This window comes from Vigna umbellata, chromosome 9 (assembly GCF_029865625.1).
Source record: "Vigna umbellata cultivar VRB3 chromosome 9, Vumbellata_1.0, whole genome shotgun sequence".
Taxonomy (NCBI): Eukaryota; Viridiplantae; Streptophyta; class Magnoliopsida; order Fabales; family Fabaceae; genus Vigna; species Vigna umbellata.
In genome coordinates, this window is record NC_142173.1 from 5,016,201 (window position 1) to 5,160,379 (window position 144,179).

The 144,179-nt window shown below is 37.1% G+C and overlaps 2 protein-coding genes and 4 pseudogenes across 5 annotated transcripts; all 6 read left to right on the top strand.

The window, feature by feature from the left end:
• The first annotated feature begins 42,950 nt into the window (after nt 1-42,950).
• On the top strand, nt 42,951-45,262 carry LOC148192380 (kirola-like). The gene is made up of 3 exons (XM_088099178.1): nt 42,951-43,099; nt 43,658-43,758; nt 44,913-45,262. Exons 1-3 carry the CDS (start codon nt 42,951-42,953, stop codon nt 45,200-45,202), a joined length of 540 nt encoding a protein of 179 aa, XP_087955304.1. The 3' UTR covers nt 45,203-45,262.
• A 14,187-nt stretch (nt 45,263-59,449) lies between these two features.
• On the top strand, nt 59,450-60,417 carry LOC148192381 (uncharacterized; annotated as a pseudogene).
• A 10,814-nt stretch (nt 60,418-71,231) lies between these two features.
• Nucleotides 71,232-73,116, top strand: LOC148192382 (MLP-like protein 43; annotated as a pseudogene). The gene is made up of 2 exons (XR_015782325.1): nt 71,232-71,441; nt 72,638-73,116. The product of XR_015782325.1 is annotated as an MLP-like protein 43 (transcript).
• A 5,373-nt stretch (nt 73,117-78,489) lies between these two features.
• Nucleotides 78,490-90,289, top strand: LOC148192383 (uncharacterized; annotated as a pseudogene).
• Nucleotides 90,290-108,523: 18,234 nt separating this feature from the next.
• Nucleotides 108,524-110,473, top strand: LOC148192384 (MLP-like protein 43; annotated as a pseudogene). The gene is made up of 2 exons (XR_015782306.1): nt 108,524-108,763; nt 109,995-110,473. The product of XR_015782306.1 is annotated as an MLP-like protein 43 (transcript).
• Nucleotides 110,474-114,155: 3,682 nt separating this feature from the next.
• Nucleotides 114,156-115,040, top strand: LOC148192385 (uncharacterized). Of its 2 annotated transcripts, XM_088098303.1 has the most exons (5): nt 114,162-114,280; nt 114,359-114,463; nt 114,565-114,613; nt 114,694-114,789; nt 114,878-115,040. In XM_088098303.1, exons 1-5 carry the CDS (start codon nt 114,234-114,236, stop codon nt 114,965-114,967), a joined length of 387 nt encoding a protein of 128 aa, XP_087954429.1. In that variant the 5' UTR covers nt 114,162-114,233; the 3' UTR covers nt 114,968-115,040. The 2 variants fall into 2 exon arrangements, 1 of the variants encoding a protein (XP_087954429.1); XR_015781970.1 differs by having other exon boundaries at nt 114,156-114,280; nt 114,567-114,789.
• The last annotated feature ends 29,139 nt before the right edge of the window (nt 115,041-144,179 follow it).

Sequence of the window (144,179 nt, forward strand, 5' to 3'; positions counted from 1 at the left end):
ATATTGCCCCGGTGTAATTTGGAAATTAACATGAAACAAAGTCAATAAGGTGGTTCATCATTCAGAAGTTCCCAAGACGTGAGACATAGGACGTATTGGTCAACCATCTCGGGCTTTAGCCATAACATTCTTCATTTCTCTGATAAGTTCCCTGCAGCAATTGAGGAATGTTTCAATCCCCTTAAGCGGGTTGATGATTGACATTACAGACTCAGCATCAGCTAAGCACTTAGGGACGTTTTCAATGGCTTCATCGGCAAGGGAAGCTAGCTGTGAGAGACGTCACTTCCAATTCTTTGTAACTTGTCCTTGTTCAATGACATACTCTTTCATCTGAATCATTATTTATGGATGTCTCCTTTTTAGCTTGATGCTAACATTCTTTTTCTAGTTTCTCAAATGCTGTTTTCATCTGCTGCTCAGCACTACGAAGTTTTTTTTTCGGTAAGTAGGGATTGACTTGAATGGTAACTTGATTGTCCTAACCTTCTCTGCAATTCATTGGCTAAGGGAATCTTTATTAAAAGTCCATTATCTTGGGTCTCCCTTGAAACGAACAACATTCTTGTAAGCGTTCTTAACTCGATGAAGCATTTTAGCAAAAGTTCATTCCTCACAATATAAAATGGCCATGAAAGAAGATGAAGAAACCAAGAGGGAAAAGGGAGTGTTCCCACAAGTCCTAGCAGCCTTCCAAGCTCTCCTCTAAGTGAGATGCATCTCCAAAGAACCAAAGACCGTAAGCCCTTCGTATTTCTGAATTAAATAGACACATCAGCAAAAGTTGCGCCCGTGGAAAAATCGAAAGCAGACGAGCGTTCACTGAAATTTGGACGAGCGTCCTATTCTCTGGCTTGGACGAACGTCCTAAATCTTGGACGAGCGCCCTCTTATCCCACTGGACGAACGTCCTCTTCTACTGGCCGATCGTCCATTCTAAGAGTCCTGGACGAACGTCCTCTTCTCACGTCATCTGGACGAGCGTCTTCAAAACGAGCGTCCTCTTCTGCTTCAGGACGAGCGTCGTCTTCAAACGAGCGTCCTCTTCTGCTCAAGGACGAGCGTCGTCTTCAAAACGAGCGTCCTCTTCTGCTCCAGGACGAGCGTCGTCTTCAAAACGAGCGTCCTCTTCTGCTCCAGGACGAGCGTCCATTTCTGCCTGGACGATCGTCCTCTCTAAGAGTCCTGGACGAACGTCCTCTTCTCACGTCATCTGGACGAGCGTCTTCAAAACGAGCGTCCTCTTCTGCTCCAGGACGAGCGTCCATTTCTGCTTGGACGATCGTCCTCTCTAAGAGTCCTGGACGAACGTCCTCTTTTCACGTCATCTGGACGAGCGTCTTTAAAACGAGCGTCCTCTTCTTCTGCTTCAGGACGAGCGTCCTCTTCAAACGAGCGTCATCTTCTGCTCCAGGACGAGCGTCCATTTCTGCCTGGACGATCGTCCTCTCTAAGAGTCCTGGACGAACGTCCTCTTCTCACGTCATCTGGACGAGCGTCTTCAAAACGAGCGTCCTCTTCTTCTGCTTCAGGACGAGCGTCGTCTTCAAAACGAGCGTCCTCTTCTGCTCCAGGACGAGCGTCCATTTCTGCCTGGACGATCGTCCTCTCTAAGAGTCCTGGACGAACGTCCTCTTCTCACGTCATCTGGACGAGCGTCTTCAAAACGAGCGTCCTCTTCTTCTGCTTCAGGACGAGCGTCGTCTTCAAAACGAGCGTCCTCTTCTGCTCCAGGACGAGCGTCCATTTCTGCCTGGACGATCGTCCTCTCTAAGAGTCCTGGACGAACGTCCTCTTCTCACGTCATCTGGACGAGCGTCTTTAAAACGAGCGTCCTCTTCTGCTCCAGGACGAGCGTCGTCTTCAAAACGAGCGTACTCTTCTGCTCCAGGACGAGCGTCGTCTTCAGAGAACTGGACGAACGTTCGCTTGGCGTCACTCTTGCGCCGAGCGTTTCTGCATGTGTGACGAGCGTTTCTGCGTGCCTTGTGGTTGATTCATCTCTATAATTTGTTGGAGACTCTTCCAAGCTCGTTTTTAGCTCCTGCAATGATATATAATCTGCGATCTATGCTGCCAAGGGACACGCCATTAATGTTCTCTTTATAAGCTTGCGCAAAGCCGCACCCATTCATTTGCTCCTTGAATTTCTGTTTACTCTGCAATAACTAGTCCGTGGGGTACGGGGAATTTAAGGCGTCTCGGGAAATGAACCACATATACAACACTGGTAGACAACATAACATCTTTCCCCCCTTAAGTTCGTAACAACGATTAAGGGTCCCATAAACTTCATCCAGGATGGCACTGACTGGATTCTCACAGCGCTCTTTATATCCCACAAATGCGTTCGTAGCGGCATAATTGACGAGGTTTTTGACATTTAGGAGAAAGCATGACACCATAGAGGAGAAGAGCTAGTACATCCGTAAACATCTCCCAATTTTCCTCTTAAGCCAAACGATGTAGGTATTCCCATAAGTATCTTTGAGGAAGGCCCCTCACTTTGCCCTTGATTGTGAACTTGCTTTCCAACTTCATTGGGTGTACTTTCCTGATCCTCGTTAACTGCAAGATAGGAATATACTGCTCAAGGTAGTTGTAGGGAATTTTTCCTTCAAGAGGTATATCTAAGATTTGCTCGAATTCTTCTACCATAGGCACCAATTGGAAATCCCAGAAAGTGAAACATCTCAATGGTGGTTCATAAGACTGGGCTAAAAGAGTAATGGCCGGTGTTTGAACTTCCACCTCTAACAGGCTCAACAAATTCCCATATTCCTTCCTGAATGCATCCTTTTGGGTTGTCTCCATTTTCTTCAGCAGTTCTCTCAGGCCATCCATATTACCCTCCCTTACTTCAATGGCTATCCTTTCCTTTAAAATGTCTGAACTTGAAGCCCCCTTGACTTCAGATCTCATGTTAATTTCCATTTTATCTCAAAGGCTTAGTCACAAATTTATAATTTCCTGACTAGAACCAGTGACAAGACCATAAAAATGCATGAGAAAAAGAAAGAAAGAAAAGAAAAAGGTGTATAAAAACGGTATAAAGATATATACAAGGTGTTGGATTTTATTAAGAAACAATGAGGATTATAAGGCTGCACACATCTCCCTTTGTGCCCTAGATAAGGTTCAACGCTTCGGATTCGAGGTCAACCATATGCAATCTCACCAGGATGGTTCCCTAAACTTAAAGGTCGACGGTCACTAGAGCTATGGCCCCCTTCATAGTATCTCCACAACAGTCAGAGTAATCAACTAGGTGTGAAGACACAAATGAAGAGAACAGACTCTAGCTGGGGTTCTCACGATAGCCAAACAGGAAGTACATCCCAGAGTGACACCGCTACACAACCCCTCTAATTCTAAGTTGCGCTCAGACCCGGGTATAGGGCCTCACTCATGATATGCATAATGTGCGTGTGTGAAGGGAGAATGCAATGCATACCCAAACCCTCACCTGCAAAACAACCAGAAAAATTCCTAGGCAGATATAAACATGGTTTCTACCCTAGGGTTCAATATCCAACAGGCAAATTTACTCACATGCGATTATTCAAATATCAAAGATAGATAAAGAAAAAGGGAAGAAAAACATAAAGAAAAACCACATTGAATTCGCGCATCTAATTAAATGGCTCGACTCTCTAGACATCCCCAGCGGAGTCGCCATCTGTCGCAACCGGAATCGCGACGGGACGACGATTCAAAAAGAAACGGGTTTTAAAAAGAGATTTGGAGTCGCCACCATAGCTTATTATGGAAAACTACGGAAAAACCATAAAATGATAAGACACAGTCCACGAAAACCATATTCTGGGTTCGGGAGTCGGTTACGTGTAGGGAAGGTGTTAGCACCCTACAACGCCTGCCCTAAGGCAGTACCTTTAACTAAATGTGCGAATATGATGTGGTTTTCAAAATGTTTAACTATCCCCTAAAATAAAATTATAAATAAACAAAATATATTTTTTTAGTTTTTTGGGCCCGACAAGGATTGACCTTGCTCCTACGTATTCTCATTCAAAATGAGAAATCAGGGTTACGTAGTTCTAGCTAAAAGATTGTTTGTTGTTTGGAAAAACAGATGTTTTTAATTTTTGGAGATTTTATATGTTTTTAATATTTTCGAGAAAAAGAAGGTAATGAGTACTAGGCCGACGCGAACGGTCGCACGAGTACTCATACCTTTAAAATGATATTTAAATATTTTTAATTATTTTTGAAAAGAGAGATAACGATATTAAGCACTAGGCCGATGCGAACGATCACACGAGCACTCATACCGTTATCTACTTATTTAGGAAAACTTAAGGGTATTGAGTGCTAGGCTGATGCGGACGATCGCACGAGCACTCATACCCTCGTTTAATATTACGTAAATAAGAGAGAAAAGTATTGAACACTAGGACGATGCGAACGATCACACGAGTGTTCAACCTTTAAACGTATTTTTGAAATTTTATTTAAGAAAAGAAGAAAAAGGTTTTTAGCACAAGGACGACGCGAGCGGTCACACGTGTGCTTAAACCTTTAAAAATATTCTTTATGTAAATTTATTTAAGGAAGAAGAAAAAGGTTTTTTAACACAAGGACGACGCGAGCGGTCACACGTGTGCTTAAACCTTTAAATAATTTTTATAAAAAAGAAAAAGAGGTTTTTAGCACAAGGACGACGCGAGCGGTCACACGTGTGCCTAACCTTTAAAACATATATTTTTTGTAATTTTTATTTAAAAAAGAATAAAAGGTTTTTAGCACAAGGACGACGCGAGCGGTCACACGTGTGCTTAAACCTTTAAATAATTTTTATAAAAAAGAAAAAGAGGTTTTTAGCACAAGGACGACGCGAGCGGTCACACGTGTGCCTAACCTTTAAAACATATATTTTTTGTAATTTTTATTTAAAAAAGAATAAAAGGTTTTTAGCACAAGGACGACGCGAGCGGTCACACGTGTGCTTAACCTTTAAAACGTATATTTTTTGTAATTTTTATTTAAAAAAAGAATTTTAATATTTTGTTTTGTAATTTTTATGGAGAATGAAACAAACAAGTCTAACCGATATAAATAAAACAAAAGCGTGTAGACCATCATACAAGGGGTTACATGCAACAAAAGCATAAAAATAGAGCAAGAGAAAAGCCCAACATGAATAGGGGTATAAAGATAAAAACTAGAGGTGTGGAGTGAAATTGAGGCTCCTTGGGCCCAAACCCTTTTTTATTTTTATTACTGGCAGAAAGGCTTAAGCCCAAATGCAAGGAGTGTAAATGGAGTTGCCAGTGGTGTCTAAATCACTTTTTTTTTAATAACGGACTGGGCCTAAACCCAAGCGAAAAGCACTGCGAAAAGGAAAACAGGGGGTGCAAGGAGGAATATCATTCTTTGTTTTTTTTTTTTTTTGGTGTGGGTTTGGCCCAATTTTGCCCAGAAATCCTTAGGGGTTTGCCATCTCCCCTTCATTCCCAACACTCATACTCAGCCCCTCAGAGACCCGAGGTCTCTTTCCCCTCGCGGAGGTTTGCTGCCGCTCCAACCAAAACCGGCCACCGCGCCACCGCCTTCCATCAGCCTCGAAATCGCCGGAAACCAACGGCGGTCACGACGTCACGGCTTCCAGCCACCGTCGCACGCCCCAACTGTTAGAATCGCTGCAGCGGAATTATTAGCGTGGAATAATAAACCAAGAGGGTTTTTAATACGAACGTGTGCCTTTTAATTTCTACTCAATTAAACTTACCAAGCAAATAATAGAGACAAATAAAGAGAGTAAGGTTGAGAGAAATTTGCACAGATGATTTTATCCTGGTTCGGATCTTACCAATCCTACGTCCAGTCGCTTATCTCAAACAAGATAAACCTTTTTCACTAACACAAAACAATTACAAATTACAATCACAAAGAAACACAATTTGTAAAAGTTTAGAAACCACCTCTCTTGATACCACAAGAGATGAACCTACACCTCCTTTGAGTCTTCACAAAGGATGAACACCTCCTCCGAATACTTCACGAAGGATGAACTTCCTCTTCCGAACACCTCCTTAGACACACCAAGGATGAACCGGCTATTTCCTCTGTCACCGTAGCAGCACTTCACCAGCTCCACAGACAAGAGTTTCACAAGCCGAATAAGAGCACACAAGTCTCAATGATTTATGAGTACTAGAGCACAAGGGAAGAGTCATTTTTGAGATAAACAGAGAGCCAATTTATAGACTCAGCCAAATACTCTTCCATTCTTCGAAAACGGGCCATCTAACGCATTTAATCGATTAACATAAGTATTAATCGATTAAAATGAGTACAACGGCTAGTTTTTCAAATCTGAAAACCCCAACGGTCAGTGTTAATCGATTATTCTCAAGATTAATCGATTAGCTAATCGATTATTATACACTTTAATCGATTATTCTAGTGGCGCTTGGGTTTTCAGGGCCAGCCTCTGTTTTAATCGATTAATACTTGTTTTAATCGATTAATACAGTGCGATTTTGACTCTGGACATTAATTATATAATATAAAATTACATGGAATCAAAACCACTAAAAATCTAAGTCCTAGACACTAAACTACAATTATTACAAAAGCTTTCCATAGCAATACAAGTCTTCATAACATCTTGAATCTTGATTTCTCTTGACTTGATTTGGACATCATCAAAACTTCATCTTCATCATTTTGCTAACATTCTCCCCCTTTTTGATGATGATCAAAAACTCCTTTGATTTAAAGCTTTTAGTAATAATCTGGATAAAACACAACTTACGGAAGAAAAAGTGCATTAGTGAATAAGCACAAATAGCACAAATAGGCAAATAAGCTTTAAACATTTTCTCCCCCTTTTTGATCATAATTAAAAAGTTGTGTTTGATGTTCTCCTCCTAAGATAATACTCCCCCTTAATAAAAGCAAGTATGCATATGAGCTAAAAATATTTTAAATTTAAAGATTCATTCAAACATGCACAAAAGGATATATAAAGCAAATATTTTTAGGATAAAGAACTTATAAAACATTGTTTAATCATATATTGAATTATATAAGATAGGAATTTTTATTTTTTTTATTTTTTATTTTTTATTTTTTATTTTTTTTTTTTTTTTTTAAAAAAAAAAAACAATCCTAAGATATTTCTAAAAAATTCTTAGATCTCTTCTAATGTTTACCCCTGTAGATATGCCTCCAACTTCGTAATGATAATCCTCTAGGTTGTTTCCACATTTTGTTTAGATCTTCATTTTGAGGATTGTCATCATTCTTTGCTTCATTTGTTGTCTTCTACAAATTTTCATCATTGCCTGCATGTAATTCAACTGACTCAAGAGGTTTTGCCTCAAGGTCTACAATTTCATCAAAGACAACATGCACACATAAAAATTTTTCCGATTGAAAACTATATATGCTTTGTATATTAGAAGATATCCAAAAAAAAAAAATAGTTTCATCGGCCTTGGAATAAAATTTTCTTTGTTTTAAAGAAATTCTAAATATTAAACAATAGGTACCCAACTACTTGTATGGGTCCTTTGAGTTAGATTTAGAAAAAAGAAATCATTTTACAACCCAAACATATCTACCACTTGGAACACCATAATGCTTAATTTTACATTTATTTGAAGTATGACTGATGGACGGATGCCCGAGGAGAGGTCGATTGAAGCTGCGCGAACACGAACCGGACCTCCTCGAAGCTTCCTCCAGAGAGATGACGCAGCGGAATTGATTGGACACTTTAGATCGAGAGAGAAAACTGAGAGCAACACATGAATACCTAGGATCTAGGGTTTAATCGGTGGAAGTTGAAGGTATGGAGGATGTAGATGGTTTGTTCGGTGAGAAACCCTAGGAGGACGAAGAACTCTATCTTGACTGATTTAATTGGTGGAAAAGGGAAATGAACAGAGGGAAAGAGGTATAATCGGTGGAAAGTAACTTACAACCGGTGAAAATGGAGGAGGAAGGCAGATCTGTGGTTGGAGAATGGTTGGAGCCGAGGAAGAGAGCTCTCGAGAGCGAGTGAGATGCGAAGAAGTGGTGCGGTTCTGTGCGAGAGTGAAGGAACGAGAAAGAAAATGTGGATGTGCGCGTCTGATGCGCGAGAGAAAGGAGGACGCGTGCGCTGATGTGGATTGGAGTGGAGACGTACTGGCAGCTGACGCGTGCCAGATGTGGCAGTGGAGGAGAGGTGTGAAGGAATGAGTAGCACCGTGAAGTTTTGGAGAAATGGAAGAATGAGAGTGTGCTTGGAAGGTGGCTAGAGGGAGTCTTTGGACTCTCTAGCCTATGACTTTCAAGAGAGAGAATAATTTCTAATTTCAGAAAATTCAATTCTCATTAATCTCAAAAGTGACAATACAATAAAGGAGCTGGGTATTTATAGTAACCCATGCTCCTTAAGAGCTAAACTATAAAAAGTAAAAATACAAAAGGAGGACTACGTCAAGTACGATTCCATCATACCCTCCCTCTTAAAAAAAAGATTTGTCCTCAAATCTGACAATCGCCTTATGAAGAAACTCCACACAATCTTTGGGAGCATGGCCATCTTCGAGTGGCCTTATTCTTTTAGATCTAGTTTTCTTCCTCCTGGATCAAACACAAATCTGCAATACACATCAAATATATCTTCGGTTAATATCAATCCAAGAAAGAATTTTTCTTTAAAAACAAGAGAATAAGAACTTCTAATACTTTGATTAGTAATCTTTGAAATTTTTAGAAGTCCAAATTCAATTTTATCTTGAGTTAATTGTTTTCTTAAAAATAAGAATAACTCAAGATTTGAATTGTCAATTTTTGAAAATGTTTTCATGACAATTGGTTTGAAAGAGAAGTCAAAAATTGAAAAGTGATCAATTATTGGAAAAGAAGTAAAGATTTGGAAACCTTCCCTTTTAGGTTCCACCGTCTTTGAAAGAATAGGATTTGTCATCAGTAACAAATTCTCCTTTTCTTTCTTCTCTTTTTCTTGCCTTTCTCTCTTTTCTTCTTTTCTCTCTTCTTCTCTTCTTAATTCCTCTCTTCTTCTCTCTTCTCTTTTCTCTATTTGTTCTCTCTCTCTCTTCTCTTCTTCTTTCTTTTCTTTCTTTTCTTTTCTCTCAATCTCTCTTTCTCTTTTCTTATCCTTGATCTCTTTAAGTCTTGCCCCAAATTCTAATTCTCTACGAAGAAACCCATGATCCTTTAAACTCTCAAGAAATGATTTTCCATCTTCAATGCAATCCCTAATTAGTTCTAGGTTTCTTTTAATGTTTGAAGGCACAAACTTTCTTCTCATGCAAGCTTTTAAATCATGCCAATTACGTATGGAAGACTTTCTACCTTTCCTAACATGATATTGTCTTTCATCCCACCACTCACTTGCATTTTCTTCTAACTTAGAGAGATATATGCTAAGGACATAATATTCACTCTCTTCATAAAACCAAGGATTTATTTTATCAATTTCTTTCTCCCAAGCTAGGTATGTTAATGCTCCTATGTCTTTACCAAATGATGGAAGATTCCTAGCTTGTTTAAACATTTCATCAACTTTATCTAACCTAGAAGACCTATATGAACCATAAGAAGACATCTTTGTTTTTAAAAGTTGTTTCTAGTGTAAAGGTATACAAGATTCACACTTAGACAAGTCCCAGGTAAGAGAGGTGAGTCATGAAGACTGCTTAAGTACCAAGTCTTGCCTTGCCAGAAATGTCTTAGGTTACTACTAGTTACCCCTTTAAACTAAAATCACTTTTAAAATCAAAGGACACAACTCACAAACAAACACATACAATTAAGTACTAATAAAAGACTAGACTCTCGGACTCTAATGTGTGAAAAGGCTTAGAGTTTAATCCCTTTTAGCCTAATCACCCTAAACGTGAAACATAAAGCAAATCAATATTTAAATTCTACTCCTATGGTGAAGCTTGTAGCTTTGGCTAACAAGACACATTCACCTGTCTAGCTATGCTAAAAAAATAAAAGCAAATAAAGTTGCCAAGAGTTTGAAAGAGCACCAAGGACTCTTCCAAAGAACTTGGACTTTATAAAAGGCCCTTTTACACAACAAAAAAAAGAAACTAACAGTAGGCTAACACAAGCCTATTACAAACAAATTAAAGGAAAACAATTACAAAAGAAATTAACTATGCTAGGCTGCTACGGTTTTGGTACTGGTCCACTTCATGCTCAACTTTGTTGTTCCACTTTGGGCTTCGGCTATCAAATCTCTTGGTCTTTCCTGATCAGTTTCCTACAAAGTAAATGTACGGATCTTCAATCAGAATTTGCTTATCCAAAACAGATTACACAAGGTGATGTGTATGGCAGTAAGCACTTCCCTTTTCTCGGTCTTGTGCCCTTGATGCAGTTACAAAGAAATTGTCTTTTGCTCTCTAGGAATAAACTGCAAGAAAAATATTCACACTCAATTCAGCAGAGAAACCATCAATGCTATCAATTTCCAGCTAAGACAGAAACAATTAAACAGTCCAGAGGTAAGAAAGTTAAGCAACTCCCCTAATTACAAGACTGCTTTTAACTATGTAATTCCAACTAAAATCCCAAACAGATCAGCTCTGCACACTAAAATTTCACACCAAATTTCAGCAAGGTACAAATGGAAATGGATATTTAACCAAATGCAAATAGATGTAAATCAAAGCTGAACCAAATTGATTAAACAACCATCCAGACTAATCAAAAATCAGATTAATCCAACATAATGCAAAACAATTCCAATTCAGAATTCAGATTGGTTAATCCTAGTGTACAAAAACTGTCATACCAGATTCAACATGATAGCAAGAGTAGTTCAACCAAAACAAAAGCAATTTAAGGTGAAAGAAACTCCCTTCAGTTCAGATGACTGCTTGTAGCTTGCTCCAGACTCTATACTGAGATTTTGTTACTGCTTAAAGTTCTTCTATTGTACACTTTCTCCCTGCACTGTTTTAGTTCAGATCTGTACCACAAAACAACATATACTCCCAATGGTAGCATATATAAGAGAAAAACGAAATGGGAGTCATACACAGAAGTACCAAAAGTAATTGAATCAGAATTTTACAAACATAAGGAGGCAGGAATTAAGATACTGGCAGAAGCAGATTTCTCTTGGTGATCAAATAGTTATATTCCAGCTTAACCAAACTTACTTTGCTGCACAAGTAAACAATTAGCACACAATTCAAGTTCAAAACTTATTGCAGCCTTAAAATTAGAACACACTCTCAACAAGAATATTTGGCTTTTAGATGCAGCCACACAAAGCTCACAAACTTAGGTTTCTCTCTTAAAGCTTAAAGCACTCAAAATGGAAAAGTTTGGAAGGGAGATTCTCCCTTGGCAGTACACAGTTGGAGAGTCTTTCAGACCACCACCACCTAAGATGCTACCAAGCACACAAACCTCCTTTCAAATTCCAGAAATCAGAGTGTAACAACTTCTCAAACAGGCAAAGGCTAGGGTCAGGAATTAGAAACCAGAATAGAACAGGACAGCCACAAAACAATGACAGAACAGCAGATCTATTGCTTAAGACAACTCTAGATCAGATGAATAAAGCAAGTAAAAGCTTCAAATTAAGATCAGCAGAATAGATTGCACATGTGATAGACAAAACCAGAGTTATCAACCAAGACAAGCAAGAAACAAAGCTTTGAATAATGTGAGCACTCAAATAGAACCTAAGGAATAGAACTAGAACAGATTAGTAAAGCAAGAAAAGGGACTTAAGTTGAACCAATACTGAACAGATTTGATTTATAAATTGGCATACCAAACTGTTTGACATTGTGCCTCAGAGAAACTTGTTTTATTTCTCATATTTGATGTTCCGAATTAGAGGCAGCTATTGTGAATTGCACTAAGTCCTTCAACTCTTTTTTTTTTTTTTAACAGTAGGATTAATCCTTAATTGCTTCAAATGTTATTGACTTACAACTCTTGCTACAATCCACAATAGACTAAGATCAATGCAGCTTACAAATCAGCACTTGACTTGTATCAGATTAATGGTTCAACTTAATAAAAAGAAAAGACATAATTGGTTTCATTGATAACTTTTGACTCTAGCATCAAATTTCACTTTTAACCAAAACTGTAGAAATTGAACTTGAATAACAAAACAGCAAACACAAATGACTCTTGAATATGATTGAACTAGAAGCTTAGCAATGAACTTATACCAAGCAGAACAAACACACACTCAAAACATTAACACAGACTTCAAAGAAAAACCAATTCGGTGTAGCTGGCCAAATCACAAATCTGTTGATTAATCAATGTGCAACCGAGCTAGGCTGAGCCTTTCATTGCTCACTTGGTATGCACTTGTTATTGATTAGGCAGAAACCAAGCAAAGCTATCATTAAACAGATTCAAGAACATGAGATTCATTATCTCTACCACTGAAATCTGCCACCAAGCTCATTTATCTAAATGTCATAGCTTATATACGGTGAACAGAACTTACTCAGTGCAAGCAACACAAATGAATCACAAAACACAAGCATCAGCTAGTTAAACTCGAATTAAACTGACAATTAAAAACAATGCACAAGACTAGAACATGACAGAAATGTGATTTTCAAATGAAAAGACTCAAACCAATACTTGCACCGAAATAAAATGATAATAAGACTAAAAAATAATGACTCAAGCACAGATTAAACACACAGATGCACCGAATCACAATATAGAACTCAAAACAAGACAAAAACAAGATGAATCAACATAAGACATACCGAAACAACGCAAGACAGTTAAACGCATGTGTTGAACAACGCGGAAGAAGAAGAAAATTCAACATAGACGCGAAACAGTGAGAACAAAATCGAAACAACACAAACAATGAATAAAATAGGGAGGCGAAACAAACTTAACTCAGAAATTGAAGGAAACTCAGAACAGAAACAATGAACGAAACATAAACGCTAAAATGAAAGAAGTTAAACGCACAGCGTTAAACCAGAACACAAAGACAAACACAGATTACAACAAATCAACACAAAATACTCAGAATCAAGACAAAGCGAAAAGACGCAAGGAAAGTGATACTTATCTTCGAAGCGTGTTCAACCAGGCTCTGATACCACTTGATGGACGGATGCCCGAGGAGAGGTCGATTGAAGCTGCGCGAACACGAACCGGACCTCCTCGAAGCTTCCTCCAGAGAGATGACGCAGCGGAATTGATTGGACACTTTAGATCGAGAGAGAAAACTGAGAGCAACACATGAATACCTAGGATCTAGGGTTTAATCGGTGGAAGTTGAAGGTATGGAGGATGTAGATGGTTTGTTCGGTGAGAAACCCTAGGAGGACGAAGAACTCTATCTTGACTGATTTAATTGGTGGAAAAGGGAAATGAACAGAGGGAAAGAGGTATAATCGGTGGAAAGTAACTTACAACCGGTGAAAATGGAGGAGGAAGGCAGATCTGTGGTTGGAGAATGGTTGGAGCCGAGGAAGAGAGCTCTCGAGAGCGAGTGAGATGCGAAGAAGTGGTGCGGTTCTGTGCGAGAGTGAAGGAACGAGAAAGAAAATGTGGATGTGCGCGTCTGATGCGCGAGAGAAAGGAGGACGCGTGCGCTGATGTGGATTGGAGTGGAGACGTACTGGCAGCTGACGCGTGCCAGATGTGGCAGTGGAGGAGAGGTGTGAAGGAATGAGTAGCACCGTGAAGTTTTGGAGAAATGGAAGAATGAGAGTGTGCTTGGAAGGTGGCTAGAGGGAGTCTTTGGACTCTCTAGCCTATGACTTTCAAGAGAGAGAATAATTTCTAATTTCAGAAAATTCAATTCTCATTAATCTCAAAAGTGACAATACAATAAAGGAGCTGGGTATTTATAGTAACCCATGCTCCTTAAGAGCTAAACTATAAAAAGTAAAAATACAAAAGGAGGACTACGTCAAGTACGATTCCATCAATGACCCTTTTTCATACAATAAAAGCATGATACAAAGTTTGTGTTCCTATAAGTTGTTCCTTTTTCTACCCATGTTCTACGGGTTCTATTATTATGTTTATTTTTAATTTTAGGAACATACTTATTTTTAACAACCTTATTTTCGTTATTTTTACTACATTCTCCTAAGGTTGTGTGTTCTAGTAGTTTCTTAAAATTTTCACAAGAAGCACATTCATCACTACTAGTAAATTTACCCTTTTTAAAAAATAAAACTTTATTTTTCAAATCTTTATTTTCTTCACAAATATTTTCAAAATTTAATTTTAAATTTTTATTTTCTTCAAAAATATTTTCAAAATTTAATTTTAAATTTTTATTTTCTTCAAAAATATTTTCAAAATTTAATTTTAAATTTTTGAAATCCTTTTTCAATTTCTTATGAGCTTTATCTAATTTTTCAGATTCTACTATTAAAGCAGCATAAGTTTCATGCAATTCATCTTCACTAATTTGACTATAATTATCAGAATCGCTAGATGTACTTACTTGGCTTCCAGCGTCGTCGTTCACCACTAAACAGATGTTTGCTTCTTCATCAGATTCGCTCAAATCGGAAATTGTTTCGTTGTCATCGTCCCATGCGATGTAGGCTTTCTTTTTCTTGAAGTTTTTCTTTTCCTTTATTTCTTCATTCTTCTTTTGATTTGGGCAGTCTGCTTTTAAGTGCCCCATTTCTCCGCAACCATAACATTTATAGTGTGAGGAAGATCCTTGATTTTCTTTCTTTTCGAGTTTTAATCTTCCTTTGTCTTTTGATTTCATGAACCTGTTGAGCCTTTTTATCATGAGTCTCAAATTTTCTTCATCTTCTGAATCTTCATCTTCCATTTTGCTCTTGCTCCTCTCCACCTCAGATTTCAAGGCTAGACTCTTTTTCTTAGTTTTTGCTTTTGCTTCTTCTTCATCTAGTCTTCCGAGGTCAAGTTCATGCTCTCTCAATTTTCCAAATAATGCCGCCATAGTCATGGTGTTGAGGTTTTGTGACTCCGAGATTGCAGTCACCTTAGGTTGCCACGACCTGTCTAAAGACTTCAAGATTTTAATGTTTAATTCATCAGTATCAAATGACTTACCTAGTCCAATGAGATGATTGACAATGTTGGTGAAGCGTTTTTGAACGTCGGAAATTGTTTCTCCTTGCTTCATCCGGAACATTTCATACTCTTGAATTAGGGAGTTCTTTCTTGCCCTCTTTACGTCATCCGTTCCTTCATGTGTCACTCTGAGCACGTCCCACATTTCTTGAGCAGTTTTGCAGACAGAAACCCTGTAGAACTCATCAACAGTCAATGCTGATGCAATGATATTCCGAGCTTTTACGTCATTATGAAATCTTTTCTTTTCTTCAATGGTCCATTGACCACGGGGCTTTGGTTCCTGTATATTGTTAGTAGGAACAGAAGAACCAGACGCAATAACATCCCAAATTTCACAATCAATAGATTCAATAAATATTTGCATTCTTACCTTCCAGAATGCATAGTTCTCACCTGTGAATAGTGGGGGTCTATTGATTGATGCACCCTCTGCAAAGGTTTGATGTGATCCTGCCATTTGAATGACTATCAAGGCAAGCTCTGATGCCAATTGTTAGAATCGCTGCAGCGGAATTATTAGCGTGGAATAATAAACCAAGAGGGTTTTTAATACGAACGTGTGCCTTTTAATTTCTACTCAATTAAACTTACCAAGCAAATAATAGAGACAAATAAAGAGAGTAAGGTTGAGAGAAATTTGCACAGATGATTTTATCCTGGTTCGGATCTTACCAATCCTACGTCCAGTCGCTTATCTCAAACAAGATAAACCTTTTTCACTAACACAAAACAATTACAAATTACAATCACAAAGAAACACAATTTGTAAAAGTTTAGAAACCACCTCTCTTGATACCACAAGAGATGAACCTACACCTCCTTTGAGTCTTCACAAAGGATGAACACCTCCTCCGAATACTTCACGAAGGATGAACTTCCTCTTCCGAACACCTCCTTAGACACACCAAGGATGAACCGGCTATTTCCTCTGTCACCGTAGCAGCACTTCACCAGCTCCACAGACAAGAGTTTCACAAGCCGAATAAGAGCACACAAGTCTCAATGATTTATGAGTACTAGAGCACAAGGGAAGAGTCATTTTTGAGATAAACAGAGAGCCAATTTATAGACTCAGCCAAATACTCTTCCATTCTTCGAAAACGGGCCATCTAACGCATTTAATCGATTAACATAAGTATTAATCGATTAAAATGAGTACAACGGCTAGTTTTTCAAATCTGAAAACCCCAACGGTCAGTGTTAATCGATTATTCTCAAGATTAATCGATTAGCTAATCGATTATTATACACTTTAATCGATTATTCTAGTGGCGCTTGGGTTTTCAGGGCCAGCCTCTGTTTTAATCGATTAATACTTGTTTTAATCGATTAATACAGTGCGATTTTGACTCTGGACATTAATTATATAATATAAAATTACATGGAATCAAAACCACTAAAAATCTAAGTCCTAGACACTAAACTACAATTATTACAAAAGCTTTCCATAGCAATACAAGTCTTCATAACATCTTGAATCTTGATTTCTCTTGACTTGATTTGGACATCATCAAAACTTCATCTTCATCATTTTGCTAACACCAACCTCCATACTATTGGCAGCCGTGAGTCGCCGCAAGCCATCGGAGCCTTCGTGAGAGATTCTCTCCTCTCTCTGCGCCGCATCTTCGCCGCGCCTGAGGGAGCAAGACCATTGCGAGCCGCGGCCAGTGTCACCAAGCCAGGGTCGCCGCTCCAACTCTTCTTCCCTGCTTCTCCCTTTTGCGCGCGAGGGAGATGATTATCTCCTTCCCTTCTCGGCCATGATGTAGTCTACGGAACCATTTCCGGTCTTCTTTCCGGTTTGGGTTATGGACTTGGGTTTTGGTTTTTCTGGGTTGAGATTTTGATGGCGCCTTTTGGCGGAAAGAGTGGAAGCAGACGGTGGTTGAAGGGTGGCTGGTAGTAACCGTGAGTGTCATGATATAGCCATGGGTGAATCTGGATGGTGAAGTGGGTATCTGATGAATGAATGATGATGAAAGTTGGGGGAATGGTGGGTTCCTGATCACGGGTGTTGGAATGAAGACGAAATGGATGAAGATGATGGCCGTGGTCGTGTGGTGTTTGCCCCCCTTTTCTGTTGTGTTTTGTTGTAGGTGAGTGTTGGATGGTGCTGGAGATGAGTGCGTGGTTCAACGGGGTGGATGATGTTTGGTGAGGGTCAAGAAGAGAGTCTCGTTCCTCCTTAGGCCGTGGTCGTAGTCCATGTGATGGTTATGAGAAAGGATAGGGAAAACCCAAAATCTACGTTGATGATGGATGAATGGAAAACAAAGGTACAGAAACAGACAAAGCAACATCCTAATATAATCATATGTTTAATCCAAAAAAAACAGCAGAAAAACCCAACCAAGCAAAACCAAATGCAAGCCGATAACAATACTATGATCCAAGACTGTAAGCATTTACGCTGGTGAGCAGTGAAGCTTGAAGGATGAGGACTTACCTTCCCAGTAGTTCTTGTACCTCTCCTCCTCTGATCCAATTTCTCTTCCTCTTCTCCTCTCCTGATCAAATTTCTCTTTCTCTTTTTTCACCAAAATCCTCCTGTCTCCCCCTCCTCCAAAAATCTTGGAAAAATTCTCCTTAACCACCTTGTCCCCCCTCTTCCAAAATCTTGAAAAAATTCTCCTTAACCACCTTGTCCGCCCCTCCAGACATGCATCCCATACATTATCTTCCCACGTTTTTTTATTTTCTTATTTCAATTTTATTTTATTTTTTTAATTATTTTCAGTTTTAATTTCATTTTTCAATTTTTTAATTATTAACTCTATTAAAACAAATTGAAGATAAGAAATAAAATAGAAATTGAATTAAAAGCAAAGATCTAAATACATAAAAATAGAATAAAATAAAATTAAAAAAAAAAGAAAATAATAAATAACCAATAAAAATAGAATTTTTTACAACCCGGACAAAATTGAGTGTTGACACATATCAAAATGACAAAAACATGCATACCGAAAAGCCAATAACATGCATAGACAAAAACTTTTAAACAAGAATGTTAACCTTCTTAACTGATTACAAACGTAGTGGAGGAATTGGAGGAGTGGAAAACTCAAAAAAACCCTGCCCAAAACGCAAGAAATTGTCGCCCAAGGAAACGAGCAAAACTGCACCAAAACACAGCAAAAACTCATTTTAATCGGTTCAAATGGAAGACAATCCATCACAGACTAATTTAATCAGAGTAAAAGTAAGTTTAAACGGTCCAAAAGAAAAAAACGTACCTAAAAATGCAAAGCCGCGAGGGAAAACGTGAGGAGGAAGATCATGAATACTGCGCGTAACTGCCCCGAGTTCGCGCAAAGTGTAATAAAACAACCTTAGACATCGGGGCCCTCCCCCATCGGACGTCTATGATGATAGCGAGTGAAACAATATCTACAACAACAATAAATTTTGCTAGGATAGAGTCTAAACCATAATTTTGATATCATGTTAACAAATTGACTTTAAGCATAACTCAAATGTATTTTTGCAAAGATAGCTTATATGGATGAACAAAGAGTAAAGCATTTCAAGAAACATTCCTAGAATGTCTTGCTATCTTTAAACGTTCTTCTGATCCAATGCAAAACTTTGTACTTTTGTAATCTGCATAGATAAAGAGAACACACCAATAGACAAAAGGGTACAATTCATTCATGCTTTTAATACATTAAACGTTATTATGCATTTAGGAAATGTACATAGGATTTCCCACGTTACGCTTCGGTTACCGAAGCGTATAAAAACGTGGTGGCAATTTGGTAATTTTTGCGAAACTATATGCCTCGATTCAATTAGATTCGATGCCTAAAGGGTATACTGCCTTGGTTCTCAGACCAACCGAGGCAAAAAAACCCTGCAAATCAGTCTTTTCACCTGCCAACTTTTTCAAAATAGGTCTACTGCCAAGGTTCTGTGCAGAATCGAGGCAGTATGTCCTGCAAAAAGCTGACAACCTTTGTATTTTAACATTTCAAATCCATTTTGACAACCTCTATTGCCTCGGTTCCATTTGAACCGATGTCATAAAGCCTTTATGCCTCGGTTTAACCGCAAACTGATGTCCATAGTTAGAAATATCTTTAAATTTTTCTATTTATAATTTTATTTTGAATTTTTTCTGAAAAGTTTATGCCTCGGTTGTCTTTAGAACCGAGGCAGTAGAGCCTTATTGCCTCGGTTATCTACTTAACCGAGGTAATAACTTCTTCGATTTTTAAAATTCAGACCTTTCATTCTCCCGTTTCATTCTCCCGTTTCATTCTCTCCTTTCGTTCTTCCCTTTCATTCTCTTCTTCTACAAGCGTCTCACCACCACCATCCTCAACTCGCACCAGACAAACTCAACTGTAGACTCATCTGCGAATTGCTGCCTCTCATCTCACGTGAATAACTTTAAGATCTGCTGTCGTTGCCTCTGCCACTGGTCGTCGGCGCTACCTTCACCACTGGTCGTCACCACTACCTCCACCATTGGTCGTCGCTGCTGCCTCCACCATTGGTCGTCGCTACCTCCACCACTGGCCACCATGATAAATTGTTTTAATCTACTGTTCCAAGTTGCTGCCTCTACTTCTCTCGTGCAAACTACGTTGTTTGTTGTCGTCATTGGCCATTCGTCGTCGCCACTGGCTATTCGGCACCGGCTGTTCGTCACCGTCATCGACCGTTTGTCGTCGCCTTTGACCGTTCGTCATGCTGTTTCGACACCGGTTTCACTGTTGCAGATAAAAAAGAAAAAAAATAATTTTGAAAGGAAAAAGTTTGAATTTTTTGAAATAAAAAATAAAAAAAAAACATCTATTGCCTCGGTTCGAAACCAACCGAGGCCAAATACCCTCACATACCGCATCGATTTAGAACCGAGGCAAAAATGCTACCCCTTTTTACCTCGCCTGTATATACCTCGGTTCAGGAACCGCTGCGTATAAACAAAAATAACCGATGTCGTTTCCATATACTGCACTAGTGGTATACTTAACGTTTAGACAATGTACGTTAAGTGTTTAGGATATCGTTTATATGATTACAATGTTTAGCACGCTTATTCTAAATGGTTAATTTTATTAGGTGCTCTTTTGTTAAACTTTCAAAAAACTTGAATTGCTAAACAATCTTGTCTTATTAGACGATCTTCTCTTAATATAGATTTAAACATATGTAATTACCTACGAATAAATCTATGAGTATATTATTTAGGGCAAATTTCTCAATATAGATTTAAACAAAGTATTAGAGTTGAGAATCCTTATTCACTTAAATAGTAATCTATTTTGGGTTTTGATTATCTTGGTAATATTTCACTAGGTCTTTAAAATTTTTCAAAAATCCAACTCTTTTAAAGTTAATATTACTTGAAATATGTGTGGGCGTGTATATGTATGGATATGTGTCATGTCATAAGGTTTTGCACATAAGGTTTGACAATAATTATGGAGTTTTTAAACCTCCATCTCCTATGAAGTGTTGGGCTATGGTAAAACTAACGTGCTAACAACATGTGGGATAGTTTCACCATTATAAGAAATATTGGTTCACCATTATCATCTATTTTAATGGCTAAAAAGATTGTTGATTTTTGTTCCTTTATGAGATATTGATCCACCATCTTTTGAGTTGTCCATTAAATCTAAACACTATGATGTTGGCTATGGCTTACTCTGAAGTCCCATACACTATTTTACAGGCTTTATAAACCATAGTGATGTTGAAGCAATTGCATGATGTTGCACTTATATTTTTCATCAATGTTCCTTTTATAAACATTGTTGGCATTAAATAAAATTACTAAGCTTTTCTTCAGGTTCCACTAATGTTGAGTGTTGGCTCTTTATCAGGTATGAGATGAATTTCTTGTCGTTTTGGAGTATCTTACTTATTGTGTTAGCCACCGTTGTTGTTGCAAGTCTCATGTTGAGATTCAACATCGTGTTACCAAGAAGATGTTATGAAGTTGTTCCAAGTGCAATATGAAAGTGTTATCCTCAACAAGTCAGACAATTGTTTAATTAAATTAGCTAGTTGTATTAAGGAGCACTAGTGCAGAATTGGCCTTTAACGTCACCCAATAGACGTCCATCCGCAAACCCCCAACGTAAATAATTGACCGATGACATAAATGTAAATAAGTGAGATTGTAGACGTCCGTGCTTGCAGGGCCCCGACGTCTATAATATGTCCGGCCCCCTCCAGGACGGACGTCTAAAAGGCTGAACGCATTAACTCTTCAACTACCCCGTCAGCCTTTTAGACGTCCGTTCTGGAGGGGGCCGGACGTCTATAATATTATAGACGTCCGGCCCCCTCTAACGGACGTTTAAAATCCCCCGCGAATATCAATATTTAAAACCAGAAGACGTCATATTAGTGACTGCTCTGACGTCTATAGTATTATAGACGTCGGAGCCTCCTAGTAACGGACATCTAAGGGCATTTATACCAAAACGCGAACCTGCGAGGAGTTACGCTCACTGTTCATCGTCTTCCCCACGTTTTCCCTCTGCGCCTTGCATTTCTAGGTTGGTTTTTATCTGTTTTGGACCATTTAATCTTACTTTTATTCCGATTAAATTGTTCAGTGATGAAATATCTTTCATTTGGACCGATTAAAAATCATTTTCGGTGCATTTTGGTGCAGTTTGTTGCGTGTTCTTCGGCGGCGTTTTTTGGCCTACGTTTTAGGTCGTGCACTCCTCCATTTCCCTCCATTTTCATTTCGAATATGCTCTTCAGGTTAGTTTCTTCGTTAATAATTTTTTTATAGGGTTTTGTGTATGCATGATTTTGACTTTAAGGTCTTCATGTGTTATTGGCTTTTGAATATGCATGTATTAGTTGTGTTATTATAATTTTCATGTTAGATTATAAGTATCAAATCATTGAGTGACCCTTAGTTCCCGTTTGAAATTTAACACAAATGATTAATCTTTTAATCATTTGTGTTAAATTTTGAATTGTCTGATTGGACAGTTTGAGAAAATTAATTTTCATAATTTGCAATAACATGTAAGTTGGAGTCTATGGATAAGATTGATAAACTTTCGGTTCAGTATTTGGGTTGTTCTCCGAATGCATATTTGATTGTGGTCATCGTTGACTACTCTCGTTTCGTGTATTTCGGAGGCCAATGCGAAATGCTGCTGAAATTTTATCAAATTTATGATGTAGACTTCAATGCACGTGTCTTAGCAAATTATGAAAATTAATTTTTTTGAATGGGTAGGGCCTAACCTTGTGAGAGTTAAAAACTTAAACTGATGATTTCACGAACATAGAATGGATCGAAGCTAGATGAATGAACATCGCATCAGTGAAGAATATGATAAGGGTGTTTCGGAGTTCTTGCAATACGTTGAACAAAATGCTAAGTCTGTGAACAGGACATATTTTTGTCCTTGTGTGCGTTGTCTTAATCAAATACGGCAAGACTTAGGCAATGTGCGTGACCATCTATTCATGTTCGGCATCATGAGGACTTATACCGTTTGGACTTGGCATGGAGAAGTATTGGACTAGCCTACCACGTCACGAGGAACGAATTATGTGGAAGAATGGATGAGTGAACATTTAGAGGACATGATACGTGATGTTGGTGAAGATAATTTTGGAAGAGCTAATTTGTATGATTCTCTTATAAATGATTCAGAGCAAATGTTGTTCCCCGGATGCTCGAACTTTACACGTTTGTCTGCAACTTTAAAGTTGTTTAGTTTAAAAGCAAGGAATGATGGACCGATAAAAGTTTCACCGAGTTGTTGGAGTTGTTGAAGGAGATGCTTCCAGAAAATAATACTCTGCCTATTCGTAATTACGAGGCAAAATTTTTTTATGTCCAATGGGTCTTGAATATCAAAAGATACATGCTTGTCCTAATGATTATGTTTTGTACACAAAGGAGTTTGCTTCGCTAAAGTATTGTCCAACATGTGGTTTATCCCGTTTTAAAAAGAAATATGACAGAAACAGTGCCGATGAAGGTAATGATGGTGCACCTACTAAGGTGATGTGGTATTTGCCTATAATACCTAGGTTCAAACGTATGTTTTCTGTTAAAGAAGATGCAAAGAACCTTAAATGGCACTTTGACAAAAGAAAGTGCGATAATCTTCTTCGACACCCTGCTGATTCACCCCAATGGAAAAAGATTGATGAAAAATTTTCGGAGTTTGGTGCAGATGCAAGAAACTTAAGACTTGCACTTGCAACTGATGGTATGAATCCGTTTGGAAACTTAAGTAGCAAACACAGTTCATGGCCAGTTATGTTGATGATTTACAATCTTTCTCCTATGTTGTGCATGAAGAGAAAATATGTGATGTTGTCCATGATGATATCGGGTCCTAGACAACCTGGAAATGACATTGATGTTTACTTAAAACCTTTAATTGATGATTTGAAATTGTTGTGGGAAGAAGGGGTGGACGTGTTTGATTCACATGTTCAGGAATAGTTCCGTTTGCATGCAATGTTGTTTTGCACTATAAATGATTTCCCAGCGTATGGAAACTTGAGCGGTTATAGTGTTAAAGGTCATTTTGCATGTCTCATATGTGAAGAAAACACTAGTTACCTTCAATTGAAGCATGGACAGAAGACGGTATATACAAGACATCGAAAATTCCTTCCTCGTAATCACCCTTATCGTAGATTGAAAAAAGCATTTAATGGAAGTGCTAAGGATGAGGTTGTGTGTAGACCCCAGAATGATGAAGAGGTGTACAACGAAGTCAAAAACATTGACATTGTGTTTTGAAAACATCATAAAAGTACCCTTGCAAAAAACATTTGGAAGAAACGATCAATACTTTTTACGCTTCCATATTGGTGTCACCTTGATGTTAGACATTGTATTGATGTGATGCATGTTGAAAAAAATGTTTGTGACAGTGTCATCAGAACTTTATTAAACGTCAAAGGGAAGAGCAAAGACGGAATAAAAGCATGACAAGATTTGGCTGACATGGGAATCCGATCTGAGTTACATCCACAAATAACAGGAAGACGCACCTATCTGCCCCCAGCCTGTCACACACTTTCTAAAAAAGAAAAATAGAGTTTTTGTAACTGTTTAAGAAGTGTGAAGGTTCCACAAGGTTATTATTCAAATATTAGTAACCTTGTTTCTATGCAAGAGTTAAAGTTAGTTGGTTTAAAGTCCCACGATTGTCATGTATTGATGCAACAATTGTTACCTGTTGTTATTTGAGGCATATTACCTCATTCTGTTAGGGGTATTCTGACACGCCTGAGTTTTTTCTTTAATGCCATTTGCAAGAAAGTTGTTGACCCTCGAGGTTTAGATGAATTGGAAAATGAAGGAATAAGACTACTGTGTCAATTGGATGTATTTTCCACCTTCTTTTTTTGATATCATGGTACATTTGATTGTTCATCTAGTTAGAGAAATTCGAATATGTGGGCCGGTCTTCTTAAGGTGGATGTACCCAGTTGAAAGATACCTTAAGATCTAAAAGGGATATGTCAAGAATCAGTATAGACCAGAAGCTTCAATCATAGAGCGATACGTTGTAGAGGAAGCCATTGAATTTTGTTCAAGTTATATGCCATCTTGTGAACCAGTGGGTCTTCCCAAGAGCAGACATGAAGGAAAATGTGAAGGTAAGGGTGTTCGAGGTGTGAGAATTCAAAGGTTAGCAGAAAAGAAGTTGACCAAGCTCATTTGTACATCTTAAACAACACTGTTGATGTGATTCCTTACATTTCTAACCATGTTAATGAAATAAAGGCAGCAAACCCAACAATGAGTGAAAAATGGCATCTTAGTGAACATGTCAAAACTTTCTTACAATGGTTTAAGAAAAAGATTTATCCGACTCCAGATGTTTTTGAAATTTTATTGAGGTTATCTCGTGGACCGAACACAGATGTCATTACAAATGGTGGATACTATATAAACAATATTTCTTTTCAGACAAAGGTAGAAGATGACAAAAGTAGAGTTCAAAATAGTGGCGTCACACTACAAGCTGAGGCTGTCCACTTTGCTAGTTCTAAAGACAAAAATCCAATCACAGCATCCATGAGTTATTTTGGAATAATACAAGAAATATGGGAAGTTGATTATGTCACTTTTAGAGTCCCGGTTTTCAAGTGTAACTGGGTTGATATAAATTCTGGTGTCATGACAGATGACTTTGGTTTCACATTGGTAGACTTGAACAAGATGAATTACACTGATGAACCATTTATCATGGCTAGTCAAGCAAGACAAATATTTTACGTAAATGATCCAGCGAATAAAAAATTGTTAGTGGTTTTAGAAGGGAAAAACATGCATGGACATGATGATGACCATTCTCTTGATATACTTGAGACAACATCTGTTGCATCTAGACCCATTGAAGACCAACTTGATGACGTTGCCGATGTCATCCAGGCAATTCGTAGTGATCACAATGAAGGGATTTGGGAGAAAACAATATCTTAATAGGTTGTGATAGTGATGTAATCCTGCCCGACGTAGTCCTTGTTTAGTATTTTTATCTTTTATAGGTTAGCTTGTAAGGAGCATGGGTTACTATAAATACCCGTCTCCATCACTGTATCATTCACTTTTGAGATTAATGAGAATTAGGCTTACTGAAATAGAAATTATTCTCTCTTGAAAGTCATATGCTAGAGAGACCAAAGACTCCCTCTATCCACCTTCCAAGCACACTCTCTCACTTCCATTTTCCAAAAATCCATGGTGCTTACTCTCTCATTTCCACGCTGACGCATCACCGGCCATTGTGCGCGCACAGCAGCGCCACATCCTCCTTCAGCACGCGTCAGCAGCCACATCTTCAATTCTCTTTAACATCACAACCGCGCCTCTCATTTCTTCCCTCGTGCATCCATTACGCATCCCTCCATATTTCAGAGAGTCTCCTTCTTGTTCTCGAGAGCTCCATTGTCGCCAACCATAGATCCGCACTCCATACGCATCTTCGAAGGTATTTTATCTTCGTTCATCACACTACCACATCTTCTTCTAGGGTTTCCACTTCCTTCCACCATTTTCCACCGTTCAAACACCTTAATCCCTTCGATCTTCACTTTTCACCGATCATCTGAGTCATTTGAACCGATTAATCGGTTTATATTGAGTCTCATCACCATTTTAGGGTTTCTTCGTGTCCAATTTGAGTTTTCCCTCTTTTCTAGAGTTCGTTCATGATTTTAGGGTTTTCTGCAATCTATTTCGATTCTCTCGGTTTCCTTCGACTCAGCTCTCAATCTAGAGCTTCATCTACATTCCGCTGCGTATTTTCTTCGTCGGAGAAGCTTCGAGGAGGTCCGGTTCGTGTTCGCGCAGCTTCAATCGACCTCTCCTTGGAGCCTCGTCCATCAAGTGGTATCAGAGCTTTGGTCGTCCATGCGTCAAAGGTAAGTATCGTGTTTCTGTTTCCTTCGTTGTTTGAGTTTTGTTTTCTTGATTCGGTCTTGTCTGAGTCATGTTTCGTTCATTTGATTCTGAGTCGTGTTTAATTTTGTTCATTTTCTGTGTTGTTTTATGATTCCTTTAATGTCTTGTGTTGTTTCGCTATTCTGAGTTTCCTTAACTTATGCGTTGTTCATTACATCTCTCTATTGTCTTGATTTGTTATTCTGATTAGAGTTGTTGCGTATCTTCTCTATTAGTGTATCGTGCATCTTCATTCAGTGAAGTTCCTGTGTTTATGTTTCCAAGTTGACTTGTTCTGTACATGTTTGTGTCGTTCTGTGTTTGAGTCATTACTTTGAGTTTTATTTTCATTTTATTCGGTGATTTCACTTTATTTGAGTTTTTAATTTCTAAATCCATTTCTGTCATGTTTTAGTCTTGTGCTTTGTTTTATTTTGTCATTTTTAATCTGAGTTTAACCTTTCAAATTTCCAATTCATAATTTGATTTGATATCTGCCTTGGTTGAATCTTGTCAATCATCAAGAGCCGTGACATTCAATTGAATGAGTTCGATGACAGATTTCTATGGCAGCATTGGTTGATGTATCATGGGCTAATTGTGCGATTCATGATCTGAAATGTGTTTGAATGTGAATGTCATTGCACACCAAATGAGTGATGAATTTCAATTGTGAGCTCGGGTGCAATTGACTAACATCAACACTATTTTTCACCAATTACACCGAAATTGGAATTTGCTTTGAAGAGTCTGTGAGTCATTGATACTTGGTTTCAAATTCTTTGCCAAGTTCTGATTCAAATTTTTTTCCAGTATTGTCTTTGTTTTATTGGTATCTATTGAGGTATATGAATCTGCAGAATTGCATTAAAACTGTTTACAACAGTGATTGAACTTAGTTTGAACTTATGAGTTTGTGATCCATAGTGTGCATTCACTGTCTTCACTTTGCTATCAATTCTGCAATTGAGAATAAATTTTTGGTCACTCAAGAATGCCTAAACCAGTGGTATCTGAAACTATAACTGTGGCTGAGAGTGATTAACCTCTTGTTTTCCTTTGGATTTTTTTTTCTTTGAGTTGAACCATGTTCACTTTCCTTTGGCAAAAATCTGATTAAGTTGCAAAACTGATTAAGTGATCTGTTGTGAACTGTGACTGAAAATAGCAAGTTCTAAAGTGTTATCCAACTCAGATTTGGCTATCAAATTGTGAAAAAAAAAGCAAAGAGAGCTGGTGCAATTCACAATATTGTTCACTGTTTAAGTAAACTATCTCTGCCAAAATCAAATCAGATATAACTTTCTTCAATCATAACTGGTTCAACTTAAGTCCTTTTTATTGTTTTTAAAATCTGTTCTAGTTCTATTCCTTAGGTTCTATTTGTTGTGCTTACTTTGATCAAAAGCTTTGTTTCTTGTTTGTCAATTGTTGGTTGTCTTAGTTTTGTCTAATTCATATGTGCATTCTGATCTGCTGTTCTTAATTTGAGCTTTAATTGCTTTGTTCATCTGATCTAGAGTTGTCTTAAGCAATAGATTTGTTATGCTGTCATTGTTTTGTGGCTGTCTTGTTCTGTTTTGCATATCACTTTGCCTTGCCTAGCCTTTGCCTGTTTGAGAAGTTGTTACACTCTGGTTTCTGGAAGTTGAAAGAGGGTTTGTGTGCTTGGTAGCATCTTAGGTGGTGGTGGTCTGAAAGACTCTCAAGCCTTGAACTGCCAAGGGAGAATCTCCTTTCCAAACCTTTTCATTTATGTGTTTTAAATTTCAAAAGAGAAGCCTGAGTGTTGTGAGTTTTGTAAGGCTGACTTGGCCTAATTCCTTGGCAATTTGAAATAGAGAATTTCATTGTTCATCTAACTGTGTTGCTGATTGTTCATTGTGCAGGAAAAGGAGTTTGAGTGATCAAACTAGAGCAGTTGTGATTGTACTCATTTTAATCTGCTCTTGCATTCATTTTAGATTGTAAATTGTTTACTGGAATCATTGGTATATTATTTGTTTGAATGTGAATGTTGATTTTGATTTGATAAGACCTATGGGAACTTGGTAGATGCATCAGGAATTGCAAATGCTGCTCTGAATTAGTTTTGAGCTTCTTCATTTATGCATCAACACTGTTTTAACTGCCAATTTCTGCATTGCATCATGTTAATCTTTCTCCATTGATTTGATTAGCTTGGGATGGTTGTTCAATCAGTTGGACTAAGGATTGAACTCCATACATTTGCATCTAAGAACCAAATTTCTTGTTAAGAGGTGTTTTTTGTTCTAAGTGCTGAAATAACATCTGAACTTGCCATGTCCTGACCATTTAGTTGTGCAGTTTTTGTTCTGATTAACACTGTTAAAAAGCAGTTTGTACGTGTGGGAAGTCTAACACAAGAATACCTACAGTGGAGCAAAAGGAGCTTTGCTACCTGCATAAACTACACCAAGCTGAATAGGGAGTTTCTTCGTTCTGTTGTGTAGTTTCGTGTTAGATTTGTGCCTGATTAGAAATAGTTAACCATATTTGATTGAATATTATGGTTGGATATCATATGGTTTAACTGTTCCTGAAAATTGAATTTGGTTTAGCAAATTTGGACATCCATACATTAAGTGATAGTGCTGGTCTAGTGTTATTGTTGGCTTAGCAGATTTAACGTAGGCAAACTATTTCTTTGAGTCAATTCAGAATAATAAATTGGATGTTGTAATTGTTGTTTGGAAGCTGCAATGATCCCTTAAGGGTTCAAAAACACCAATGCAGGGAGAAAGTTTAGATTAGGGCTGGGATTTGTTTTCTGTGTTGATAATAATCCAATATGAACTGTGCTGTTATAAATACTGATTCTTTTGTTTCTCTGGGATCTTGGTGTATAGATAAACTGCAGCAGTACGTGGGATAGGAGTCTTTCCTAAAAGGCATTTAGAAGTAACACAACACTTGCACACGGTGAAGGCCAGAGAATAAATGGAGTTATCTAGAGTTTAATTGAGCAGCAGTAGAATCTCAAGGGAAAGCTTGGAAAGCTTGTTCAGCCAAAAGAAAGGGAAGCTTCTTTTATAATGCATATTGTTGTCTCATGCAATCTGTTTGACTGAACACTGATCCAAGTTATCAATAGTGTTTGTAGGAGTGAACGAGGCAACTTCCTGATTAGGCTGAGAGAGGTAGTTGAAGGCCATATTTTGATCAAGTGAAGACCTGCAGCAGTGAACCGTACCCAGAATGTTCAAGAACAAGACTAGTAGCATAGCTTGTTTTCTTTGAATTTGTTTTTGTGTAATCTGGTTTGTAATAGGCTAGTGTTAGCTTTTCTGTTGGGTTTATTCTGCATTGTAAAAGGCCATTAAAGTCCAAGTTTTTGGAAGAGTTCTTGGTGCTCTTTCAAACTCTTGGCAACTTTCTTGATTATTTGAATTTTTGAATTGTGTTCACGTTTAGGGGTGATTAGGCTAAAAGAGATTAAACTCTATGCCTTACCACATTAGAGTCCGTAATTAGGAGTCTAGTCTTTGAATGTGTTTGTTTTTTTGAGTCGTGTCCTTTGATTTTAAAGGTGATTTTAGTTTAAGGGGTAATTAGTTAGTAGCCTAAGACATTTCTAGCAAGGCAAGACTTGGTACTTAAGCAGCTTTTTAGCTCACCTCTCTTACCTGGGACTTGTCTAAGTGAAAGTTTTTAACCCTTTAAATTAAGAAAACTCTTAAAAACAAAGATGTCTTCTTATAGTTCATATAGTTCTTCTAGGTTAGATAATGTTGATGAAATGTTTAAACAAGCTAGGAATCTTCCATCCTTTGGTAAAGACATAGGTGCATTAACATACCTAGCTTGGGAAAAAGAAATTGATAAAATAAATCCTTGGTTTTATGGAGAGAGTGAATATTATATCCTTAGCATATATCTCTCTAAGTTAGAAGAGCATGCAAGTGAGTGGTGGGATGAAAGACAATATCATGTTAGGAAAGGTAGAAAGTCCTCCATACATAATTGGCATGATTTAAAAGCTTGCATGAGAAGAAAGTTTGTGTCTTCAAGCATTAAAAGAAACCTGGAACTAATTAGGGATTGCATTGATGATGGAAAATTATTTCTTGAGCGTTTAAATGATCACGGGTTTCTTCGTAGAGAATTAGAATTTGGGGCAAGACTTAAAGAGCTCAAGAATAAGAAAAGAGAAAGAGAGATTGAGAGAAAGGAAGAGGAAGAAAGGAAAGAAGAAGAGAAGAGAGAGAGAAAAGAAAACGAGAAAAGAGAAGAGAGAAGAAGAGAGGAATTAAGAAGAGAAGAAGAGAGAAGAAGAGAAGAAGAGAAGAGAAAATAAGAAGAAAGAAAAGAAAAAGAGAGAAAAGAAGAAAAGAGAGAAAGGCAAGAAAGAGAGAAGAAAGAGGAGGAGAAATTGTTGCTGATGACAAATTCTATTCTTTCCAAGACTATGGAACATAAAAGGGAAGGTTTCCAAATCTTTACTTCTTTTCCAATCATGGTTTATTCTTCAAATATTGACTTCTCTTTCAAACCAATTGTCATTATATATTCTATAAAAACATTTTCAAAATATGACAATTCAAATCTTGAGTTATTGTTATCTTTAAGAAAACAATTAACTCAAGACAAAATTGAATTTTGACTTCTAAAATTTTCAAAGATTACATATCAAAGTATTAGAAGTTCTTATTCTCTTGTCTTTAAAGAAAAATTCTTTCTTGGATTGATATTAACTGAAGATATATTTGATGTGTATTGCAGATTCGTGTTTGATCCAGGAGGAAGAAAAATAGATCTAAAGTAATAAGGCCACTTCATGGCTCTGCTCCCAAGACTACGTGGAGCTTCTTCATAAGGCGATGCCAGATTTGAGGACAAATCTTTTTTTAAGAGGGAGGGTATGATGTAATCCTGCCCGAGGTAGTCCTTGTTTAGTATTTTTATCTTTTATAGGTTAGCTTGTAAGGAGCATGGGTTACTATAAATACTCGTCTCCATCACTGTATCATTCACTTTTGAGATTAATTAGAATTAGGCTTTCTGAAATAGAAACTATTCTCTCTTGAAAGTCATATGCTAGAGAGACCAAAGACTCCCTCTAGCCACCTTCGAAGCACACTCTCTCACTTCCATTTTCCAAAAATCCACGGTGCTTACTCTCTCATTTCCACGCTGACGCATCACCGGCCATTGTGCACGCACATCAGCGCCACATCCTCCTTCAGCACACGTCAGCAGCCACATCTTCAATTCTCTTTAACATCACAACCGCGCCTCTCATTTCTTCCCTCGTGCATCCATTACGCATCCCTCCACATTTCAGAGAGTCTCCTTCTCGTTCTCGAGAGCTCCATTGTCGCCAACCACAGATCCGCACTCCATACGCATCTTCGAAGGTATTTTATCTTCGTTCATCACACTACCACATCTTCTTCTAGGGTTTCCACTTCCTTCCACCATTTTCCACCGTTCAAACACCTTAATCCCTTCGATCTTCACTTTTCACCGATCATCCGAGTCATTTGAACCGATTAATCGGTTTATATTGAGTCTCATCACCATTTTAGGGTTTCTTCGTGTCCAATTTGAGTTTTCCCTCTTTTCTAGAGTTCGTTCATGATTTTAGGGTTTTCTGCAATCTATTTCGATTCTCTCGGTTTCCTTCGAGTCAACTCTCAATCTAGAGCTTCATCTACATTCCGCTGCGTATTTTCTTCATCAGAGAAGCTTCGAGGAGGTCTTGTTCGTGTTCGCGCAGCTTCAATCGACCTCTCCTTAGAGCCTCGTCCATCAGATAGTTAATTATTGACTTTATATTTATGTTCATCAAAATTGAATTATTACTAACCTTGTATAATTTTTCAGGTATGTCGGCCTCAGACTCAGGATCGGGACAGACCAAACGTGGTCGAGGCGTCACACGATTGGCAGATCTGACAACCGGATGCATTGATGGGCAGAGGAGACATGTTGATATTGACCCCAGATCAGGTCAGGCATCAGAGCCAAATGCTGACAGGTTTAGGAGTTATCTGGGTAAGTTAGCAAAAAGCCATGTCTCTATCCTTCATGCAACTTGGGATGACGTCCCAAAGGTCGACAAGAACCTCTTATGGCAAGATATTCAGGTATGTTTACTTACAACACTGTTGATATACTTATTTCTTTCATCTTTTTAAATCAATAACATGTGTTTTGTTTTAAACAGCAACATTATGATATTCCAAACACGATAAAAATTAGAAAGAAAGTGTTATCGCATATAGCGATAAGATGGAGGGATTTCAAAACAAGACTGACACGACTATATGTCTTTGGAGACAAATAAGATCAAAATCCATGTCAGCAGTATACCTTTACAGAGGAGGACTGGATACAGTTTCGTGCATCTTGAGAGACTGAGGAATGGAAGGTCTGTTTCTTAACAACTTAAAACCTTTCATTGAGTTCTTATGATTTTACACTTATTTATGTACATGGTTTCACAGGGTAAAAGGTTAGCCGCCCAAGAAAGACAACGGCTAAACGATGCACCACACTTGTTATCATGAGGTGGTTATGCAAAACTGGAAAAAAAAACTTAGAAAGTCTAGAGCGGATGCCTTGGGACTTGAGTCGCCGGACCTAGCACCTGCACCTGCTAGGTACGAGCTGTGGAAGGCTGCTCGGACTAAATCTGATGGGAACATGACATCTTCCTCAGCAGCCTTGATCTCACAAAGAATTGTAAGTTCAAATTCTAAACATTGTTTGATTGTGTATCTAGCACAGCATGTCTTCTAAGTATTATCGTTTTTGTATGTGCAGGATGAGTTGGTTGAGCAGCAGACTCAGGGAACATTTGTTGGCCAAGGTAGGGACGACATTCTAACAACGACCATCGGAAGACCCGAGCACCCAGGACGTGTATGTGGAGTTCCTGGGACGATTGGTCTTCGTGACTACTTTGGCCCCACACAAAAAACCACTCAATCAATGAGTCAGGAGGCACTAAGGCAGATGGATCTTTAGTGGGAGGAAAGACTCAACCAAAGCATGAGATCAATAGAGCAACGATTCATGGAGCAGCTACAAGAACAAAAAGAAATACAAAGAGTGCTTGAACAGAAGCTGCATTCCATGACGCAGGGCAACACGGGGCCTGGTGAAACTCTCACGCCACCTCGTGTCAGCACTACAGGATCATGCTCTGCTGTTGAACCTACTCAGTACAACGGTCAATATGAGCTGTTGGTTGATGGGGATCCCCCACACATTGTGGCTGTCGGACGAGTGCTTGAGGGAGGGGTCACTATTCATGGTGTTCCCATATTACCCCACCACGTGCGTGTGACGATTGACGAGATTCGGGATCGCCAGGCTTAGGTGCCTGTACCCACTCCTGAAATTAATTTTGTTGGGGAGGCCCTAGGCTCATTTATAGCCTGGCCTCGAGCATTGATCATGTCACACATCGCTACTCCACAGGTATAATGTCTTTGTTATTAGTATTTCTATGTTAAGTTTAAAAATATTTTTTGATAACTCTTTGATGAAATTGTTATCTTCAGTTCACACGTCCTTAGAAGCAGCCGATTCATGACAAAGTCATACATGAAGATGATGACATGGCTGAAGCAGAGGATGATCCTCTATCAAAGATAACGACAAGATTACCCAGGTTGAAGAGAGCACCACTAGAACTATATTGGGATTTGAGAGTATTTGGTCTGCCCCCCATGTGCCAGTATATATCACATTGCCTGATGCATTGGAGGTGATTGAGGGAGACAGGATGTTGAATATTTCCATCATTCAACTGTGGTGCATGTAAGATAGTTAATTTTGTCTTCCATGTGTCTTTTTGTTTGATTCATATACTTTCTAACAACTTAACTTTGATCATTTAGGTACATGGACACAATCATTGTAGACCAAGGTCGGTCTTCCATGTACAGATTTGTTAAACCTCAGACCATTCAACCTTCTGGTAACACACTTCAAAACAGATAACATTATTTGCAAACATTGATGGATGAGTTAAAAAGGGACGTATAACTTGTGCCATACATTGATGGGTAGGTGTTGTTATATGTAAAAGTTCATTATTAAAGTTTCCTTAATTACTTAGTTAAATAACTATTCGTCCTTCGTGATAGGTCGCATTGGCAACTGATGGTCATCATTCCCAAACAATGTAAAATTATATGGTTTTGTTCGTTGCACAAGAAGATGAGAAATGACTTGAGGACCATGCTTCAAGGGTAAGTGTTTCTCCAAAAATGAATTTGAATTTGATGTTCACCTTAAACTTTTATGATAAATATAGTTATGATAATTTTACTTTGTGTTTTTAATCTGTACAGAGTTATTGGTAAATCTCGAGGTCAACTAGTTCAAATTTTATATCCAAAGGTTGATTGTCATTTATAGTTATAATTCATTTTGTATGTTATTGAATGATCTAAATTATTGACGATTTAGTGCATCATTTTAGTGTAACCAGTAGCAGGATTCATGGGAATATGGCTTCTATGTCATGTGTTGGATTAAGACCATCATTCGTGCTACCATTACAGATGACTGGAATGAGGTAATGATGCATACCTTGAAGACATTACAAATCAAATTCAGCTTTAAACATATATGAAACCATAATGAATCTTTCTTCAATTTTGCAGCGCTTCAAGAGTACATCTCCTATACCAGAGGAAATGATTAGGCAAATAAGGCAGGAGTGGACAACTTATCTTCTGCAAAGATGGAGTTAGGAACAGTTTTATTTGTTGTTGAACATTGATTAATTTTAGTTTTATAAGTTTGGCTTAATACCTCTTTTGGTCCCTCGAAAGGGGGAAAATGTTCAATTGCGTCCTACGTTTTTTAAAAAGTTCAATGTGGTCCCTACTTGTGAAAAAAGTGTGCAATTAAATCCTTTTTGGTAACGGCGTTAATTTTTTAACGAGCCAGCTAACAGGGTGTACTGAAGATTGCAACGTGTTTGGGGAAGGTTAATACGTGACTGTGTGAGGTTAATACGTGGCTATATTATTACAGATAACGTGGCAGTGGTGAATAAATCAGAGGTTAGGGTTTGGGTTGCAGAGAAATTACGATTTGGGATTTATCATTGTGAAGGAAGTGTCTTGAAATAAGGGTGTTCTTGAAGCTGAACTCTGCAGAGCGAATTGAAAACCGCAAATCAGGTTAGGATTTATGTTTGATAATTTTATGAAATGTAGTTGTTGTATATGTTATCAATGTTGTCGCTCCCCAACAATACCTCAACCACACATTGGAGGTAATGTAGAGAGAGTAAAAAATGGAACTTCTAGTTTTGGACATTTACTCACTCAACAATAATTAAACCAAATCGTAAATCTCAATTCTTACAACTACTACACCAAAGATACAGGGACATTTCATGGTTCCACATATTCAACACCCCCTCTTCTAAAAACCTAAACTTTATCAGTTATCAGAATCACTTACCAGATTGAAGCAACCATAATTTCTACCTGCCGCACTAGGGAAATGACAGAAAAGAAAAAACAACACCCTTGCCACAATGATAATACGCAAACCGTAAATGTTAATACACTATGCAAATTTCAGCTTCAACAACACCCTTATTTCAAGACACTTCCTCCACAATGATAAATCCCAAATCGTAATTTCTCTGCAACCCAAACCCTAATCTCTGATTTATTCACCACTGCCACGTTATCTGTAATAATATAGCCACGTATTAACCTCACACAGCCACGTATTAACCTTCCCCAGACACGTTGCAATCTCCAGTACACCCTGTTAGCTTGTCCGTTAAAAAATTAACGCCGTTACCAGAAAGGATTTAATTGCACACTTTTTTCAGAAGTTGGAACCACATTGAACTTTTTAAAAAACGTAGGACGCAATTGAACATTTATGCCCTTTCGAGGGACCAAAAGAGGTATTAAGCCTATAAGTTTATATATTGATAGTTTTGGTATTGGATTATTTTGTACATTAAGTAGAACTTTCTTTATATGAAACGCAAATATATTATACTATATATTGTTCTGGGACATTTTTCTGCTTTTCAGGTGTGTTTTTAATGCAAAAATAAATTCATTTTAAAAAAAAAACGCCCAGTAGATGACGGTTAGTGCACAAACGGACGTCTATAGACGTCTAGCAGTGCACAAACCGACGTCCAAACCCGTAAACCCTAAACAACCCGTTCAGCCATATAGACGTCTGTTCTGGCACAACTAGACGTCTATATAGACGTATGTTCTGACATAAATGGACGTCTATATAGACGTCCGTTTGTGTCAGAACAGACGTCTATATAGACGTCTGGTTGTGCCAGAACAGACGTCTATATAGACGTCCGTTCGTGTCAAAACAAATGTCTATATAGACGTCCGGCTTGACACAACAGACGTCTGACTAACGTCATCCACAAAGACGTCGGGTGCAGGTCGGACGTCAAAAAGCCAAAAGAACAAACGTCTAAAGCCCTTTCTGCATTAGTGGAGTTTTACAACTTTTTTGTGATTTAAAATTTCATGCTTTGTCATTTGAATAGATTGAATTATTGGAATATTAATGTGTGACTATATGACATATGTTTTTGCATCTATATTAATTTTGTCAAGCTTATATCAAAAAATTATAATAAAATATAAATTAGAAGGCCAAACTGTTAGAAATTATATATTAATAAAGTTGATAAACAAATAATTTTTTCGTATATAATTACATACAGATAAATAAATATATATATATATATATATATATATATATATATATATATATATTTACTAATAAATTTGAAGGTAAATATTTATGGATAATTTTGTATGTAATATTACCTATTACTATTTTATTTATGGATTTTTGTTTTATGTAAATAATACTATTTTATCTACAAATTTTTAAATTTACATACAAATTTTGGTCATAAATAACAATTTTTCTTGTAGTTTTGGATTCATATTTTCTATGGAAAGATCCAAGACTAGTGGCTTGGTTAAGTCTTTCTATTATATACTTGTACTAAAAAAACACGTAATTAAAATCCAGCAATGAAGGTTCTAAAAGGGACGTAGCGTTTTCTAATGTGCCTGATCTGTCTCATGTGCTAGAAGCTGAGAATGTTCAGGTTAGAGAAGATCTATCTGTGGAGGTGCAACCTATCAAGATTGTTGAGAGCCAGAATAAGCAACTTAGAGGCAAAACCATCAGTCTAGTCAAAGTTGTCTGGGATAGTAGGATTGGTGACTGTACTTGGGAGTTAGAGGGAGTCATGAGGGAGTCCTATCCTCACTTGCTCTCTGGTAAATCTAATTTTCGAGGTCGAAAATTTTTTATGTGTGGAAGAATGTCAGAACCTGAAAAAATGGATTTAAAAGAGGGGAGTATTAGATTAATATAGCCAGATAAATTTTTATAGAAATAGACTTTTGGAAACAAATCTCGTTTATTATTCTGAGTCCATTCTCTCTCTAGAACCAAGTTCTTCCTCTTTTCTCTGCCTTCTCTCTACAACATCTCCTCCTTCTCTCTTCAATCTCTTTTTACTGAACCAGTAGATTTCTGTTTAGGTGGTGCTCAAACGTCCGCGACGTAGAGAGCTTCAAAACTAACCGATTCATTTCGGGTTCTAAGCTGGTAAGTCCCTCCATGCAACCTCTTCTCTGTCCTTAAACTAACACATGCAATCTCTATAGTTGCATGTGACTTGTGCTTTCATTTTCTTCAATTTTCCACTCCATTTTAGCTCTGAGAGTTGTTTTCTACCATCAATGTGGTGGTTTGTAGGGTTTGGTCGGGTCCTTGCTGTGTGAGGTACTGTTAGGCATTCCAGTGAGTTGTATTGTTCAACTCCAAGGTAAGGGGAGCTAGTTATGTTTCTTTGAATTGATGATATGCTCTGTATGTGTGGTGAAGTTTGATTGATATGCTATTTTGAATTGCATGTTAAGTTTTAGGAATATTGGGTGGTAAGTGCTGAACTATGAAACTGATGAAAAGTGTGAATGATGAAACTGTGATTGATTGCCTGTGTAGTGAGTTTGATGAACTTAATTGTTGTAAATTGGACTGGTAGGAAGTACTTGGGAGTGGAAATTATGTGGTAGTGATGAGTGCATATTTATGGCCACATTTATGTTTGAAAATTAAAATTTTGATGGGATAATTGTGTTTAAATGGTTTATTTTAAGTGAATTTGTGATGATTGGAATTATTGGGTTTGGGAAATAAAGAGACGTAAAAAGTAAGTTTTAGCGCATAAATTATTCTTGGATGTTCTAATGTTTATTTGTGCAGTTGAGAATATAAGTTTTATTGGTCCAAATGGCAATTCAAGGCCCAAAAATCAGATTTTATTTGGAAAATAATGTACAGATGGGCCAAACGGACAACTTTTACCCTTGCACCTCCCAATTTCCTTACATACACCCCTCTTCTCTTAAATAGGCCCAATACTAAGCCAAACAGTAACCCTATTCTAAATACACCTCCTTAATTTTCCTACCCATACCCCTCCTAAGCTAGACTCCACCAGATCATGCCACGTGTCCAAATCCTCCCCACACAGATCTAGCCAACCATGTTCCGCCACGTCAGCCCTAACCCATGGGCATCATCTTCCACCTTCTCCACAGAAACCCTAGCCGCCAATGCCGTCAGCCGCCGTTCCGCTTCCGCCGTACCATCCTTTTTCGCCGGACCACCACTTCCGCCACACAACACCGCCTCAGTCTCGCCGTCACCGGACAGCCACTGCCGTGCCGTCGCTGCAAGCCCAACGCCACTGTCGTGCCACCGTCACCACCACGTCGTGACCTCCGTTCATCTTCTCCCTTCTCGAAACCAAAGCGCGACATCCATGGCCGCCGCGACACCAACTTCTTCTCCCTCCTTTCTCGCCGGACAGCCACCATCGACCATCACCACCGTTCATCTTCTTCATCCGCTGGCACGCCATCATCAAAACCGCAAGTCGCCACCCAAAGCTGTCGTAAGAACGGTCATTACAGCGCTCCTTCATCTCGGATCTTCACTCGCGATCTTCCGCAACCACGCCGCGTACTGCTTCTCCAAAATCGCGCCACAACGCTTCAACGCACACCGCCGCCGTCGCACGACCTTCTTCCACGGCCAATCATCATCTCAGACCTGCAAATCCAAAAAACCCAGAAAATCCAATCGCCGTCATCCTCCGTCGCGCACCACATCGACACCACCAAGCCATCATCTACCCATCACCGCACCAGAACCTGCAAAGAAACTCAAATCAAGAATCGCGACGCACCCCCTCATGAGTTCATCTTCATCACCATCGAGCACCGAAGAGGAGAAGAGCTTCTTCTCCAATAGCGCGGCGCAGGGGCAAGCCTTTGCCCAAATCTGAACCCTAATTTGGGAGAAAGGGGAATGCCACGTGGCGAGCTCTCATTGGGCACGCCTCTCTGGTCAAAACTGGTCAATGTTGTTTGAATCTGGTCAAGGATGGTCAACTGAGGGGTTTTCTTGCAATTTCAGAAATTCAGTTGGGGCTAAAGTGCAGATAGAGAAAATTTCGGGGCATTTGTGTAATTTTAGAATGTCAGAAAAGATAAAAAAAATAAAATTCAGTTGTTGAATTAATTTAAATTGGGAATATCAACAGAAAATATCTTCCAAATAATGTTATAATTATTTAAATCTTTTAGTTATTTGGAAGATATAAGATAAAAGATTCTATCAACTGAATATTCAGAGTCCAAGCCCAATCAAGCCTATTTAAAGAGACCCAGGGGACTTCACTTCATTGATTCATTCTCTCATACTCCTCTCACTTTTCTTTCATCTTGTATTCAACTCCATTCATGGAGAGCTAAGCATCTAGGGCTATTCTGCTGTAATTCCATGACGGATTCTGAGGTTACGTTCGATTAATGCAATTGTTTACTTTGATTATTGATTTAAGTTGTTCTCTCTATGTCTTTCATCTCTCTATCTTGTTAAAAGCAAAGATTTTTGCATCATAATGTGTTTGAATCTACATGCATATTGATTATATGAGTTTTAGGGTTTCTAGGTTTAAATTGAGAATCTACTTTGATTTAATTGAGGAACTTTCATATGATTAAATGGTTTTTATTATCAATTGAGAATGTTCTTTGATTGATTAGTAATAATTTCAACTATAATCAATTGAGAATTTACTTTGATTGATTAACTTTTAATTTGGTTAGGAGATTTAAGAATAGACATGATTAAACATAATAGAATTTGATTGAGAATGTACTTTGGTTGAATTTATTGTAATAATCTAGAAAGGTTTTGCATTTGATTGAGAATTTACTTTGGTTAAATGCATTATCGCCCTCAAATTAATTAAGAATGTACTTTAATTAATTTGAAACTTAAACAATAATCAATTGAACAATTATCCGTGAATAACAGATGATGAATCTATCTTGGAAAAGCAGTGGAATTAGCCTATTTCATCGTAACTGTTTTTAAGTTTCTTATTTATTCTTTAAACACTCTTCAACCATTACTTTTATTCATAAGCATTGCGTAGCATTCGTAAGAGTCACAGATATTCAAAAGCAATTCCGTGTTCGTTGGGAGACGACTCAGGGTTACTTCAACCCTGTCTACTTTCTTGAATACTACTTGGCAATACTGAAGTTGCCTTGAAAAGTAGTATTAATTTGATAGCTTCAACGACAGCGTATCAGGTAGGAATGTTAGATGGAAATCAAGTATGGAGGTAGTGGTTTTAGGTATGGGTGAGAGGAAGTGAGGTAGTTATCTTGGGAAGTAGGGGTTCTGGGCACATTTGGGTTGTTGGGACATTTTTGACTTGTTAGGATCATAAAACTGGACCAGAACATGTTAGAAGTGGTAAAATCGAAATTGGGTCCTTACTTGTGAAAATCGATGTTTCAAAGGATAAAACTTGATCTTAATCACTTTAGATTAGTAATAGGGAGAGTTAGGATCATCTAGGCAAGTTTAATTAAGCTTAATACACGAATTATGAGTGTTAGAAGTTGGGGAAAATAACTAGAAATGGTAAATGGTGTGTGAGTTGCATAATTCTGCAGAATTTGCGTTCTGTAGATTATGCCGACTCGTTATGCGAGCTGTCTCGCATAGCGAGATCTTGTAGAGAGTGCTCACTGTCTGAGTCATTCGTTGTGCGAGTAGGGGCGCTGTGCGAATGACCAAAGGGTGTTGCTCTCTGTTTGTGGATTCGCGTGGCGAATCCTATCCTTATGCGACTGGTGGTGGTTTGGAACCACTGTCCATTTAATTGGAAAGGCGAATGGGGCGCATGGTGGTGCCTTGTATTATTGACGTAATTCCATGATCTTCAAGGAGAAAATTCATGGTGGTGCCCTTATTGTTTAGAATGATTTGCATGGTAGCTCAGTCATGGGGGTTATCCTGGAACTACAATGGTCAATCATTCTCAAGTAGAGAGGATTGAATCATGTCGTGAGTAGTAGCAGGAGGTCCTAGTCTTGGGTGCTTCCAGTATGGCCCAAGGTGAGTGATAACGGACTAACCTAGTAGTGTGGTAGGGTGAAACCCATTGGCAATGGCTTTGCAAAGTAGTAGAGGGCACCATGAGTGCATGACCCGCCATAGCTCGGCAATCATTCTAAGTCCAGATGAGTCAAGTTTAAGTGCAACAACTCATGTTTGTATAGTCCAATATATCTTTCTTTATTTGCATATGGTATGTGGATGTTATAACATGATTTTTATATCTAGCTCACCATTGCTTCTGTGTTTGTGTTTTGCTTGGGTATGTTTTTCTTTTGCAATGATCGTCCACTTAGATGTGAGGAGAGATGGATGAGGTGCCTCTGGAGCATGCTTTGGAGGAAGACAATGTTGCTGATTAGTTTCGTTAGGACTCTTAGTTGTCCTTATTATTTTGAAATACTCTAGCATGTTTAAGTTTTAAATTATGACTCAATTTGGGATGACTGTAAGCTAAACAACTTTATTTACAGTCTACTCTAACTGTTCTCTTTTATTAAAATATGGATTTACTATAATATTATATGCTTCTATATATAATCTGGGATGTTACAATAATTGTTTTTTAATAATTAATAATTAAGTCTCTCAATATTTAATTAGATTTTAATAATTTATTTTATTTTAAAAATATTTTAAATAAGTATACTTATAAAACAAATAATATATTTGTTTCTTAAAAGTGATAAAAAAAACACTATACATAAATATGAAAATAAAAAAATTAATTTCTTCCCTTGTTCTGAAATATAACTAAGGTTTAAACCCTCAGATCGTCCCCATATTTATTGTGAAATCTCAAGTGGGTCTTTGTTTTTTAAACTGTTAGAACTGGGTCCATATACTTGTAAAATATAGTCAAATTTGTCCTCTCCATTAAGTTTTGATAGACGGTGTTAAACTATGATGATGTGTTTATGCCGATGTACATTGTTTTGATTATGTTGAATTTTTATTTAAATTAAAAGATTATGACATGGAAAAATTGAAAAGGGTCAGGCCCTTAACCACCGTGCTCCTCATCCAATCAGGCCATGGGCCTCGTCGCCAGTCTCCGGTCGCGGTCAGAGCTTCGCCGGCGGCAGCCACTCCTCGACTCTTCGTGTTCTTCATTGTCGTGACACGGTGAATCTCTCTGCCCCACCACCCTATTTTTTTATCCTTCAATCCCCTTCTTCCTTTATACATATATATTCACCTCATTCCAATATGCACAAAAATAAAACAGACATAAACAAATATGTGGTTATCAATGCCCTGGAACAATGGAACCTCCCAAGTTTGTGATTCATAAACAAATAAATAAATAAGCAAACTTTTGTACATATGATTCATTCATTTTTGGTAAAATGGTTGTTTGCAGCACTTGCAGGGGAGCTTTGTCGTGGGGATACAAAGCTTTGTTGTGGGGATATAGAGCTTTGTCGTGAAGATGACACTAATTTTTGAGTGCCTAATTTATTTCTAATCAATTTTTCAATTTAAAAGTGATGTGGAACAAATTATTTATGCCATTTATATAGAATTCAATGGCCAAGGAACCATATTTAGTAAAACCTATGGTGCCATGTCAAACATTGATAATTTAAATAACAAATTCCATGTAATATAACACTTATACATCAGCATATTACATGTGCACCAAGTCAGTAGATTTTGACGCTATGTGTGAAAATTCAACAGACAAAACTTAATTGGCTCAATTATTCAAATATATGCCAAACTCCATCAAGGTGATGATTGGCATACCAATGATTCGGTCAAACACTGGACTTATACCTTAGGTAATTATGTTCATAATTAAATTGTGTTTAAATATATCTGTTAGACAAATCAAAATGCGACAAATTCATGACTTAACTAATATTATTCCTTACTTAATTTTAATGCATGTAGATCAAACCTATAAAGCTATTTGGACTATGCTTTTGAATAAGTATTGAAAGAATAAGAAAATAAAATAAAATAATTAATTCTTAATTATTACATATCCCGAAATTCACAATTACCCTAGAAGTTAAACTCAATTGCTGAATAAGCTAAAATAAGATAACTAATGTAAATGACAATAAACTAGTTTTACTCATGCATATAATTTATTTAGTATTCTTATTTTTATTTTTTATTATTGTTGAAATGGAACTTTTGTGGAATTACTGATAATAAGTTTATCAAAAACACTAATTAATTTTCTTACATTATATGTTTTTCTTATCAAGTTAAGAAAATATCTAGAAAGATTGATTTATCAACCAAAATAAGTTGTGTTTAAGGATTTGTGTTGACCTCGCATCAAATAGAGTTAAGCCTGATCTATAATATACAAATAAACTTTACAATACAAAGTCAATTATGTAAAACTAAGTTACGTTTAAAATTTATTTCTTAAGATAAATTTACAATATATATATATATATAAAGTAATCTTATTTTACAAAGTGTTGTTTGTAGAGTCTATTATGTCATCCTCTATCGTGCTATTTTCAAAGTTCATTTTAAAGTAGAATCTATTATGTCACTCAAAGTTCATTTTAAAGTAGAGTCTATCATTTCAAAATTCATTTTAAAAAAATGTGTTGTTTGTAGAGTCTATTATGTCATCCTCTATCGTGCTATTTTCAAACTATTATTTAGTTTTATGTTATATATATATATATATATATATATATATATATTTAGAAATAAGGTAAGTAAGTTAAAAAATTTATATTGATTAAAAATAAAGTAAATTTATAATATATAATAGAGGTAAATCTCAGTTTAATAAAATTGAATTAAACTTAAAATCAATTTTTTATTTAGAAACCGAAATTGAGAAATAAAAAACATTTATATAGAGACTAAAAATATATTTGTCATGAAATTAGCAAATGAGTCATCAATTACGTATTCTTCTAATATTTTAGTTGATTAATAATTGGTTATTGTGAAACTGCAGACGGTAAGACAGTAACATGTCTTGAAAGTATTGAATCGGTTGATGAAGAGAACAAAAGAATTAAATACAACGTCTTTGGTGAAGCTGTCGATGATAAATATAAGACGTTGAAGATAATCTTTGAAGCCATCGAGAAAGAAGGTGGCAAAGCTGCAATCAAATGGACTATTGAATATGAGAAGCTAAGAGAGGATGTTCATCCTCCATATGGCTACCTGGAATTATATGACCATATCATTAAGGATGTTGATGCTCATATTGTCGAGGCTGAAAAAGATGCCACCAAATAAGAATTGAAAGAAGGTTGTGGCCAAAGATAATGCTCATGTATGTATAATATCTGTGAAGTTTTATATATGTGGAGAATATAATACTTTTATAGTTTGTGTGCAATAATAATTAATAAGATGCATGTGGGTGATATATATATATCAGAAAGGTGTTAAATAAAAAGATATCTTTTGGTCTTCTTTTATCATTGGATTTTGTCGGTATATATAATACTAGAATCGTATTCTTCTAAATATGTTTCTTTATATAGAGTGCACAGTCACATATAGGAATAACAAGTAAAATATACAAGAACATTGAATTGTATATTTAAATATTTAGAGGGTTTTCGGCTTTTATATATGATTAAATATAATTTTTTAATTGATAAATTATTTAACGACTATTTTTATCAATAAATAATTCTTTCTATCATAAAGGTTGCTTCTAGAACTTAATGTACAAACTATTGGACCATCTATCCCCATACATGGTATACTATTCTATCCTTACAAAGCTTTCATGCATTTTGTACCACCACCTAAAGAAGGATCTTACCCTATACCAGAAATTATAGTTCCTAGTACACAAAAAGGTATAGTTCTTGCATTTCCGAAAATTTTCAAAACCGTATTCCATACATAAATCTTCCCAAATACTTGAACTTATTGTTTCAGCTCAAAGATGATAAACATTTCTTCTTCCATCTTATACTAAAACGAGAATCCATTTCCATGATCTTTCACACTTTTTGTATATATACGATAATGATACTTTAACAACATAGTTTCACAACATTTTGGCACGGGCCACGTGTCAAAATTTAACTGGTCCACGGATCTCTGATATACACGAAATGAGAGTAGTCAAGAAGGACCACAATCAAATATGCATCCGGAGAACAATACAAATATTGTACCAAAATTTTATCAATCTTATCCATAAACTCCAACGTACATGTTATAGCAAATTATGAAAAATAATTTTCCCAAACTATCTAATCGGACAATTCAAAATTTTACACAAACGGTTAAAAAATTAATTGTTTGTGTTAAATTTCAAACGGGAACTAAGTTTCACTCAATTAGATTGTAATAATCTAACCTACCAATCATAACAACACAACAAAATTTTATCACATGCATATTCAAAAGTCAATAACATGTATATATCCAAAAGCCAACAACATGCAAATTCGACGGTTAATAGGATGCATATTCGAAAGTTAATAACATGCATATCAAAATGACAAAAACATGCATACCGAAAAGCCAATAACATGCATAGACAAAAACTTTTAAACAAGAATGTTAACCTTCTTAACTGATTACAAACGTAGTGAAGGAATTTGAGGAGTGGAAAACTCAAAAAAACGCTGCCCAAAACGCAAGAAATCGTCGCCCAAGGAAACGAGCAAAACTGCACCAAAACACAGCAAAAACTCATTTTAATCGGTTCAAATGGAAGACAATCCATCACAGACTAATTTAATCAGAGTAAAAGTAAGTTTAAACGGTCCAAAAGAAAAAAACGTACCTAAAAATGCAAAGCCGCGAGGGAAAACGTGAGGAGGAAGATGATGAATACTGCGCGTAACTGCCCCGAGTTCGCGCAAAGTGTAATAAAACAACCTTAGACATCGGGGCCCTCCCCCATCGGACGTCTATGATGATAGCGAGTGAAACAATATCTACAACAACAATAAATTTTGCTAGGATAGAGTCTAAACCATAATTTTGATATCATGTTAACAAATTGACTTTAAGCATAACTCAAATGTATTTTTGCAAAGATAGCTTATATGGATGAACAAAGAGTAAAGCATTTCAAGAAACATTCCTAGAATGTCTTGCTATCTTTAAACGTTCTTCTGATCCAATGCAAAACTTTGTACTTTTGTAATCTGCATAGATAAAGAGAACACACCAATAGACAAAAGGGTACAATTCATTCATGCTTTTAATACATTAAACGTTATTATGCATTTAGGAAATGTACGTAGGATCTTCCATTTTGACAACCTCTATTGCCTCGGTTCCATTTGAACCGATGTCATAAAGCCTTTATGCCTCGGTTTAACCGCGAACTGATGTCCATAGTTAGAAATATCTTTAAATTTTTCTATTTATAATTTTATTTTGAATTTTTTCTGAAAAGTTTATGCCTCGGTTGTCTTTAGAACCGAGGCAGTAGAGCCTTATTGCCTCGGTTATCTACTTAACCGAGGTAATAACTTCTTCGATTTTTAAAATTCAGACCTTTCATTCTCCCCTTTCATTCTCCCGTTTCATTCTCTCCTTTCGTTCTTCCCTTTCATTCTCTTCTTCTACAAGCGTCTCACCACCACAATCCTCAACTCGCACCAGACAAACTCAACCGTAGACTCATCTGCGAATTGCTGCCTCTCATCTCACGTGAATAGCTTTAAGATCTGCTGTCGTTACCTCCGCCACTGGTCGTCGGCGCTACCTTCACCACTGGTCGTCACCACTGCCTCCACCATTGGTCGTCGCTGCTGCCTCCACCATTGGTCGTCGCTACCTCCACCACTGGCCACCATGATAAATTTTTTTAATCTACTGTTCCAAGTTGCTGCCTCTACTTCTCTCGTGCAAACTACGTTGTTTGTTGTCGTCATTGGCCATTCGTCGTCGCCACCGGCTATTCGTCACCGGCTGTTCGTCACCGTCATCGACCGTTTGTCGTCGCCTTTGACCGTTCGTCATGCTGTTTCGACGCCGGTTTCACTGTTGCAGATAAAAAAGAAAAAAAATAATTTTGAAAGGAAAAAGTTTGAATTTTTTGAAATAAAAAATAAAATAAAACATCTATTGCCTCGGTTCGAAACCAACCGAGGCCAAATACCCTCACATACCGCATCGATTTAGAACCGAGGCAAAAATGCTACCCCTTTTTACCTCGCCTGTATATACCTCGGTTCAGGAACCGCTGCGTATAAACAAAAATAACCGATGTCGTTTCCATATACTGCGCTAGTGGTATACTTAACGTTTAGACAATGTACGTTAAGTGTTTAGGATATCGTTTATATGATTACAATGTTTAGCACGCTTATTCTAAATGGTTAATTTTATTAGGTGCTCTTTTGTTAAACTTTCAAAAAACTTGAATTGCTAAACAATCTTGTCTTAATATAGATTTAAACATATGTAATTACCTACGAATAAATCTATGAGTATATTATTTAGGGTAAATTTCTCAATATAGATTTAAACAAAGTATTAGAGCTGAGAATCCTTATTCACTTAAATAGTAATCTATTTTGGGTTTTGCACCTAAGGTTTGACAATAATTATGGAGTTTTTAAACCTCCATCTCCTATGAAGTGTTGGGCTATGGTAAAACTAACGTGCTAAGAACATGTGGGATAGTTTCACCATTATAAGAAATATTGGTTCACCATTATCATCTATTTTAATGGCTAAAAAGATTGTTGATTTTTGTTCCTTTATGAGATATTGATCCATCATCTTTTGAGTTGTCCATTAAATCTAAACACTATGATGTTGGCTATGGCTTACTCTGAAGTCCCATACACTATTTTACAGGCTTTATAAACCATAGTGATGTTGAAGCAATTGCATGATGTTGCACTTATATTTTTCATCAATGTTCCTTTTATAAACATTGTTGGCATTAAATAAAATTACTAAGCTTTTCTTCAAGTTCCACTAATGTTGAGTGTTGGCTCTTTATCAGGTATGAGATGAATTTCTTGTCGTTTTGGAGTATCTTATTTATTGTGTTAGCCACCGTTGTTGTTGCAAGTCTCATGTTGAGATTCAACATCGTGTTACCAAGAAGATGTTATGAAGTTGTTCCAAGTGCAATATGAAAGTGTTATCCTCAACAAGTCAGACAATTGTTTAATTAAATTAGCTAGTTGTATTAAGGAGCACTAGTGCAGAATTGGCCTTTAACGTCACCCAATAGACGTCCATCCGCAAACCCCCAACGTAAATAATTGACTGGTGACATAAATGTAAATAAGTGAGACTGTAGACGTCCGTGATTGCAGGGCCCCGACGTCTATAATATTATAGACGTCCGGCCCCCTCTAACGGACGTTTAAAATCCCCCGCGAATATCAATATTTAAAACCAGAAGACGTCATATTAGTGACTGCTCCGACGTCTATAGTATTATAGACGTCGGAGCCTCCTAGTAACGGACGTCTAAGGGCATTTATACCTAAACGCGAACCTGCGAGGAGTTACGCTCACTGTTCATCGTCTTCCCCGCGTTTTCCCTCTGCGCCTTGCATTTCTAGGTTGGTTTTTATCTGTTTTGGACCATTTAATCTTACTTTTATTCCGATTAAATTGTTCAGTGATGAAATATCTTTCATTTGGACCGATTAAAAATCATTTTCGGTGCGTTTTGGTGCAGTTTGTTGTGTGTTCTTCGGCGGCGTTTTTTGGCCTACGTTTTAGGTCGTGCACTCCTCCATTTCCCTCCATTTTCATTTCGAATCTGCTCTTCAGGTTAGTTTCTTCGTTAATAATTTTTTTATAGGGTTTTGTGTATGCATGATTTTGACTTTAAGGTCTTCATGTGTTATTGGCTTTTGAATATGCATGTATTAGTTGTGTTATTATAATTTTCATGTTAGATTATAAGTATCAAATCATTGAGTGACCCTTAGTTCCCGTTTGAAATTTAACACAAATGATTAATCTTTTAATCATTTGTGTTAAATTTTGAATTGTCTGATTGGACAGTTTGAGAAAATTAATTTTCATAATTTGCAATAACATGTAAGTTGGAGTCTATGGATAAGATTGTGGTCATCGTTGACTACTCTCGTTTCGTGTATTTGTGTTGTTCTCCAAATGCATATTTGATTGTGGTCATCGTTGACTACTCTCGTTTCGTGTATTTCGGAGGCCAATGCGAAATTCTGCTGAAATTTTATCAAATTTATGATGTAAACTTCAATGCACGTGTCTTAGCAAATTATGAAAATTAATTTTTTTGAATGGGTAGGGCCTAACCTTGTGAGAGTTAAAAACTTAAATTGATGATTTCACGAACATATAATGGATCGAAGCTGGATGAATGAACATCGCATAAGTGAAGAATATGATAAGGGTGTTTCGGAGTTCTTGCAATACGTTGAACAAAATGCTAAGTCTGTGAACGGGACATATTTTTGTCCTTGTGTGCGTTGTCTTAATCAAATACGGCAAGACTTAGGCAATGTGCGTGACCATCTATTCATGTTGGGCATCATGAGGACTTATACCGTTTGGACTTGGCATGGAGAAGTATTGGACCAGCCTACCACGTCACGAGGAACGAATTATGTGGAAGAATGGATGAGTGAACATTTAGAGGACATGATACGTGATGTTGGTGAAGATAATTTTGGAAGAGCTAATTTGTATGATTCTCTTATAAATGATTCAGAGCAAATGTTGTTCCCCGGATGCTCGAACTTTACACGTTTGTCTGCAACTTTAAAGTTGTTTAGTTTAAAAGCATGGAATGGATGGACCGATAAAAGTTTCACCGAGTTGTTGGAGTTGTTGAAGGAGATGCTTCCAGAAAATAATACTCTGCCTATTCGTAATTACGAGGTTTTTGCCTATAATACCTAGGTTCAAACGTATGTTTTCTATTAAAGAAGATGCTGATTCACCCTAATGGAAAAAGATTGATGAAAAATTTCCGGAGTTTGGTGCAGATGCAAGAAACTTAAGACTTGCACTTGCAACTGATGGTATGAATCCGTTTGGAAACTTAAGTAGCAAACACAGTTCATGGCCAGTTATGTTGATGATTTACAATCTTTCTCCTATGTTGTTCATGAAGAGAAAATATGTGATGTTGTCCATGATGATATCGGGTCCTAGACAACCTGGAAATGACATTGATGTTTACTTAAAACCTTTAATTGATGATTTGAAATTGTTGTGGGAAGAAGGGGTGGACGTGTTTGATTCACATGTTCAGGAATAGTTCCGTTTGCATGCAATGTTGTTTTGCACTATAAATGATTTCCCAGCGTATGGAAACTTGAGCGGTTATAGTGTTAAAGGTCATTTTGCATGTCTCATATGTGAAGAAAACACTAGTTACCTTCAATTGAAGCATGGACAGAAGACGGTATATACAAGACATCGAAAATTCCTTCCTCGTAATCACCCTTATCGTAGATTGAAAAAAGCATTTAATGGAAGTGCTAAGGATGAGGTTGTGTGCAGACCCCAGAATGATGAATAGGTGTACAACGAAGTCAAAAACATTGACATTGTGTTTTGAAAACATCATAAAAGTACCCTTGCAAAAAACATTTGGAAGAAACGATCAATACTTTTTACGCTTCCATATTGGTGTCACCTTGATGTTAGACATTGTATTGATGTGATGCATGTTGAAAAAAATGTTTGTGACAGTGTCATCGGAACTTTATTAAACGTCAAAGGGAAGAGCAAAGACGGAATAAAAGCACGACAAGATTTGGCTGACATGGGAATCCGATCCGAGTTACATCCACAAATAACAGGAAGACGCACCTATCTGCCCCTAGCCTGTCACACACTTTCTAAAAAAGAAAAACAGAGTTTTTGTAACTGTTTAAGAAGTGTGAAGGTTCCACAAGGTTATTATTCAAATATTAGTAACCTTGTTTCTATGCAAGAGTTAAAGTTAGTTGGTTTAAAGTCCCACGATTGTCATGTATTGATGCAACAATTGTTACCTGTTGTTATTTGAGGCATATTACCTCATTCTGTTAGGGGTATTCTGACACGCCTGAGTTTTTTCTTTAATGCCATTTGCAAGAAAGTTGTTGACCCTCGAGGTTTAGATGAATTGGAAAATGAAGGAATAAGACTACTGTGTCAATTGGATGTATTTTCCACCTTCTTTTTTTGATATCATGGTACATTTCCCTAGTCAGAGAAATTCGAATATGTGGGCCGGTCTTCTTAAGGTGGATGTACCTAGTTGAAAGATACCTTAAGATCTAAAAGGGATATGTCAAGAATCAGTATAGACCAGAAGCTTCAATCATAGAGCGATACGTTGTAGAGGAAGCCATTGAATTTTGTTCAAGTTATATGCCATCTTGTGAACCAGTGGGTCTTCCCAAGAGCAGACATGAAGGAAAATGTGAAGGTAAGGGTGTTCGAGGTGTGAGAATTCAAAGGTTAGCAGAAAAGAAGTTGACCAAGCTCATTTGTACATCTTAAACAACACTGTTGATGTGATTCCTTACATTTCTAACCACGTTAATGAAATAAAGGCAGCAAACCCAAGAATGAGTGAAAAATGGCATCTTAGTGAACATGTCAAAACTTTCTTACAATGGTTTAAGAAAAAGATTTATCCGACTCCAGATGTTTTTGAAATTTTATTGAGGTTATCTCTTGGACCGAACGCAGATGTCATTACAGATGGTGGGTACTATATAAACAATATTTCTTTTCAGACAAAGGTAGAAGATGACAAAAGTTGAGTTCAAAATAGTGGCGTCACACTACAAGTTGAGGCTGTCCACTTTGCTAGTTCTAAAGACAAAAATCCAATCACAGCATCCATGAGTTATTTTGGAATAATACAAGAAATATGGGAAGTTGATTATGTCACTTTTAGAGTCCCGGTTTTCAAGTGTAAATGGGTTGATATGAATTCTGGTGTCATGACAGATGACTTTGGTTTCACATTGGAAGACTTGAACAAGATGAATTACACTGATGAACCATTTATCATGGCTAGTCAAGCAAGACAAATATTTTACGTAAATGATCTAGCGAATAAAAAATTGTCAGTGGTTTTAGAAGGGAAAAACATGCATGGACATGATGATGACGATTCTCTTGATATACTTGAGACAACATCTGTTGCATCTAGACCCATTGAAGACCAAGTTGATGACGTTGCCGATGTCATCCAGGCAATTCGTAGTGATCACAATGAAGGGATTTGGGAGAAAACAATATCTTAATAGGTTGTGATAGTGATGTAATCCTGCCCGACGTAGTCCTTGTTTAGTATTTTTATCTTTTATAGGTTAGCTTGTAAGGAGCATGGGTTACTATAATTACCCGTCTCCATCACTGTATCATTCACTTTTGAGATTAATGAGAATTAGGCTTACTGAAATAGAAATTATTCTCTCTTGAAAGTCATATGCTAGAGAGACCAAAGACTCCCTCTAGCCACCTTCCAAGCACACTCTCTCACTTCCATTTTCCAAAAATCCATGGTGCTTACTCTCTCATTTCCACGCTGACGCATCACCGGCCATTGTGCGCGCACATCAGCGCCACATCCTCCTTCAGCACGCTTCAGCAGCCACATCTTCAATTCTCTTTAACATCACAACCGCGCCTCTCATTTCTTCCCTCGTGCATCCATTACGCATCCCTCCACATTTCAGAGAGTCTCCTTCTCGTTCTCGAGAGCTCCATTGTCGCCAACCACAGATCCGCACTCCATACGCATCTTCGAAGGTATTTTATCTTCGTTCATCACACTACCACATCTTCTTCTAGGGTTTCCACTTCCTTCCACCATTTTCCACCGTTCAAACACCTTAATCCCTTCGATCTTCACTTTTCACCGATCATCCGAGTCATTTGAACCGATTAATCGGTTTATATTGAGTCTCATCACCATTTTAGGGTTTCTTCGTGTCCAATTTGAGTTTTCCCTCTTTTCTAGAGTTCGTTCATGATTTTAGGGTTTTCTGCAATCTATTTCGATTCTCTCGGTTTCCTTCGAGTCAGCTCTCAATCTAGAGCTTCATCTACATTCCGCTGCGTATTTTCTTCGTCGAAGAAGCTTCGAGGAGGTCCGGTTCGTGTTCGCGCAGCTTCAATCGACCTCTCCTTGGAGCCTCGTCCATCAAGTGGTATCAGAGCTTTGGTCGTCCACGCGTCAAAGGTAAGTATCGTGTTTCTGTTTCCTTCGTTGTTTGAGTTTTGTTTTCTTGATTCGGTCTTGTCTGAGTCATGTTTCGTTCATTTGATTCTGAGTCGTGTTTAATTTTGTTCATTTTCTGTGTTGTTTTATGATTCCTTTAATGTCTTGTGTTGTTTCGCTATTCTGAGTTTCCTTAACTTATGCGTTGTTCATTACATCTCTCTATTGTCTTGATTTGTTATTCTGATTAGAGTTGTTGCGTATCTTCTCTATTAGTGTATCGTGCATCTTCATTCACTGAAGTTCCTGTGTTTATGTTTCCAAGTTGACTTGTTCTGTACATGTTTGTGTCGTTCTGTGTTTGAGTCATTACTTTGAGTTTTATTTTCATTTTATTCGGTGATTTCACTTTATTTGAGTTTTTAATTTCTAAATCCATTTCTGTCATGTTTTAGTCTTGTGCTTTGTTTTATTTTGTCATTTTTAATCTGAGTTTAACCTTTCAAATTTCCAATTCATAATTTGATTTGATATCTGCCTTGGTTGAATCTTGTCAATCATCAAGAGCCGTGACATTCAATTGAATGAGTTCGATGACAGATTTCTATGGCAGCATTGGTTGATGTATCATGGGCTAATTGTGCGATTCATGATCTGAAATGTGTTTGAATGTGAATGTCATTGCACACCAAATGAGTGATGAATTTCAATTCTGAGCTCGGGTGCAATTGACTAACATCAACACTATTTTTCACCAATTACACCGAAATTGGACTTTGCTTTGAAGAGTCTCTGAGTCATTGATACTTGGTTTCAAATTCTTTGCCAAGTTCTGATTCAAATTTTTTTCAGTATTGTCTTTGTTTTATTGGTATCTATTGAGGTATATGAATCTGCAGAATTGCATTAAAACTGTTTACAACAGTGATTGAACTTAGTTTGAACTTCGGAGTTTGTGATCCATAGTGTGCATTCACTGTCTTCACTTTGCTATCAATTCTGCAATTGAGAATAAATTTTTGGTCACTCAAGGAAGCCTAAACCAGTGGTATCTGAAACTATAACTGTGGCTGAGAGTGATTAACCTCTCGTTTTCCTTTGGATTTTTTTTTCTTTGAGTTGAACCATGTTCACTTTCCTTTGGCAAAAATCTGATTAAGTTGCAAAACTGATTAGGTGATCTGTTGTGAACTGTGACTGAAAATAACAAGTTCTAAAGTGTTATCCAACTCAGATTTGGCTATCAAATTGTGAAAAAAAAAGCAAAGAGAGCTGGTGCAATTCACAATATTGTTCACTGTTTCAGTAAACTATCTCTGCCAAAATCAAATCAGATATAACTTTCTTCAATCATAACTGGTTCAACTTAAGTCCTTTTTATTGTTTTTAAAATCTGTTCTAGTTCTATTCCTTAGGTTCTATTTGTTGTGCTTACTTTGATCAAAAGCTTTGTTTCTTGTTTGTCAATTGTTGGTTGTCTTAGTTTTGTCTAATTCATATGTGCATTCTGATCTGCTGTTCTTAATTTGAGCTTTAATTGCTTTGTTCATCTGATCTAGAGTTGTCTTAAGCAATAGATTTGTTATGCTGTCATTGTTTTGTGGCTGTCTTGTTCTGTTTTGCATATCACTTTGCCTTGCCTAGCCTTTGCCTGTTTGAGAAGTTGTTACACTCTGGTTTCTGGAAGTTGAAAGAGGGTTTGTGTGCTTGGTAGCATCTTAGGTGGTGGTGGTCTGAAAGACTCTCAAGCCTTGAACTGCCAAGGGAGAATCTCCTTTCCAAACCTTTTCATTTATGTGTTTTAAATTTCAAAAGAGAAGCCTGAGTGTTGTGAGTTTTGTAAGGCTGACTTGGCCTAATTCCTTGGCAATTTGAAATAGAGAATTTCATTGTTCATCTAACTGTGTTGCTGATTGTTCATTGTGCAGGAAAAGGAGTTTGAGTGATCAAACTAGAGCAGTTGTGATTGTACTCATTTTAATCTGCTCTTGCATTCATTTTAGATTGTAAATTGTTTACTGGAATCATTGGTATATTAATTGTTTGAATGTGAATGTTGATTTTGATTTGATAAGACCTATGGGAACTTGGTAGATGCATCAGGAATTGCAAATGCTGCTCTGAATTAGTTTTGAGCTTCTTCATTTATGCATCAACACTATTTTAACTGCCAATTTCTGCATTGCATCATGTTAATCTTTCTCCATTGATTTGATTAGCTTGGGATGGTTGTTTAATCAGTTGGACTAAGGATTGAACTCCATACATTTGCATCTAAGAACCAAATTTCTTGTTAAGAGGTGTTTTGTGTTCTAAGTGCTGAAATAACTTCTGAACTTGCCATGTCCTGACCATTTAGTTGTGCAGTTTTTGTTCTGATTAACACTGTTAAAAAGCAGTTTGTATGTGTGGGAAGTCTAACACAAGAATACCTATAGTGGAGCAAAAGGAGCTTTGCTACCTGCATAAACTACACCAAGCTGAATAGGGAGTTTCTTCGTTCTGTTGTGTAGTTTCGTGTTAGATTTGTGCCTGATTAGAAATAGTTAACCATATTTGATTGAATATTATGGTTGGATATCATATGGTTTAACTGTTCCTGAAAATTGAATTTGGTTTAGCAAATTTGGACATCCATACATTAAGTGATATTGTTGGTCTAGTGTTATTGTTGGCTTAGCAGATTTAACGTAGGCAAACTATTTCTTTGAGTCAATTCAGACTAATAAATTGGATGTTGTAATTGTTGTTTGGAAGCTGCAATGATCCCTTAAGGGTTCAAAAACACCAATGCAGGGAGAAAGTTTAGATTAGGGCTGGGATTTATTTTCTGTGTTGATAATAATCCAATCTGAACTGTGCTGTTATAAATACTGATTCTTTTGTTTCTTTGGGATCTTGGTGTATAGATAAACTACAGCAGTACGTGGGATAGGAGTCTTTCCTAAAAGGCATTTAGAAGTAACACAACACTTGCACACGGTGAAGGCCAGAGAATAAATGGAGTTATCTGGAGTTTAATTGAGCAACAGTAGAATCTCAAGGGAAAGCTTGGAAAGCTTGTTCGGCCAAAAGAAAGGGAAGCTTCTTTTATAATGCATATTGTTGTCTCATGCAATCTGTTTGACTGAACACTGATCCAAGTTATCAATAGTGTTTGTAGGAGTGAACGAGGCAACTTCCTGATTAGGCTGAGAGAGGTAGTTGAAGGCCATATTTTGATCAAGTGAAGACCTGCAGCAGTGAACCGTACCCAGAATGTTCAAGAACAAGACTAGTAGCATAGCTTGTTTTCTTTGGATTTGTTTTTGTGTAATCTGGTTTGTAATAGGCTAGTGTTAGCTTTTTTATTGGGTTTATTCTGCATTGTAAAAGGCCATTAAAGTCCAAGTTTTTGGAAGAGTTCTTGGTGCTCTTTCAAACTCTTGGCAACTTTCTTGATTATTTGAATTTTTGAATTGTGTTCACGTTTAGGGGTGATTAGGCTAAAAGAGATTAAACTCTATGCCTTACCACATTAGAGTCCGTAATTAGGAGTCTAGTCTTTGAATGTGTTTGTTTTTTTGAGTCGTGTCCTTTGATTTTAAAGGTGATTTTAGTTTAAGGGGTAATTAGTTAGTAGCCTAAGACATTTCTGGCAAGGCAAGACTTGGTACTTAAGCAGCTTTTTAGCTCACCTCTCATACCTGGGACTTGTCTAAGTGAAAGTTTTTAACCCTTTAAATTAAGAAAACTCTTAAAAACAAAGATGTCTTCTTATAGTTCATATAGTTCTTCTAGGTTAGATAATGTTGATGAAATGTTTAAACAAGCTAGGAATCTTCCATCCTTTGGTAAAGACATAGGTGCATTAACATACCTAGCTTGGGAAAAAGAAATTGATAAAATAAATCCTTGGTTTTATGGAGAGAGTGAATATTATATCCTTAGCATATATCTCTCTAAGTTAGAAGAGCATGCAAGTGAGTGGTGGGATGAAAGACAATATCATGTTAGGAAAGGTAGAAAGTCCTCCATACATAATTGGCATGATTTAAAAGCTTGCATGAGAAGAAAGTTTGTGTCTTCAAGCATTAAAAGAAACCTAGAACTAATTAGGGATTGCATTGATGATGGAAAATTATTTCTTGAGCGTTTAAATGATCACGGGTTTCTTCGTAGAGAATTAGAATTTGGGGCAAGACTTAAAGAGCTCAAGAATAAGAAAAGAGAAAGAGAGATTGAGAGAAAGGAAGAGGAAGAAAGGAAAGAAGAAGAGAAGAGAGAGAGAAAAGAAAACGAGAAAAGAGAAGAGAGAAGAAGAGAGGAATTAAGAAGAGAAGAAGAGAGAAGAAGAGAAGAAGAGAAGAGAAAAGAAGAAGAAAGAAAAGAAAAAGAGAGAAAAGAAGAAAAGAGAGAAAGGCAAGAAAGAGAGAAGAAAGAGAAGGAGAAATTGTTGCTGATGACAAATTCTATTCTTTCCAAGACTATGGAACATAAAAGGGAAGGTTTCCAAATCTTTACTTCTTTTCCAATCATGGTTTATTCTTCAAATATTGACTTCTCTTTCAAACCAATTGTCATTATATATTCTATAAAAACATTTTCAAAATATGAAAATTCAAATCTTGAGTTATTGTTATCTTTAAGAAAACAATTAACTCAAGACAAAATTGAATTTGGACTTCTAAAATTTTCAAAGATTACATATCAAAGTATTAGAAGTTCTTATTCTCTTGTCTTTAAAGAAAAATTCTTTCTTGGATTAATATTAACTGAAGATATATTTGATGTGTATTGCAGATTCGTGTTTGATCCAGGAGGAAGAAAAATAGATCTAAAGTAATAAGGCCACTTCATGGCTCTGCTCCCAAGACTACGTGGAGCTTCTTCATAAGGCGATGCCAGATTTGAGGACAAATCTTTTTTTAAGAGGGAGGGTATGATGTAATCCTGCCCAACGTAGTCCTTGTTTAGTATTTTTATCTTTTATAGGTTAGCTTGTAAGGAGCATGGGTTACTATAAATACCCGTCTCCATCACTGTATCATTCACTTTTGAGATTAATGAGAATTAGGCTTTCTGAAATATGCTAGAGAGACCAAAGTCTCCTTCTCGTTCTCGCGAGCTCCATTGTCGCCAACCATAGATCTGCACTCCATACGCATCTTCGAAGGTATTTTATCTTCGTTCATCACACTACCACATCTTCTTCTAGGGTTTCCACTTCCTTCCACCATTTTCCACCGTTCAAACACCTTAATCCCTTCGATCTTCACTTTTCACCGATCATCCGAGTCATTTGAACCGATTAATCGGTTTATATTGAGTCTCATCACCATTTTAGGGTTTCTTCGTGTCCAATTTGAGTTTTCCCTCTTTTCTAGAGTTCGTTCATGATTTTAGGGTTTTCTGCAATCTATTTCGACTCTCTTGGTTTCCTTCGAGTCAGCTCTCAATCTAGAGCTTCATCTACATTCCGCTGCATATTTTCTACATTGGAGAAGCTTCGAGGAGGTCCGGTTCGTGTTCACGCAGCTTCACTCGACCTCTCCTTGGAGCCTTGTCCATCAGATAGTTAATTATTGACTTTATATTTATGTTCATCAAAATTGAATTATTACTAACCTTGTATAATTTTTCAGGTATGTCGGCCTTAGACTCAGGATCGGGACAGACCAAACGTGGTCGAGGCGTCACACGATTGGCAAATGTGACAACCGGACGCATTGATGGGCAGAGGAGACATGTTGATATTGACCCCAGATCAGGTCAGGCATCAGAGCCAAATGCTGAGAGGTTTAGGAGTTATCTGGGTAAGTTAGCAAAAAGCCATGTCTCTATCCTTCATGCAACTTGGGATGACGTCCCAAAGGTCGACAAGAACCTCTTATGGCAAGATATTCAGGTATGTTTACTTACAACACTGTTGATATACTTATTTCTTTCATCTTTTTAATTCAATAACATGTGTTTTGTTTTAAACAGCAACATTATGATATTCCAAACACGATACAAATTAGAAAGAAAGTGTTATCGCATATAGCGATAAGATGGAGGGATTTCAAGACAAGGCTGACACGACTATATGTCTTCGGAGACAAACAAGATCAAAATCCATGTCAGCAGTATACCTTTACAGAGGAGGACTGGATACAGTTTCATGCATCTAGAGAGACTGAGGAATGGAAGGTCTGTTTCTTAACAACTTAAAACCTTTCATTGAGTTCTTATGATTTTACACTTATTTATGTACATGGTTTCACAGGGTAAAAGGTTAGCCGCCCAAGAAAGACAACGGCTAAACGATGCACCACACTTGTTATCATGAGGTGGTTATGCAAAACTGGAAAAAAAAACTTAGAAAGTCTAGAGCGGATGCCTTGGGACTTGAGTCACCGGACCTAGCACCTGCACCTGCTAGGTACGAGCTGTGGAAGGCTGCTCGGACTAAATCTGATGGGAACATGACATCTTCCTCAGCAGCCTTGATCTCACAAAGAATTGTAAGTTCAAATTCTAAACATTGTTTGATTGTGTATCTAGCACAGCATGTCTTCTAAGTATTATCGTTTTTGTATGTGCAGGATGAGTTGGTTGAGCAGCAGACTCAGGGAACATTTGTTGGCCAAGGTAGGGACGACATTCTAACAACGGCCATCGGAAGACCCGAGTACCCAGGACGTGTATGTGGAGTTCCTGGGACGATTGGTCTTCGTGACTACTTTGGCCCCACACCAAAAACCACTCAATCAATGAGTCAAGAGGCACTGAGGCAGATGGATCTTTAGTGGGAGGAAAGACTCAACCAAAGCATGAGATCAATAGAGCAACGATTCATGGAGCAGCTACAAGAACAAAAAGAAATACAAAGAGTGCTTGAACAGAAGCTGCATTCCATGACGCAGGGCAACACGGGGCCCGGTGAAACTCCCACGCCACCTCGTGTCAGCACTAGAGGATCATGCTCTACTGTTGAACCTACTCAGTACAACGGTCAATATGAGCTGTTGGTTGATGGGGATCCCCCACACATTGTGGCTGTCGGACGAGTGCTTGAGGGAGGGGTCACTATTCATGGTGTTCCCATATTACCCCACCACGTGCGTGTGACGATTGACGAGATTCGGGATCCCCAGGCTCAGGTGCCTGTACCCACTCCTGAAATTAATTTTGTTGGGGAGGCCCTAGGCTCATTTATAGCCTGGCCTCGAGCATTGATCATGTCACACATCGCTACTCCACAGGTATAATGTCTTTGTTATTAGTATTTCTATGTTAAGTTTAAAAATATTTTTTGATAACTCTTTGATGAAATTGTTATCTTCAGTTCACACGTCCTTAGAAGCAGCCGATTCATGACAAAGTCATACATGAAGATGATGACATGGCTGAAGCAGAGGATGATCCTCTATCAAAGATAACGACAAGATTACCCAGGTTGAAGAGAGCACCATTAGAACTATATTGGGATTTGAGAGTATTTGGTCTGCGCCCCCATGTGCCATTATATATCACATTGCCTGATGCATTGGAGGTGATTGAGGGAGACAGGATGTTGAATATTTCCATCATTCAACTGTGGTGCATGTAAGATAGTTAATTTTGTCTTCCATGTGTCTTTTTGTTTGATTCATATACTTTCTAACAACTTAACTTTGATCATTTAGGTACATGGACACAATCATTGTAGACCAAGGTCGGTCTTCCATGTACAGATTTGTTAAACCTCAGACCATTCAACCTTCTGGTAACACACTTCAAAACAGATAACATTATTTGCAAACATTGATGGATGAGTTAAAAAGGGACGTATAACTTGTGCCATACATTGATGGGTAGGTGTTGTTATATGTAAAAGTTCATTATTAAAGTTTCCTTAATTACTTAGTTAAATAACTATTCGTCCTTCGTGATAGGTCGCATTGGCAACTGATGGTCATCATTCCCAAACAATGTAAAATTATATGGTTTTGTTCGTTGCACAAGAAGATGAGAAATGACTTGAGGACCATGCTTCAAGGGTAAGTGTTTCTCCAAAAATGAATTTGAATTTGATGTTCACCTTAAACTTTTATGATAAATATAGTTATGATAATTTTACTTTGTGTTTTTAATCTGTACAGAGTTATTGGTAAATCTCGAGGTCAACTAGTTCAAATTTTATATCCAAAGGTTGATTGTCATTTATAGTTATAATTCATTTTGTATGTTATTGAATGATCTAAATTATTGACGATTTAGTGCATCATTTTATTGTAACTAGTAGCAGGATTCATGGGAATATGGCTTCTATGTCATGTGTTGGATTAAGACCATCATTCGAGCTGCCATTACAGATGACTGGAATGAGGTAATGATGCATACCTTGAAGACATTACAAATCAAATTCAGCTTTAAACATATATGAAACCATAATGAATCTTTCTTCAATTTTGCAGCGCTTCAAGAGTACATCTCCTATACCAGAGGAAACGATTAGGCAAATAAGGCAGGAGTGGACAACTTATCTTCTGCAAAGATGGAGTTAGGAACAGTTTTATTTGTTGTTGAACATTGATTAATTTTAGTTTTATAAGTTTGGCTTAATACCTCTTTTGGTCCCTCGAAAGGGGGCAAATGTTCAATTGCGTCCTACATTTTTTAAAAAGTTCAATGTGGTCCCAACTTGTGAGAAAAGTGTGCAATTAAATCTTTTTTGGTAACGGCGTTAATTTTTTAACGGGCCAGCTAACAAGGTGTACTGAAGATTGCAACGTGTCTAGGGAAGGTTAATACGTGACTGTGTGAGGTTAATACGTGGCTATATTATTACAGATAACGTGGCAGTGGTGAATAAATGAGAGGTTAAGGTTTGGGTTGCAGAGAAATTACGATTTGGGATTTATCATTGTGAAGGAAGTGTCTTGAAATAAGGGTGTTGTTGTAGCTGAACTCTGCAGAGCGAATTGAAAACCGTAAATCAGGTTAGGATTTATGTTTGGTAATTTTATGAAATGTAGTTGTTGTATATGTTATCAATGTTGTCGCTCCCCAAAAATACCTCAACCACACATTGGAGGTAATGTAGAGAGAGTAAAAAATGGAACTTCTAGTTTTGGACATTTACTCACTCAACAATAATTAAACCAAATCGTAAATCTCAATTCTTACAAAACAGATGTCTATATAGACGTCCGGCTTGACACAACAGACGTCTGACTAACGTCATCCACAAAGACGTCGGGTGCAGGTCGGATGTCAAAAAGCCAAAAGAACAGACGTCTAAAGCCCTTTCTGCACTAGTGGAGTTTTACAAGTTTTTTGTGATTTAAAATTTCATGCTTTGTCATTTGAATAGATTGAATTATTGGAATATTAATGTGTGACTATATGACATATGTTTTTGCATCTATATTAATTTTGTCAAGCTTATATCAAAAAATTATAATAAAATATAAATTAAAAGGCCAAACTGTTAGAAATTATATATTAATAAAGTTGATAAACAAATAATTTTTTCGTATATAATTACATACAGATAAATATATATAAATATATATATATATATATATATATATATATATATATATATATATATATATATATATATTTACTAATAAATTTGAAGGTAAATATTTATGGATAATTTTGTATGTAATATTACCTATTACTATTTTATTTATGGATTTTTGTTTTAGGTAAATAATACTATTTTATCTACAAATTTTTAACTTTACATACAAATTTTGGTCATAAATAACAATTTTTCTTGTAGTTTTGGATTCATATTTTCTATGGAAAGACCCAAGACTAGTGACTTGGTTAAGTCTTTTTATTATATACTTGTACTAAAAAAACACGTAATTAAAATCCAGCAATGAAGGTTCTAAAAGGGACGTAGCGTTTTCTAATGTGCCTGATCTGTCTCATGTGCTAGAAGCTGAGAATGTTCAGGTTAGAGAAGATCTATCTGTGGAGGTGCAACCTATCAAGATTGTTGAGAGCCAGAATAAGCAACTTAGAGGCAAAACCATTAGTCTAGTCAAAGTTGTCTGGGATAGTAGGACTGGTGACTGTACTTGGGAGTTAGAGGGAGTCATGAGGGAGTCCTATCCTCACTTGTTCTCTGGTAAATCTAATTTTCGAGGTCGAAAATTTTTTATGTGTGGAAGAATGTAAGAACCTGAAAAAATGGATTTAAAAGAGGGGAGTATTAGATTAATATAACCAGATAAATTTTTATAGAAATAGACTTTTGGAAACAAATCTCGTTTATTATTCTGAGTCCATTCTCTCTCTAGAACCAAGTTCTTCCTCTTTTCTCTGCCTTCTCTCTACAACATCTCCTCCTTCTCTCTTCAATCTCTTTTTACTGAACCAGTAGATTTTTGTTTAGGTGGTGCTCAAACGTCCGCGACGTAGAGAGCTTCAAAACTAACCGATTCATTTCGGGTTCTAAGCTGGTAAGTCCCTCCATGCAACCTCTTCTCTGTCCTTAAACTAACACATGCAATCTCTATAGTTGCATGTGACTTGTGCTTTCATTTTCTTCAATTTTCCACTCCATTTTAGCTCTGAGAGTTGTTTTCTACCATCAATGTGGTGGTTTGTAGGGTTTGGTCAGGTCCTTGCTGTGTGAGGTACTGTTAGGGCATTCCAGTGAGTTGTATTGTTCAACTACAAGGTAAGGGGAGCTAGTTATGTTTCTTTGAATTGATGATATGCTTTGTATGTGTGGTGAAGTTTGATTGGTATGCTATTTTGAATTGCATGTTAAGTTTTAGGAATATTGGGTGGTAAGTGCTGAACTATGAAACTGATGAAAAGTGTGAATGATGAAACTGTGATTGATTGCCTGTGTAGTGAGTTTGATGAACTTAATTGTTGTAAATTGGACTGGTAGGAAGTACTTGGGAGTGGAAATTATGTGGTAGTGATGAGTGCATATTTATGGCCACATTTATGTTTGAAAATTAAAATTTTGATGGGATAATTATGTTTAAATGGTTTATTTTAAGTGAATTTGTGATGATTGGAATTATTGGGTTTGGGAAATAAAGAGACGTAAAAAGTAAGTTTTAGCGCATAAATTATTCTTGGATGTTCTAATGTTTATTTGTGCAGCTGAGAATATAAGTTTTATTGGTCCAAATGGCAATTCAAGGCCCAAAAATCAGATTTTATTTGGAAAATAATGTACAGATGGGCCAAACAGACAACTTTTACCCTTGCACCTCCCAATTTCCTTACATACACCCCTCTTCTCTTAAACAGGCCCAATACTAAGCCAAACAGTAACCCTATTCTAAATACACCTCCTTAATTTTCCTACCCATACCCCTCCTAAGCTAGACTCCACCAGATCATCCCACGTGTCCAAATCCTCCCCACACAGATCTAGCCAACCATGTTCCGCCACGTCAGCCCTAACCCATGCGCATCATCTTCCACCTTCTCCACAAAAACCCTAGCCGCCAATGTCGTCAGCCGCCGTTCCGCTTCCGCCGTACCATCCTTTTTCGCCGGACCACCACTTCCGCCACACAACACCGCCTCAGTCTCGCCGTCACCGGATAGCCACTATCGTGCCGCCGCTGCAAGCCCAACGCCACTGTCGTGCCACCGTCACCACCACGTCGTGACCTTCGTTCATCTTCTCCCTTCTCGAAACCAAAGCGCGACATCCATGGCCGCCGCGACACCAACTTCTTCTCCCTCCTTTCTCGCCGGACAGCCACCATCGACCATCACCACCGTTCATCTTCTTCATCCGCTGGCACGCCATCATCAAAACCGCAAGTCGCCACCCAAAGCTGTCGTAAGAACGGCCATTACAGCGCACCTTCATCTCGGATTTTCACTCGCGATCTTCCGCAACCACGTCGCGTACTGCTTCTCCAAAATCGCGCCACAACGCTTCAACGCACACCGTCGCCGTCGCACGACCTTCTTCCACGGCCAATCATCATCTCAGACCTGCAAATCCAAAAAACCCAGAAAATCCAATCGCCGTCATCCACCGTCGCGCACCACATCGACACCACCAAGCCATCATCTACCCATCACCGCACCAGAACCTGCAAAGAAACTCAGATCAAGAATCGCGACGCACCCCCTCATGAGTTCATCTTCATCACCATCGAGCACCAAAGAGGAGAAGAGCTTCTTCTCCAACAGCACGGCGCAGGGGCAAGCCTTTGCCCAAATCTGAACCCTAATTTGGGAGAAAGGGGAATGCCACGTGGCGAGCTCTCATTGGGCACGCCTCTCTGGTCAAAACTGGTCAATGTTGTTTGAATCTGGTCAAGGGTGGTCAACTGAGGGGTTTTCTTGCAATTTCAGAAATTCAGTTGGGGCTAAAGTGCAGATAGAGAAAATTTCGGGGCATTTGTGTAATTTTAGAAAGTCAGAAAAGATAAAAAAAATAAAATTCAGTTGTTGAATTAATTTAAATTGGGAATATCAACAGAAAATATATTCCAAATAATGTTATAATTATTTAAATCTTTTAGTTATTTGGAAGATATAAGATAAAAGATTCTATCAACTGAATATTCAGAGTCCAAGCCCAATCAAGCCTATTTAAAGAGACCCAGGGGACTTCACTTCATTGATTCATTCTCTCATACTCCTCTCACTTTTCTTTCATCTTGTATTCAACTCCATTCATGGAGAGCTAAGCATCTAGGGCTATTCTGCTGTAATTCCATGACGGATTCTGAGGTTACGTTCGATTAATGCAATTGTTTACTTTGATTATTGATTTAAGTTGTTCTCTCTATGTCTTTCATCTCTCTATCTTGTTAAAAGCAAAGATTTTTGCATCATAATGTGTTTGAATCTACATGCATATTGATTATATGAGTTTTAGGGTTTCTAGGTTTAAATTGAGAATCTACTTTGATTTAATTGAGGAACTTTCATATGATTAAATGGTTTTTATTATCAATTGAGAATGTTCTTTGATTGATTAGTAATAATTTCAACTATAATCAATTGAGAATTTACTTTGATTGATTAGCTTTTAATTTGGTTAGGAGATTTAAGAATAGACATGATTAAACATAATAGAATTTGATTGAGAATGTACTTTGGTTGAATTTATTGTGAATAATCTAGAAAGGTTTTGCATTTGATTGAGAATTTACTTTGGTTAAATGCATTATCGCCCTCAAATTAATTAAGAATGTACTTTAATTAATTTGAAACTTAAACAATAATCAATTGAACAATTATCCGTGAATAACCGATGATGAATCTATCTTGGAAAAGCAGTGGAATTAGCCTATTTCATCGTAACTGTTTTTATGTTTCTTATTTATTCTTTAAACACTCTTCAACCATTACTTTTATTCATAAGCATTGCATAGCATTCGTAAGAGTAACATATATTCAAAAGCAATTCCGTGTGCGTTGGGAGACGACTCAGGGTTACTTCAACCCTGTCTACTTTCTTGAATACTACTTGGAAATACTGAAGTTGCCTTGAAAAGTAGTATTAATTTGATAGCTTCAACGACAGCGTATCAGGTAGCAATGTTAGATGGAAATCAAGTATGGAGGTAGTGGTTTTAGGTATGGGTGAGAGGAAGTGAGGTAGTTATCTTGGGAAGTAGGGGTTCTGGGCACATTTGGGTTGTTGGGACATTTTTGACTTGTTAGGATCATAAAACTGGACCAGAACATGTTAGAAGTGGTAAAATCGAAATTGGGTCCTTACTTGTGAAAATCGATGTTTCAAAAGATAAAACTTGATCTTAATCACTTTAGATTAGTAATAGGGAGAGTTAGGATCATCTAGGCAAGTGTAATTAAGCTTAATACACGAATTAGGAGTGTTAGAAGTTGGGGAAAATAACTAGAAATGGTAAATGGTGTGTGAGTTGCATAATTCTGCAGAATTTGTGTTCTGTAGATTATGCCGACTCGTTATGCGAGCTGTCTCGCATAGTGAGATCTTGTAGAGAGTGCTCACTGTCTGAGTCATTCGTTGTGCGAGTAGGGGCGTTGTGCGAATGAGCAAAGGGTGTTGCTCTTTGTTTGTGGATTCGCGTGGCGAATCCTATCCTTATGCGACTGGTGGTGGTTTGGAACCACTGTCCATTTAATTGGAAAGGCGAATGGGGCGCATGGTGGTGCCTTGTATTATTGACGTAATTCCATGATCTTCAAGGAGAAAATTCATGGTGGTGCCCTTATTGTTTAGAATGATTTGCATGGTAGCTCAGTCATGGGGGTTATCCTGGAACTACAATGGTCTATCATTCTCAAGTAGAGAGGATTGAATCATGTCGTGAGTAGTAGCAGGAGGTCCTAGTCTTGGGTGCTTCCAGTATGGCCCAAGGTGAGTGATAACGGACTAACCTAGTAGTGTGGTAGGGTGAAACCCATTGGCAATGGCTTTGCAAAGTAGTAGAGGGCACCACGAGTGCATGACCCGCCATAGCTCGACAATCATTCTAAGTCCGGATGAGTCAAGTTTAAGTGCAACAACTCATGTTTGTATAGTCCAATATATCTGTCTTTATTTGCATATGGTATGTGGATGTTATAACATGATTTTTATATCTAGCTCACCATTGCTTCTGTGTTTGTGTTTTGCTTGGGTATGTTTTTCTTTTGCAATGATCATCCACTTAGATGTGAGGAGAGATGGATGAGGTGCCTCTAGAGCATGCTTTGGAGGAAGACAATGTTGCTGATTAGTTTCGTTAGGACTCTTAGTTGTCCTTATTATTTTGAAATACTCTAGCATGTTTAAGTTTTAAATTATGACTCAATTTGGGATGACTAGTAAGCTAAACAACTTTATTTACAGTCTACTCTAACTGTTCTCTTTTATTAAAATATGGATTTACTATAATATTATATGCTTCTATATATAATATGGGATGTTACAATAATTGTTTTTTAATAATTAATAATTAAGTCTCTCAATATTTAATTAGATTTTAATAATTTATTTTATTTTAAAAATATTTTAAATAAGTATACTTATAAAACAAATAATATATTTGTTTCTTAAAAGTGATAAAAAAAACACTATACATAAATATGAAAATAAGAAAATTAATTTCTTCCCTTGTTCTGAAATATAACTAAGGTTTAAACCCTCAGATCGTCCCCATATTTATTGTGAAATCCCAAGTGGGTCTTTGTTTTTTAAACTGTTAGAACTGGGTCCATATACTTGTAAAATATAGTCAAATTTGTCCTCTCCATTAAGTTTTGATAGACGGTGTTAAGCTATGATGATGTGTTTATGCCGATGTACATTGTTTTGATTATGTTGAATTTTTATTTAAATTAAAAGATTATGACATGGAAAAATTGAAAAGGGTCAGGCCCTTAACCACCGTGCTCCTCATCCAATCAGGCCATGGGCCTCGTCGCCAGTCTCCGGTCGCGGTCAGAGCTTCGCCGGCGGCAGCCACTCCTCGACTCTTCGTGTTCTTCATTGTCGTGACACGGTGAATCTCTCTGCCCCACCACCCTATTTTTTTCTCCTTCAATCCCCTTCTTCCTTTATACATATATATTCACCTCATTCCAATATGCAAAAAAATAAAACAGACATAAACAAATATGTGGTTATCAATGCCCTGGAACAATGGAACCTCCCAAGTATGTGATTCATAAACAAATAAATAAATAAGCAAACTTTTGTACATATGATTCATTCATTTTTGGTAAAATGGTTGTTTGCAGCACTTGCAGGGGAGCTTTGTCGTGGGGATACAAAGCTTTGTTGTGGGGATATAGAGCTTTGTCGTGAAGATGACACTAATTTTTGAGTGCCTAATTTATTTCTAATCAATTTTTCAATTTAAAAGTGATGTGGAACAAATTATTTATGCCATTTATATAGAATTCAATGGCCAAGGAACCATATTTAGTAAAACCTATGGTGCAGAAACAACAATGGTAGCAAAGGCAAAATAAGTGGGTATTTCAAGCAAAAGTTTTGCACAAGCACGTCAACTATGAAGATGACACTCATTTCGGAGTGCCTAATTTATTTCTGATAATTTTTTGAACTTAGAAGTGATGTGGAACAAATTATTTTGCCTTCAACGACGACAGTGCGACCAACTCCAACAAGGAAGTCCAACCACGCTTCAACTTCAACGGCACCATGAAGGAATCTACAACGGAGGAACCACTGCCATTGTCTCCGGCGTGTCTCACTAAGGACCCTCAGGTAAATGTCCAATCAATTCACAACACCTGATTGAGTATTACCAGGAGGTGATGAAGGAGAAGACAGCGCAAATGGCCGAACAACTGGAAACAAGCCCTTTGTCGCAACATAGGCATCGAGTGACGGCGTGTTTGGCTAAGAAGCACAAGAGTGACGACAGCGAGGCCATAGACGGTGGAAGTGTGGGTGGTTGAAGAGTAGAAGGTTTTGTTTCGTGCCATGTCAAACATTGATAATTTAAATAACAAATTCCATGTAATATAACACTTATACATCAGCATATTACATGTGCACCAAGTCAAAACTTAATTGGTGAAAATTCAACAGACAAAACTTAATTGGTTCAATTATTCAAATATATGAACCTAATTGATTCAATTTTACAAGTATATGGACCAAATTTTGACAGTTTAAAAAACAAGAACATACTTGAGAATCTCCAAATATGAAGACAATATGAGGTTTAAACTATAACCAATTATCTAATTTTTTATTTTTATTTATTATAAACCATATGAAATAATAAATGTTGAGTGTATTATTTTAGTTGGTTCAAAATTATTATTGATATCCAGCACCACTGAGTTCTCAACTGAGTATAATCAACTGAGTGAACGCAGCATAAGATTTTTGACAAGAAATCAAATCTTGAAAACAGCACCAACGGCAGCATTCAATCACCTCCTAAATCCACACCGCATCACAAACAACACAGAAGCATTAATCATCACCGATCCCGCCGCCAATCAACTGAACTGCAGCCACTTCAAAATGCAACACGTCTTCAAATCTTGAAAAGCATCTTTCCCGATTTACTCAAACCCATCTCCAAAATATGCATCAATTCACCTCTTTCCTTTCATCAGTGTAAAACTGATAATTTAATAATTTGATTACTTTATTATTTCATTAGTTAGCAGCCGAAGAGATTGGTAAGGTTTTCCTATTTAAGGATTCTCATCCCTCTCTACATTATCCCATTCGTTTCCTCATTTGTTTGTTTCTGCAATCCTTCATAATGTCACTTACCGGAACAATTAGCACTGAACTTCCAGTTTATGCAACTGCAGACAAATGGTTCCACATCTTTTCCAAAAAACTCCACCATGTTCAACACGTTGCTGGTAAAGTTCATGGAGCCAAACTCCATCAAGGTGATGATTGGCATACCAATGATTCGGTCAAACACTGGACTTATACCTTAGGTAATTATGTTCATAATTAAATTGTGTTTAAATATATCTGTTAGACAAATCAAAATGCGACAAATTCATGACTTAACTAATATTATTCCTTACTTAATTTTAATGCATGTAGATCAAACCTATAAAGCTATTTGGACTATGCTTTTCAATAAGTATGGAAAGAATAAGAAAATAAAATAAAATAATTAATTCTTAATTATTACATATCCCGAAATTCACAATTACCCTAGAAGTTAAACTCAATTGCTGAATAAGCTAAAATAAGATAACTAATGTAAATGACAATAAACTAGTTTTACTCATGCATATAATTTATTTAGTATTCTTATTTTTATTTTTTATTATTGTTGAAATGGAACTTTTGTGGAATTACTGATAATAAGTTTATCAAAAACACTAATTAATTTTCTTACATTATATGTTTTTCTTATCAAGTTAAGAAAATATCTAGAAAGATTGATTTATCAACCAAAATAAGTTGTGTTTAAGGATTTGTGTTGACCTCGCATCAAATAGAGTTAAGCTTGATCTATAATATACAAATAAATTTTACAATACAAAGTCAATTATGTAAAACTAAGTTACGTTTAAAATTTATTTCTTAAGATAAATTTACAATATATATATATATATATATATATATATATATATATATATATATATATAAATAAAGTAATCTTATTTTATAAAGTGTTGTTTGTAGAGTCTATTATGTCATCCTCTATCGTGCTATTTTCAAAGTTCATTTTAAAGTAGAATCTATTATGTCACTCAAAGTTCATTTTAAAGTAGAGTCTATCATTTCAAAATTCATTTTAAAAAAATGTGTTGTTTGTAGAGTCTATTATGTCATCCTCTATCGTGCTATTTTCAAACTATTATTTAGTTTTATGTTATATATATATATATATATATATATATATATATATATATTTAGAAATAAGGTAAGTAAGTTAAAAAATTTATATTGATTAAAAATAAAGTAAATTTATAATATATAATAGAGGTAAATCTCAGTTTAATAAAATTGAATTAAACTTAAAATCAATTTTTTATTTAGAAACCGAAATTGAGAAATAAAAAACATTTATATAGAGACTAAAAATATATTTGTCATGAAATTAGCAAATGAGTCATCAATTACGTATTCTTCTAATATTTTAGTTGATTAATAATTGGTTATTGTGAAACTGCAGACGGTAAGACAGTAACATGTCTTGAAAGTATTGAATCGGTTGATGAAGAGAACAAAAGAATTAAATACAACGTCTTTGGTGAAGCTGTCGATGATAAATATAAGACGTTGAAGATAATCTTTGAAGCCATCGAGAAAGAAGGTGGCAAAGCTGCAATCAAATGGACTATTGAATATGAGAAGCTAAGAGAGGATGTTCATCCTCCATATGGCTACCTGGAATTATATGACCATATCATTAAGGATGTTGATGCTCATATTGTCGAGGCTGAAAAAGATGCCACCAAATAAGAATTGAAAGAAGGTTGTGGCCAAAGATAATGCTCATGTATGTACTATAATATCTGTGAAGTTTTATATATGTGGAGAATATAATACTTTTATAGTTTGTGTGCAATAATAATTAATAAGATGCATGTGGGTGATATATATATCAGAAAGGTGTTCAATAAAAATATATCTTTTGGTCTTCTTTTATCATTGGATTTTGTCGGTATATATAATACTAGAATCGTATTCTTCTAAATATGTTTCTTTATATAGAGTGCACAGTCACATATAGGAATAACAAGTAAAATATACAAGAACATTGAATTGTATATTTAAATATTTAGAGGGTTTTCGGCTTTTATATATGATTAAATATAATTTTTTAATTGATAAATTATTTAACGACTATTTTTATCAATAAATAATTCTTTCTATCATAAAGGTTGCTTCTAGAACTTAATGTACAAACTATTGGACCATCTATCCCCATACATGGTATACTATTCTATCCTTACAAAGCTTTCATGCATTTTGTACCACCACCTAAAGAAGGATCTTACCCTATACCAGAAATTATAGTTCCTAGTACACAAAAAGGTATAGTTCTTGCATTTCCGAAAATTTTCAAAACCGTATTCCATACATAAATCTTCCCAAATACTTGAACTTATTGTTTCAGCTCAAAGATGATAAACATTTCTTCTTCCATCTTATACTAAAACGAGAATCCATTTCCATGATCTTTCACACTTTTTATATATACGATAATGATACTTTAACAATATAGTTTGACAACATTTTGACACGGGTCACGTGTCAAAATTTAACTGGTCCACAGGATCTCTGATATACACGAAATGAGAAGTAGTCAAGGAGGACCACAATCAAATATGCATCCGGAGAACAATACATATACTTGTACCAAAATTTTATCAATCTTATCCATAAACTCCAACGTACATGTTATAGAAAATTATGAAAAATAATTTTCCCAAACTATCTAATCGGACAATTCAAAATTTCACATAAACGATTAAAAAATTAATTGTTTATGTTAAATTTCAAACGGGAACTAAGTTTCACTCAATTATATTGTAATAATCTAACATACCAATCATAACAACACAACAAAATTTTATCACATGCATATTCAAAAGTCAATAACATGTATATATCCAAAAGCCAACAACATGCAAATTCGACGGTTAATAGGATGCATATTCGAAAGTTAATAACATGCATATCAAAATGACAAAAACATGCATACCGAAAAGCCAATAACATGCATAGACAAAAACTTTTAAACAAGAATGTTAACCTTCTTAACTGATTACAAACGTAGTGGAGGAATTGGAGGAGTGGAAAACTCAAAAAAACGCTGCCCAAAACGCAAGAAATCGTCGCCCAAGGAAACGAGCAAAACTGCACCAAAACACAGCAAAAACTCATTTTAATCGGTTCAAATGGAAGACAATCCATCACAGACTAATTTAATCAGAGTAAAAGTAAGTTTAAACGGTCCAAAAGAAAAAAACGTACCTAAAAATGCAAAGCCGCGAGGGAAAACGTGAGGAGGAAGATGATGAATATTGCGCGTAACTGCCCCGAGTTCGCGCAAAGTGTAATAAAACAACCTTAGACATCGGGGCCCTCCCCCATCGGACGTCTATGATGATAGCGAGTGAAACAATATCTACAACAACAATAAATTTTGCTAGGATAGAGTCTAAACCATAATTTTGATATCATGTTAACAAATTGACTTTAAGCATAACTCAAATGTATTTTTGCAAAGATAGCTTATATGGATGAACAAAGAGTAAAGCATTTCAAGAAACATTCCTAGAATGTCTTGCTATCTTTAAACGTTCTTCTGATCCAATGCAAAACTTTGTACTTTTGTAATCTGCATAGATAAAGAGAACACACCAATAGACAAAAGGGTACAATTCATTCATGCTTTTAATACATTAAACGTTATTATGCATTTAGGAAATGTACATAGGATTTCCCACGTTACGCTTCGGTTACCGAAGCGTATAAAAACGTGGTGGCAATTTCGTAATTTTTGCGAAACTATATGCCTCGATTCAATTAGATTCGATGCCTAAAGGGTATACTGCCTTGGTTCTCAGACCAACCGAGGCAAAAAAAACCCTGCAAATCAGTCTTTTCACCTGCCAACTTTTTCAAAATAGGTCTACTGTCAAGGTTCTGTGCAGAATCGAGGCAGTATGTCCTGCAAAAAGCTGACAACCTTTGTATTTTAACGTTTCAAATGCATTTTGACAACCTCTATTGCCTCGGTTCCATTTGAATCGATGTCATAAAGCCTTTATGCCTCGGTTTAACCGCGAACTGATGTCCATAGTTAGAAATATCTTTAAATTTTTCTATTTATAATTTTATTTTGAATTTTTTCTGAAAAGTTTATGCCTCGATTGTCTTTAGAACCGAGGCAGTAGAGCCTTATTGCCTCGGTTATCTACTTAACCGAGGTAATAACTTCTTCGATTTTTAAAATTCAGACCTTTCATTCTCTCCTTTCATTCTCCCGTTTCATTCTCTCCTTTCGTTCTTCCCTTTCATTCTCTTCTTCTACAAGCGTCTCACCACCACCATCCTCAACTCGCACCAGACAAACTCAACCGTAGACTCATCTGCGAGTTGCTGCCTCTCATCTCACGTGAATAGCTTTAAGATCTGCTTGTCGTTGCCTCCGCCACTGGTCATCGGCGCTACCTTCACCACTGGTCGTCACCACTGCCTCCACCATTGGTCGTCGCTGCTGCCTCCACCATTGGTCGTCGCTACCTCCACCACTGGCCACCATGATAAATTTTTTTAATCTACTGTTCCAAGTTGCTGCCTCTACTTCTCTCGTGCAAACTACGTTGTCTGTTGTCGTCATTGGCCATTCGTCGTCGCCACCGGCTATTCGTCACCGGCTGTTCATCACCGTCATCGACCGTTTGTCGTCGCCTTTGACCGTTCGTCATGTTGTTTCGACGCCGGTTTCACTGTTGCAGATAAAAAAGAAAAAAAATAATTTTGAAAGGAAAAATTTTGAAATTTTTGAAATAAAAAATAAAAAAAACATCTATTGCCTCGATTCGAAACCAACCGAGGCCAAATACCCTCACATACCGCATCGATTTAGAACCGAGGCAAAAATGCTACCCCTTTTTACCTCGCCTGTATATACCTCGGTTCAGGAACCGCTGCGTATAAACAAAAATAACCGATGTCAGATCCATATACTGCATTAGTGGTATACTTAACATTTAGACAATGTACGTTAAGTGTTTAGGATATCGTTTATATGATTACAATGTTTAGCACGCTTATTCTAAATGGTTAATTTTATTAGGTGCTCTTTTGTTAAACTTTCAAAAAACTTGAATTGCTAAACAATCTTGTCTTATTAGACGATCTTTTCTTAATATAGATTTAAACATATGTAATTACCTATGAATAAATCTATGAGTATATTATTTAGGGCAAATTTCTCAATATAGATTTAAACAAAGTATTAGAGTTGAGAATCCTTATTCACTTAAATAGTAATCTATTATGGGTTTTGATTATCTTGGTAATATTTCACTAGGTCTTTAAAATTTTTCAAAACTCCAACTCTTTTAAAGTTAATATTACTTGAAGTATGTGTGGGCGTGTATATGTATGGATATGTGTCATGTCATAAGGTTTTGCACCTAAGGTTTGACAATAATTATGGAGTTTTTAAACCTGCATCTCCTATGAAGTGTTGGGCTATGGTAAAACTAACATGCTAACAACATGTGGGATAGTTTCACCATTATAAGAAATATTGGTTCACCATTATCATCTATTTTAATGGCTAAAAAGATTGTTGATTTTTGTTCCTTTATGAGATATTGATCCACCATCTTTTGAGTTGTCCATTAAATCTAAACACTATGATGTTGGCTATGGCTTACTCTGAAGTCCCATACACTATTTTACAGGCTTTATAAACCATAGTGATGTTGAAGCAATTGCATGATGTTGCACTTATATTTTTCATCAATGTTCCTTTTATAAACATTGTTGGCATTAAATAAAATTACTAAGCTTTTCTTCAGGTTCCACTAATGTTGAGTGTTGGCTCTTTATCAGGTATGAGATGAATTTCTTGTCGTTTTGGAGTATCTTACTTATTGTGTTAGCCACCGTTGTTGTTGCAAGTCTCATGTTGAGATTCAACATCGTGTTACCAAGAAGATGTTATGAAGTTGTTCCAAGTGCAATATGAAAGTGTTATCCTCAACAAGTCAAACAATTGTTTAATTAAATTAGCTAGTTGTATTAAGGAGCACTAGTGCAGAATTGGCCTTTAACGTCACCCAATAGACGTCCATCCGCAAACCCCCAACGTAAATAATTGACCGGTGACATAAATGTAAATAAGTGAGACTGTAGACGTCCGTGCTTGTAGGGCCCCTGACGTCTATAATATATATAGACGTCCGGCCCCCTCCAGGACGGACGTCTAAAAGGCTGAACGCATTAACTCTTCAACTACCCCGTCAGCTTTTTAGACGTCTGTTCTGGAGGGGGTCGGACGTCTATAATATTATAGACGTCCGGCCCCCTCTAACGGACGTTTAAAATCCCCCGCGAATATCAATATTTAAAACCAGAAGACGTCATATTAGTGACTGCTCCGACGTCTATAGTATTATAGACGTCGGAGCCTCCTAGTAACGGACGTCTAAGGGCATTTATACAAAACGCGAACCTGCGAGGAGTTACGCTCACTGTTCATCGTCTTCCCCGTGTTTTCCCTCTGCGCCTTGCATTTCTAGGTTGGTTTTTATCTGTTTTGGACCATTTAATCTTACTTTTATTCCGATTAAATTGTTCAGTGATGAAATATCTTTCATTTGGACCGATTAAAAATCATTTTCGGTGCGTTTTGGTGCAGTTTGTTGCGTGTTCTTCGGCGGCGTTTTTTGGCCAACGTTTTAGGTCGTGCACTCCTCCATTTCCCTCCATTTTCATTTCGAATCTGCTCTTCAGGTTAGTTTCTTCGTTAATAATTTTTTTATAGGGTTTTGTGTATGCATGATTTTGACTTTAAGGTCTTCATGTGTTATTGGCTTTTGAATATGCATGTATTAGTTGTGTTATTATAATTTTCATGTTAGATTATAAGTATCAAATCATTGAGTGACCCTTAGTTCCCGTTTGAAATTTAACACAAATGATTAATCTTTTAATCATTTGTGTTAAATTTTGAATTGTCTGATTGAACAGTTTGACAAAATTAATTTTCATAATTTGCAATAACATGTAAGTTGGAGTCTATGGATAAGATTGATAAACTTTCGATTCAGTATTTGTGTTGTTCTCCGAATGCATATTTGATTGTGGTCATCGTTGACTACTCTCGTTTCATGTATTTCGGAGGCCAATGCGAAATGCTGCTGAAATTTTATCAAATTTATGATGTAGACTTCAATGCACGTGTCTTAGCAAATTATGAAAATTAATTTTTTTGAATGGGTAGGGCCTAACCTTGTGAGAGTTAAAAACTTAAACTGATGATTTCACGAACATAGAATGGATCGAAGCTAGATGAATGAACATCGCATCAGTGAAGAATATGATAAGGGTGTTTCGGAGTTCTTGCAATACGTTGAACAAAATGCTAAGTCTGTGAACGGGACATATTTTTGTCCTTGTGTGCGTTGTCTTAATCAAATACGGCAAGACTTAGGCAATGTGCGTGACCATCTATTCATGTTCGGCATCATGAGGACTTATAGCGTTTGGACTTGGCGTGGAGAAGTATTGGACCAGCCTACCACGTCACGAGGAACGAATTATGTGGAAGAATGGATGAGTGAACATTTAGAGGACATGATACGTGATGTTGGTGAAGATAATTTTGGAAGAGCTAATTTGTATGATTCTCTTATAAATGATTCAGAGCAAATGTTGTTCCCCGGATGCTCGAACTTTACACGTTTGTCTGCAACTTTAAAGTTGTTTAGTTTAAAAGCAAGGAATGGATGGACCGATAAAAGTTTCACCGAGTTGTTGGAGTTGTTGAAGGAGATGCTTCCAGAAAATAATACTCTGCCTATTCGTAATTACGAGGCAAAATTTTTTTATGTCCAATGGGTCTTGAATATCAAAAGATACATGCTTGTCCTAATGATTATGTTTTGTACACAAAGGAGTTTGCTTCGCTAAAGTATTGTCCAACATGTGGTTTATCCCGTTTTAAAAAGAAATATGACAGAAACAGTGCCGATGAAGGTAATGATGGTGCACCTGCTAAGGTGATGTGGTATTTGCCTATAATACCTAGGTTCAAACGTATGTTTTCTGTTAAAGAAGATGCAAAGAACCTTAAATGGCACTTTGACGAAAGAAAGTGCGATAATCTTATTCGACACCCTACTGATTCACCCCAATGGAAAAATATTGATGAAAAATTTCCGGAGTTTGGTGCAGATGCAAGAAACTTAAGACTTGCACTTGCAACTGATGGTATGAATCCGTTTGGAAACTTAAGTAGCAAACACAGTTCATGGCCAGTTATGTTGATGATTTACAATCTTTCTCCTATGTTGTGCATGAAGAGAAAATATGTGATGTTGTCCATGATGATATCGGGTCCTAGACAACCTGGAAATGACATTGATGTTTACTTAAAACCTTTAATTGATGATTTGAAATTGTTGTGGGAAGAAGGGGCGGACGTGTTTGATTCACATGTTCAGGAATAGTTCCGTTTGCATGCAATGTTGTTTTGCACTATAAATGATTTCCCAGCGTATGGAAACTTGAGCGGTTATAGTGTTAAAGGTCATTTTGCATGTCTCATATGTGAAGAAAACACTAGTTACCTTCAATTGAAGCATGGACAGAAGACGGTATATACAAGACATCAAAAATTCCTTCCTCGTAATCACCCTTATCGTAGATTGAAAAAAGCATTTAATGGAAGTGCTAAGGATGAGGTTGTGTGCAGTCCCCAGAATGATGAAGAGGTGTACAACGAAGTCAAAAACATTGACATTGTGTTTTGAAAACATCATAAAAGTACCCTTGCAAAAAACATTTGGAAGAAACGATCAATACTTTTTACGCTTCCATATTGGTGTCACCTTGATGTTAGACATTGTATTGATGTGATGCATGTTGAAAAAAATGTTTGTGATAGTGTCATCGGAACTTTATTAAACGTCAAAGGGAAGAGCAAAGACGGAATAAAAGCACGACAAGATTTGGCTGACATGGGAATCCGATCCGAGTTACATCCACAAATAACAGGAAGACGCACCTATCTGCCCCCAGCCTGTCACACTTTCTAAAAAAGAAAAACAGAGTTTTTGTAACTGTTTAAGAAGTGTGAAGGTTCCACAAGGTTATTATTCAAATATTAGTAACCTTGTTTCTATGCAAGAGTTAAAGTTAGTTGGTTTAAAGTCCCACGATTGTCATGTATTGATGCAACAATTGTTACCTGTTGTTATTTGAGGCATATTACCTCATTCTGTTAGGGGTATTCTGACACGCCTGAGTTTTTTCTTTAATGCCATTTGCAAGAAAGTTGTTGACCCTCGAGGTTTAGATGAATTGGAAAATGCAGGAATAAGACTACTGTGTCAATTGGATGTATTTTCCACCTTCTTTTTTTGATATCATGGTACATTTGATTGTTCATCTAGTCAGAGAAATTTGAATATGTGGGCCGGTCTTCTTAAGGTGGATGTACCCAGTTGAAAGATACCTTAAGATCTAAAAGGGATATGTCAAGAATCAGTATAGACCAGAAGCTTCAATCATAGAGCGATACGTTGCAGAGGAAGCCATTGAATTTTGTTCAAGTTATATGCCATCTTGTGAACCAGTGGGTCTTCCCAAGAGCAGACATGAAGGAAAATGTGAAGGTAAGGGTGTTCGAGGTGTGAGAATTCAAAGGTTAGCAGAAAAGAAGTTGACCAAGCTCATTTGTACATCTTAAACAACACTGTTGATGTGATTCCTTACATTTCTAACCACGTTAATGAAATAAAGGCAGCAAACCCAAGAATGAGTGAAAAATGGCATCTTAGTGAACATGTCAAAACTTTCTTACAATGGTTTAAGAAAAAGATTTATCCGACTCTAGATGTTTTTGAAATTTTATTGAGGTTATCTCGTGGACCGAACGTAGATGTCATTACAAATGGTGGGTACTATATAAACAATATTTCTTTTCAGACAAAGGTAGAAGATGACAAAAGTAGAGTTCAAAATAGTGGCGTCACACTACAAGCTGAGGCTGTCCACTTTGCTAATTCTAAAGACAAAAATCCAATCACAGCATCCATGAGTTATTTTGGAATAATACAAGAAATATGGGAAGTTGATTATGTCACTTTTAGAGTCCCGGTTTTCAAGTGTAAATGGGTTGATATAAATTCTGGTGTCATGACAGATGACTTTGGTTTCACATTGGTAGACTTGAACAAGATGAATTACATTGATGAACCATTTATCATGGCTAGTCAAGCAAGACAAATATTTTACGTAAATGATCCAGCGAATAAAAAATTGTCAGTGGTTTTAGAAGGGAAAAACATGCATGGACATGATGATGACGATTCTCTTGATATACTTGAGACAACATCTGTTGCATCTAGACCCATTGAAGACCAAGTTGATGACGTTGCCGATGTCATCCAAGCAATTCGTAGTGATCACAATGAAGGGATTTGGGAGAAAACAATATCTTAATAGGTTGTGATAGTGATGTAATCCTGCCCGACGTAGTCCATTGTTTAGTATTTTTATCTTTTATAGGTTAGCTTGTAAGGAGCATGGGTTACTATAAATACCCGTCTCCATCACTGTATCATTCACTTTTGAGATTAATGAGAATTAGGCTTACTGAAATAGAAATTATTCTCTCTTGAAAGTCATATGCTAGAGAGACCAAAGACTCCTTCTAGCCACCTTCTAAGCACACTCTCTCACTTCCATTTTCCAAAAATCCATGGTGCTTACTCTCTCATTTCCACGCTGACGCATCACCGGCCATTGTGCGCGCACATCAACACCACATCCTCCTTCAGCACGCGTAAGCAGCCACATCTTCAATTCTCTTTAACATCACAACCGCGCCTCTCATTTCTTCCCTCGTGCATCCATTACGCATCCCTCCATATTTCAGAGAGTCTCCTTCTGGTTCTCGAGAGCTCCATTGTCGCCAACCATAGATCCGCACTCCATACGCATCTTCGAAGGTATTTTATCTTCGTTCATCACACTACCACATCTTCTAGGGTTTCCACTTCCTTCCACCATTTTCCACCGTTCAAACACCTTAATCCCTTCGATCTTCACTTTTCACCGATCATCCGAGTCATTTGAACCGATTAATCGGTTTATATTGAGTCTCATCACCATTTTAGGGTTTCTTCGTGTCCAATTTGAGTTTTCCCTCTTTTCTAGAGTTCGTTCATGATTTTAGGGTTTTCTGCAATCTATTTCGATTCTCTCGGTTTCCTTCGAGTCAGCTCTCAATCTAGAGCTTCATCTACATTCTGCTGCGTATTTTCTTCGTCGGAGAAGCTTCGAGGAGGTCCGGTTCGTGTTCGCGCAGCTTCAATCGACCTCTCCTTGGAGCCTCGTCCATCAAGTGGTATCAGAGCTTTGGTCGTCCACGCGTCAAAGGTAAGTATCGTGTTTTTGTTTCCTTCGTTGTTTGAGTTTTGTTTTCTTGATTCGGTCTTGTCTGAGTCATGTTTCGTTCATTTGATTCTGAGTCGTGTTTAATTTTGTTCATTTTCTGTGTTGTTTTATGATTCCTTTAATGTCTTGTGTTGTTTCGCTATTATGAGTTTCCTTAACTTATGCGTTGTTCATTACATCTCTCTATTGTCTTGATTTGTTATTCTGATTAGAGTTGTTGCGTATCTTCTCTATTAGTGTATCGTGCATCTTGATTCAGTGAAGTTCCTGTGTTTATGTTTCCAAGTTGACTTGTTCTGTACATGTTTGTGTCGTTCTGTGTTTGAGTCATTACTTTGAGTTTTATTTTCATTTTATTCGGTGATTTCACTTTATTTGAGTTTTTAATTTCTAAATCCATTTCTGTCATGTTTTAGTCTTGTGCTTTGTTTTATTTTGTCATTTTTAATCTGAGTTTAACCTTTCAAATTTCCAATTCATAATTTGATTTGATATCTGCCTTGGTTGAATCTTGTCAATCATCAAGAGCCGTGACATTCAATTGAATGAGTTCGATGACAGATTTCTATGGCAACATTGGTTGATGTCTCATGGGCTAATTGTGCGATTCATGATCTGAAATGTGTTTGAATGTGAATGTCATTGCACACCAAATGAGTGATGAATTTCAATTGTGAGCTCGGGTGCAATTGACTAACATCAACACTATTTTTCACCAATTACACCGAAATTGGAATTTGCTTTGAAGAGTCTGTGAGTCATTGATACTTGGTTTCAAATTCTTTGCCAAGTTCTGATTCAAATTTTTTTCCAGTATTGTCTTTGTTTTATTGGTATCTATTGAGGTATATGAATCTGCAGAATTGCATTAAAATTGTTTACAACAGTGATTGAACTTAGTTTGAACTTCTGAGTTTGTGATCCATGGTGTGCATTCACTGTCTTCACTTTGCTATCAATTCTGCAATTGAGAATAAATTTTTGGTCACTCAAGGAAGCCTAAACCAGTGGTATCTGAAACTATAACTGTGGCTGAGAGTGATTAACCTCTTGTTTTCCTTTGGATTTTTTTTTCTTTGAGTTGAACCATGTTCACTTTCCTTTGGCAAAAATCTGATTAAGTTGCAAAACTGATTAGGTGATCTGTTGTGAACTGTGACTGAAAATAGCAAGTTCTAAAGTGTTATCCAACTCAGATTTGGCTATCAAATTGTGAAAAAAAAAGCAAAGAGAGCTGATGCAATTCACAATATTGTTCACTGTTTCAGTAAACTATCTCTGCCAAAATCAAATCAGATATAACTTTCTTCAATCATAACTGGTTCAACTTAAGTCCTTTTTATTGTTTTTAAAATCTGTTCTAGTTTTATTCCTTAGGTTCTATTTGTTGTGCTTACTTTGATCAAAAGCTTTGTTTCTTGTTTGTCAATTGTTGGTTGTCTTAGTTTTGTCTAATTCATATGTGCATTCTGATCTGCTGTTCTTAATTTGAGCTTTAATTGCTTTGTTCATCTGATCTAGAGTTGTCTTAAGCAATAGATTTGTTATGCTGTCATTGTTTTGTGGCTGTCTTGTTCTGTTCTGCATATCACTTTGCCTTGCCTAGCCTTTGCCTGTTTGAGAAGTTGTTACACTCTGGTTTCTGGAAGTTGAAAGAGGGTTTGTGTGCTTGGTAGCATCTTAGGTGGTAGTGGTCTGAAAGACTCTCAAGCCTTGAACTGCCAAGGGAGAATCTCCTTTCCAAACCTTTTCATTTATGTGTTTTAAATTTCAAAAGAGAAGCCTGAGTGTTGTGAGTTTTGTAAGGCTGACTTGGCCTAATTCCTTGGCAATTTGAAATAGAGAATTTCATTGTTCATCTAACTGTGTTGCTGATTGTTCATTGTGCAGGAAAAGGAGTTTGAGTGATCAAACTAGAGCAGTTGTGATTGTACTCATTTTAATCTGCTCTTGCATTCATTTTAGATTGTAAATTGTTTACTGGAATCATTGGTATATTATTTGTTTGAATGTGAATGTTGATTTTGATTTGATAAGACCTATGGGAACTTGGTAGATGCATCAGGAATTGCAAATGCTGCTCTGAATTAGTTTTGAGCTTCTTCATTTATGCATCAACACTGTTTTAACTGCCAATTTCTGCATTGCATCATGTTAATCTTTCTCCATTGATTTGATTAGCTTGGGATGGTTGTTTAATCAGTTGGACTAAGGATTGAACTCCATACATTTGCATCTAAGAACCAAATTTCTTGTTAAGAGGTGTTTTTTGTTCTAAGTGCTGAAATAACTTCTGAACTTGCCATGTCCTGACCATTTAGTTGTGCAGTTTTTGTTCTGATTAACATTGTTAAAAAGCAGTTTGTACGTGTGGGAAGTCTAACACAAGAATACCTACAGTGGAGCAAAAGGAGCTTTGCTACCTGCATAAACTACACCAAGCTGAATAGGGAGTTTCTTCGTTCTGTTGTGTAGTTTCGTGTTAGATTTGTGCCTGATTAGAAATAGTTAACCATATTTGATTGAATATTATGGTTGGATATCATATGGTTTAACTGTTCCTGAAAATTGAATTTGGTTTAGCAAATTTGGACATCCATACATTAAGTGATAGTGCTGGTCTAGTGTTATTGTTGGCTTAGCAGATTTAACGTAGGCAAACTATTTCTTTGAGTCAATTCAGACTAATAAATTGGATGTTGTAATTGTTGTTTGGAAGCTGCAATGATCCCTTAAGGGTTCAAAAACACCAATGCAGGGAGAAAGTTTAGATTAGGGCTGGGATTTGTTTTCTGTGTTGATAATAATCCAATTTGAACTGTGCTGTTATAAATACTGATTCTTTTGTTTCTCTGGGATCTTGGTGTATAGATAAACTGCAGCAGTACGTGGGATAGGAGTCTTTCCTAAAAGGCATTTAGAAGTAACACAACACTTGCACACGGTGAAGGCCAGAGAATAAATGGAGTTATCTGGAGTTTAATTGAGCAACAGTAGAATCTCAAGGGAAAGCTTGGAAAGCTTGTTCAGCCAAAAGAAAGGAAAGCTTCTTTTATAATGCATATTGTTGTCTCATGCAATCTGTTTGACTGAACACTGATCCAAGTTATCAATAGTGTTTGTAGGAGTGAACGAGGCAACTTCCTGATTAGGCTGAGAGAGCTAGTTGAAGGCCATATTTTGATAAAGTGAAGACCTGCAGCAGTGAACCGTACCCAGAATGTTCAAGAACAAGACTAGTAGCATAGCTTGTTTTCTTTGAATTTGTTTTTGTGTAATCTGGTTTGTAATAGGCTAGTGTTAGCTTTTTTATTGGGTTTATTCTGCATTGTAAAAGGCCATTAAAGTCCAAGTTTTTGGAAGAGTTTTTGGTGCTCTTTCAAACTCTAGGCAACTTTCTTGATTATTTGAATTTTTGAATTGTGTTCACGTTTAGGGGTGATTAGGCTAAAAGAGATTAAACTCTAAGACATTTCTGGCAAGGCAAGACTTGGTACTTAAGCAGCTTTTTAGCTCACCTCTCTTACTTGGGACTTGTCTAAGTGAAAGTTTTTAACCCTTTAAATTAAGAAAACTCTTAAAAACAAAGATGTCTTCTTATAGTTCATATAGTTCTTCTAGGTTAGATAATGTTGATGAAATGTTTAAACAAGCTAGGAATCTTCCATCCTTTGGTAAAGACATAGGTGCATTAACATACCTAGCTTGGGAAAAAGAAATTGATAAAATAAATCCTTGGTTTTATGGAGAGAGTGAATATTATATCCTTAGCATATATCTCTCTAAGTTAGAAGAGCATGCAAGTGAGTGGTGGGATGAAAGACAATATCATGTTAGGAAAGGTAGAAAGTCCTCCATACATAATTGGCATGATTTAAAAGCTTGCATGAGAAGAAAGTTTGTGTCTTCAAGCATTAAAAGAAACCTAGAACTAATTAGGGATTGCATTGATGATGGAAAATTATTTCTTGAGCGTTTAAATGATCACGGGTTTCTTCGTAGAGAATTAGAATTTGGGGCAAGACTTAAAGAGCTCAAGAATAAGAAAAGAGAAAGAGAGATTGAGAGAAAGGAAGAGGAAGAAAGGAAAGAAGAAGAGAAGAGAGAGAGAAAAGAAAACGAGAAAAGAGAAGAGAGAAGAAGAGAGGAATTAAGAAGAGAAGAAGAGAGAAGAAGAGAAGAAGAGAAGAGAAAAGAAGAAGAAAGAAGAGAAAAAGAGAGAAAAGAAGAAAAGAGAGAAAGGCAAGAAAGAGAGAAGAGAAGGAGAAATTGTTGCTGATGACAAATTCTATTCTTTCCAAGACTATGGAACATAAAAGGGAAGGTTTCCAAATCTTTACTTCTTTTCCAATCATGGTTTATTCTTCAAATATTGACTTCTCTTTCAAACCAATTGTCATTATATATTCTATAAAAACATTTTCAAAATATGACAATTCAAATCTTGAGTTATTGTTATCTTTAAGAAAACAATTAACTCAAGACAAAATTGAATTTGGACTTCTAAAATTTTCAAAGATTACATATCAAAGTATTAGAAGTTCTTATTCTCTTGTCTTTAAAGAAAAATTCTTTCGTGGATTGATATTAACTGAAGATATATTTGATGTGTATTGCAGATTCGTGTTTGATCCAGGAGGAAGAAAAATAGATCTAAAGTAATAAGGCCACTTCATGGCTCTGCTCCCAAGACTACGTGGAGCTTCTTCATAAGGCGATGCCAGATTTGAGGACAAATCTTTTTTTAAGAGGGAGGGTATGATGTAATCCTGCCCGACGTAGTCCTTGTTTAGTATTTTTATCTTTTATAGGTTAGCTTGTAAGGAGCATGGGTTACTATAAATACCCGTCTCCATCACTGTATCATTCACTTTTCAGATTAATGAGAATTAGGCTTTCTGAAATAGAAACTATTCTCTCTTGAAAGTCATATGCTAGAGAGACCAAAGACTCCCTCTAGCCACCTTCCAAGCACACTCTCTCACTTCCATTTTCCAGAAATCCACGGTACTTACTCTCTCATTTCCACGCTGACGCATCACCGGCCATTGTGCGCGCACATCAGCGCCACATCCTCCTTCAGCACACGTCAGCAGCCACATCTTCAATTCTCTTTAACATCACAACCGCGCCTCTCATTTCTTCCCTCGTGCATCCATTACGCATCCCTCCACATTTCAGAGAGTCTCCTTCTCGTTCTCGAGAGCTCCATTGTCGCCAACCATAGATCCGCACTCCATACGCATCTTTGAAGGTATTTTATCTTCGTTCATCACACTACCACATCTTCTTCTAGGGTTTCCACTTCCTTCCACCATTTTCCACCGTTCAAACACCTTAATCCCTTCGCTCTTCACTTTTCACCGATCATCCGAGTCATTTGAACCGATTAATCGGTTTATATTGAGTCTCATCACCATTTTAGGGTTTCTTCGTGTCCAATTTGAGTTTTCCCTCTTTTCTAGAGTTCGTTCATGATTTTAGGGTTTTCTGCAATCTATTTCGATTCTCTCGGTTTCCTTCGAGTCAGCTCTCAATCTAGAGCTTCATCTACATTCCGCTGCGTATTTTCTTCATCGGAGAAGCTTTGAGGAGGTCCGGTTCGTGTTCGCGCAGCTTCAATCGACCTCTCCTTGGAGCCTCGTCCATCAGATAGTTAATTATTGACTTTATATTTATGTTCATCAAAATTGAATTATTACTAACCTTGTATAATTTTTCAGGTATGTCGGCCTCAGACTCAGGATCGGGACAGACCAAACGTGGTCGAGGCGTCACACGATTGGCAGATGTGACAACCGGACGCATTGATGGGCAGAGGAGACATGTTGATATTGACCCCAGATCCGGTCAGGCATCAGAGCCAAATGCTGATAGGTTTAGGAGTTATCTGGGTAAGTTAGCAAAAAGCCATGTCTCTATCCTTCATGCAACTTGGGATGACGTCCCAAATGTCGACAAGAACCTCTTATGGCAAGATATTCAGGTATGTTTACTTACAACACTGTTGATATACTTATTTCTTTCATCTTTTTAAATCAATAACATGTGTTTTGTTTTAAACAGCAACATTATGATATTCCAAACACGATACAAATTAGAAAGAAAGTGTTATCGCATATAGCGATAAGATGGAGGGATTTCAAGACAAGGCTGACACGACTATATGTCTTTGGAGACAAACAAGATCAAAATCCATGTCAGTAGTATACCTTTACAGAGGACGACTGGATACAGTTTCGTGCATCTAGAGAGACTGAGGAATGGAAGGTCTGTTTCTTAACAACTTAAAACCTTTCATTGAGTTCTTATGATTTTACACTTATTTATGTACATGGTTTCACAGGGTAAAAGGTTAGCCGCCCAAGAAAGACAACGGCTAAACGATGCACCACACTTGTTATCATGAGGTGGTTATGCAAAACTGGAAAAAAAAACTTAGAAAGTCTAGAGCGGATGCCTTGGGACTTGAGTCGCCGGACCTAGCACCTGCACCTGCTAGGTACGAGCTGTGGAAGGCTGCTCGGACTAAATCTGATGGGAACATGACATCTTCCTCAGCAGCCTTGATCTCACAAAGAATTGTAAGTTCAAATTCTAAACATTGTTTGATTGTGTATCTAGCACAGCATGTCTTCTAAGTATTATCGTTTTTGTATGTGCAGGATGAGTTGGTTGAGCAGCAGACTCAGGGAACATTTGTTGGCCAAGGTAGGGACGACATTCTAACAACGGCCATCGGAAGACCCGAGCACCCAGGACGTGTATGTGGAGTTCCTCGGACGATTGGTCTTCGTGACTACTTTGGCCCCACACAAAAAACCACTCAATCAATGAGTCAGGAGGCACTAAGGCAGATGGATCTTTAGTGGGAGGAAAGACTCAACCAAAGCATGAGATCAATAGAGCAACGATTCATGGAGCAGCTACAAGAACAAAAAGAAATACAAAGAGTGCTTGAACAGAAGCTGCATTCCATGACGCAGGGCAACACGGGGCCCGGTGAAACTCCCACACCACCTCGTGTCAGCACTAGAGGATCATGCTCTGCTGTTGAACCTACTCAGTGCAACGGTCAATATGAGCTGTTGGTTGATGGGGATCCCCCACACATTGTGGCTGTCGGACGAGTGCTTGAGGGAGGGGTCACTATTCATGGTGTTCCCATATTACCCCACCACGTGCGTGTGACGATTGACGAGATTCGGGATCCCCAGGCTCAGGTGCCTGTACCCACTCCTGAAATTAATTTTGTTGGGGAGGCCCTAGGCTCATTTATAGCCTGGCCTCGAGCATTGATCATGTCACACATCGCTACTCCACAGGTATAATGTCTTTGTTATTAGTATTTCTATGTTAAGTTTAAAAATATTTTTTGATAACTCTTTGATGAAATTGTTATCTTCAGTTCACACGTCCTTAGAAGCAGCCGATTCATGACAAAGTCATACATGAAGATGATGACATCGCTGAAGCAGAGGATGATCCTCTATCAAAGATAACGACAAGATTACCCAGGTTGAAGAGAGCACCATTAGAACTATATTGGGATTTGAGAGTATTTGGTCTGCCCCCCCATGTGCCAGTATATATCACATTGCCTGATGCATTGGAGGTGATTGAGGGAGACAGGATGTTGAATATTTCCATCATTCAACTGTGGTGCATGTAAGATATTTAATTTTGTCTTCCATGTGTCTTTTTGTTTGATTCCTATACTTTCTAACAACTTAACTTTGATCATTTAGGTACATGGACACAATCGTTGTAGACCAAGGTCGGTCTTCCATGTATAGATTTGTTAAACCTCAGACCATTCAACCTTCTGGTAACACACTTCAAAACAGATAACATTATTTGCAAACATGGATGGATGAGTTAAAAAGAGACGTATAACTTGTGCCATACATTGATGGGTAGGTGTTGTTATATGTAAAAGTTCATTATTAAAGTTTCCTTAATTACTTAGTTAAATAACTATTCGTCCTTCGTGATAGGTCGCACTGGCAGCTGATGGTCATCATTCCCAAACAATGTAAAATTATATGGTTTTGTTCGTTGCACAAGAAGATGAGAAATGACTTGAGGACCATGCTTCAAGGGTAAGTGTTTCTCCAAAAATGAATTTGAATTTGATGTTCACCTTAAACTTTTATGATAAATATAGTTATGATAATTTTACTTTGTGTTTTTAATCTGTACAGAGTTATTGGTAAATCTCGAGGTCAACTAGTTCAAATTTTATATCCAAAGGTTGATTGTCATTTATAGTTATAATTCATTTTGTATGTTATTGAATGATCTAAATTATTGACGATTTAGTGCATCATTTTAGTGTAACCAGTAGCAGGATTCATGGGAATATGGCTTCTATGTCATGTGTTGGATTAAGACCATCATTCGAGCTGCCATTACAGATGACTGGAATGAGGTAATGATGCATACCTTGAAGACATTACAAATCAAATTCAGCTTTAAACATATATGAAACCATAATGAATCTTTCTTCAATTTTGCAGCGCTTCAAGAGTACATCTCCTATACCAGAGGAAACGATTAGGCAAATAAGGCAGGAGTAGACAACTTATCTTCTGCAAAGATGGAGTTAGGAACAGTTTTATTTGTTGTTGAACATTGATTAATTTTAGTTTTATAAGTTTGGCTTAATACCTCTTTTGGTCCCTCGAAAGGGGGCAAATGTTCAATTGCGTCCTACGTTTTTTAAAAAGTTCAATGTGGTCCCAACTTGTGAAAAAAGTGTGCAATTAAATCCTTTTTGGTAACGGCGTTAATTTTTTAATGGGCCAGCTAACAGGGTGTACTGAAGATTGCAACGTGTCTGGGGAAGGTTAATACGTGACTGTGTGAGGTTAATACGTGGCTATATTATTACAGATAACTTGGCAGTGGTGAATAAATCAGAGCTTAGGGTTTGGGTTGCAGAGAGAATTACGATTTGGGATTTATCATTGTGAAGGAAGTGTCTTGAAATAAGGGTGTTCTTGAAGCTGAACTCTGCAGAGCGAATTGAAAACCGCAAATCAGGTTAGGATTTATGTTTGATAATTTTATGAAATGTAGTTGTTGTATATGTTATCACTGTTGTCGCTCCCCAAAAATACCTCAACCACACATTGGAGGTAATGTAGAGAGAGTAAAAAATGGAACTTCTAGTTTTGGACATTTACTCACTCAACAATAATTAAACCAAATCGTAAATCTCAATTCTTACAAATACTACACCAAAGATACAGGGACATTTCGTGGTTCCACATATTCAACACCCCCTCTTCTAAAAACCTAAACTTTATCAGTTATCAGAATCACTTACCAGATTGAAGCAACCATAATTTCTACCTGCCCCACTGGGGAAATGACAGAAAAGAAAAAACAACACCCTTGCCACAATGATAATACGCAAACCGTAAATGTTAATACACTATGCAAATTTTAGCTTCAACAACACCCTTATTTCAAGACACTTCCTCCACAATGATAAATCCCAAATCGTAATTTCTCTACAACCCAAACCCTAATCTCTGATTTATTCACCACTGCCACGTTATCTGTAATAATATAGCCACGTATTAACCTCACACAGCCACGTATTAACCTTCCCCAGACACGTTGCAATCTCCAGTACACCCTGTTAGCTTGTCCGTTAAAAAATTAACGCCGTTACCAGAAAGGATTTAATTGCACACTTTTTTCACAAGTTGGAACCACATTGAACTTTTTAAAAAACGTAGGACGCAATTGAACATTTGTGCCCTTTCGAGGGACCAAAAGAGGTATTAAGCCTATAAGTTTATATATTGATAGTTTTGGTATTGGATTATTTTGTACATTAAGTAGAACTTTCTTTATATGAAACGCAAATATACTATACTATATATTGTTCTGGGACAATTTTCTGCTTTTCAGGTATGTTTTTAATGCAAAAATAAATTCATTTTAAAAAAAAAACGCCTAGTAGATGACGGTTAGTGCACAAACGGACGTCTATAGACGTCTAGCAATGCACAAACCGAACCCTAAACAACCCGTTCAGCCATATAGACGTCTGTTCTAGCACAACTAGACGTCTATATAGACGTCTGGTTATGCCAGAACAGACGTCTATATAGACGTCCGTTCGTGTCAAAACAGATGTCTATATAGACGTCCGGCTTGACACAACAGACGTCTGACTAACGTCATCCACAAAGACGTCGGGTGCAGGTCGGACATCAAAAAGCCAAAAGAACAGACGTCTAAAGCCCTTTCTGCACTAGTGGAGTTTTACAAGTTTTTTGTGATTTAAAATTTCATGCTTTGTCATTTGAATAGATTGAATTATTGGAATATTAATGTGTGACTATATGACATATGTTTTTGCATCTATATTAATTTTGTCAAGCTTATATCAAAAAATTATAATAAAATATAAATTAGAAGGCCAAACTGTTAGAAATTATATATTAATAAAGTTGATAAACAAATAATTTTTTCGTATATAATTACATATATATATATATATATATATATATATATATATATATATATATATATATATATATATATATATATATATATATATATATATATACTAATAAATTTGAAGGTAAATATTTATGGATAATTTTGTATGTAATATTACCTATTACTATTTTATTTATGGATTTTTGTTTTATGTAAATAATACTATTTTATCTACAAATTTTTAACTTTACATACAAATTTTGGTCATAAATAACAATTTTTCTTGTAGTTTTGGATTCATATTTTCTATGGAAAGATCCAAGACTAGTGGCTTGGTTAAGTCTTTCTATTATATACTTGTACTAAAAAAACACGTAATTAAAATCCAGCAATGAAGGTTCTAAAAGGGACGTAGCGTTTTCTAATGTGCCTGATCTGTCTCATGTGCTAGAAGCTGAGAATGTTCAGGTTAGAGAAGATCTATCTGTGGAGGTGCAACCTATCAAGATTGTTGAGAGCCAGAATAAGCAACTTAGAGGCAAAACCATTAGTCTAGTCAAAGTTGTATGGGATAGTAGGACTGGTGACTGTACTTGGGAGTTAGAGGGAGTCATGAGGGAGTCCTATCCTCACTTGTTCTCTGGTAAATCTAATTTTCGAGGTCGAAAATTTTTTATGTGTGGAAGAATGTAAGAACCTGGAAAAATGGATTTAAAAGAGGGGAGTATTAGATTAATATAACCAGATAAATTTTTATAGAAATAGACTTTTGGAAACAAATCTCGTTTATTATTCTGAGTCCATTCTCTCTCTAGAACCAAGTTCTTCCTCTTTTCTCTGCCTTCTCTCTACAACATCTCCTCCTTCTCTCTTCAATCTCTTTTTACTGAACCAGTAGATTTCTATTTAGGTGGTGCTCAAACGTCCGCAACGTAGAGAGCTTCAAAACTAACCGATTCATTTCGGGTTCTAAGCTGGTAAGTCCCTCCATGCAACCTCTTCTATGTCCTTAAACTAACACATGCAATCTCTATAGTGGCATGTGACTTGTGCTTTCATTTTCTTCAATTTTCCACTCCATTTTAGCTCTGAGAGTTGTTTTCTACCATCAATGTGGTGGTTTGTAGGGTTTGGTCGGGTCCTTGCTGTGTGAGGTACTGTTAGGGCATTCCAGTGAGTTGTATTGTTCAACTCCAAGGTAAGGGGAGCTAGTTATGTTTCTTTGAATTAATTATATGATTTGTATGTGTGGTGAAGTTTGATTGGTATGCTATTTTGAATTGCATGTTAAGTTTTAGGAATATTGGGTGGTAAGTGCTGAACTATGAAACTGATGAAAAGTGTGAATGATGAAACTGTGATTGATTGCCTGTGTAGTGAGTTTGATGAACTTAATTGTTGTAAATTGGACTGGTAGGAAGTACTTGGGAGTGGAAATTATGTGGTAGTGATAATTATGTGGTAGTGATGAGTGCATATTTATGGCCACATTTATGTTTGAAAATTAAAATTTTGATGGGATAATTGTGTTTAAATGGTTTATTTTAAGTGAATTTGTGATGATTGGAATTGTTGGGTTTGGGAAATAAAGAGACGTAAAAAGTAAGTTTTAGCGCATAAATTATTCTTGGATGTTCTAATGTTTATTTGTGCAGTTGAGAATATAAGTTTTATTGGTCCAAATGGCAATTCAAGGCCCAAAAATCAGATTTTATTTGAAAAATAATGTACAGATGGGCCAAACAGGCAACTTTTACCCTTGCACCTCCCAATTTCCTTACATACACCCCTCTTCTCTTAAACAGGCCCAATACTAAGCCAAACAGTAACCCTATTCTAAATACACCTCCTTAATTTTCCTACCCATACCCCTCCTAAGCTAGACTCCACCAGATCATGCCACGTGTCCAAATCCTCCCCACACAGATCTAGCCAACCATGTTCCGCCACGTCAGCCCTAACCCATGGGCATCATCTTCCACCTTCTCCACAGAAACCCTAGCCGCCAATGCCGTCAGCCGCCGTTCCGCTTCCGCCGTACCATCCTTTTTCGCCGGACCACCACTTCCGCCACACAACACCGCCTCAGTCTCGCCGTCACCGGACAGCCACTGCCGTGCCGCCGCTGCAAGCCCAACGCCACTGTCGTGCCACCGTCACCACCACGTCGTGACCTCCGTTCATCTTCTCCCTTCTCGAAACCAAAGCGCGACATCCATGGCCGTCGCGACACCAACTTCTTCTCCCTCCTTTCTCGCCGGACAGCCACCATCGACCATCACCACCGTTCATCTTCTTCATCCGCTGGCACGCCATCATCAAAACCGCAAGTCGCCACCCAAAGCTGTCGTAAGAACGACCATTACATCGCACCTTCATCTCGGATCTTCACTCGCGATCTTCCGCAACCACGCCGCGTACTGCTTCTCCAAAATCGCGCCACAACGCTTCAACGCACACCGTCGCCGTCGCACGACCTTCTTCCACGGCCAATCATCATCTCAGACCTGCAAATCCAAAAAACCCAAAAAATCCAATCGCCGTCATCCTCCGTCGCGCACCACATCGACACCACCAAGCCATTATCTACCCATCACCGCACCAGAACCTGCAAAGAAACTCAGATCAAGAATCGCGACGCACCCCCTCATGAGTTCATCTTCATCACCATCGAGCACCGAAGAGGAGAAGAGCTTCTTCTCCAACAGTGCGACGCAGGGGCAAGCCTTTGCCCAAATCTGAACCCCAATTTGGGAGAAAGGGGAATGCCACGTGGCGAGCTCTCATTGGGCACGCCTCTCTGGTCAAAACTGGTCAATGTTGTTTGAATCTGGTCAAGGGTGGTCAACTGAGGGGTTTTCTTGCAATTTCAGAAATTCAGTTGGGGCTAAAGTGCAGATAGAGAAAATTTCGGGACATTTGTGTAATTTTAGAAAGTCAGAAAAGATAAAAAAAATAAAATTCAGTTGTTGAATTAATTTAAATTGGGAATATCAACAGAAAATATCTTCCAAATAATGTTATAATTATTTAAATCTTTTAGTTATTTGGAAGATATAAGATAAAAGATTCTATCAACTGAATATTCAGAGTCCAAGCCCAATCAAGCCTATTTAAAGAGACCCAGGGGACTTCACTTCATTGATTCATTCTCTCATACTCCTCTCACTTTTCTTTCATCTTGTATTCAACTCCATTCATGGAGAGCTAAGCATCTAGGGCTATTCTGCTGTAATTCCATGACGGATTCTGAGGTTACGTTCGATTAATGCAATTGTTTACTTTGATTATTGATTTAAGTTGTTCTCTCGATGTCTTTCATCTATCTATCTTGTTAAGAGCAAAGATTTTTGCATCATAATGTGTTTGAATCTACATGCATATTGATTATATGAGTTTTAGGGTTTCTAGGTTTAAATTGAGAATCTACTTTGATTTAATTGAGGAACTTTCATATGATTAAATGGTTTTTATTATCAATTGAGAATGTTCTTTGATTGATTAGTAATAATTTCAACTATAATCAATTGAGAATTTACTTTGATTGATTAACTTTTAATTTGGTTAGGAGATTTAAGAATAGACATGATTAAACATAATAGAATTTAATTGAGAATGTACTTTGGTTGAATTTATTGTGAATAATCTAGAAAGGTTTTGCATTTGATTGAGAATTTACTTTGGTTAAATGCATTATCGCCCTCAAATTAATTAAGAATGTACTTTAATTAATTTGAAACTTAAACAATAATCAATTGAACAATTATCCGTGAATAACCGATGATGAATCTATCTTGGAAAAGTAGTGGAATTAGCCTATTTCATCGTAACTGTTTTTAAGTTTCTTATTTATTCTTTAAACACTCTTCAACCATTACTTTCATTCATAAGCATTGCATAGCATTCGTAAGAGTCACAGATATTCAAAAGCAATTCCGTGTTCGTTGGGAGACGACTCAGGGTTACTTCAACCCTGTCTACTTTCTTGAATACTACTTGGCAATACTGAAGTTGCCTTGAAAAGTAGTATTAATTTGATAGCTTCAACGACAGCGTATCAGGTAGCAATGTTAGATGGAAATCAAGTATGTGATAATAGTTGAAAAACTGTTATTTTAATGCTTAAAATTGACATAAAAAGCAACCTTTACACTTAGAAACTAGTTTGAAATCATGCTTTTATCCATATTTTCAGAAATAAGAGAGCTGGACAGGTTTATGGTTGATTTCAGTGTTTTTGTGCTGGTTTTAAGGTGAATTTAGTGAAAGAAGTAAAGAAGGAGAGAGATGGAATCAGAAAAGTCAACCAGAAACCAGAAAAGTCAACCAGTCAACCAGAAAAGTCAACCAGTCAACCAAAAAGTTAACCAGTCAACCAGAATACGAAAAAAGTCAACTAGACGAGTTTTGGGCCAGTTTTATGCGATTTTATGATCTGTTTGGGCCTGGACCCGTTTTCTATTATTTTTATGTCCTATTTAAAGACCTAGATGTCTTAGGGTTTGGTATCTTTGGCAGAAACAAAGCAAACACTCTCTCTTCCTCCCCTTGGGGGTAGATTGGGAGATGGTGACAGCTCTCCTCTTCTCTTTCTCGGGTTTTTCTATCTCTTCCATTATTGTTCATCTAGTTTCACCATGAATATGGTGAACTAAACCTTGTATGTTTGTTAGGGAATCAATGTAATCTTTTGAAGCTCTCATATATGGAATTTGTGTTTACATCTTAATCTAAGACCTATGCTTTCTTTCATCATTAGTTAGGGTTTTTCCTCTTTGCTCAATGCTTGCTTTGTTTAACTCATTCAATGCATGATTATTGATTTTGTCGATACGGGAACGTACGGGGAAGTCTAGATCCGGGGAATTTCTCCCAATAATATATTGGTTGCCTTAAGCTCCTGTGCAAAAAACTAATTATTAGGAATGCTAGGAATCGTATGAACTCGTAATTAGGGAGAAGCCTTCTTGAAAGGTAATTTAGAGAGTGGCATTAACAATGATGACTTGAATGTTGAATTCCTAAAATATATGAGAGTGGATAAGATGAAATTGACCCCCAACAACATATTCATATATATATATATATATATATATATATATATATATATATATATATATATATATATATATTTCATTGAAAGTGCTTGTCTTTTGCTTTTGCCATTGATCAAAACTCATGCATACATGTTTATTTTCTGTCTTGCATATTAAACTCCAATTATTTTGTTATTAAGTCTTAGCTAATCAACAAATCACATAACTAAACTAGGCCGTGAGTCCTTTGGGAGAACGATATTTGGTCTTACCGAGTTTATTACTTGAAACGATTCGGTCATACTTGCCGATTGTTCAACAAGTTTGTGACATCATATTTTGGTGATCATAAATTTGTCCATCAAGTTTTTGGCGCCGTTGTCGGGGACTCTGGTTTAACTGGTTAATTTGTGTGATTATTGATTATCTTTGACTTTAATTTTGAATTTCTGTTTTTATTTTCTGTTTTTATTTTTTCGGTTTTTATTTGATTTTGTTTTATTTTATTTGATTTTATTTTATTTGATTTGATTTTATTTTATTTTATCTTATTTTATTTGATTTTATTTTATTTTATTTTATTTGATTAGATTAGATTTTATTTGATTTGATTAGATTAGATTTTATTTTATTTTATTTTATTTGATTAGATTAGATTTTATTTGATTTGATTAGATTAGATTTTATTTTATTTGATTTGATTTGATTAGATTAGATTTTATTTTATTTTATTTTATTTTATATTATTTTATCTTATCCTCTGAATCTTTTATCTTCTGAATCTATATCTTCTCCTATATCTTTTTGTGCTAACAAATCTTTTCTAGGGTTTTGTTTTCTTGTGCATGCAGGAAGCAATTAGAACAAGGAGCAAGAAAACAACAGAACCTCTGCTTGAAGGTCTAGACGAGAGTAGACGGAGGAGAAGAATCCGAACATCTAGAGAACTTTTCCCTCCTCCAGAAACTCTCTTACAATCATCACCACAAGGTTCTGTTCATAGCACAGAAAATATGGAGAACAACAATGTTAGAAGAACTCTTGCTGACTACACCAATATAGCTGGACCTCAGCACTTTAACAGTATAGCTAGACCTAGAGTCAATGCAGCTAATATGGAGGTCAAACCAGCACTGATTCAACTGGTGAAAAGCAACCAATTTAATGGGTTATCTCATGAAAGCCCATATGAGCACCTCACTACCTTCAATGAGATTTGCAACACAGTCAAAATTAATGGGGTGCCAGACGAAGCTATCAAACTTAGCTTGTTTCCTTTCTCATTGGGAGGCAATGCTAAGCTTTGGTTGAATTCTTTCCCAGAAGAAAGTTTCACAGAGTGGGAAGCAGTGGTCACAAAATTTTTAAACAAGTACTTCCCACAATCTAAGGTGACAAAAGGCAAGCAAGAGATTTCTTCATTTAAGCAGGGTATGGAAGAATCACTGGGGCATGCATGGGACAGATACAAAAGCTTGCTAAGAAAAACACCCACGCATGGCTTTGAAGATCAGGAAGTAGTCTTAACTTTCCTTGGAGGGCTTGGTTCACAAACCAAGATGATGCTGGACGCCTCAGCAGGAGGCAATATTAAATGGAAAACTCCAGAGGAAGCAACAGAGATTATAGAAAACATGGCTACTAGTGATAATGAGCTACACAGTGAGAGAGGAGCTCCTATGCAAAAAGGAGTTCTCCAATTACAGACACATGATGCCCTGCTAGCTCAAAATAAAATTCTAACTCAACAGCTGGAGACTCTGACTAAAACTCTTGCACAATTACCCAAAGAGTTGAAAACTGCTGCACAGGTACAAACCCAATTGTGCGAATTGTGTGGAGGCGACCATATCAATGGTCAATGTGCCTTTCCAGTTGAAGCCGTAGAGGATGTAAACTACATGACCAATCAGTACCGTCAAGGAAGCTACAATCAGGGGTGGAAACCTCACCCAAGTATTGGTCAAGGGCAAACTGGGCAAGCTGGTCAATATAATAAGCAGCAACAACCCACCTTATGGCAACAGTTATTTATGCTTAATGAAAGGTCCATGAGGATGGAGGAAACTCTCAACAATTTCATACAGAAGACTGAGTCTACCCAAAAGAGCACTGAAGCTGCTATAAAAAATTTGGAGACTCAGATGGGGTAGATCACCAAATAGGTGGAAGAAAGGCCAAATAGAAAATTTGGGGCTAATACTGAGGTTAACCCCAGAGAAGAGTGCAAGGTGGTAGAGAGTGTTGATGATGAGAAAGTTGAGTTAGATACAGAAGAGATAAGAGAAATAGAGAGCAAAAGTACTTTTCCTTTTCCAATCCATCAAGGGAAACAACTGGACTTCACAGAATTATTCAGAATGGTGGATAATGATGCACCTTGGGAGCAGATTCTACAGCAAATCACAGTTTACACAAAATCTGATGAAAACATCTCTACAAAGAAAAGACGTAGAGATGATGAAGCAAAGGAGTGTATAACTGTTAAAAAAGAGTCATTCCCTCCTAAAGCAACAGACCCAGGCAGTTTTTCTATCCCTTGTACCATAGGGAAGAAAAGGGTGAAGAAAGCTCTTCTTGATTTAGGTTCAAGTGTTAACTTGATACCTTACTCTTTACTGGAGCAAATCGGCAATGTTAATGTGAAACCTGTAAAGGTTAATCTAGTAATGACCGATGGACCTTCAAAGGAGCCATGTGGGATTGCAGAGGACATTATAGTTTGTGTTGGCAAACTTCAGTTCTTGGCAGACTTTGTGGTGATGAAGATGGAGACAGAGAAGATACCTATCATACTTGGAAGACCGTTTATGAAAACGGCCAGAGCTATCATTGATGTAAATGAAGGTATAGTGATGCTCCAGGACAAGGAGGAGAGAGTGGTTATAGAGGTCTTTAAAGATGAGACGCAAACACAGGAGGAAGAAGCTAGTTATAAAGCTGCATTTCAAGATGCACCCATGACTAGCCGTAAAGATGAAAATCTCAAGGTTGCAGGTAACCATTGTTTGTTGTTTCAGGTACACAAGGAAGAAAAGATTGGAAGAGGAGGAGAAATTCCTGGTGACTGGGAGAAAAGAAGACTCCAACTTGGCACACCTGTAAGAATCAAGAACAAGTTGTGGGTTGTGAAGGGCTTTAAAGAGAAGGAGATGATAGAGATGGAGTCTCCACATTCTAGAAGGACCAAAACAGTTCATAGGAAACAGCTGAGGAGTTGGTGGAATGACAACATCAACTATAAAGAAGGAACTTGAGCTTTACTGGGTCAAGCTAATGACGTTAAAAGAGCGCTTGCTGGGAGGCAACCCAGTGATTTTAGAACTTTTAAATTTTACTTTGGTTTGTAATCTTTAAATCTGTTGAACATTATATTGCTGAACATAGCATCTACTGAAGGATGCCAGTTGGATATAGCATCTACTGAAGGATGCTAAGTGTGTAACACCTACTGACGGGTGTTGGTAAGTTTTTAACACCTACTGATGGGTGTTGGTGAGATTTTAAACACCTACTGATGGGTGTTGGTGGACTTTGGGTCAGGCTCGTGACGTTAAACAAGCGCTACCTGGGAGGCAACCCAGTTGATTGATTGTTTTTGTTTGTTTCATTTTAGTTGTATAATAGGGTTTGCATAAGTATTCTAAACATTGAATTGCAGGGAACCATCTAAACATTGAATTGCAGGGAACCAGTGAGGGGCATGTTTAGGAAGCACTTAGGTTAAGAAAAGAAGGAGAAGAGCACTTCACGAAAGTGCCGCTGAGCGGTAAAACAACCGTTGAGCGGTACTATCGCAGATTGGCTTTGGTTGCCCCTTAGCGGGACCCGAGCCCATTAAGGTATTTTTATACCCTAAGTTGCGTTTTGGTTTCTCTTTTCAGACTCTTCTCTGCACACACACTCCTACATACCTTTTCAATGGTTCTCTACAACTTTTCCCTCATCCCTTTTTAGAAAATCTCCCTTCCACTCACTTGCTCACTAGTTTTCCATCTAAGTTTGGGGTTGGGAGAAAGCATCATTGAAGGGGCTGATTTCTTCATTGTGGTTTACTAATGCTTAACAATGTATCTTTTGGTTTTGTGAATTATGTTTGATGCATGGATGGCCTCCTCATCGGGCAAAAAGAATCAAGACTAGAAGATCCAAGAAGAGGAAGATACAGAGGACAGCTCAGATTGATGAGGAGCTGAGATAGCATTTACGGATGAATGCTATCATATGCTTATGCTTTTGGGGTTTAAGTTTTCTAAACTTATTTATTTTTTGTTTTAGTTTAGGGTTTGATGTACTCTATTGGAAACCTGGTTTGTTATGATGGTTTGCTATTAACTGTGATTGTGTGATAAGTAAATGCTTGATGATGATTAGTGATTGATTGATGTTGAGATATATGTGCACATTAAAATGCTTATACAGGTGATTCACAAGCTTTGTGAACAAATGCAGGATATCATGATTGTGATTGTGAAATTAAGCAGGATGTGTATGTCAAATGTGAATGAGCTTATATGTGAGGTTTTGAGCTCCAGAGTTTTTGGTATGATTGAATGCTATTACTTTGAAAGCATGAATGACTTTGCCCAGGTTTTCTATGATTGAATCAATTGCTTGTTTTGCATCATGTGATCAAGGCCGTTTGTTGGAACCCTTTTTATTGGCCAAATTCATAAAGTTAGCCCACTAAAAGAGAACACTTTGTGTTCTATCCTTTGAACCCTTAGCCTTGAACATACACTGAAACCCTTGATTGAAAATCTTTACCTTGAGTTAACTAGAAGATCTTGTGTGGTATTGTTAAATGTTCAAGTTTGGGGTTGTTGGGAAAACATGAAAAAGGAAAAGCATTGAGCTAAGAGCTAAAAAGTAAGAATATGCAAAGAAAAAAAGAAAAAGAAAAGAAAAGAAAAAGAAGCAAAGCTCAATGCAAATGCAAAGGCAAGTTGGAAAGAATAAGAAAAATTGTGTTGTTATGATTCTCTTAACTCAAGGATTTTGTGATCCAGAAAAACCAATTTTCTTGTTAGCCCAGCCACATTATAAGCCATTGAAAAGTCCTTGTGATGATGCATGCTTGTGAATGTTTTTGATTGTGGTAAAATGAAAGGCAAAGTTGATTCATGTAACATTGGGATAGTGGAGTGAATGAGTGAAACACTTTACCTCTTATACACTTGTGTGTTGAGTGAAACACTTTACCTAGTGGGGAAATATTCCATAAGCACATGAACATCCATGCTTAATTGATTGATCATTCATGAAAAATAGCATTTGTTGAAATTTAAATGACTTTGTGAACACTAAAGCATGTGCACATCTTGATTGAACTCTTGGTCATAAGTTTGAGTGAAGTTGTTACTTATCTTGAAAAAAAGGATTTTTGAATGAGTGAACCATCATATGAATTGGTTGAAGATTGAGTTACATCTTGTTTGCTTGAGGACAAGCAAAGTTCTAAGTTTGGGGTTGTGATAACAGTTGAAAAACTGTTATTTTAATGCTTAAAATTGACACAAAAAGCAACCTTTACACTTAGAAACTAGCTTGAAATCATGCTTTTATCCATATTTTCAGAAATAAGAGAGCTGGACAGGTTTATGCTTGATTTCAGTGTTTTTGTGCAGGTTTTAAGGTGAATTTAGTGAAAGAAGTGAAGAAGGAGAGAGATGGAATCAGAAAAGTCAACCAGAAACCAGAAAAGTCAACCAATCAACCAGAAAAGTCAACCAGTCAACCAGTCAACCAGAATACGAAAAAAGTCAACCAGACGAGTTTTGGGCCAGTTTTACGATTTTATGATCTGTTTGGGCCTGGACCCGTTTTCTATTATTTTTATGTCCTATTTAAAGACCTAGATGTCTTAGGGTTTGGTATCTTTGGCAAAAACAAAGCAAACACTCTCTCTTCCACCCCTTGGGGGTAGATTGGGAGATGGTGACAGCTCTCCTCTTCTCTTTCTCGGGTTTTTCTATCTCTTCCATTCTTCCATTATTGTTCATCTAGTTTCACCCTGAATATGGTGAACTAAACCTTGTATGTTTGTTGGGGAATCAATGTAATCTTTTGAAGCTCTCATATATGGAATTTGTGTTTACATCTTAATCTAAGACCTATGCTTTCTTTCATCATTAGTTAGGGTTTTTCCTCTTTGCTCAATGCTTGCTTTGTTTAACTCATTCAATGCATGATTATTGATTTTGTCGATACGGGAACGTACGGGAAGTCTAGATCCGGGGAATTTCTCCCAATAATATATTGGTTGCCTTAAGCTCCTGTGCTAAAAAAACTAATTATTAGGAATGCTAGGAATCGTATGAACTCGTAATTAGGGAGAAGCCTTCTTGAAAGGTAATTTAGAGAGTGGCATTAACAATGATGACTTGAATGTTGAATTCCTAAAGTATATGAGAGTGGATAAGATGAAATTGACCCATAACAACATATTCATATATATATTTCATTGAAAGTGCTTGTCTTTTGCTTTTGCCATTGATCAAAACTCATGCATACATGTTTATTTTCTGTCTTGCATATTAAACTCCAATTATTTTGTTATTAAGTCTTAGCTAATCAACAAATCACATAACTAAACTAGGCCATGAGTCCTTTGGGAGAACGATACTTGGTCTTACCGAGTTTATTACTTGAAACGATTCGGTCATACTTGCCGATTGTTCAACAAGTTTGTGACATCATATTTTGGTGATAATAAAACTGGACCAGAACATGTTAGAAGTCGTAAAATCGAAATTGGGTCCTTACTTGTGAAAATCGATGTTTCAAAAGATAAAACTTGATCTTAATCACTTTAGATTAGTAATAGGGAGAGTTAGGATCATCTAGGCAAGTTTAATTAAGCTTAATACACGAATTAGGGGTGTTAGAAGTTGGGGAAAATAACTAGAAATGGTAAATGGTGTGTGAGTTGCATAATTCTGCAGAATTTGCGTTCTGTAGATTATGCCGACTCGTTATGCGAGCTGTCTCGCATAGTGAGATCTTGTAGAGAGTGCTCACTGTCTGAGTCATTCGTTGTGCGAGTAGGGGCGTTGTGCGAATGAGCAAAGGGTGTTGCTCTTTGTTTGTGGATTCGCGTGGCGAATCCTATCCTTATGCGACTGGTGGTGGTTTGGAACCACTGTCCATTTAATTGGAAAGGCGAATGGGGCGCATGGTGGTGCCTTGTATTATTGACGTAATTCCATGATCTTCAAGGAGAAAATTCATGGTGGTGCCCTTATTGTTTAGAATGATTTGCATGGTAGCTCAGTCATGGGGGTTATCCTGGAACTACAATGGTCAATCATTCTCAAGTAGAGAGGATTGAATCATGTCGTGAGTAGTAGCAGGAGGTCCTAGTCTTGGGTGCTTCCAGTATGGCCCAAGGTGAGTGATAACGGACTAACCTAGTAGTGTGGTAGGGTGAAACCCATTGGCAATGGCTTTGCAAAGTAGTAGAGGGCACCACGAGTGCATGACCCGCCATAGCTCGGCAATCATTCTAAGTCCGGATGAGTCAAGTTTAAGTGCAACAACTCATGTTTGTATAGTCCAATATATCTGTCTTTATTTGCATATGGTATGTGGATGTTATAACATGATTTTTATATCTAGCTCACCATTGCTTCTGTGTTTGTGTTTTGCTTGGGTATGTTTTTCTTTTGCAATGATCGTCCACTTAGATGTGAGGAGAGATGGATGAGGTGCCTCTGGAGCATGCTTTGGAGGAAGACAATGTTGCTGATTAGTTTCATTAGGACTCTTAGTTGTCCTTATTATTTTGAAATACTCTAGCATGTTTAAGTTTTAAATTATGACTCAATTTGGGATGACTGTAAGCTAAACAACTTTATTTACAGTCTACTCTAACTGTTCTCTTTTATTAAAATATGGATTTACTATAATATTATATGCTTCTATATATAATCTGGGATGTTACAATAATTGTTTTTTAATAATTAATAATTAAGTCTCTCAATATTTAATTAGATTTTAATAATTTATTTTATTTTAAAAATATTTTAAATAAGTATACTTATAAAACAAATAATATATTTGTTTCTTAAAAGTGATAAAAAAAACACTATACATAAATATGAAAATAAAAAAATTAATTTCTTCCCTTGTTCTGAAATATAACTAAGGTTTAAACCCTCAGATCGTCCCCATATTTATTGTGAAATCTCAAGTGGGTCTTTGTTTTTTAAACTGTTAGAACTGGGTCCATATACTTGTAAAATATAGTCAAATTTGTCCTCTCCATTAAGTTTTGATAGACGGTGTTAAACTATGATGATGTGTTTATGCCGATGTACATTGTTTTGATTATGTTGAATTTTTATTTAAATTAAAAGATTATGACATGGAAAAATTGAAAAGGGTCAGGCCCTTAACCACCGTGCTCCTCATCCAATCAGGCCATGGGCCTCGTCGCCAGTCTCCGGTCGCGGTCAGAGCTTCGCCGGCGGCAGCCACTCCTCGACTCTTCGTGTTCTTCATTGTCGTGACACGGTGAATCTCTCTGCCCCACCACCCTATTTTTTTCTCCTTCAATCCCCTTCTTCCTTTATACATATATATTCACCTCATTCCAATATGCACAAAAATAAAACAAACATAAACAAATATGTGGTTATCAATGCCCTGGAACAATGGAACCTCCCAAGTTTGTGATTCATAAACAAATAAATAAATAAGCAAACTTTTGTACATATGATTCATTCATTTTTGGTAAAATGGTTGTTTGCAGCACTTGCAGGGGAGCTTTGTCGTGGGGATACAAAGCATTGTTGTGGGGATATAGAGCTTTGTCGTGAAGATGACACTAATTTTTGAGTGCCTAATTTATTTCTAATCAATTTTTCAATTTAAAAGTGATGTGGAACAAATTATTTATGCCATTTATATAGAATTCAATGGCCAAGGAACCATATTTAGTAAAACCTACGGTGCAGAAACAACAATGGTAGCAAAGGCAAAATAAGTGGGTATTTCAAGCAAAAGTTTTGCACAAGCACGTCAACTATGAAGATGACACTCATTTCGGAGTGCCTAATTTATTTCTGATAATTTTTTGAACTTAGAAGTGATGTGGAACAAATTATTTTGCCTTCAACGACGACAGTGCGACCAACTCCAACAAGGACAGTCCAACCACGCTTCAACTTCAACGGCACCATGAAGGAATCTACAGCGGAGGAACCACTACCATTGTCTCCGGCGTGTCTCACTAAGGACCCTCAGGTAAATGTCCAATCAATTCACAACACCTGATTGAGTATTACCAGGAGGTGATGAAGGAGAAGACAGCGCAAATGGCCGAACAACTGGAAACAAGCCCTTTGTCGCAACATAGGCATCGAGTGACGGCGTGTTTGGCTAAGAAGCACAAGAGTGACGACAGCGAGGCCATAGACTGTGGAAGTGTGGGTGGTTGAAGAGTAGAAGGTTTTGTTTCGTGCCATGTCAAACATTGATAATTTAAATAACAAATTCCATGTAATATAACACTTATACATCAGCATATTACATGTGCACCAAGTCAGTAGATTTTGACGCTATGTGTGAAAATTCAACAGACAAAACTTAATTGGCTCAATTATTCAAATATATGAACCTAATTGATTCAATTTTACAAATATATGGACCAAATTTTGACAGTTTAAAAAACAAGGACATACTTGAGATTCTTCAAATATGAAGAGACAACATGAGAGTTTAAACTATAACCAATTATCTAATTTTTTATTTTTATTTATTATAAACCATATGAAATAATAAATGTTGAGTGTATTATTTTAGTTGGTTCAAAATTATTATTGATATCCAGCACCACTGAGTTCTCAACTGAGTATAATCAACTGAGTGAACGCAGCATAAGATTTTTGACAAGAAATCAAATCTTGAAAACAGCACCAACGGCAGCATTCAATCACCTCCTAAATCCACACCGCATCACAAACAACACAGAAGCATTAATCATCACCGATCCCGCCGCCAATCAACTGAACTGCAGCCACTTCAAAATGCAACACGTCTTCAAATCTTGAAAAGCATCTTTCCCGATTTACTCAAACCCATCTCCAAAATATGCATCCCACCTCTTTCCTTTCATTAGTGTAAAACTGATAATTTAATAATTTGATTACTTTATTATTTTTTCCTACAAAATAAAAACGATTATTAAAAAAAATGGTGCGTTCGTACGGTCACTTGACTAGTTAAAAAAAAAAGAAAAACAACCACTTAGGTTAAGCATAGTTACATATTAAAATATACAAATAATTAATTATCTTATCACATAAGCCAGAATTTATTTCTTCAAAAGCATTAAATTCTCAATTAATTTTATTAGTTAGCAGCCGAAGAGATTGGTAAGGTTTTCCTATTTAAGGATTCTCATCCCTCTCTACATTATCCCATTCGTTTCCTCAGTTGTTTGTTTCTGCAATCCTTCATAATGTCACTTACCGGAACAATTAGCACTGAACTTCCAGTTTATGCAACTGCAGACAAATGGTTCCACATCTTTTCCAAAAAACTCCACCATGTTCAACACGTTGCTGGTAAAGTTCATGGAGCCAAACTCCATCAAGGTGATGATTGGCATACCAATGATTCGGTCAAACACTGGACTTATACCTTAGGTAATTATGTTCATAATTAAATTGTGTTTAAATATATCTGTTAGACAAATCAAAATGCGACAAATTCATGACTTAACTAATATTATTCCTTACTTAATTTTAATGCATGTAGATCAAACCTATAAAGCTATTTGGACTATGCTTTTCAATAAGTATTGAAAGAATAAGAAAATAAAATAAAATAATTAATTCTTAATTATTACATATCCCGAAATTCACAATTACCCTAGAAGTTAAACTCAATTGCTGAATAAGCTAAAATAAGATAACTAATGTAAATGACAATAAACTAGTTTTACTCATGCATATAATTTATTTAGTATTCTTATTTTTATTTTTTATTATTGTTGAAATGGAACTTTTGTGGAATTACTGATAATAAGTTTATCAAAAACACTAATTAATTTTCTTACATTATATGTTTTTCTTATCAAGTTAAGAAAATATCTAGAAAGATTGATTTATCAAACCAAAATAAGTTGTGTTTAAGGATTTGTGTTGACCTCGCATCAAATAGAGTTAAGCCTGATTTATAATATACAAATAAACTTTACAATACAAAGTCAATTATGTAAAACTAAGTTACGTTTAAAATTTATTTCTTAAGATAAATTTACAATATATATATATATATATATATATATATATATATATATATATATATATATATATATATAAAGTAATCTTATTTTACAAAGTGTTGTTTGTTGAGTCTATTATGTCATCCTCTATCGTGCTATTTTCAAAGTTCATTTTAAAGTAGAATCTATTATGTCACTCAAAGTTCATTTTAAAGTAGAGTCTATCATTTCAAAATTCATTTTAAAAAAATGTGTTGTTTGTAGAGTCTGTTATGTCATCCTCTATCGTGCTATTTTCAAACTATTATTTAGTTTTATGTTATATATATATATATATATATATATATATATATATATATATATATATATATATATATATATATATATTTAGAAATAAGGTAAGTAAGTTAAAAAATTTATATTGATTAAAAATAAAGTAAATTTATAATATATAATAGAGGTAAATCTCAGTTTAATAAAATTGAATTAAACTTAAAATCAATTTTTTATTTAGAAACCGAAATTGAGAAATAAAAAACATTTATATAGAGACTAAAAATATATTTGTCATGAAATTAGCAAATGAGTCATCAATTACGTATTCTTCTAATATTTTAGTTGATTAATAATTGGTTATTGTGAAACTGCAGACGGTAAGACAGTAACATGTCTTGAAAGTATTGAATCGGTTGATGAAGAGAACAAAAGAATTAAATACAACGTCTTTGGTGAAGCTGTCGATGATAAATATAAGACGTTGAAGATAATCTTTGAAGCCATCGAGAAAGAAGGTGGCAAAGCTGCAATCAAATGGACTATTGAATATGAGAAGCTAAGAGAGGATGTTCATCCTCCATATGGCTACCTGGAATTATATGACCATATCATTAAGGATGTTGATGCTCATATTGTCGAGGCTGAAAAAGATGCCACCAAATAAGAATTGAAAGAAGGTTGTGGCCAAAGATAATGCTCATGTATGTACTATAATATCTGTGAAGTTTTATATATGTGGAGAATATAATACTTTTATAGTTTGTGTGCAATAATAATTAATAAGATGCATGTGGGTGATATATATATCAGAAAGGTGTTCAATAAAAATATATCTTTTGGTCTTCTTTTATCATTGGATTTTGTCGGTATATATAATACTAGAATCGTATTCTTCTAAATATGTTTCTTTATATAGAGTGCACAGTCACATATAGGAATAACAAGTAAAATATACAAGAACATTGAATTGTATATTTAAATATTTAGAGGGTTTTCGGCTTTTATATATGATTAAATATAATTTTTTAATTGATAAATTATTTAACGACTATTTTTATCAATAAATAATTCTTTCTATCATAAAGGTTGCTTCTAGAACTTAATGTACAAACTATTGGACCATTTATCCCCATACATGGTATACTATTCTATCCTTACAAAGCTTTCATGCATTTTGTACCACCACCTAAAGAAGGATCTTACCCTATACCAGAAATTATAGTTCCTAGTACACAAAAAGGTATAGTTCTTGCATTTCCGAAAATTTTCAAAACCGTATTCCATACATAAATCTTCCCAAATACTTGAACTTATTGTTTCAGCTCAAAGATGATAAACATTTCTTCTTCCATCTTATACTAAAACGAGAATCCATTTCCATGATCTTTCACACTTTTTATATAGGATAATGATACTTTAACAATATAGTTTGACAACATTTTGACACGGGTCACGTGTCAAACTTTAACTGGTCCACAGGTCTCTGATATACACGAAATGAGAATAGTCAAGGAGGACCACAATCAAATATGCATCCGGAGAACAATACAAATACTGTACCAAAATTTTATCAATCTTATCCATAAACTCCAACGTACATGTTATAGAAAATTATGAAAAATAATTTTCCCAAACTATCTAATCGGACAATTCAAAATTTCACATAAACGATTAAAAAATTAATTGTTTGTGTTAAATTTCAAACGGGAACTAAGTTTCACTCAATTATATTGTAATAATCTAAGAGACCAATCATAACAACACAACAAAATTTTATCACATGCATATTCAAAAGTCAATAACATGTATATATCCAAAAGCCAACAACATGCAAATTCGACGATTAATAGGATGCATATTTGAAAGTTAATAACATGCATATCAAAATGCAGAAAACATGCATACCGAAAAGCCAATAACATGCATAGACAAAAACTTTTAAACAAGAATGTTAACCTTCTTAACCGATTACAAACGTAGTGGAGGAATTTGAGGAGTCGAAAACTCAAAAAAATGCTGCCCAAAATGCAAGAAATTGTCGCCCAAGGAAACGAGCAAAACTGCACCAAAACACAGCAAAAACTCATTTTAATCGATTCAAATGGAAGATAATCCATCACAGACTAATTTAATCAGAGTAAAAGTAAGTTTAAACTGTCCAAAAGAAAAAAACGTACCTGAAAATGAAAAGCCACGAGGGAAAACGCGAGGAGGAAGATCATGAATACTGCGCGTAACTGCCCCAAGTTCGCGGAAAGTGTAATAAAACAACCTTAGACGTCGGGGCCCTCCCTCATCGGACGTCTATGATGATAGCGAGTGAAACAATATGTACAACAACAATAAATTTTGCTAGGATAGAGTCTAAACCATAATTTTGATATCATGTTAACAAATTGACTTTAAGCATAACTCAAATGTGTTTTTGCAAAGATAGCTTATATGGATGAACAGAGAGTAAAACATTTGAAGAAACATTCCTAGAATGTCTTGCTATCTTTAAACGTTCTTCTAATCCAATGCAAAACTTTGTACTTTTGTAATCTGCATAGATAAAGAGAACACACCAATAAACAAAAGGGTATAATTCATTCATGCATCCATCAGGGCCAAATGCTGATAGGTTTAGGAGTTATCTGGGCAAGTTAGCAAAAAGTCATGTCTCTATCCTTCATGCATGTTGGGATGACGTCCCAGAGGTCGACAAGAACCTCTTATGGCAAGATGTTCAGGTATGTTTATACTTCATGCAATTTGTGATATACTTATCTGTTATGTTTTCTTTTGGTAACAAGTTTTTGGTTTTAAACAGCAACATTTTGATATTCCAAACACAATGCAAATCAGAAAGAAAGTGTTATCGCATATAGCGATAAGATGGAGGGATTTCAAGACAAGGCTGACACGACTATATGTCTTTGGAGATAGACAACATGAAAATCCATCTCAGCATTATACCTTCACAGAGGAGGATTGGATGCAGTTTCGTGCATCTAGAGAGTCTGAGGAATGGAAGGTATGTTTCTTAAGATCGCCTTTCATTGAGTTTTTATGATTATACACTTACTTATATACATGGTTTCACAGGATAAAAGGTTAGCCGCCCAAGAAAGACAAAAGTTAAACGACGCACCCCACTTGTTATCACGAGGTGGATATGCAAAATTGGAGAAGAAACTGAGAAAGTCTAGAGCCGATGCCTTGGGACTTGAGTCGCCCGACCTAGCACCTGCACCTGCTAGGTACGAGCTGTGGAAGGCTGCTCGGACTAAATCTGATGGGAACATGACATCTTCCTCAGCTGCCTTGATCTCACAGAGAATTGTAAGTTCAAATTATAAGCAGTTATTTGATTGTGTATCTATCACAGCATGTCTTCTAAGTAACTTGGTTTTTTTATGTGCAGGATGAGTTGGTTGAGCAGCAGACTCAGGGCACATTTGCTGGCCAAGGTAGGGACGACATTCTGACAACGGCCATTGGAAGGCCCGAGCACCCAGGACGTGTACGTGGAGTTCCTGGGGCGATTGGTCTTCGTGACTATTTTGGCCCTACACAGAAAACCCCCCAATCAATGAGTCAGGAGACACTGAGGCAGATGGATCTTCAATGGGAGGAAAGACTCAACCAAAGCATGAGATCAATGGAGCAACGATTCATGGAGCAGCTACAAGAACAAAAACAAATACAAAGAGCGCTTGAAGAAAAGCTGCATTCCATGACGCAAGGCGACATGGGGGTCGATGAAACTCCCACACCACCTCGTGTCAGCACTAAAGGATCATGCTCTGCTGTAGACCCCACTCAGTATAGCGGTCAATATGAGCTATTGGTTGATGGGGATCCCCCACGCATTGTGGCTGTCGGACGAGTGCTTGAGGGAGGGGAGACCATTCATGGTGTTGCCATATTACCCCAGCACGTGCGTGTGACCATTGACGAGGTTCGGGATCCCCAGGCTCAGGTGCCTGTACCCACTCCAGAAATTAACTTTGTGGGGGAGGCCATAGGATCATTTATTGCATGGCCTAGAGCATTGATCATGTCCCACATCGCTACTCCACAGGTATAATGTCTTTTAAAATAGTATTTCTATGTTTATTCTTCATATAATTGTTGACAAAGCTTTGACGTAAATTCTTATCTTCAGTTCACACGTCCTCAGAAGCAGCCAATTCATGATACAGTCATACATGAAGATGATGAGATGGCTGAAGCGGAGGATGATCCTCTATCAAAGTTAGTGACAAAATTACCCAGATTAAAGAAAGCATCATTAGAAGTCTACTGGGATTTGAGGGTATTTGGTCTTCCCCCACATGTGCCAGTTTATATCACATTTTCTGATGCATTGGAGGTGATTGGGGGAGACAGGATGTTGAATATTTCCATCATTCAGCTGTGGTGCATGTAAGTTACTCAATTTGGTCTTTCATATTACTTTTATTTACATTGTTATATAGTTTCTAACAACTTAACTTTGTTGTTTTAGGTACATGGACACAATCGTTGTAGACCAAGGTCGGTCTTCCGTGTACGGATTTGTTGAACCTCAGACCATTCAACCGTCTGGTAACACACTTCAAAACAGACAAGATTATTTGCAAACATGGATGGATGAGTCAAAAAGAGACGTATACCTTGTGCCATACATTGACGGGTAGGTGTTGTTATATGTGGTCAGTTTATTATTATAGTTTCGTTAATTAGTTGAATAACTATTTGTCCTTCGTGATAGGTCGCACTGGCAGCTGATGGTAATCCTTCCCAAACAATGTAAAATTATATTTTTTTGTTCGTTGCACAGGAGGATGAAAACTGAGTTGAGAACCATGCTTCAAGGGTAAGTGTTTCTCCAAAAATGACTTTGAATTTGATGTTCACCTTCAACTTTTATGATAAAATAGTCATATTAATTATACTTTGTGTTTTCAATCTGTACAGAGTTATTGGTAAATCTCGTGGTCAACTGGTTCAAGTTTTGTATCCAAAGGTTGTAAGTCATTTAACGTTTCCTTTTCATTTATGTTATTGAATGATCTAAATTCTTAACTATTTAGTTTGTTATTTTAGTGTAACCACCAGGTAGATTCATGGGAATGTGGCTTCTATGTGATGTGTTGGATTAAGACCATCATTCGAGCAGTCATTACAGATGACTGGAATGAGGTAATGATGTATACCTTCAATACATTACAAATCATATTCATCTACAACTATATATGAAACAATAATGAATCTTTGTTGAATTTTGCAGCGCTTCAAGACTACATCGCCTATTACAGAAGACACAATTAAACAGATAAGGCAGGAGTGGACCGCTTATCTTCTGCAAAGATGGAGTTAGGAATAGTTATATTTCTTGTTGAACATTGTTTAGTTTTTTAGTTTAAGTTTTATGTTGATAGTTTGGTAGTGGATTGAACTCCACATTAAGTAGAACTTTGTTTATATAAAATGCATTTTTATATTATTGCAAAATTGTTCTGGGACATTTTTCTGCTTTTCAGGTGTGGTTTTATTGAAAAAATAAACTAATTTTTAAAAAAAAAACGCCCAGTAGACGTCCGTTAGTGCACAGTCGGACGTCTACAGACGTCTGTCAGTGCACACACGGACGTCCACCCCCCAGCTCCTACCTAAAACATTTCAGCAAGGTAGACGTCAGGGGGGAGGAGGCGGACGTATATATAGACGTCCGTCCAGACACAACGGACGTTTATATAGGCGTCCGTCCAGACACAACGGACGTTCATGTAAACGTCCCTCCTGACACAACGGACGTTCATGTCGACGTCCGTCATGACACAACGGACGTTCATGTAGACGTCCGTGCTGACACAACGGACGTTTTACAGAGACGTCCGTCCTGCCACAACGGACGTTCATGTAGACGTCCGTGCTGACACAACGGACGTTTACAGAGACGTCCGTCCTGCCACAACGGACGTCTGAGCGACGTCACCCACATAAACGTCGGGCGTACGGCGGACGTCAAAAGGCCAAAATATCGGACGTTAAAACCCCTTTCTGCACTAGTGGCATTTAATACATTAAATGTTATTATGCATTTAGGAAATGTACGTACACTAATGAAAAAATAGGTTTTTAACTCGCACGTTACGCTTTGATTTCAAAAAAGTGTCTCGATTCAATTAGATTCGATGCCTAAAGGGTATACCGCCTCGGTTCTCAGACCAACCGAGGCAAAAAACCTTGCAAATCAGTCTTTTCACTTGCCAACTTTTTCAAAATAGGTCTACTGCCTCGGTTTTATGCAGAACCGAGGCAGTATGTCTTGCAAAAAGCTGACAACCTCTGTATTTGAATGTTTCAAATCCATTTTGACAACCTCTATTGCCTCGGTTCCATTTGAACCGATGTCATAAAGCCTTTATGCCTCGGTTTAACCGCGAACCATGTCCATAGTTAGAAATATCTTTAAATTTTCCTATTTATAATTTTATTTTGATTTTTTTCTGAAAAGTTTATGCCTCGGTTGTCTTTAGAACTGAGGCAGTAGAGCCTTATTGCCTCGGTTATTTACTTAACCGAGGTAATAGTTTCTTCGATTTTTAAAATTCAGAGCTTTCAATCTCCCCTTTCATTCTCCCGTTTCATTCTCTCCTTTCATTCTTCCCTTTCATTCTCTTCTTCCACAAGCTTCTCACCACCACCATCCTCAACTCGCACCAGACAAACTCAACCGTAGACTCATCTGCGAATTGCTGCCTCTCATCTCACGCGAATAGTTTTCAGATCTGCTGTCATTGCCTCCACACTTTAATGAACAACAACGCTTCTCGGTGGGTGTGAGGGAGGAAAATCGGTGGGTGGGGCTTTTGTGAATGGTGGCACTCCGGCGACGCTTTTGGGAACACGCACGAAAATTGGTGGGTGGGAGGGAAGAGGCACGAAAAAGGATGGGTGGGTGGGAGGAAGCGGTGGGTAGACATAAACGGCGGGACTCCAGCGACAATGGATAAGTGGGAGGGAAGTCCTTCTCTCTAAGGTTGGGTGGGTGCGAGGAAGCGACACTCTCTCTAGGGTTCAAGTTCTCTCTCTAAGGTTGCCTCAGATTGAAAATTTGAAATGAGAAAATAAAACCCCGCCACTTGAAACCCTTCCCCATTTTCCGTGTGTCCTATAGATGTGTTATTGTGCACTGTTTATAATTTTATAGAGTGACAATTACAACTTCTTCATAGCAGTTGTATAAGAATTAAACAATAAAAAATCAGTAGACAATAACTATTGTCTTTCTATATTACTCTAACAAATTAAAAAAACCATTACCAACCATAACCTATAGAAAAAGTTTGTTGTTCTCAACAAAGATATTACATTTAATTCCAGCAAAATATGAACATTTCCTTAGCCCCCAATAATGATAAAATTTCTGTGTTTTAACATATTAAGATATGTCACGTGGAAATTGAAAATATCAGTTTCCACTTTTGAAAGAGCTTCCATACACTTCACAAGCTCCTTAGAGAGTAAAAAATACCAACAAAACATTAGAACATACAACATGATGTTTGCATTCATATCTCTTGAAGCAAAGATTGATAGATCCATAAATAATGGTCAACGACCACTCATATGAGAATTTATGGACAATTTCCTCCATATGATACCACGATTTCACTAGTAAAAAATTGGGTTTTTACAGCGCACATTATGCCACGGTTCAATGGAAACCGCAGCATAATGGTGCGCGGTGGCAGTTTTGTAAATAAATCGAACACATATGTCGCGGTTCGGAGCAGAACCGCGACATATACTCCAGTCAACCATTACCTTTGACGCCACGTGTGAATAAAAAATTAAATAACAGCGTATATGCCGCGGTTCTCTGGACAACCGCGGCATATACCCCTGCCAATTTATTGCAGGTGCTGACTGGGTCAGAGAATTTCAAAAGTTACAAGGGTATATGCCGCGGTTGTCCAGAGAACCGCGGCATATACCGCTGTAACTTCTCAACTTCTCTGCCAGTCAGAGAATTTCAGAAGTTACAGGGGGTATATGCCGCGGTTTCGCAGGGCAACCGCGGCATATACCCCTGACATCTACTGAAATTCCCCAAAAGGCAGTTGGGGAGACAGTTGTGTTTAGCACGTTACAGGGGTATATGCCGCGGTTCTACGAGCAACCGCGACATATAACCCTATCTGAAATTAATTTAATATATATTTGAAATATTTCGAGGTATATACCGCGGTTGCCCGCTGAACCGCGACATATAGTTTGAAAATAATTTCAAAAATGCCATTTAGGATTATTTTTTTAATCAGTATATGCCGCGGTTAAGTAGTGAACCGCGGTTAAGTAGTGAACCGCGGTAGATTCCCCCGTTCAGAGTTAAAAATTAAAACTTGGAACAGTGTCGTCTTCTTCGCGTCGCCTCCTCTGTATTTCGCGTTTTCTTCTCCCTGCCCACCACCCATCATCTCCGATACCTCTTTTTCACCGTTTAAACTCAAAATCGTTCGGTCATTATTCATTTTTGACGAGAAAAAACAGTTTTAGCCGATCAAATCGTTTGAAACGCGTCATTCCCTCTCCGCTGCGATTTCGTTTTCTTTGCACCAAGCGTTTTCGCCGTTCCTCTTCCAGGTATTTATGCCCTTTTGCATTCTTAACGTGATTTCTTCATTAGTTTTTGCATAATGCTATAGTTTTGGTAATGTATGAAGTTTCTATAGTTTTGGTAATGTATGGTATAATTTTTGCTTTAATTTTGGTAATGCATGAAATTGCTATAGTTTTGGTAATGTATGGTATGGTTTTTGCTATAGTTTTGGTAATGTGTGTTGTAGTTCTTGTATTATTTATAAACCTTAAAATATTATTCACTAAGTTTCAATGATATGTATGAAATTGCAAGTTTGATTTTTAGTAACTTATCTTTTTATGTAATATTTAGGAATATGGATCGAAATTGGATTAATTTACCACGTATTAGTGCTGAGTACGAGAGAGGTGTAGAGGAATTTATACAATTTGCGCAACGTAATGAGGGGAGAAGTGATGATGAAGTGAAGTTTAGATGTCCTTGTGTGAACTGTTTGAATGGGAGAAAGTTGAACGCAACTTAAATTAGAGAACATCTTATATGTGATGGTTTTCTAAGATGCTATACAACATGGATCTGGCACGGCGAAGAAATGCATTTTCCCACTGACTCTCAAAGTGTAAATGTTACTGATTCCACCATGGAAGAAGATCGACCGGATGAAGACAAATTGGAGGACATGATCCGCGATGTTGGAGCAGAAAATTTTGCCAAAGCTCATGTGTATGAGACGATGTCGACTGATGCGGAAACACCGTTGTATGTCGGTTCAACTAAGTTCACACGTTTATCAGCGGTGTTAAGGCTCATGAATTTGAAGGCGAGCAATGGATGGACTGATAAGAGTTTTACAGAACTGTTGACGTTGTTGAATGAAATGTTGCCAGATGGAAATACACTGCCCACTCGTAATTATGATGCGAAGAAAATTCTTTGTCCAATGGGTATGGAGTATAAAAGGATACATGCTTGTCCCAATGACTGCATTTTGTATAGGAAAAAGTTTGAATTTTTGACAAAGTGTCCAAAATGTGGCTTATCACGATACAAGTCAAAAAACAATAGTGAAGATAATGGTCAGATAGAAAAAAATGGATCTGCTTTGAAAGTAGTTTGGTACCTTCCAATAGTGCCCAGACTTAAGCGTTTGTTTGCGAATCCCAAAGATGCTAAAAATCTTAGATGGCATGCAGATGAGAGAAAAATTGACGGGCTGCTTCGTCATCCAGCTGATTCAAAGCAATGGAAAAATATTGATCGACAATTCCCCGAATTTGGTAAAGAGTGTAGAAATCTTAGGCTTGGTTTAGCCACTGATGGAATGAACCCATTTGGTAATCTGAGTACCAATCACAGTTGTTGGCCAGTTATATTGATAATTTACAACTTATCTCCTGCATTGTGCATGAAGAGGAAGTACATGATGTTGTCTATGATGATATCTGGTCCAAAGCAGCCTGGAAATGACATAGATGTTTATCTAAGCCCACTAGTTGAAGACTTGAAGGTTTTGTGGGTTGATGGGGTTGAAATATTTGATGCATTCACTTCAGAGACTTTTATGATGCGTGCAATGTTATTTTGCACCATTAATGACTTTCCTGCTTATGGTAATTTGTCAGGGTACAGTGTCAAGGGTCATAAAGCGTGTCCTATATGTGAAGAAAACACTGCAGCTCATCAATTGAAACATGGAAGAAAGACGGTGTATCTGCGTCATCGGAGATTTCTAAAACGTAATCATCCATATCGAAGGTTAAAAAAAGCATTCAATGGAGATCAAGAGAGGGACGAAGCACCAAATCCACTTACTGGCCTTGAAGTTCTTGAAAAAGTTAATAAAATACATCATGTATTTGGGAAAACATCGAAGAAGTCATCTGTAACGACCCCTTGGAAGAAGAAATCAGTATTCTTTGATCTTCCATATTGGTCAAAGTTAGATGTTCGACATTGCATAGATGTGATGCATGTAGAAAAGAATGTGTGTGATAGCTTGATTGGTACATTACTCAACATTCAGGGAAAGACAAAAGATGGAGTGAATGCTCGTTTGGATTTGGTTGACATGAATATCCGAGAAGAGTTGGCACCCAAGGAGATTGGTAAACGTACTTATTTGCCCCCTGCATGTTACACAATGTCTAGACAAGAGAAGATAAGTTTTTGTGTATGTTTAAAGAGTATCAAAGTACCACAAGGATACTCTTCAAATATGAAGAGTTTAGTGTCAATGCAGGACTTAAAGCTTGTTGGCATGAAGTCTCACGATTGTCACGTCTTAATGCAACAGTTGTTACCAGTGGCTATTCGTGGAATTTTGCCCAAAAATGTTAGGCACACCATAAACAGGTTGTGTTCATTTTTCTCGTCAATATGTAGTGAAGTCATCGATCCTACAAAGTTAGATGAACTTCAAGGCGAGATTGTTATCATCTTGTGTCAACTAGAGATGTTTTTCCCTCCATCTTTTTTTGACATCATGGTACATTTACTTGTTCATTTGGTTAGAGAAATCAAGTTGTGCGGACCGGTATACTTAAGATGGATGTATCCTATTGAGCGTTATATGAAGATTTTGAAAGGGTACGTTAAAAATCCATATCGTCCTGAAGGTTCGATGATTGAAAGGTATATTGCTGAAGAAAGTATCGAGTTTTGTTCAGATTACATGACATCAACGAATCCAATAGGAGTTCCTCGCACAGCATGGTTGAATAAATTTTCTACAAGTAAAAGCATCCGAGGTGTCAATGTGGTGACAAAAGATCGCGAAGAATTGTTGCAAGCGCATCTTTATATATTGAACAACACAGATGAGGTGATCCCTTTTTTGGAAGCACACTTAGCCATTGTTAAGAATAAAAATCCAAGACAATCAGAGAAATGGCAATTGATGGAGCATAACAAAACATTTATGTCTTGGTTCAAATCTGAAATTGACAAAGAGCCACATTCTTCTGAAACTTTATTGTGGCTTGCAAATGGTTTGAAGTTTGATGTCGTGTGTTGTACAGGTTATGAAGTCAATAATTGCACATTCTATACGAAGACTTTGGATGATAAAAGCACAGTACAAAATAGTGGAGTCAGTTTAGAAGCTGAGTCACTTCAATTTTCCACATCAAAAGATCAATCTCCTGTACTTGGATCAATGAGATATTATGGTATAATAGAAGAGATATGGGAGGTTGATTACACCAAGTTTTTTGTTCCATTGTTCAAGTGTAAGTGGTTTGACAATAAGAGTGGTGTGAAAATAGATGACTCGGGTATGACACTGGTTGATTTTCGCAAGGTGGGTTACCGAGACGAACCGTTTATCATGGTACATCAAGCATCTCAAGTTTTTTATGTCAAAGATCCTGCGTCTGACCATTGGTATGTTGCTCTTCAAGGCAAAAAACAAATTGAAGTTAACGAAGACAATCTGATTAATATTTATATTGCTGACAACCATTCATTTCAAACTACAACAAATTTGGATGACCAATCTGTAGTTGACGATGATGTACATGCAATTCGGTCAGATCATGATGAGGGAATATACATATGATGAATCCATATCTTTATGTATGAATTTTCAATTTCTGTATAAGTATTTTATTAATATAACATAAGGTTTCCTTTTATACATTTCCTATGATTACTATTACATGTTTTGTTAATTTATATGATATTACATAAGTCTTGAAAGAAAATTTAATGTTGTTATTTATTTTGACAGATATATGGCTGATCATCCACATTCTTCAGGGGATGAGGCTCCCCCAACCAGATCCACTAGAGGACCCACTAGGATGAAACAACTATTGATAAGGAAAAATAGTGGTGAAAGAACTCCGGTGAACGTGAATGTCACCACGGGTGTGGCAACTGGCCCCCATGCAGATGACTTCCGATCATACCTTGGAGTAGTGGCACGTGATAAGATTAACATTCTCATTCCATCTTTTGATCATGTGTCCGAGGGTGATCGGAACATTATTTGGCAAGATATATTGGTAAGTTAGTTAATAGCATTTGAATTAAAATTTGTTTATATTGATAATTTTGTACTAATACAACTTTATTATGTTTTTTTCAGATGACATTTGACATTCCAAATGTCCCAACACTTAGAAATAAGTGTTTGTCAACTGTTGCAGAAAATTTCAGAAACTTTAAAAGCAAGTTGACATCGAGGTACATCTTTGGACACCTTAAACATAAAAGTCCATGTAGTTCATATAAGTCCATTGATGAGGAGACTTGGCGGCTTTTTAAAGAGAGTCGGATGTCAGAGGAATGGCAGGTTAGTGTAGTTCATATTATTCAATTCCTCATTAACAAATATACATCATATGAACTAATTAATTAATGTGTATGTGACAGGCAATTAGAAGCAAAGCACAAGGAACAAGTGCTCAGAACAAAAACCCCCACCTATTATCTCGTGGTGGGTATAGGAAGCTTGAGGAGAAAATCCTCAAGCAAAAGGCAGATGTTATACCACCATCTCAGGGTGGTAGCCCTCCTCAGCCTCCTTCTCCACCGTCTAGACATGAGAAATGGAAGTTGGCCCGTATGCGACCATCGGGCACCTACTCTTCCGACACTGCACGAGAGATTTCTGAAAAAATTGTAAGTTATCACTATTCCTAAAATAATAAATATTGTCATTATACATACTACATTAAACTATTTAAAGAATAATGGTGTTTTGTAATGTTACAGGACGCCTTGGTTGAGCAGAGCTCCCAAGGCCAATTCACTCCAGAGGGTCGCCAGGATATTCTTGCTGCTGCAATTGGACGACCTGAGCACCCTGGACGTGTACGTGCTGCAGGTCCTGGAGTAGGAATTACAGATTATTTTGGGAGCTCTTCTCGTCAGCCTTCATATTCATACAGCGATACACAAAGGATGACAGAAGAGATCACAAAAAAGGTCCGACAAGACCTTATACAGGAGATCAGAGCCGAGGTGAGGGCTGAATTCCAGATGCTATACCAGCAGCAGTTTCAGAGCATGCGCCCGGTGCAGTCTCCTATAGAGGAACATGTTATCCCTCCTCCTCCCACAGGTAAACTTAATAAACATTTATGTGCAATTATTTCTATCTCTTGTATAATCTAACATTTACTCTGACAGGGAGAAGCGGCAAAGGAAGTTGTTCCGCATCAGCCATCCCAGAGGATGACATGGACGATGGTAGTCCATGTCTGCTATACATTTTAGAGGATACTAAGATGGTGCTGGTAGCTCGTGGAACAGAGTTTAGGTCAGCGACTGTATGTCATGGTATGCAACTATTAGAGGATGAGGTGAAGGTCTCAGTGGATGAAATGATCCTACCAGATGCCTCGGTTCCTCTGTCCACGGAAGAGATTTTCACTGTGGAACAAGCATATAAGTCGTTTATCACTTGGCCTAAATTTTTGGTTAAACCAGTTTCTGACCCCTCGGTATGAAATTCTTCTTTACACTTCTCAATTTTAAAGGTTTTTGATGTCAAAACTTATCTTATCTTTTCATGTAACAACAGACGCAGGCACAAGAGAAGATTCCTCTATCTGAGGATGACCCTCTTTCTTCATTGCATCTACTTGCTGACATCCTTGATGATAAGCCTTTGGAGGTTGACTATGATGCTAATGTATTTGGGGCAGGCTCTGAGGTCCCAATATACCTTAATAGCCAAGATGTCCGTGAGCTTGCGTCGGGAACACAAGAGTTGAATATTTCAATTATTCAACTATGGACGATGTAAGTCTATGACCAATTATTTATATATAAAATTGATTTATATATCAAGTATCCTTATATCAAAGTTAATTTTTGATTTCAGGTATATGTCTGGGGTCACTAATAAGTTGGGGCGTTCTGATGATTATGGATTCATTGATCCCCAATCAATTCATGAATCAAATGATTTTGAGCATATCAACATGAGTCTGATGAGAAGTTTTGGAAGGGGCAAGAAAATATACTTTTTGCCTTATATATCCGGGTAAGTCAACTTTGTTAACATAATAATGTTCCATATGTGATTTTAATATTTAATAGTTACGTTATTATGAATTTCAGGCGCCATTGGCAACTTCTTGTTATGTCTATGCAAGACAACTATGCTTTGTGGTTCTGCTCATTGCACAGGCCTCCTCCCACACAACTCAAACAAGCAATTGATTGGTAAGAACCTCAATGTTTGGACTTTCTTTGTTATATAACTGAATGCTAAAACCTTTTTTTATATACAGTTCTATTCCAGCAAGTATGATGATGGGTGGGAGATCAATTGTTAATAGTAGAAAGATTGCTTGGATTTCTCTCAAGGTTTGACATATGCTAAAGTCATACTTTGTTATAATTGTTTTATAACAAATGTTATTCACTAACTATTATCAACTGTGATGATATATTGTAGTGTAACAGACAAAATGGGTCATATGAGTGTGGATACTATGTAATGTATTGGATGACCCATATTGTTCGTTCTCACATCACAAGTCGCTGGGAAACGGTAATATTTAACTTTAACAAATTTTGATTTTTTAACAAATGTTGAATTCATATACATAATTAAAATGAATTGTCTTTTGCAGAGATTCAAGACTACTACACCAGTTCCTGAGAAGTCACTATTATTCATTAGGAACGCTGCTGCAAAGTATATAGTTAGATTATACAATAGCTCTTAGATTTAAACAATGCATTTGATTAGATAGAATTTTCTTAGACTTTGTACTTTATTTGATGTTGAAATACATTTGAACATGTGTTTGTTATGTTCAAATTGAATTTATGTACATGTTTTTATATGCAGGTCTGTTTTTGTGGTAGTGGATATCACAAAAACAGACCTGCAATTTTAAAAAACTGCAGGGGAATATGTCGTGGTTCTAACCACAACCGCGGCATATAGTGTTTCGTTTTTTTTTAAAAACGAGACATATGGCCGCGGTTTTAACACTAACCGCGGCATATTCTTCCGTCTTTTGCCGCGGTTGAACCACGACATATAGTGGATTATTTTATTTTATTTTTTTAAAAAATGGCTTTTAGGTAGCGGTTCCCTCGACAACCGCGGCATATTCCTCAACCTATATACCGCGGTTATAATCGCGGCCTAAAGTGTCTGACTTACTACCGCGGCTGAATATGCCGCGGTTCTTAAACCGCGACGTATAGTGAAAATGAACCGCGGTAAAAGCCCCTCGCTGCACTAGTGTTTGCACAACTATATTAATTAGATACCACTAGTACAGTCAGGGGAAACGACAGCGGTTATTTTTGTCTATAGGCAGCGGTTTCTGAACCGAGGCATATTCAGGCGAGGCAAAAAGTTTAATACTTTTGGTCTCGGTTGAGAACCAAGGCATAAAAAGAGAGGATTTGGCCTCGGTTCAGCCCTAACCGAAGCAGTAAAGTTTTTGTTTTTTTTAATTTTTTTTCGTAGGACTTTATGCCTCGGTTCCCTTTAACCGAGGCAGTAAGTCCCACTCTACTGCCTTGGTTCAGGCTACAACCGAGGTAGTAGACTTTTTTCTTTGTTCTCATCCGCAACACATTCTACTTCGGGTTTGACCATAACCGAGGCCGTAAGTGGTCTTTCGACTTCGGTTTTGACCTAAATCGAGACATATAAGTACGTTTTTTTTTAAAATGATGTTTGTTTCTGCAACATTCCCAACCACAGAAACAAACTTGCATATATTTTTATAACCAGAACAGTCCAAAATAATGCAGAAACGTATATTTTAAATGAAAATTATATTAAAACATAAATATATTGAATGGAATCATAAATCAACTTCTTAGAAGCATAAATCAATACAATGTAATCATAAATCAAGTTTCAAGCATAAATCAATGCAATGTACATGTTAAACTTATAATAATGTAGAAAAAAGCATAAAACAACTTAGAAACATAAACTTAGAACTTAGTATATCCTAATATCTACTACATACTATTATATAAATGAATTGCATATTTAGCAAGTGTTTTCCTCACAAGTTGAATTGACTTCACTGGAATTGGAGCAGTCCTATTAAATTCTGCATAAAACACAATGATTTCAATTAGTGTATATGAAATCCAAATATAGAGAACATAAAATTCAAACCTAAATATTACCGTTTCCCATCCACTGGTGTAATGTGCACGAATGATGGTCATCATCCAAAACATAACGTAGTAACCACATTCATATGACCCCATTTGTCTATTACACTACAATATATCATCATAATTATAAAATGTTAAGTAACATCATTTGAATGGAACCAAATGTAACAAAGTATGGACTAAAATACCAAACCTTAAGGCAACCCATGCAAGCTCTTTAGCTGTAGCAGTAGATCTCCCAGATAACATCATATGTGTTGCAAGGGAACTATTAAAACAAAATTCCTTTAGCATACATTTATATAACAAAAAATTCCACACATTGAGATTCTTACCAATCTACTACATGTCTAAGAGGGCTGGGAGGAGATTTCTGCAATGAACAAAACCAGACAGCAGTGTTCTCCGGTATGGAGATCACAAGTAGCTGCCAATGACACCTGAAATTGGTAATAACTTATGAATCATATACCAAAATTAATAAATGAATGTGTTGAAGTTAACAAACTTCACTTACCCATGTATATAAGGGAGAAAATATATCTCCTTCCCTATTCCAAAGCAGGTGGTGAGGTATGTCTGGATATCATCAAATTTATTTCTTTCATGAGTCATAGAGGGGTTAATGAACCCATATACATCGTTGAACCCCTTCTTGTTACTAAGATCAAACATATACTTAAAATGAAGAAATAATCTGATATAAGTAAGTTGATAAAATAGAATTATATATAAAAGTTTTCATAAACTTACATCATCCACAGCTGAATGAGTGTAATATTAATTTCTTCTCTACCCGATGCAAGCTCCCTAACATCTTGATGATGCAAGTACAATGGGATCTGAGCTTCTCTTCCAAATGTAGTAGAATCCTAGTGTACATTCATCGACACATCTAAAATGATTTTAGCAAGCTCGTCTAACGCACCAAGAGGGTCATCCTCAGATAAATGAGTCTTCTTCGGTGTAGGACTTCCCTCTTGACCTATCTGCTGTTAAATGCAAAAATGATTATGTTATAACGTCAATTAGAAGTAAATATTAAAATTGAGAAGTATATAGTACGAGTGTTTACTGGGGGATTAGATACATCACCAACCAAATGTCTAGGTCAGGCGACAAAGGACTTAAATGCTTCTTCCACAGTGAAAAACTCATCTGTAGGCACAGGAAGAATGACATTCGCTATGACAACATCATCCACCGTGACCTTGACCTCATCTTCTGCAAGCTGTACATCATGCACTACAGTGGCTGTCTCATAAACTATACCACGAGCCACTAGCATGGTCCCAGTATCAGAGAGAATATATAACTGACATGGACGAGTGTCATCCATGTCATCCCCTGGGGCACCGGCAACTGAGCAACTTCCTTTACCGCTTCTACCTGTCAAATTAAATGTTAGGTTATGCAAAAAGTAAATTAGTAACCAAAAATAAATAAGTTTACCTGTAGGGGGCACAACATGTTCCGCTACAGGAGATGGCGGAGGACGATTGCCATAATCCTCATAATGCTGCTGGAACTGACGCACAACCATTTCAGCAACTTCATCATACAACTCTGCTCGAACCTTCTTTGTGATCTCCTGCGTCATCTCATTTCTTATTTCCTTCTTCATCTTTTCGTATGAATATGGACGCGAGGAAGACCCAAAAAACTGTCGTATGCCTATGCCAGTCCCAGCACCACGCACTCGTCCTGGGTGCTTAGGTCGTCCAATATCTGTGGCAAGAATATCTTGACGACCTTCTTGTGTGAATTGACCTTGGGAGCTCTGCTTAACCAAGGAGTCTTGTCACATAACAAAAGTTCAAAATCATTTGAAAGATCTATGTAATATATATAACAAAATTAATGTAAAAATATAAGAAATCACATCTTACAATTCTTTCAGATATTTCTCTGGCAGACTCGGAAGTGTAGGAGCCCGATGGTCTTATACGGATTAACTTCCACTTGTCGTGCCGAGATGGTGGTGAAGGAGGACGAGGAGGGTCACCACCCTCAGAAAGTGGAAGTCTACTTTCTGACTTCTGCTTCATTATTTTTTCTTCAAGCTTCCTATATCCACCACGAGACAGTAGGTGTGGATTTTTATTTTGAGTGGTTATTCCCTATGCTTTTGACCTTTTTTCCTGTGACAAAATGAAACAATTGTCATGGTAGAGAATTATGAATGATGAATTAAATGATTTTACTGCACTTACCTGCCACGCCTCAGATGAACGAAGCTCTACAAACTGACGCCATGTTTCTTCGTCAATTGCTGAATATTTGGAACATGGATTTTCATTACTTCTTTTGGTCCAAATATATATCTAGACGTCAATTTTGTCTTAAACCCTCGAAATCTTTTTGCAATTGGAGATAAACACTTATTCCTTAAGCTCTCGACGTTTGGCATATCAAATGTTATCTGCATCAAAGAAAGTAATAACCTTATATCAACACAGATTTATCAATATAATGAATATAGAATTTGGAGCAATATTGCTTAACTTACCAATAGATCTTGCCAGATGAGATTCCGATCAGCCTCAGAAACATGGTCAAAGGATGGAGTAAGTATAGAGATACGATCACATGTTAGTACTCCAAGGTAAGACCTAAATACATATGCATTTGGGCCAGATGCAACTCCAGTGACCACATCAATAATGACAGGTGTCCTCTCACCTGTATTTCTTCTAAGTATAAGCTATCGTAACCTCGTTGCTCCTCTCGTCCGTCTAGAAGTGGTGGGGACTTCATTGCCTGACGAATGAGGTGACTCAGCCATATATCTGTCACAACAAATAAGATGAAATATAAATAAAACACTTATAAAATAACATATATTATTTAACAAAAGCCATAAATATTTACACAAACATGAAATTCATACATAATCATATGGATTGGTCATATATATATTCCCTCATTGTGATCTTCTCGTAGTGCTTGTATATCATCAATTGGAGGGTCGTTGATGAGTCGTTATTTCTTGAATTATATTTAGTTTATTGCACTTGAATAAACCAGGGAATTGTGTTTAATTGTTTGTTATTTCCCCGTTTTCCGAATTTTGCTTAATTTGGTCGGAAATTTGTAATTGTGCTAATTTGGGTTTTCTGAGCTGATTAAGTGCATTGTTGAAGTGCAGGAAAATTTCGGAAATACAATTTGGGACATCAGGAAGAATGCCAAATAAATTCCAGACTCTCCACACAGACATTTTAGAATTAATTAAATTGTAATTCAGTAGTTTAGAATTTCTTTATCAACTTTTACATTTTGGGACAATTTTTGGTAAAGTAGACTAGACCCAAAATGTGAAGGAAAATGATTTGGCACCTTAGGGTTTTTGTGTGGACCCCACCCTTGTTAAAAGGTGAACCACGGCATTAGAATAGGTCCAGCCGCCACCCCTCAGGGGATTGAATTTTATTTTTGACTGGAACGTTTATAATGGGGGCTCTGCACTTGTTTTTGGGGGGATGATTTTCAATGAATGGGAAGAAAGTTTTAACGCTTCATCCCTTTGGCTAAATCTTCATTGCATTTTCATTTTTGTTGGAGGCACATTTTTACTCTCGGTCTCAGCTTTGGTGTTGGCTGAAAACGCTGGGATTGATGAATGAGATTCTCATTTTTTATTCCAACCTCACGCACAATTTTTCATTTCTGACTATGCTTTAATTTTGCTGCAGCTGTGATTTTAAATTCCAGTTACTATTTCATTTAAAAAGAAGTGGAGATTAAGCCCATTTAATCTCATTAATTTTGCTGCATGACGGGAAGGAGAAATCACCACTCACATTTGATTTCCTTTTGAAAAGCCCATTTAATTTTCATTTTTCCTTGCTGGAGATTAAGCACACAGCTACACGTTTAAGTGCTTTGGTTTTGGGGAGATTTCGTTTTTTCATTTTGGAAGCACACGGTGGCAGGGAGAAGTCACGTCCAAAGCATATAAAGGGCCTTTCATTCTTCTTGCTAGCAGCATGCACATCTTGTGGGACGGAGTTCAAGAGGGAGCTGGAGCAAGGATGTGGTGCCACGGTGATGGAAGAGAGTGAAGCTTTGGTCCAGAAATTCATTCCAGTGGAGTGCACGATTTCTATTCCTTCTTTTAAGGTGATTCTCAAATGTAGAGAATGAGCTGGAAGCACACAGATTTTATTGATGTTTGATTGGAAAAAGCACACAGTGATGGAGTAGAATGAGCGTGACAAACTCTGTTGGAAGGAGAGTGTGCAGAAACGTGGAGAGGCGCTGTTGCATCCAGCACGTTGCACGGAGAGATGAAGTGGAAGCTGTCACGGTTTTCTAAATTGTTGCATTAATTCCAACTGCCACACCATGATAATGATTTCTGATTTATGTTTTTTTTTCTTTCGTGGCACTTCATTTATTAGGTCTCATTTTTGTTTCCTGCTATTTGTGAATTTGCTCTATGCATTCAATTTCTTTTCATGGAACCTTGCATTTAATTTCATTCCAAGCTGTAACGTCTCCTTCACTTTTTAGCTTACTTGTTGCATTTAAATTTATTCACGCCCTTTGCCATTTGCCATTTGCCATTTGTTTACGCTTTGCATTTCTATAAAGTATCCTTGCTTTTTAATGGGTTCAAACACTTTATACTTTAATGCTTTCGATTATGTTTAGTTGTGTTTAACTTCCAAATTTAATGTAGTTCATTTCGAATCACAAAAACATTTTCAAAACCCCCCATTACGTGTTTGACCTAAGACTCGAACCACATTTGGTCCTTGAGAGACGACCTAGGAGTCACTTCCTAGTAACTGTACTGCATTCTTATATGCTCAACTTTTGTGGGAGGTGCGACCCTCTCATCAAAATGGCGCCGTTGCCGGGGACCAACGGTTCGGTCTTAGGTCTTTTTGTTGTGTTTGTGTGTTGTGTTTTGTCTTGTGTTGTGATGTGATGTGATGTGATGTGATGTTCTGTTGTGTGTGTGTGTTGCATGTATAAATGTGTTGTGTTTTATTTGTTTCGTAATTTTTAGTATTTTTCTTTTTCCATGTCTACCTATTTTGGTTATGTGAATGGTGCTTATTCTGTGAGTGCCTCTGATTATGATTCTCCTTCTGCATGTTACTCTGATTATAATTCATATTCTGCTGATTTCTATGTTGAGAACAATATGACTCATCCTCTAATTTCTGAGAGTGCTCTTTGTGAGCCGGTTTCACTTAAGGAGGATGATCTTCATTGCGATCTCACCCCTGGACTGATACATTTGCTGCCTAAGTTTCATGGTTTTGCAGGAGAATGCCCACACAGACATTTGGAGGAGCTCCACATCATGTGCTCTTCAATGAAACCTCCAGATGTCCCTCTTGATTACATTTTCTTGAGCGCATTTCCGCATTCATTACAAGGAGCAGCTAAGGATTGGAAAGACTCTCTTCCTCTGAGATCTGTTACCGATTGGGGATATCTTGAGCATCAGTTTCTGAGCAAATTTTCCCCTGTGCAATATGCTTACAGCAACGGTCTTGGATGGAATGACCCTACCTTGGGATGGTATGATGCTCCACAACATCAATATCAAGAACCACCATTCCAGAGTACTTTTATGCCTCCACCAGTCCAGCAATACGAGAGTCAGCAGTATAGTGCTCCTGCCGAAATAGCTCCTCAACCTTCTACTTCTGAGCCTACATTGCAGGAGTTGTTGGAGCAGATGACCATGCAAAACCTTCAGTTTCGGCAAGAGAACATGCAGTTCCAGCAAGAAATAGGAGCTGCCATTCAGAGTATGACTGATCAAATAGGGCAGATGGCCACTCAACTCACTGAGGAACAGTCTCAAGATTTAGAGGAATCACCATTTCAGACTGTTCTGATTCCTGATGATGTTAGTGTCATCCACATAGAAGATGGGGAGCAGAGTTATGAGCTTACTACTGTGCCATCTACTTTCCCATCATCCTATGTCCCTACCCTTGCACCTGAGGAGACTGCTGAAGATTTTGAGGACCAGGCAGGTATAAGCAGTAATTTTGAGCCAGGTAGACCATTTTCATCCTCCACCACTATTCCAATCTTTAGGGAAGTGGAGGTAAACATACCTCAAATTGATTATTCTGTTGATGATTGTGCTATGCATGATTATGATGTTGATAGGTGTGTTGATGATTATATTGTTGATGAGTTTGTTCTTAATTGTCCTTCTCTGCATGATGAGAACCACTTTTTGCTATCACATCCAAATGTTTATTCTCCATGCACTGAACATGAATCTGAGTTTGTAGTTGATATTGCTGGTGATTTTGAAATTGATTCATGTTCTGAGGATGTATCTGAGGTTCAGCCTGTTACACTAGGATTGGGTGTTATACCTCTGCATGTCATTTCTTTGGAGCCACATTGCACTAACCATGTTGCAGGAGGTACACATGAATTTGACCAACAAACACCCACTATTGAAGACAAAGGTGCTCACATACACAACAGTTTGAAGATCAATAGACACCGGCTGAACCCGCTCATCAACAATCTTTGCTTCTTAGATCCAGCTGTGGAAGACATTTCCCTGCTCGATCAGATTTGGAGGATGAAGCAGTTCGTCCTCAAAACCTCCTTGCTGGATACTATGGCGGAAAACATCTCCCTGAAAGTCCAAAATTGGCAACTGCCACCATGATCAGGGGAGCTTTCCTTCTCTCTTCTCCCCCTTTCCCTACTTTTATTGCACTTGTCCATGATCTGTTGACTGTTATGATTTCTGATCTTATGCTTATGACACATTGAGGACACTGTGTAGTTTAAGTGTGGTCTATTGGGGGAGATTCTGATTTTACTTTGATAGCTTTTGTTTTCCGTGTTAAATTTTTTTCTTTTCTAGGTAGTTTTTGTTGTGTCTTGTGTACAGTTTTGCATGCTTCTCTTCATTTCTGGACTGTGTTAAAGTTGTAGACTCGTCTTTCACTTCACTTGATTGATACTTATTGGTTTGAAATCCCTTGCTTTTCTTTGCTTGGAAGATGATCATGATGTTTGAGAGTTGAATTGATTGTGACACAAATGCCCTGTGTGAGAATTTGAGCCACTTTATGTTCTTTCTTGTGTGTGATATGTCTCTTGATTGCTTGCACATATGCCTTGGCTTGACTCTTGTTGAAAATTCTTGATTGATATGCATGTTTGGAAGTGATAAAGGCAGTTTTGTTGTTGAGCCTCTCTAGCCAAATAAGCTTACCTTGTTCTGATCCTTTGAATACCCTTTTTGAGCCTATACTTCCCTCATTTCTTTGTTTTGAAGCTCATACACTAGCCCTAAGTGAAAAACCATGATTACCTTAACCTTAGGGAATTTTGGAGCTTTGGAAGTGTTTTGGGAACAAGTGTGGTCTCCTTGGGGATTCTTATGAGTTGGCTAGTTGGTTCCTCTTCTTGTTTTGTTTTTGTAAATATACGTGTATCTTGTCTTTTACAGTTTTGTTTTGAAAAAAAAAAAAAAGAAAAAAAAAAAAGAGAGCAGAAAAAAATATGAAAAAAATGAAAAAAAAAATTTGTGAATAATGGAGTCAAGAAGAGGATTGAATTAGAGGTTTTGGGTGTGAGTTGACTGTGTTTACACTTGTTCCCCATTGCTCCTCTATTTCTTTTGGTTTGTAACTTCTCATCCATATTTATCCTCCCTTGTCCTTGGCCCCATTACATCCATGAAAGACCTTTTGATTTGAACATGCATGTATTTTGAGTGTTGATATTAGAGGCTTGCCAAGTCTATTTGTGTTTGCTTTCTTGAGTGCATTGAGTGACATTGATTTACCTTAAACACTTGAGAGAAACACTGATTGTGTGCATCTGTGAGGTTCTGTTGTTTTTGATTCACCTCTTGAGCTGATTAATCATTTTGCCATGTCTTGAATTGCTTGGATGATTTCATGAGTATCTGCTTTCTCTGATTCATTCTGTGTTGGAATTGTCTACTTCTTTTCTTGGTCCAGATTCCTGGAGAACTGTGTAATTCTGTTTCTGTCTTTGTTGAGTCTTTGTTGTCTATCTGTCGAGTCTGTGTCAGCTCCCTGATGTTTGAGTAGTTCCCTGGTTTTCGTCTTGGTTTTGCCCAGGAGTGCAAAAGACTAAGTGTGGTCTATTTTGATGAGTCGTTATTTCTTGAATTATATTTAGTTTATTGCACTTGAATAAACCAGGGAATTGTGTTTAATTGTTTGTTATTTCCCCGTTTTCCGAATTTTGCTTAATTTGGTCGGAAATTTGTAATTGTGCTAATTTGGGTTTTCTGAGCTGATTAAGTGCATTGTTGAAGTGCAGGAAAATTTCGGAAATACAATTTGGGACATCAGGAAGAATGCCAAATAAATTCCAGACTCTCCACACAGACATTTTAGAATTAATTAAATTGTAATTCAGTAGTTTAGAATTTCTTTATCAACTTTTACATTTTGGGACAATTTTTGGTAAAGTAGACTAGACCCAAAATGTGAAGGAAAATGATTTGGCACCTTAGGGTTTTTGTGTGGACCCCACCCTTGTTAAAAGGTGAACCACGACATTAGAATAGGTCCAGCCGCCACCCCTCAGGGGATTGAATTTTATTTTTGACTGGAACGTTTATAATGGGGGCTCTGCACTTGTTTTTGGGGGGATGATTTTCAATGAATGGGAAGAAAGTTTTAACGCTTCATCCCTTTGGCTAAATCTTCATTGCATTTTCATTTTTGTTGGAGGCACATTTTTACTCTCGGTCTCAGCTTTGGTGTTGGCTGAAAACGCTGGGATTGATGAATGAGATTCTCATTTTTTATTCCAACCTCACGCACAATTTTTCATTTCTGACTATGCTTTAATTTTGCTGCAGCTGTGATTTTAAATTCCAGTTACTATTTCATTTAAAAAGAAGTGGAGATTAAGCCCATTTAATCTCATTAATTTTGTTGCATGACGGGAAGGAGAAATCACCACTCACATTTGATTTCCTTTTGAAAAGCCCATTTAATTTTCATTTTTCCTTGCTGGAGATTAAGCACACAGCTACACGTTTAAGTGCTTTGGTTTTGGGGAGATTTCGTTTTTTCATTTTGGAAGCACACGGTGGCAGGGAGAAGTCACGTCCAAAGCATATAAAGGGCCTTTCATTCTTCTTGCTAGCAGCGTGCACATCTTGTGGGACGGAGTTCAAGAGGGAGCTGGAGCAAGGATGTGGTGCCACGGTGATGGAAGAGAGTGAAGCTTTGGTCCAGAAATTCATTCCAGTGGAGTGCACGATTTCTATTCCTTCTTTTAAGGTGATTCTCAAATGTAGAGAATGAGCTGGAAGCACACAGATTTTATTGATGTTTGATTGGAAAAAGCACACAGTGATGGAGTAGAATGAGCGTGACAAACTCTGTTGGAAGGAGAGTGTGCAGAAACGTGGAGAGGCGCTGTTGCATCCAGCACGTTGCACGGAGAGATGAAGTGGAAGCTGTCACGGTTTTCTAAATTGTTGCATTAATTCCAACTGCCACACCATGATAATGATTTCTGATTTATGTTTTTTTTTCTTTCGTGGCACTTCATTTATTAGGTCTCATTTTTGTTTCCTGCTATTTGTGAATTTGCTCTATGCATTCAATTTCTTTTCATGGAACCTTGCATTTAATTTCATTCCAAGCTGTAACGTCTCCTTCACTTTTTAGCTTACTTGTTGCATTTAAATTTATTCACGCCCTTTGCCATTTGCCATTTGCCATTTGTTTACGCTTTGCATTTCTATAAAGTATCCTTGCTTTTTAATGGGTTCAAACACTTTATACTTTAATGCTTTCGATTATGTTTAGTTGTGTTTAACTTCCAAATTTAATGTAGTTCATTTTGAATCACAAAAACATTTTCAAAACCCCCCATTACGTGTTTGACCTAAGACTCGAACCACATTTGGTCCTTGAGAGACGACCTAGGAGTCACTTCCTAGTAACTGTACTGCATTCTTATATGCTCAACTTTTGTGGGAGGTGCGACCCTCTCATCAGTCGTCATCCAAATTTATTGTCGTTTTAAATGGATGGTTGTCAGCCATATGAATATTACTTAGATTCTCTTCTTTATCTTCAATTTGCCTTTTTCCTTGGGGAGCAACATACCAATGGTCAAACGCAGGATCTTTGACATAAAAAACCTGACTTGCTTGATATGCCATGATGAACAGTTCGTCTCTATAACCAACCTTTCGAAAATCAATAAGTGTCACACCAGATTCATCTATTTTGACATCACTCTTATTGTCTACCCACTTACATTAGAAGAGTGCAACGAAAAACTTAGTGTAATCAACTTCCCATATCTCTTCAATTATACCATAATATCTCATGGATCCAACTATAGGATTTTGATCTTTGGATGTGGAAAACTGTAGCGACTCAACTTCTAGACTGATGCCACTATTTTGTACTGTGCTTTTATCATCCAAAGTCTTTGTATAGAATGTGCAATTATTAATTTCGTAGCCTGTACAACATACAACATCAAACTTCAAGCCATTTGCTAACCACGACAAAGTCTCAGAGGACCGTGATTCTTTCGAAACTTCAGATTTGAACCAGGACGAGAATGTTCTGTTATGCTCCATCAACTGCCATTTCTCTGATTGTCGTGGATAGTTGTCCTTTACAACGGCTTTGTGTGCTTCGAAAAATGGGATCACTTCATCTGTGTTGTTTAATATGTACAGATGTGCTTGCATCAATTCTTCACGACTTTTCGTCACCACATTCACACCTCAGATGCTTTTACTTGTAGAATATCTACTCAACCATGATGTCCGAGGGACTCCTATCGGATTTGCTTTAGTCATATACTCAGAGCAAAACTCAATACTTTCTTCAGCAATATATCTTTCAATCATTGAACCTTCTGGACGATATTTGATTTTTGACGTACCCTTTCAAAATCTTCATATAACGCTCAATAGGGTACATCCATCTTAAGTATACTGGTCCACACAACTTTATTTCTCTGACCAAATGAACAAGTAATTGCACCATGATGTCAAAAAAGGATGGAGGGAAAAACATTTCTAGTTGACACAAGATGATGATAATTTCGCTTTGAAGTTCATCTAACTTTGTAGGATCGATGACTTTACTACAAATTGACGAGAAAAATGAGCACAATCGAGTTATGGTCAGCCTAACTTTTTTGGGCAAAATTCCACGAATTGCCACTGGTAACAACTGTTGCATTAAGACGTGGCAATCGTGAGACTTCAGTCCAACAAGCTTTAAGTCCTGCATTAACACTAAGCTCTTGATATTTGAAGAGTATCCTTGTGGTACCTTGATACTCTTTAAACAAAGACAAAAACTTATCTTCTCTTGTTTGGACATTCTGTAACATGCAGGGGGAAAATAAGTACATTTACCAATCTCTCTTGGTGTCAACTCTTCTCGGATCTTCATGTCAACCAAATCCAAACGCGCATTCACTCCATCTTTTGTTTTTCCCTGGATGTTTAGTAGTGTACCAATCAAGCTATCACAAACCTTTTTCTCAACATGCATGACATCTATGCAATGTCTAAGATCGAACTTTGACCAATATGGAAGATCAAAGAATATTGATTTCTTCCTCCAAGGGGTCGTTACAGAAGACTTCTTCGACGTTTTTCCAAATATATGATGTACTCTATTAACTTTCTCAGCAACTTCAAGTCCAGTAAGTGGAATGGGTGCATTGTCTTTCTCTTGTTCTCCATTGAATGCTTTCTTTAACCTTCGATATGGATGATTAGATTGTAAAAATCGCCGATGACGCATATACACTGTCTTCCTTCCGTGTTTTAATTGTTGAGTTGCAGTGTTTTCTTCACATATAGGACATGCTTTATGACCTTTCACACTATACCCCGACAAATTACCGTAAGCTGGGAAGTCATTAATGGTGCAAAATAACATGGCATGCATCATGAAAGTTTATGAAGCAAAGGCATCAAATATTTCAACCCCATCGACCCACAACAACTTCAAGTCTTCAACTAGTGGCCTTAGATAAACATCGATGTCATTTCCAGGCTGCTTTGGACCAGATATCAACATTGACAACATCATGTACTTTCTTTTCATGCACAATCTAAGAGATAAGTTGTAAATTATCAGTATAACGGGCCAACAACTGTGATTGATACTTAAATTACCAAATGGATTCATTCCATCAGTAGCTAAGCCAAACCTTAGATTTCTACATTCTTCACCAAATTGGGGGAATTCTTGATCAATAATTTTCCATTGATTTGAATCAGCTGGATGACGAAGCAGCCCATCAGTTGTTCTCTCATCTGCATGCCATCTTAGGTTTTTAGCATCTTTGGGATTCGCGAACAAACGCTTAAGTCTGGCAACTAGTGGAAGGTACCAAACTACTTTCAAAGCAGAACCATTCTTTTCTGTGTGACCACCATCTTCACCGTTGTTTTTTGACTTGTATCGTGATAACCCACATTTTGGAAACTTTATCAAAACTTCATTCTCATTCCTATATAATATGCAATCATTCGGACATGCATGTATCTGTTTATATTCCATACCCATCGGACAAAGAATTTTTTTTGCATCATAATTACGATCGGGTAACGTATTTCCATCTGGCAGCATTTCATTCAACAACGACAACAATTCTGTAAAACTCTTATCACTCCATCCATTGCTCGCCTTTAAATTCATGAGCCTTAACACCGTTAACAACCATGTGAACTTAGTTGAACCCACATACAAAGGAGTCTCCGCATTAGTGGACATCGTTTCATACACATGCGCTTGGGCAAAAGCTTCTGCGCCAACATCGTGGATCATGTCCTCTAAGTTGTCTTCTTCTGCTTGATCTTCCATATCCATTGTGGAATCATAAACATTTTCAGTTGGAGAGACAGTTGGAAAGTCTGTTAATTCGCCATGCCATATCCATGTTGTATAACTTCGTATGAAACCATCACAAATAAGATGTTCCCTAATATCAGTTGCGTTCAACTTCCTCCCATTCAAACAGTTCACATAGGGACATCTGAACTTGACTTCATCATCACCACTTGTACTCGCATTACGTTGCGCAAACTCTATAAATTCTTCTACCCCTCTCTCATACTCAGTGTTGATGCGTGGTAAATTAACCCACCCTCTATCCGTACGCATGTTTACTGAAATTGTTTACACAATTTCAATAATCTTGAATGATCACTTTGATTGTGTTTGTATTCAAGGTGTGACCCTATCCCATTCAAGAAGATTCACTTTTTTTAGTTTATTAAACATATCAATTTTAAACAACATATCTTAAATTTCACGAAATTTTGCCAGCATTTCGCATTGGTCTTCAGGTTACACGAAATGAAAGTGATTATAAATCACAATCAAATATGCACCCGAAGATCAATACAAAACATAATGGCAAATTTTCATGAAATTTCAGACATGTATATTAAAATTGATATTTTATAATAAATTATGAAAAAGTTATTACTCTTCTTAAACTGTCCAACCGGACAATTCAAGATTCAATACTTATAAATTATTATTACCATCTCCTCTCTATTCATTTGTAAAAAGTACATATATGTTGAAAAAAATCTACAGATAGTAAATAATTTTTGTATTAAATCTCAAACGGGAAACTAAGGCTAATTCACAACAACAAACAATATATTAAAGCAAACAACTCATGATTTCCAACCTTAAACTTTATTTAATCAGCAAATCAACCAATTTAACACAATAACCATTATACCAATGTGATCATCAAATAACAATAACCATTATATCAATCTCACAACAACAATTATCAAACAAATATCAAAATTTTATGATCAAATAACTATATAATTCTATTTCTAATTCTATTTATCACCAATATATCATTTCACAACAATTTTTATCAAACAAATATCAAAATTTTATGATCAAATAACTATATAATTGCTAGTATTATGGCCAATATATCAATCCCTCACCAATTATTATCAATCAAACACAATAAATTTATTATCAATCAAACACAATAAAATATAATGAACCAACCGTGAAATGCGCGAAAGAAATGGAAGTGGACGGTTGAGGCACGGTGGCGGAGTGTGACCGGTGGCGGCTACAGTGGCGGAGTGTGACCGGCGGAGGCTACAGCGGACGCAACAGAATCAGTCGTTGGAGGCAGCAGCGTCAGTCGTCGGAGGCAGCGCACAACGAGAGAAGTCGAGTCCTGGACGGTTGCGGCATGGTGACGGAGAAGGAGAAGAAACGGAACGAGAGCGCCGATGGAAGCACGACGACCACGGAGGGGGAGGGGCGACGAGGGAAGTGCGCAGTGGTGGAGAACCAAATAGTTGGGGTCGGAGAAGGACAAGAAGAAATGTCGCGTGAAGGAGATTGGTGTCTGGAATTTTAACTACCAATATACCTCGGTTAACCAAATAACCGAGTCAAAACGAGGCTACTACCTCGGCTATATCCAAGACCGAGGCATAAACATTTCAGTAAATTCAATTTTTCAAATTAAATTCAGCTATATGCCTCGGTTAGCCGCCCACCCGAAGCGGAAAAGACTCTATGGCCTCGGTTCAGGCAACCGAGGCAGTATCCTATTTTCCTAGAACGTAGAATGTTCAGAATGTTCAGAGGGAGCAGTTTTTATCAGGCTATACTGCCTCGGTTCTGAGTGCTAACCGAGGTAGTATCTCTGAAGTTGGCAGTGGCAGTAGGGCAACGTGGCAGCAAGTGCAAGAAGAGCAGGCATATATGCCTCGGTTCTGAGTGTTAACCGAGGCTATATCTCTATCTCGAAAAAGTTATCAGTGCCAACAGGGCAACGTGGCAGGAAGTGCAGGAAGAGCAGGTTTTAGCAGGCTATACTGCCTCGGTTCTGAGTGCTAACCGAGGCAGTATCTCTGTCTCCAAAAAGGTGTCAGCTGAAGAGTCAGAGTTTTGCAATTTTTTAAAACTTATATGCTTCGGGTGCCTATACGAACCGAGGCAGTATGTCGTTCAGGCTTCGGGTGATTGAGAATCGAGGCATATAGTGTGTTCAGAATTACAGGAATGCCACCGCATTTTAATACGCTTCGGTTTTGATAAAACCGAAGTGTAATATGCGAGTTTGAATCTCCTTTTTTTACTAGTGAACATAATCTGGTCTCTAAGGTGACATTTTAATTTTAATATTATATAGCTATATTCTACACAAGATTATTGAATGATTATGTTGGACCCTTAACTTATTTTATTGCATTCATTTTTGCAATTATCCAAGCCATGTAGATGTGCAACATTGTCAAGCAACTAATAGCGTTGTTGTATAAGTACAATGTGCATGCAAAATCCTTAACAATGGCAAGAGATAGCTATAAACACCAATCTTTTGATGATTTGAAATTGAGACTCATTGCAAACAAAAGTAAAGATGGTCAAATTAAAAATATTCCCACAATTTCTAAGGTTGTAAGTGATGTTGATAGTGTTAGGAATATTAATGGAGAATAGGAGTAGATAGCTGAAAGAATAAATGATTTACACTCAAGTTATCTAGGATTTCAATACCCATTTCTATTTCCTTATGGGGAAGATGAATATAGGCATAATGTCAGCAACCATGATACATCATGTGCAAGAACCAGAAAGAGGACTCGTCTCACAATAAAAGAGTGGTTTTCTTTTCGTATGCAGACAAGGAATGGAGAAGCATGTACTCTACTAAGATCAAGAAGGTTGTTTCAACAATTTTTTGTAGATGAACATATAATGGTATGTGAAAGACTACGCTTTATTAGAAATAATCAAAGTTAAGAGTAGACAAATACAACAATCTCTCTTAATCATGTACTAGCGAAGAAAATGATGGAGCCCTCAAAGGAAGGAGAATTATGTTGCCATCAACATTCATTGGTAGTCAGAGATTTATGAACTAATTATACTTTGATGGTATGACAATTTGTGGCCATGTCGATTTTCCAAATTTATTTGTAACATTTACTTGAAACCCTAAGTGGCCAAAGACTAAAAGACTATTGGATAAAAGAAATTTACAGATCTTGATCGATGAAACATATTGTCTAAGGTATTCAAAATAAATTGAGTAATTGATGGAAAATTAGAGTAAAAAACCCTTGCTAGACAGAATTGTAGCATGTAAAGTGCTTCAATAAAGTATTTATTCAAATACATGAATAAGGGATATGATAGGATAAAAATAGAAATTGTTCTCAATGAACCATATGCAAATACCATGAGATAAAACAATATGTTGATTGTCGATACATATCTTTGTTGGAACAACCGATTTTGTGCAGTGGAAATATAAAATCAGAGCTCGATACGGTTTGCTTAAAAGTGAAGAGCTTGTTTGGTCACTTTAAAAAATGGTTCCTTTAATTTTCTCTTAAACGTTTTAACGAACAGTTGATGAGCAGAAAACATAAAAAGTGTAGGGAGTAGAAAAATCACACAAATGATTTTTATCCTAGTTCGAATCAAAAGATTCTATCGTTAATCACTATGAATAGTGATTAACTTTTTCACTAAAACAATTTAACAGTTACAATGAAAGTGAATGGAAAATAACAATAACAAAAACACCTTCCTTCGACAAACGAACCGGAAGAGTGCAATAAAAACCTTCCATCGACAAATGAACCAGAAGAGCCTCCTTCGACAAACGAACCGAAAGCAACAACTCTACCAACTTGAAGAGAACCGCTCCGACCTTTGACACACAAAGCGCAAGCTTCTCCTATTCACAAGACTTGACAAGAGCAGGAACTAGCGCTTGAGAACTTCCTCAGATTTCACTGTATTCTCAAATTCGCAAAGTTATGTTTTACAGTGTTTGGCAAAGAGATATATAGCCTACTGGTCCGAAACTGAAAAGACGCATTACAACTGCCAATGATAATCGATTATTGTAAGTGATAATCGATTATCAACAAGACTTGGAATAGTTAGGATATTTAACTCTTCGACCGTTTGGCACCAGTTCATCTCCCTCTACTGTTGAATTGTCTCAGTACAACGGTCAATATGAGTTTTTGGTTGGTGGGGATCCCCCACGCATTGTGGCTGTCCGACGAGTGCTTGAGGGAGGGGTCGCTATTCATGGTGTTCCCATATTACCCCACCACGTGCGTGTGACGATTGACGAGATTCGGGATCCCCAGGCTCAGGTGCCTGTACCCACTCCTGAAATTAATTTTGTGGGGGAGGCCATAGGCTCATTTATAGCCTGGCCTCGAGCATTGATCATGTCACACACACCAGTGCAGAAAGGGCTTTAGACGTCCGATTTTTTGGCCTTTTGACGTCCAACGTACGACCGACGTTTATGTGGGTGACGTTACTCAAACGTCCGCTGTGACAGGACGGACGTCTATATAGACGTCCGTTGTGTCAGGACGGACATCTATATAGACGTTCGTTCGTTGTGCAAGACTGGACGTCTATATAGACGTCCGTTGTGTTAGGACTGACGTCTATATAGACGTCCGCCTCCTCCCTCCCCGGACGTCTACCTGGTTGAATTGTTTTTGGTAGGGGCTGGGGGGTGGACGTCCGTGTGTGCACTGACAGACGTCTATAGACGTCCGACTGTACACTAACGAACGTCTACTGGGCGTTTTTTTTTTAAAAAATTAGTTTATTTTTTCAATAAAACCACACCTGAAAAGCAGAAAAATGTCCCAGAACAATTTTGCAATAATATAAATATGCGTTTTATATAAACAAAGTTCTACTTAATGTGGAGTTCAATCCACTACCAAACTATCAACATAAAACTTAAACTAAAACTAAACAATGTTCAACAAGAAATATAACTATTCCTAACTCCATCTTTGCAGAAGATAAGCGGTCCACTCCTGCCTTATCTGTTTAAT

Excerpts from the sequence above, each read along its gene's own strand:
- LOC148192385 (XM_088098303.1), top strand. The coding sequence starts at position 114,234 with ATGGATGAGTCAAAAAGAGACGTATACCTTGTGCCATACATTGACGG. Across the intron at positions 114,464-114,564 it reads TTGAGAACCATGCTTCAAGG|AGTTATTGGTAAATCTCGTG; the intron begins GTAAGTGTTTCT and ends CAATCTGTACAG. Across the intron at positions 114,614-114,693 it reads TTCAAGTTTTGTATCCAAAG|TGTAACCACCAGGTAGATTC; the intron begins GTTGTAAGTCAT and ends TTGTTATTTTAG.
- LOC148192380 (XM_088099178.1), top strand. The coding sequence starts at position 42,951 with ATGGAAAAATTGAAAAGGGTCAGGCCCTTAACCACCGTGCTCCTCATC. Across the intron at positions 43,100-43,657 it reads TTCTTCATTGTCGTGACACG|ACAAAACTTAATTGGCTCAA; the intron begins GTGAATCTCTCT and ends AAAATTCAACAG. Across the intron at positions 43,759-44,912 it reads ACACTGGACTTATACCTTAG|ACGGTAAGACAGTAACATGT; the intron begins GTAATTATGTTC and ends GTGAAACTGCAG.